General features: G+C 38.8%; 1 protein-coding gene across 1 annotated transcript; it reads right to left on the bottom strand.

Annotated features, from left to right (window-relative positions):
- Nucleotides 1-13,469: 13,469 nt before the first annotated feature.
- On the bottom strand, nt 13,470-73,435 carry LOC117403257 (sprouty-related, EVH1 domain-containing protein 2-like). The gene is made up of 6 exons (XM_034005273.3): nt 73,059-73,435; nt 47,657-47,837; nt 42,809-42,977; nt 36,216-36,280; nt 16,788-16,943; nt 13,470-16,445 (listed from the first exon to the last, which is right to left on the bottom strand). Exons 1-6 carry the CDS (start codon nt 73,082-73,084, stop codon nt 15,786-15,788), a joined length of 1,257 nt encoding a protein of 418 aa, XP_033861164.1. The 5' UTR covers nt 73,085-73,435; the 3' UTR covers nt 13,470-15,785.
- Between the last annotated feature and the right edge of the window lie 53,475 nt (nt 73,436-126,910).

Below are 126,910 nucleotides of genomic sequence, written 5' to 3'. Positions count from 1 at the left end.
CTTGATTTCTGTGTGAAACTGTAAGTTGTTTGTTATTGTTTTTGTTCACCGAGTTCATTCTGTATAATGTACATTTGTTAACTTTTGCTATTTAAGACAAAAAAGTAGACAGTACAAGCCAATACCTAAAAGTATAGTCAACAGTTTTGTGCACAGTTTGTGCACAATAACGCTGTAGTTATTTTATTAATTCTTATTTCAATCGAACTTTATGAGTTGTACCGAGTTTGTACAGTACTGCATACTGTAATTGATTCATTCACTGTAGTTCTTTCAACCATTTTCATAAGGACATTTAACTAAAAAAAATATATATACAGTTGTAGTCAAAAGTTTACATACCCCAATGGAAATGTATAATTTCTAGAAATTTCTCAAACAAAGAATTTTAGGAAAAATCTTTTGTAGCAAAAGTTTTGCTTTTGTGGATGAGGAAAAAATGTTATTAGAAATAGATGTCTACAATTATTTATTTCAGAATTTTTTTACATGCTAATTCAAAAGTATTCATACCCTTTGATGCTATGATAGTATTGTCTACAAGATGCTACAAATTTCAATATGATAATACAGAACCTAATTCTAGAAAAGTCTAGAAAATGCTGGATTGTAGGTGAACATTCTTAGAGAGTATAAAAGGGTTAAGCATAGGATTATTGCTGTCATTACCAATGTAAATATGGGAAAAAGTAAAGAGTTATCTGAAGACCTTAGGCAGAAAAATATTTATTGTCAAAGCTGGAGAATGATACAAGAAGATTTCCAATATCCCAATTTCAACTATTGTTTCTATTATCAAGAAGTACAAGACTCATGGTACTGTCACAACGCTCCCTCGGTCTGGAAGAAAGAAGAATTGTGAGGAAGGTTAAGAACAATCCGAGATTGACTGCCAAAGATATTCAAAGTGAATTGGCTGCAAGTGGGACTGGGGTTTCCATTTCAACCATAGGTCAAGTGTTGCATGATGAAAGTCTAAATGGTCACGGGCCAAAGAAAAAGCCACTCTTAGGAAAACGTCACAAGGACAATCGCTTAAAGTTTGCAAAACAGCATCTGAATGATGGATATGAGCTCTGGTCAACGGTTTTGTGCAGTGATGAAACAAAAATCAAGCTATTTGGTGACGCTGATAGTGTTTACGTTTGGAGAAAGTCTGGTGAGGCATACAAAGAAAAGAACACCATACCTACTGTCAAGCATGGAGGTAGCAATATCCTTCTATGGGGCTGTTTTTCCTCTAATGGCACAGGAAATTTAATTCCAATACATGGTAAAATGGATTCCATAGCATACCAGACAATATTGGCCAATCATATGAAACCCTCCGCTACAAAACTTGGTTTAAAAGTGCAACTGGACGTTCCAACACAACAACGATCCAAAGCACACATCAGAATCTAGTTCAGAATGGTTAAAGAAGAATAAAATCAAAGTTCTGGAATGGCCTCGTCAAAGTCCCAATCTAAATCTGATTGAGAATCTTTGGTATGAGTTGAGGAAGGCTGTGCACAAGAAAAGTCCTCGGAATTTGAATGAACTGGAACAATTTTGTGTTGAAGAACGGTAAAAAAAACACTAAAGAATCATACCAAAAGCTCATTGACAAATATCCTAATAGTTTAAGAGAGTTTATTATTGCTAAAGGTGCCTCAACTAGCTATTAACTTAATTTTCCTTGTCAGGGTATGAATACTTTTGAATTAGCATTTTTGGAGTTTTGCTAAAAAAAAAAAAAAAAAATGCTTAAATAATTGTAGACATTTATTTAGTGTAACTTTTTTTCCTCATCCACAAAACCAAAACTTTTGTTGCAAAAGATTTTTCATATAAATATTTGTTTGAGAAATTTCTAGAAATTATATATTTCCATTGGGGTATGTAAAGTTTTGACTACAACTGTATATATATATATATATACATTCCTGTTTTGCTCAGTATTGAATTCTGTTTCACTATTTCTACTTACAATAGGTAGCACCTGTATACATATTCTTTATCTTAATTTTAACATGAATATTACCTTTTACATATTGAGATCAATGATAAGCATTCAGAGCACTTGACAAATCCCAAATTGGGAATACAGTTTTGAGATCCGGGTACTAATCTAGAAGATGTATAGATGGTTAAATTGTCAAAAAAAATAACCAAGCTTGTTTAAAAATGAGTTTCCTCCGGCAAGTACCAGGTGAAACAACATGTTTTTAGCATTCCATTTAGCTTTGCAGAAAAAGGTAAAACATTATTTTAATGTATTGTCTGGCCTGTATAGCCAAGCTTGTCTCCATTGTTAGTTCTACTTCTTCCCAGCTTTACATCTGGTTGGGACCAAGGCACGATGGGGTCAAGAGACTAGCCTCGGATCACAGTGAGTCAGTGCCTGAGCTGGGAGTTGAAGACAGGATCATTCCACTAGACCACACTGACTCAGTTAGTTTGACCTTATTGCTAATATTAAATGTTATCTGCATTTAGATGTGAGTATCTAAGTAAACAACACTGTACCAGTGTGTGTTTATTGAGGTTATGCACGTGAGTGTCTGGTAAAATACTTTTTGAGCAGCTGGTGAAAGAGGGAATCACACACGCACAGCACAGGAAGACAAGGGATGGTAAAGAATGAAAAAAAAAATCCTGCCACACAGTTCCCCCTCTCCCTTCATGCATTAAACAGAGCCGGCCAAGAACACTGAGTTAGACAGACCAGTTTATCTGCATTGCAATTCATGCTTAAGTATAAGTTTATAGTCACTGCTTTGCCATACACAAGGTACTTCACTTTTCTTTTAACTGTGCTTTAGTTAAATACTGTCACTTTTTAAAACAAATCTATAACTGCACCACAAAAGGAAAAAAAAAAGGTTACTTACCTGTTGTGCGTAATTCACTGTCCTGCAGCAGAGAGGTCCCTGGAGAGAAAAAAAAGAAAAGAAAAAGGGGTTAATGGGTTTTGCCACTTTTGAAGGGCTAACACACTGGAAAGGTGCACATTTTTAGTGTGTTGCATGGATCTAGTTGTTGGGCTATCCTCCATTTTGTAGGAGGAAGTGGAAAACCTACCTCTGTGCTGACTTCCTGTAGTCAGGGCAGCACCATAAGGTAAAAATAAAGGGGAAGTATTTTATGAATTGTTTTTCTTGTGCTTGCTTGAAGTGTTATTTATTTGATACACATGCACGTTTGTATGTTGTTTGTTTCTTAATATTAGGATTAGAATTCATTGAATATATTATACATATTTGACAGTTTAAGTTTAATCAGGGGGAGGGGTATACCTGTTCAGGTATAAATACTGTCATTTCTGGTCAGTCGGGGTGAGGTAGGCCAATGGATAGCTTGAAGCCTTGCTGTTTATTTTTTATTGTTGTTTGCTACTTTAAATACCAATAGTTAAAGTTCTTAGTAGTGGGTATTGTTTATTCTTTTTTTTGTATCTTTCCTACATTAACAGTTTTTTTCCCCTTTTTGCCAAAAACAATTTAGTGGATAAAGTCCTCTGTTTCGGTGCAGATTCTGCCAAACTGCCTACATTTGGACACATGCAGGCCTAATGAAATGCAGTCTTGAATTGTTTGTTGAAAACTGTAAACCCCTGTTAGACTCTTATTGATTCATCTTTCACCATCTGTCAATTACATGTTTTTGTCTTAAAGGAGAGTTGATCAAGGTTTTCATTATTTTTTTATTTTTTTTTACCTTTTAGCACTAGCAATACTAGCACCGGTCCAGCTTTTCTTGTTAAAAGTTATTTGCATGTATTTTATACTTTGTAATATGCAGATATTTCAAAGACCAGTATAGATTAAACGTGGCTGCTGCTTCCTGGTACCTAATAATTTCATACTTGATTTCAGTGGTTTGAAATGAGACTATGTGACCTTCAGCAGATATATCCTAAATAAAACTGCACTATTGGCATTATTTTGAGATTTGCGCATGCGTCAGCGGTTCATTGCATTTTGTCTGTGTGATTACTTACGCTATTATTAATGTATTTTTAAAATGTGAGCTTTCGGTATTAAAACATCAAAACACATCTCAAAATAATGCAAAATTCAGCATGACACCGTACTTAATAGATTTAGAGGTGTCGTGAGTCAGCATTTATATGTACAGCAGCTGAAGATTCCGGACTGGCTAGAAAATAACAGCTCCGAAGTCTTTTCGCAGTGAAGTATGGAAATAGTTCAGGTTTGAGGTGGCTGATGATGGAACAGTAAAACAATATAACAATACCTTGTTTTTCTTCATGGATATTGTGAAGCAAAGCACCACTGAGTTAAAGTAAGTTATTGCTTTTCACATGTAAATATCTGTTAACGTCTATATATGTATATGTTTTTATATTGCAATTGTGTTATTATATTTTTCTGTGTTTTGGAAGACTTCGGTATTATCAATATAGAAATACGTGCATGATATCGATATACAATTTTCATATCGTTGCCCACCACTAATTTAAAGCAATAGCTAGCACTCCTTTAAAAGCAATGTAGAAGGTGTACAGAACTAGGAAACTGAAGTCCTCTGTTTATCGACGATGTAGGTACAGCATTGGCAAAGGCAGTTGAATTCACAAGCACGCACACCCGCACACACAGCTGTGCCTTGGAGGGACCACACAGGGAAAAAGACGGTGATTCCAGATCATGTCTTTTTTTCCTGAAATCCTAATTGAACTCCTTGTAATCTTCCATCCATGCCCTAAAGTAGTTAGTAGTTTTTTACATATTAAACATGGAGTGGAGTGGCCCTCAAGACCCAGACTAAGGGTTGTTTAGTATCCATTTCCAGATTGTTCTTTTTCCTCTGCAGAAACTGCCCGCAAATGTGCCCTCATCAGTTGTTGTGGTTTGTAATATGCATTTTAATCTCCAAATCCTCCAACTTTGGTCCCCAATAGGCTAGCACATCAAATATCTGTGCAGGACTGCAGGGTGAGTCATACAGTATGATTAGGAGCTCACTGGTTTAAGTCCTGTTTATGCTGAGTTGCCTGTCCAAGGACACTACCTGCCCCAACAAGCAGTGCCGGTCTCAGAGGTGATCCTCAAGCATGCCTATTCAGCCAGTGCATTCGCCGCATGGCTTGGCAACTAAAATAGTACTCTGGTAGCCTACCAGTCATATTTGTTGAGGTCCCTTTCCAATAGTCACAGGCCCTTGCCACAACAGCTGGAGGAGCTGTGCCTGGTTAATAAGCACCTGCTCTGTGTGTCAAAACTTAATGGGCAGGCTGTAGGCAGGAACCTGGCTGCACTAGTAGCTGTTTGTAGGCAGCTTTGGCTTTCCCAGGCACAAAGCACTGCTGTTGGATGCCCCTATTACACCAGGACATACATTTGGTCCAGCAGTGGATGAGATGTTGCACTCTCAACGGGTGCAGGAATTCACGAAGGAGTTGGTTCGCTTGCTTCCCAAGCAACCATCCCCAGTGCGCAATCCAGCAGCAAACTGGTGCCCTAGGCCCTATTAGCCTCAAAGACCGGCACAGCTGACTGTGCCTACTGCCAGAGGTGGTGTTCAGAACTGGCCTGTGGCTGAGGCAACTGTTATATGCCTTCCTGCCGCTCGCCCTGCTCCTGCTGTTTCTGGAGAAAATCAGATAGAACTGGGCCAAGGTGCTCCTAGTAGCCCTATATTGGCCCAGGAGACTGGTTTGCAACCTTGATGCAGCTTTTGAGCGGCCAGCTGTGGAGACTGCCCAAGTGCCACGACCTGGTCAGTCAGGCGTCTGGAGCTTTCTAATAGGGTCATTGACACCCTGCAGAATGCCAGAGCACCGTCCACGCTTTCCCAGTATGGGTAGAAGTGGGGTGTTTTTTAGACATGGTGTCTGCCTCGTGGGTTCAACCCCATGACCTGTCTCATGGCAGTTATGCTGCAATTTTTGCAGGACCTGTTTGACAAGGGGAAATCCCCCTCTACATTAAAGGTCTATCTGGCAGCCATTTTGCCTTGCCATGTCAACATTCACTCGCTGCCCCCAGGAGCTGACAGGGCAATTTTTTAAAGGGGCTCGGCGGCTTCGGCCACCTATGAGGTTAAACGTGGTGATTAAAAGATGAATCCTCAAACTGAACACAGTAGGGATTCAAGGAAATGCATGCACATGGATTAGGGAGTGGTTAACATGTAGAAAACAGAAAGTACTGATTAGAGGAGAAACCTCAAAATGGAGCGAGGTAACCAGTGGTGTGCCACAGGGATCAGTATTAGGTCCTCTGCTATTCCTAATCTACATTAATGATTTAGATTCTGATATAGTAAGCAAACTTGTTAAATTTGCAGACAACATTGCAGACAACACAAAAATAGGAGGAGTGGCAAACACTGTTGCAGCAGCAAAGGTCATTCAAAATGATCTAGACAGCATTCAGAACTGGACAGACACATGGCAAATTGCTATAAAAAAAGCTATAAAAAAAGGCCAACAAGGTGCTCGGATATATTGTGAAAAGTGTTGAATCTAAATCAAGGGAAGTAATGTTAAAACTTTACAATGCATTAGTAAGACCTCATCTAGAATATTGTGTTAAGTTCTGGTCACCTCGTTACAAAAAGGATATTACTGCTCTAGAAAGAGTGCAAAGAAGAGCGACCAGAATTATCCCAGGTTTAAAAGGCATGTCGTACGCGGTGATCTGATTCAAGCATTCAAAATTCTAAAAGGTATTGACAATGTCAACCCAGGGGACTTCTTCGACCTGAAAAAAGAAATAAGGACCAGGGGTCACAAATGGAGATTAGATAAAGGGGCTTTCAGAACAGAAAATAGGAGGCACTTTTTTACACAGAGAATTGTGAGGGTCTAGAACCAACTCCCCAGTAATGTTGTTGAAGCTGACAGACACCCTGGGATCCTTCAAGAAGCTGCTTGATGAGATTCTGGAATCAATAAGCTACTAACACCCAAACAATCAAGATTGGCTGAATGGCCTCCTCTCGTTTGTAAACTTTCTTATGTGCTTATGTTCCTATGGTGCTTAATGCACTCATGAAGTCTCCATCTGAGCGCATGCATTCAGCTTTACTGAAATATTAATCACTCAAAGCTGCTTTCTTGCTTGCTATCACCTCTGCAAAGCGGGTGAGTGAGAGGCAGACATTCTCTAATGCAAAAGCCTGCTTAATCTTTACAGAGGCCAGGACAAAGGGTTGCACTCCACACCAATCCTGCCTTTTTGCCGAAGTCGATCTCGGCATTCCATGTCAACCTGTCTGTGGAATTGGAGCCTTTCCATCCACCTCCTTTCCAGTCTGATGGAGTGTGGCAGCTACATACGCTCTGCCCAGTGCGGGCTCTGGCGCACTATGTTGACAGGACGGAAAGTTGGAGGCAGTCCAAACTATTTTTTGTCTGCTATAGGGCTGAGTCCCATGGTCTAGCCCTGTCTAAACAGAGGATGTCCAAATGGATAGCAGACACAGTCAGGACTGCCTATGAGCTGGCCAACTTGCCCCCTCCAGAAAAGTTCACTGCGTGAGTGTTAAAGGCGCTTCTCAGTCGACCTTTAGAAAAACAGGCATAGAGGTGAGTTTCTTCCTCAGTTTCTTAGCCCGTATGGTAACGCACAAGACAGCCTCTCGGGTTAGCCTTTTAGCATTCCAGTCATTCTGCAATATTGCCCTTGCAATGGCTTTGATACACTTACCCATTCGGTAATGGTTAAATTTCGTACTTGAAAAGGAACGTTAGTTTATTATCATAACCCTGGTTCCCTGAAATAGAAATGCAACCATTAACCTTCAAGGTTGCTGCGTCCAGGATTGCAGCAGGCTTGAAGGGAAAACCACTCTGAGGTCTGTGAGTGCAGTCTATTTATGTCCTCGGGGGTGGGCCATGACTGCGTCACAGGCTCGTCGAGCGGATTTGATATATATCTTATTCAAGGGTCTTATTATATATCTTATTCGGGTCTTTAGGGGGTAAATACCCATACAGTAATGGTTACATTTCTATTCCAGGGAACCAGAGTTATGATAATAACCTAATGTTCTGAGCTTGGCAATACTCGTTGGTTAAATTCGGCAGATGAAAAGAGAGTATTCGCTTGACAGCATGAACAGAGTTTGACCATTGATCTTCAGTTTTCCTAATCGTCCAGTTGCAGCTGCAACATTCTCTTTCTCATTTCAAAATTGGGTAGTAAAACAGGGCCAACATGGTTTAATGAATTTACAGAATCCATGATACCGATCTATATCTGCTATTAATTTGAGATTTATAGAGGTTTTTATTTCTAAAGAACATTTACTGTGTTAGTGAAATATAATCTAATAGAACTGTGTACCAGCATGTTTACCTTTTTTGGGGAAGGTAAGGTATCAGTTTCTTAGCTTAAGATTGGCTCTTACTTAAAGAGTGTTGTTTAGTAAATTCATGGATGTTGCCCAGTTTTCTAGGACAATGAACGACTGTGCTGGAGACAGTGACACTGCTCCCATTATCCCATTCTTTGGGAGCCGAGTGAAGAGGGTTCAGTCCTTATATGTGTAGCCAGAGTGCATGATTACTTGCTGGATTATCAAACACATCCCCCTGGGGAGCTCAAGGGCTAAATGTAAAGGAAGGAAGGAAATACTTTTTCGAGTATAAACAGAGAAAGCCTCAGGAAAATACTGCAGATGGACAAAGAATGAGTAAACGTAAGCAGGGTGATACCGGAGACTCCAGCCAGACTGCTAAAAACAAGACAGGATAAAAAAAAAAAAAAAGAATGAGAACACCACAAGAAGAGGAACTGAATGAGTGACAAGCTGAATAACATAATTAGGGTTAAAAACCAGTCCTGTTACAGATTGGAATAAAGATGTTAAAGGTTATAGTACTCATATATTTTAGCTGTAGGCTATTAAAATGACCCCCCAGTATGCAAGGATTCAGCTCCTTGAATAGCTGAGGGCACTTAAGATTCAGTTGTGCCTTCGAAATACAAACACACACCAGCACAGTAAAAAGAAAATGGTGCCACCATGGCTCAGCCAGAGCAGTCAATATTTCTTTTAAATGTGATTTGAGTGTTATTGAGTTTAGGTTCCACTTTCAGTTTCTGTGAAACAGTTAGTCTACAGTACAAATGTTCATGATGCAAACTTTAATTTAATCCCCACCCCCCCCTTGGTAACCTGTCTAGTTGTGTAGTGCTTTTCTTCTGTCAGGGTCCGCTAATGAAACATCTATTTCAGGTATTGTACTGCACTATACACTGCTGTGGACAATTAAAGAATAAGTAGCATTAAAAGGCATTTTACATTTTTTTTTTAATACATTTTAGATTTAGACTTATACATCCAAAAAATCCACAGCCCTGAAATGAAATGATGTAATTTCTATGAGAACAGCCTCACTGGAAATCATGCGATGCTGCTGGAAACGTGCTTTTCTGGGTCAAACACTAGCAAGACTTTACCTGGATTTGAGCCTGCCTGAAGAATACTAAGTGCTGGGGCTAACAGCCGTACTTCATTGCATTCATACCATGTATCCTTTCAGCTCTGTCATGTCAGCCCCACTTATTCTCTCTATGTATATTTAGCGTAGGTGGGGTTGGCAGAGTTGAAAGGTGAAATAATTTGAATGCAAAAAGGTAGGCGGTTCAGTCCTGGTTAACCCAGACAAGCGCAAAACCAAGTAAAGGCAATTTTAGAGAAAAATAGTAAGTACGGAAACCCAGAACCACTCAGAATGACTGCAAACACCACAAAATAGTGAGGGAAAAAGCAATTAAAATAACATTTGAAGCTACTTTGGTGGTCATAGGTGTGGATAAGGTGTTTTAAAATCCCAAGGCCTGTAATGAAATAATGCCTAAAACCTGAATGAGAAGCTCTGTTTATTATGTACAGGGCAGCCTATACTAAAGTGCACACACGTTTTCTCTTGTCATGCTGGGGTGGGGAACCATCAGAATCAAAGGGCCTATCTGTTTCCACTAACAAATACAGTGAGATAAACCTCTATAAAGCTCACAGGACCTCAGATGTAAATCTAATACAAGGACTAGCTCAAGCAAAAGCACACGGCTTCTGACATGCTACCTCTTCAAAACCTGGTTAATAATACAGTAGGTGGGATTCAAACCTATTCCTTTATAGGCTGCGGGCTGTATTCACACACACGCACACCAAAAACAGGTCAGCTGTAAAAGGGAATCCTAATCATTATTAAGCATTTGTGTGTGTGTGTGTGTGTGTGTGTGTGGGAGAGAGAATAATGGGTTGGTGAACACTGTCGCCAATAGTAAAACTCAAAAACACAAAATGTCCCTATTTTTATTTTATATATATATATATATATATATATATATATATATATATATATATATATATATATATATAAATAAATAAAATCAGGTTGCCTTTATAAAAACAAAAAAAAAAGATTATCTTTTGCCATTAAAACAAGACAGTTAACACTAACGTGCCTGTCTTTTGTGTGGTTACACCAAAGAATTTCAATCTAACTTGGTTTTAGTGTAAAGTGCTGGAAAAGAATAGCACAGTAGAAGAATAGAACACATTTCTGAGTCTGAATATAAAACTGCTTTGCTAAGAGTGGTGGGACAGAAGGGTATCATATTCACATTTGTTTCAGATTTCATCCGTGTAAACAAAAGGAGCGGGCAGACAATCTGGGGCCTGTTAAATTAGGACTGAATAGATCTGTCAAGAGTAACTTGACATCTTTTTCCAAGACATAATTAAATCAAAACTAAATTTGATGGGTTCAGATTTGGTTGGATAAACAATTTAATTTCATATTTTTACTCATTTATGTTTTGATAACATGCTAAGATACTGTGTTGGAGATTCAAATGAAGTTTTTGACACACACACACACACACAAAAAACATTTTCAACAACATGGCATGATTTACAGCAAGGCTCTTGAGAGAAATTACATCATTTGATTTCAGGACTGTATGAAGTTTTTGGAATTAATATGTCTAAAAACACGAGTTCAAATAATGTACCAAGTTAAATAATTTGGTATTTCCAGTTTAGGTCTCAGTGGGCAACAGTTCACATTCCAAAAGCACACATTTACTCTATTTCTGCAAAATTAGCACTGGACACCCTCAAAATCCCAAAAGAGGTCAAGTTGTGAGTCCTGCTCTTTAGTATATGGAGCTCACATTGCCAATGCTTGTGCTATCCCTGCTTTGTGAAACCAAGTGTCTTTCTTTATCTTGTAATTTCACAATTATTATAAAATGTAAAATCTGTTAAGACGTCAACCATATTCACAAAGCATTTACCACTGTGCACTTTCTGCAAAAAACAAAAAACAAACCGCCAATGTTACAGAGCTAGTAAGAAACAACTAAAGGTGTTTAACCTCCCAATTTATTTATTAAAAGCTTTTTTTTTTTTTTTTTTAAACAAACGTTTTAGCTTGGGGGGTGGGGAGCTTGTGTTACCACAGTGGCAGATGTATTTTCTTTATGTACTTTAATATACAAGCTTACCTATATTATCTTTTTTTCTTGTTGTGGGTGGGTACATTGATATTATTGAAAGAGAATAAACTAATAAGATGGCATTATGCTGACCCTTTCACATTCTGTGGGAAATGTCTGCCTACCCATCAGAGGATGTGGAGGTTGCTGCCATTATCTACACCGAAAAACATCCTGTGAGCCACGTACCACAATGTTCTCTCAAAGGGAAATCCTACAGAAATAACTGCACCGGAGGAAGACAAAAAACTCAGACTCCACATCTGCAACGCACAGCTTCCAAATCCACAAGTTGTGCAAGTACAAGAGTGTTTTTCTAATAAATCTGGCAATAATTCCATTCATCTTCATCAAGTGGATGGAGAATGCTGAAGCCAGATTTATAAGTGGACCCTATGTCTCCACTGCTATGCAGTAATTTCAGTCTTCGGTTAGTAGATAACACTGTTGCAGATAGCTGTATCTTAAAAGAACGCATCCAACAAACACTGGGTTCTCCCCCATACAAGCTTACCATTTGCTATTGCTTTTATTTCAATGCCAGGTGTTCTTGTGGGTTGGAGCCATGCAGTGCTGTATTTTTTTTTTTTTACTCCCAAAACAATCCATTTCAAAACATTGATTAGATTTATTATGTTTGAAAAGGCTTCAGATCAGGCTTCATGAGCCATGTATTGTTAATAAATTGTTAATTAATGTTGCCCTTTGCTGATGCCGACATCACCTTATACAACATTACTCGTGAAACATCAGCAAGTTGAGCTGTCTTGGTCACTGAAGCTCCTGCCAAACGCGCCCCAACAATCACCCATCTTTCAAAGTCACTGAGGTCTCCTCTTGCAGTCATGCTAGCCATAATTATAGGCAACCAGGCCTGTCCAGCATTTTTATACATGACCCTAAGCATGCTGGGATGTTATTTGCTTAATTAACGCACGAGCCACAAGTGTGTGGAAGCCCTTGCTTTCAATATACTTGGTGTCCCTCATTTACCCAGGTGTTTCCATTTTTTGTCCACTACCTAATGTGTTATATATAATATATATAATTCAGAAAACAAAATGAAGGTTGTTCTGTTACAAATAAATCATGCTATGCATGGACATTACAACTGGTATACAACTGGGCTTCACACTTCAGGCCAGGGGTTTAGTTAATCTCTGAGTAAATCCCAGGTGGATGTCAGGAATTAGCAGGTGGCAACTTTGATGCAAAATGCAAAGAGAAATACGATGATTTAACAGAACAGATCAGAGATAAGCAACACTGAAAGGCACATTTAGAAATTGAATTGAAGAGATAGATATGTCTGTGTTTAAGACTTATTTTATGTTGTCAAAATATTTTTAAAATATATTCTGTATAATGCAGTAATGCTGGGTATTGGTTGGTTGGTTGTTCATATTGTTTGGCAATTACAATACATCAAGCTACTTGTTTTGCATTTTGCCCTACCTGCTTACAACCAAAAAAGGCATCTAACATATTTCTATTACGGTGATCTTCGACTATGTGACCAGCCATTAAGGAACCCAAGATTAATCCTCATGAATGACTATCCTGAAATGAAATAAATGAAGCAAAAAAAATTGCTGTCTCTAACCAAGTTGTGTAGTGCTAAACATTTGACACCCGGCACCAAACTATATTCAATAGTGGATTGCTCTACAGTACTCTACAGACCAGTGCGTATTCAACTCTTTGTAGCTTCAGAGGTGCAGCAATCTGTTTCTCTGATCTGCCATACACCATACTAAACAGTCAGTACATGATGCAATTGTAGAAGAATTATTAACTTGTCAGGCCATTTTTCAGTATTTCGATATGATGTATTTGTATTTACATAGTACATTTGTAAAGCAAAAGTTACATTGATCATACATATTAGAAACAATTAAAAAAAATAGAACTACTAAAAAATGTACATCATACACAAGATATTTTTTGCTTTTTACAGAGGTAAAAATGCTTATTGTAAAAAAACAAAACAAAACAATACTAAAATCAATACAACAGTGTTTATTTTTTTAGTACATAAGGAGAGAGTAGATGTATGCTTCAGGCACTTTTTTTTTTTTTTTTTAAACCGTTAAATGTGTGCATTTGCTGAAGACTGTGCATCAAATAAATGAAAGGTTTTGGTTACTTTCCTTACCACAGATACAAAAATAAAATGTAAATTCTCTACCAATGACTGATGCCAGTGTTGCAAAGCTGACAGGGTGGAACACTACACACTGAATTCTAAAAAGTGGAACATGTATAACAAGAATGGTTATATACAAATTTATCACCATACATTTCCGTAATTATTTAAATTATCAAAATGAGCATAGCGGCAAGAACTTTCAATGCCAATTAAATTACACTAGGACATAAAGTCCTTAAGTGCATACTAAAAACATATGATTTACAATACATTTCGGGCACTTTATGACTTGCTCAAATACGTATAAGGTCTCGTTTTAGTGTTGTGCTTACATCCATCATATAAAGTATTATATTTAGGTATTGTTTAAAGGGTAGGATTAATTTGAGGCTGGCTTATCTGTTAAACCTAGATTTATCACTGTGATCAGGCAAATTAGCTACTATACAGTAATTCCATCCCATTTTTTAATTTTTTTTTTATCCAATATTCAAACTTTAACACCAAAAGCAGCAATGCTACAAAATAGGATTACAAAGATAACATAAGTGTTACATAAACCTTGTAGCTGCATTGTGAATACAAAACAAAAGCTGGGTTACCAAAAAATCCGGCAAGCATTTCTAAAACCTTTGTTAATGCACAGTAGGGTAGGATGCGTTGCCATCAGCAAAATATTTACTGCAGGAAGCAAATCTGGCTAAAGCCGCCCACCAGCTTTGACAGACCATTCCTAGCTGCCTCAAATTCAGATTGTACTATGCTATTAGCTATAATTGCTAGCATTGTTGTTATTTTTTATTACAAAATTATTTGGATATTCCTTGAAATATATTAGAAAAATACTCTTCAAGCTAAATTACAAGTTTTGAACACGGGTAAAATACACATTTTTAGGTCTCCCTTAAGGATTTAAAATAATCTGTGAAAACTCACCCAACAATTGAAAGCAATTATATATCCAGTGCCAACAATATTAAAATAATCACCAATGAGAAACAAAACCAGAACACTCAATCTTTTCAGTATAGTTTTAAAGACTTCCAAGTCTTCAGTAACTGTGTAGACTATTTTATAGAAAGTAATTGTTAAAAGATAGTTTGGCAATTACTAACAACTGAGCACCCTTCATTAGTTCACCTCTCTATTTATTTAAGAATGACAAAGGAACAGTGCTTCATAACCCTTTAAGGTTGGGTTAATTGTCAATATAACTTCCTGGCATTTTTTTTAAAGCATAATATTTTCATATTTGGAATCGTGCACTGACTATGTTGTTGTAAATGATAACTGTGTGTGTGCTATGAACTTAAAATAGGAGATTAAAATTTTTTAAAAATTATTTTTGTGTTTTTAAATAGTGGGATGGTGAAAACGTAAATCATTTTACTTCTTGTCATCTTTACTACTGTGCTTTTTTAAAAATTCCCTTTTGGCTGGTGTTTCAATTCAGTGAAATAAGTGAAACTGTCTACACCTTTACATGTTAAATATTACTACTAATAAGGCTTTTCTTTTACACCTTACTGCAGGAAATTAAAGGGTAAGTGTCAAGAGGATGTTATACTGAACTTTGGTTATTTTGGCTTCAATTAAAAGTAACAATAATAGGTTGTGAAATTGTTACTAATCCGAATTTCTTTTCAAGACACACAAATACGTGCGTACAAATCGACCGAACGGTTAATTGTCTCAGGTGAATTAAAAGTGTGTGTATGTGTATGTATGTATGTATGTATGTATATATTATATTATATTATATATGCGCCAGTTAAATTTAAGTGCCTTTACTTACAAAAAGAGAAGACAAAAAGGGCCTTCGCTTGGCAAGCTTTGGCAAAAAGCAAAAAAAACCCTAAAAAATAATAAAAAAAAACTTTCAAAGTATTCTCCCAACAACCACACACACAACAAATACATGTACAAAATATAAAGTACAATACATTCTTCCCCCCCCCCCCCCCCGTTACATTTTTACAAAAATGAGTTATCATTGGTTAGTCCTTTAAAATGCATGACAAAGGATAAATGCATTGTGGCACATATATCGCTAGGAATTTCTTTTACCAGAGGGCGAGGCTGGATAGTTACCTGCATCTATATGCTCTCATCCAAGCTAATGTGCTGCAACTTATTTATAACTGGAATTTAGAAAGAAAATAACAAAACAATCATCCTAATGCTTTATGCCTCCCGCCACAGCACCTGCATGCGACACCACACTTGTAGCATGCACGCAGTGGCAGATAACAGCACATACAGGGAGCCAAGAAGGACAAAGCAACAAGTGCCAACCACCGGAGACAGAACCGGTCATCGCTGGTATCACAAGAACAAGGGTCTGAGTAATCGCCTTCAGGGTCAGACATGCAGTGGTAAAGCAAACTGTCTGCGCACCCCATGCAGCTGACTTTGTGGATGCAGGTACGAATGGGGTCCGGGGCGTCTTGGCACTGTCCGTGCCCATTCTCCTCATGGTTAAACATGTCCCTGCAGTACTTGCACCTTGACCTCTCTCCATCCTCCTTCCGCCGTCTCGATTTGGATTTCAGAGAGGGAGGCTGAGTGTTTATCACACCGCTGCTGCCCTTTAGGTCTTTGCTCAGTCCAAAGTCTGGGTTTGGGACGTAAGGATAATTGTAGTCATGTTTTGAGGCCTCACTTTTGGCAAAATGCACGTACGAGTCCATGTCCTCGGTCTCGATACATTTTTCACGCACCGCTGCGTGTCTGTAGTCCTCGTACCCCGTAAGCCAGGTCTTCTCTCGAGGATTGATCCGAACAATTTCCTCCTCATCGTCTTGAAAACTGACATGACGCTTAGGCACCGACTAAAACACACACACACAAAAACAGAGTTGTTTAGAACACCCAAGAGCACTTTAAATAAAAGACAAATGTGATTTACAAAAATCTTGATATGCATACGAGAATGGACTAGATTAACCTGCTTTCTTACAGCACAGTAAAATATGTAGTTACTTTTATTTGTGCTGCAAGTTTGACTTCATGCGTTTAGCAGTTTCGCCTATGTATACTGCAGTACCCTTCTCCCACCAGTGTGTGTCACTATGCACCAAACCACCCAAGCACAAAAGAAAAGCACTAAGTTTGTAGTCATACATGTAATATACAACATATTTCAAAGACAGGACCCCTCATGTGAAACTGACCAGATCTAGAAGGTAGTGGTCATGCGGACTGTAATGGTCGTGTAAATGGCCCAAGATGCAGCGATGTCTACGGGGTTCACAGAAGGTAGGGGAGGCCAGTGTCTGCATAGACAGCTCCTTCTTCTGGGAAGAGTTTGATGAACTATCCGTAGCAGTCTTTATAAAAAGGAAGAAAATGGATAGATTATTACCGCATTACAAAAGAAAAACACAGCATCAAAGCAAATACAATTGGGCTATGCAGTACAACCACTACACTTAACATGTAAATATAGTACCTGTATGTAGAGAGAATTTTCAAAATGATGAAGTCTAAGTTCATGAACATTAGCATTTCACTGGAATACTAATGCTTTTGACTTAATACATTTCTTATGGTATACAGTGCTGTGAAAAGGTATTTGCCCTGTCTGATTTTCTGCATTTTTGCAAATTTTTTACACTGAATGTTATCAGATCAACTAAAACCTAACACAAACATTTGATACATATTTTATTTATTTATTAAAGAAAGTTATGCAACACCCAATGTCCCCGTGTGAAAAAGTAATCGCCCCCTTAGACTCAATAACTGGTTATGCCACCTTTAGCAGCAATAACTGCAACCAAACGTTTCCTGTAGTTATTGATTAGTCTCTCACAACACCATGGAGGAATTTTGGCCCACTCCTCCATGCAGAACTGCTTCAACTCAGTGACATTTGTGGGTTTTCGAACATGAACTGCTCGTTTCAGGTCCTGCCACAACATCTCAATGGGGTTTAGGTCTGGACTTTCCAAAACTTTAAATTTCTTGTTCTTCAACCATTCTGATGTAGACTTGCTTGTGTGTTTCGGATCATTGTCTTGCTGCATGACCCAGCTGCGCTTCAGCTTCAGCTTACGGATGGATGGCCTGACATTCTCCTGTAGAATTGTCTGATACAGAGCAGAATTCATGGTTCCGTCAATGATGGCAAGGCATCAAGGTCCTGATGCAGCAAAACAATCCCAAACCATGACACTACCACCACCATGCTTGACCGTTGGTATGAGGTTGTTACTGTGGAATGCAGTGTTTGGTTTTCGCCAGATATAAATGGGGCCCATGTCAGCCAAAAAGTTCCACTTTTGACTCATCTGTCCATAGAACTGTTCCAGAACTCTTGAGGATCATCCAGGTGCTTTTTGGCAAACTTGAGACGAGCATTGGTGAGCAATGGTTTCCACCTTGCTACTCTGCCATGAATCCCATTTTTGCCCAGTGTCTTTCTGATGGTGGAGTCAAGAACACTGACCTTAGCCGAGGAAAGAGAGGCCTGTAGATGCCTGGATGTTGTTATAGGTTTCTTTGTGACTTCCTGGACGATTTTACACCTTGCTCTTGGAGAGAATTTGGCAGGACGGCCACTCCTGGGAAGATTCACTACTGTCCCAAACTTTCTCCATTTGGACAATATGGCTCTGACTGTGGTTCGGTGGAGCCCCAGAGGTCTTCAGGAATTTATTTTGTTCGTGACATTAATTAATTGGGTTGAGTTAACTAGGGGCGGCAATAACTTTCACACCTGAAGATTGCATGTTTGATTACCTTGCACCCCAAACAAATGTTAGAAGCACCAAACTTTGGTGTCATTTTTTCTCTCAGACTCCCTCTATATAGTACTACAACCCACAAAAAAATCTGACCAAATACAATGTGAAAAATGTGCAAAAATGCAGTAAATCAGACAGGGGGCAAATACTTTTTCACGACACTAAGTGTGTCCTCCTGCGAGTGCCTTTCATCTGGAACAGACCATCAACTGCTACTGTGAATACACTAATAGAGTGACATACACAAAAAGTCAAAACTGCAACTACAATATAGTAAGTATAGTTACTGGCTCGGTACACGGCAACAATGCAAGATCAGCAGCATCTACCGATATTTTATATACATGTACTGTACGTGCACACAGAAAGTCCTTTCCTTCAATAATTGGAAGCACTATAAAAATCAGAAAACAAGGCTGGTTTTGATGGAATGTGGTGCCTGACATTTTGTGCCAAAGCGTAAATGAGACTTGCATCAGTGATCAAGGTGAAAATTCTGCCAAGATCGGCTGTATTCCAGTGAATGGTGAACTTCATAACCTGAGTTAAGACTATTGTATGCAAACTGCACAGTACCTGTAGCATCCGAACTTCCTCAAATACAAACTGTTTCAACTACATTCATCATACTAAAAGTCTAATTTTTTTAGTTCCCCGATTGCATGTTCCTCAAATGCAGTGCTCTGTAGCTAAACAAAATAGCAGTATAAACAGTAAAAATCACTTAAACTGTTGATCTCTAAAAACTTTGGTGCAATAGATGGAGGTGTATTTACCGACTGCGGATCTTTTTTTGTTGCTGCTAATCCACAACTCCAAATAATGCAGTTTACAGTATCCTCTCAATACAAGCCTTTTGCAGCCCAGAAGGTTTTTATGTTACAGTAGTCTCCGTGTATAGGAACACCTCCTAAGAGTACACTTTGCCTAAGAGAACACCCTTGTGGCGAAACTGATTTTTCCCATTGTAAATGCTCCACCTAGGAACAGGAACTTCACTTAAAATAATCTTTTTGGCACCGCTAGCGATTTGTTCACAACTGATACAGTACAGTTTGGTAACCTGATAACTCATCAAACTTAAATTCAAATGGTTTATCAATCTTTTCAAATGTGACTTGTCATCGTGAGTGTCTTGAGGCACACTGATTGGTTTATTCAATCTTTCCAGAACTGCTATCCTATCATTGCCTTGTTTTGTATTTTGATTTCCATGAGGGCACCTCATTGCTACAAAATGGCATTAAACAAACTGCAAAATGCTGTTTCTCTTGCTACAAAAAGTTGGAAATTGGGGTGCCTGAAAAAACCCTGAATCAGACACAAGTCGCCTACCAATTTTGTGTTTTCTGTTCTGGTGAGTTGCTTCACCATTCTGTTAAATAATCGAGTCAAAGCCGAAAATAATACATGTGTCCCTCTCATCCCATCACTGGCAAAGGCTTGAACCAACATGATTTAAATGTATATTTAGAAGGATGGTCAGGCTGCTTTCTAAAGAAATTTAAAACAGACCTGTTTGAATGTTTATAATTACAGCAATATTAAAAGTGGACCTTCTCAGCTTTTATAGTAAGAAAGATAAGCACTTAATTACGAGAGACAGTGATTCATGCATGGACCTTTGTAACACTTGGTAAATTCCAAATGATTTGTAATCAGATTCTTTCAAGCCAAAACTTCTAATGCCAGAGGAATGCAAGCCATTCAAGTATCGTGATCTTTCCAGTGTTACAGAAATAACCCAATTTATTATTAAAATTCACAAAGATGCTTGCACAAAACAATCTAAAGGCATCTATTTTGGACTGGACTGGATTGTAGAGGCTATTTTTTCGTGTGATTCTTGGGGACAGAAGTTTTTTTCTGTAAAGTAATTTTATCTAATATTATTGTTGTGTACAGTTTGTAAAAGGAACAGGAATGTGCGTATGCAAAACGTTAAACCTAAAAAGGGATATTTTTAACATTGTAAGTTCATCCAGCTGTGTTTGTTTGTTAGTTATTGTGCTAGGTCAACGGCAGGGGCCTGCTTGGGTTTGTTAGCTACACCCAGTATAAGTTAATACCAATTTTATACCACTAACGCTAAAAAAACATATAATTTATACATTTGACTATAAAAAGTGTTGGTCTAAATTACAGAGAATACTTTTTATGCAGCAAATATTTTGGGTGAGGAAGGTCCGAACTCCCGCGGAGACTTTAGTGAAGCGTTACTTGCAGTCGTACAAAATCTCTGGGCGAAACAAACTATTTGGAGAAGAGGCCAGACAAAATCAAACGTAGTAAATAATATTTGAATACTTTCCATTTTTTGTACCGGGTTATATAAAATAATGTAGATATAACATGAGCGTGTAATACTACCTCAGTACCGACCCTGTTAGCTAAATGCATTCTTAAAAGCATTTCTTTGTTTAGCACCTGAACCTTTAAGGTTTGAAAACCGTATGTCCGTTTTCACCAGTTAACCTTTTTCTTTTATATCATACATCTATTTATTATGAGGCTGATGAGAACAGCTGATGCTTTAAGAGTGTGTTAATGTCTTAAGGCACTTCTACCCAGGTCCGGACCCGCGTAGTGTGAAACCATGTACCTGGGTCGTACCCGGGTTAACTCGGGTCCCAGCAACCCACCTCTGGACGTGGTAAGCTATGCACTAGCTGCAGAGCAGAAAGCAAGTACAAAGATCTGATAGCTAGTCCGACAGCGCCGCTAGACCAACAGCAGGCAATCAAGGAGTTAGAGCATTTTGTAGACTCCCTGGTGGTTACACATGGCCCCTCTAGATACAGAGGGAGGTGAGTGGACCAGACAGGGAGTGGACAGTAATTAGAGGGAAACAGAAAAGGGGGAATAGGGTAGAACATGCAGGATGAAAGTAGAGTCCAGAACCTGCAAACCGGTTTCTAGCAGTTTCTAGGGGAGGAAAGTGAAGTGTTGCAGCAGGCTGAGGCTACAGAACAGGCTAGTAATACAGTGGAGGATAGTGTTGGTTTTACTTGCAAGCCTGCTGATCAGAAGCAGACAATCATAGTTGGGGATTCAATTTTTAGGCACGTATACAAGTTTTTCAGAATGAACCCAGCAAACAGTTTCCCTGGTGCCAGAGTTGAAGATGTGATCGACAAGAGTAGATCAGGTCACAAATGGGGCTGGTACAGAACCAACAGCAATTGTTAATTTACGGAAAAATAGCAGACGTGAGTCAGAGGTACTGAAAGAGAGGTTCGCTGAACTTGCCGACAGGCTTCAAGAGAAAAGGAGTCAAGTAATCTCTGGGGCCAGTTGGAGAATAACTGGTTTAAATATATGGTTAGAGAATAATTGCAGAAGGGAGGGTTTTGTGTGCATAGATAACTGGAGCACCTTTTGGGGGGAAAAAGCAGACTTTACAAGAGAGATACCTTAATGATAAAGGAGGAGGTGCAGCTCTACATGTTAGGGATGGGCTAGAAGTAAAAAAAAACATGGATTTCTCTCACACTATTAACCAAAGTTAGTCAATTTGGGTTGAGCTGGTAGGTAAAGGCACTCATGTTTTTTCTATTTTAAAAGATGTTACAGCTAATGTAGATGATCGCAATACTTATGATATATCGGAGTCAACGGGCCAGTTTGAATGGTAACATTCACCATTAATTTCCGTTTTTTAATAACCATGTGCAAATAATGCCCGAGGGGAAATATCGCGGTGCACGTGAATAGAAAAAAACTGCCTAGAAGTAGTTGCCCTGTGCATTAATGATTCAGACAATTGCTTGCATCGTCAATGATGAAGGTTCAGATGACGAAGACGTGGAGTTTGGCCGTTTTGGATGAGATGATACAGACTAGTGTCTGACTGATTACGCTTTCCTGTTACGCTATAATCCATATTTGGGATACTTTCTAAAATGTATTCATTTATTAGACACTGCAAGAACTTGTAACTCAGGCATTAGTATTAGGCATATTAGTGCACTCAGATTATAAGACTCACATCTGTCCCGGATGATTTGATTCTTATAAGCGGTTGATTCTTAAAAGCGGACCGATTACTGTGGTGCAGAATCAAACTTAGTATGAGAATAAGAGCTTGTTCCCTGGCTGCAGTGTAATGGGTTAACCACTAGATGTCATGAGTTCCTGCACGAAAAATCCACAGCTGCTTTTCCTTAACGAATTATGGATACTAGTCAATTGGTTAACTGCTTGTTAAAGTTAATAGCACCTCGATAGAAATGGCTTAGCCGATAGCTTTGTGGTGGAGGTATAGAGGAGTAAGGAAGCAGAAGTAACAAAAAGAAACCAAAACTCAAGTAAGAGATCTAGTGTTTGTTCCACATGAAGTATTGTTAGTTAGTGCTCCGCAGTGTAAGAAAAATAAAACCAACAGCGATTTAAAACTGTAAATCAAGACTCCAGCCTGATCATTTACACTGTCCTCGGCCACTCTGTCGCATTACAATTAGCAAAAGCGTGCCATCAGCAGTTTAAATACAGTACACAGAGGTCAATGGTGCTCAAATCACTGAGGACAATACATCAAAACAAGTCCTTGTGGGTAAGCAACTTCTTATATGATCACGATTATGTTTACTCAGGGCTGCAGAACCTTATTTTACTACAGTATACTTGAGAAGCGATTGTCACGTAAGGATGCCTAGTTTAACTGCCGTGCGGCGTTACGTGTAATGGCTTTTGAATTAAAATTACATTATAGTACTTTACTGTCAGGACTGCCACTGAATTTAAGCATCTGTGGCGTACTTGTTTTCTGTTGCAATACATGTTGATTACAAACAATGCAGTGTTTCCTGCATCATTGCACTATCCACGCTGCGTACGTGCCTAATCACGTGTGATGTGATCAAATTCAAAAACAGCTTTATTGCCTGTGCACGTGATCAAGTACTGTATTACATGTAGTCAGTCAGTTTGATTCTTAGAAGCAGATCGCTTGATTGTTACAAGCAGATTATTTTACATTGGTTAGTATAGGAATGATTTGGTCCCAGTGGTTTTGATCACTATATGCGATTGATTCTTATATCAGTAATTCTTATAAACAGAGTGCACTGTATATCATGATTGCCGTGCAGGCATAATTCGTGATATAAAGCGGGTCATGACATAAACCAAGTTTCACGTTTGCCTATGAGAGCACATTACGAGTGCGAGACAAAAGAAAGAAAACTAACAGTGAATTAAAGAGCAGTGCTTAATACTGTACATGTAGTCGTTCTTTACATTTAAGCACATATGCAAAAAGTAAGTTTAGAACAGAAGGCAGGAAGCACTTTATTTATATATTTTTTTCATATAAATGCATGGAGTAGCCTACCAGGCGATGTAGTGGGGGAAAAAAAAACCAAAAAAAAAAACTAGATGCTGTGCTTTTAAATTACATCCCCCCAATAGAGAGAGAATGGTGTGCTAACAAGGGACAAACTTTTAAATAGCTGTTTCTTGTTCCCAAACACACACACACACTACATAACTCAAATGACAAATGTTCCCTTTATTTTTAAGTTTTGTTTCTACAGATTCACAGTTATAGTAGGTTATATCGTTTATATATATATTTTGATTCAACACTATACACTGTTAAACAATTTTTAAATTTTTTTTTAAATAAAAAAAACAAAGTTGGAATGTGGAGCATGAGTTTCCTAAAAAAAACTCCCTGGTTGGTATTTTTTAAAGACAGTCTGGGGGATTGGATACTGTATTTGCAGTTATGCTAATCATCTGCATTATTTTAGCAGGAGTCCAGGGACCAAAATGGAACTCAGCAGCTGATGCAACTAAGAAGCCTTTAATAGCATAGGGGGAAGCTGTATTATATTTTAATGCCAATCCCCAAAATAGCATTTTGTAATGTTTCATTTTCATAGATAAAATAAAAAATGGATGTCTGCATGCAGAAATATTAAGTAATCACTCTCCACAAAGCATTCTGGCTATAGACCCTTAACAGAATAGACAATAATAGCACACATTAATTAACAATAATTTTGTGTAGTTCTCTAGGGAGTAGCTGTAAGTATTCACTTTCTGGTTCTTCACAAAAAAATAAAGTGGAAGCACTTTGTCACCACAGGGATGTTTAAAGAGGATACAAATGAAGACACATGATAATTAATGAATGTAATGTATAAATTGCTTTAAAAAAGTACAACCAGCTATGTAAACATTCAAACAGTAATAGATTAATGTCAGTCCTGTTCCCAACATTAAATATCCTGTGGAAATTCCAGGTAAAAACCCTGTGCCCATGAGTTGTGATTAAACCCTTTTCTTGTCACCAATAAGACAGATGATCCAAGCCAGTGCAGAGAGGCATTGAGTTGGCAGGGGTGACAGAGCCAGGCTTTGCGCTTCAATCAGGCCTGCTCCTCTCAGCGTGTTCCTCAGGCCTTGCTCTGAGTGTTGTGTTCTGCAATTCTCTGATCCTTCTTCAGAGCTAACAGGAAGTTGTCAATCATCTTCTTGTCAGACTGCCAACACTGCCTCTTTCTCAAACAATGTTTACAAGCTCAGCCTGGCCTGCTCTGCACGCAGCTGCCAAGAACTAAAGACATAACCTTTCCAGAGGCAAAAAAAAATAAAAGAAAACAAAAAAAAAACAAGCACAATCTTTGTAGAAGCATCTGCTTTAAACCCAAACATTGCTAATGGTGTAGCATCATAATGTAAGCAGGGGTTTCAATTAATTCTAAGGTATGTGGCACTTACAAGATGTCCCCCTTCCCATCGCAATGGGACATTTCTGAAAAAGGGATTCAAATGGTGCATTCTGGTGCAATCTGGATGGTTTAAGGATATTAGACTAGTAGTGGTCTGCTTGTAGTGTCTGTAAAGTACTCCATTAGTGCAATGAAAGAGTTTTATTTCACTGCTCACAGCAAGGCAAGATCAACAAGAACAAATGACTTTTGGAGCATTAAGGCTCCTGTAATATAAGACTAGCTGAAAATGTGCTTGAACTGGTGACCGCACCTTTCATTGTGTACAGTTGTAATATGGGAAATGGCATGTTGCAGCTCCCATGCTCAGCATTAGTCAAGTCCTGATCTGACAGCATGTACTGTAACACCGACAGCTCTTACTACATGTTACCATTTGTTTTTCAGTGAAAACAAGCATAAACTGCAGCGTGTTCGGCAGTGTTTTGTTTTTTTTTTCTCAGCAGTACACTTCCTAATTACAGTCCCAAGTATTTCTATGCTTTCTGTTTTCATCTTTCTGGTCAGTTTGAGAAATATACTTTGTTTTCCCTGCAACAGCTTACCCTGCTTTAGTACAAAATGTTAGGTTACAGATGTAACCCTGGTTCCCTGAAAGAGAAGACAACCAACAATACTTTTTTTTTTTATTTTTACCCAGTTTCTCCCAATTTGAAATTGCCAATCTATTATTTTTAGGGATGCACCGAATCCAAGTTTTTGGGATTCGGCCGAATACCGAATCCAACTCAAAAGATTTGGCCGAATACCGAACCCTACAAAAACTGTCAAGAAAACTAAAGGAAACTGTTGAATGAAAAACAGACTGGCAGCTACTAACAAGGGACGCGCACAATCTATAGTTTGGATTCTTAGTCAATAGTAGTTTTATTAACAAATGGAAATATATCCCTGAATAAGATTTTAGTTTGAAACGTACACAATTTACTGCTAGCCCCCCCACAACAGAAATGTCAAAATACAGAACCGTTTACGGAGAGCTGCATCTTTGCCATAACCCACTATTTTCTTTAATGATGTTTCAACCCATGTCACCTGATCTGAGAGCTATGAGGAAAAAACTACCGTGAGTGACCTGAATCTCCCTGCGAAATAAAACCCACGTTGATTTAAATGCACCGTGTGTTTAACACCTATCAAATAGGCTATGAAACAGTTTTAAAATGAATTTTAATAAAACACAGCAGTTCCCAAATGGTTCAACTTGTATTGGTACATTACAAAAATGTAAAATGTAATTTACTAAAGAATATTGTTCAACAACCTCTTGCACATCTGACAGTTGTAAAGTTACAAAAAATATATATTTCTGTGCACTGAGTTTTTTATTTATCTCAGTATGAACTCTAGAACACGTTTCACAGACAAAGCAACAAAGAACAAAAGTCTACAAGTTTGCTGTTACTATATGTTACAGGTTTACTGCATAACTTCACTCCATGAAAAGTGTGATGTGACTGCTGTGTTGCATACAGGGGTGGGGGGGTGGTATGTTTACATTCAGCAGCTACGTGACGTGTTTAGTGCATGCGCCACTGGTAATTTAGGGAGTTGAGAGCTGCGACAGAGTTCAAACGTGTTCTTGAATACCTGTTATTAAATACAACAATTACGTTCAATACTGGATTTGTGTCTTATTTAAAAGAAGAACTACAGAAATTGGAGGGATGTATTAAAATGGGTGTGTGTTTGAGCAGATGTACAATTCGGATTCGGTTTACCGAATACTAAATATTCGGCCGAATCTGAACCCTGCTCAAAAAGTAGGTATTCGGGCCGAATCCGAAAACCGAATCCTGGATTCTGTGCATCCCTGTGGACAGAAATATAATGAATCTTGGTTGTAAATCTCCCTCTCGACCTGTGAGGGCGCTAAGCAGCGAGGACAAAGTTCTTTGGACGGGCTGGCCTGACAGTTCTTTCCCCAGGTCGGTAAGTTGGTCAGTCTGGAAGAAGATGAGACTCCGTTGCAAGAACGTATTGACCCGGAAGGAAAACAATGTAGCAGCCGTAGATTGTAAAGGCAGCTGCATTCGTTTACCAAGGGGTCATGCGTGACAGCATATAAGGGGGACGGAGAATCGTAATCTGTTCCTTCGCTTTGGTTACGAAATATAACCCGGAAGAACCTGTGCAGTAATCGTGAAAAATCTTGAGTGTTTGTTTGCCTTGTCTATAATTGTTACTTGTGTTTTCATAGACTGAGCTGTCGCTAAGGGCCAGCATCACCCACCACGAGCACTACAGCACGCACCCAGGACTGGTGACTGTGTTTGTATATTGTGGGAGGGATACCTGTGTTTATTGTTTGGGACTGCAACCCGTTATTTAACCCCGTGCATTACACATTGCTGTGTATTGCCGGGGATCATTGTTTTGGTCACCAGACCTGGAATTTAAAAATAAACCGTACCCTTTTCCATACCGGATTACAACCTCTGTCTGTTTTATTCCTGCACTCTGCACCTGTACACAAATCAACCACTTTGTCACAATCCCTAATTATTTTTAGGCTCAGCTCACCGCTACCACCCCCACGCTGACTCAGGAGTGGCGAAGATGAACACAAGCTGTCCTCTGAAACGTGTGCCGTCAGCCAACCGATTTTTTTCACTCTGCAGGCTCACCATGCAGCCGCCTCAGAGCTACAGCGCCGGAGGACAAAGCAGCTCTGGGCAGCTTACAGGAAAGCGAGGACCCTGGCCGACCTAAGCCCTCCCCACCCGGGTGACGCTCGGCCAATTGTACGCCGGCCCTTTGGAGCTCACGTCCACGGTTGGCAGTGGAAAAACCTGGACTCGAACCGGCGACCTCCAGGCTACAGGGTGCATCCGGTGCTCCATGCGGAGCGCCTTTACCGGATGCGCCACTCAGGACCCTCACAACAATATTTTTTGGACATGCCTGCCACAGGTCAGGTATTTACTGAGCATTTTATGTCAGAGCTGCCGATAGGCCCCTCTGGGGAGTGATGTCCTCGGTCCCGCCTACCAAGGGAATAAGTAGTCACTCCACGAAGATCACGTTCTCTTTTGCATCGAACCCGCGAATGCGAGTGACGTGACCTTTCAGGGAACCGGGATTACATCTGTAACCTATTGTTCCCTTTCAATTTGAAGATGACCAAACAATGCATTTGGGAAAGTATATCAAAGCCATCGAGAGGGAGCGTGAGTGGAGACGGCAGACGAGGGACGTATCGCTACCGCCAAACTAATGTCTGTGGTGTGAGCGTGCAACCTCAAGGACCTAATGAAGGCATAGAGGAATCTACCACGTTAAGTTGGTAGAACCTGGTGAATGTATGCTGAGTAGCCCAGCTAGCCGCAGTACAAATATCAGTCAATAAAGCTCGTCTAAAGAGGGCCCATGACGTAGCTACGCCTCAGGAGGAGGTAGACCGGCATTGGTATATGCAGTCGAGACTGTGTCCACAATCCAGTGGGACAGTCGCTGCTTTGAGACGGCTTTACCCAGGGTCCTTTCACCGTGACAGACGAAGAGGTGGTCAGACTGATGGCAGAGGGAATTCAATCTCCGATCCTCCTCCGAAGAAAAAGGAGGGGGATGGAAAGTCTCTTATTCCACTGATTGGTTTAAGTGGAAAGCCATAACCAGAGGAAAGCGGGGTTCATGCGCAACGATACCGTTTCCATCAATCCAAATACGCATACAGGCATTATGCACTGACAGAGCCTGTAGCTCACTAACCCGCTTAGAGGTGATAGCTAGCAAAAAGGTTGTCTGCATTGTCTGGGGACACTGAATCAATGGGGACATGGCATGCAGATATGGCTGCTAGGTACACTTTCAGCGTAGGGGGATCTACCCTCTTCTAGCAGGTCTTGCAGAAACTGTAAAATGATTGCTATAGTGCAATAGATGGGGTCATGACCTCTGGCCACACACCAATTTTGAAAATACCTCCATTTATAGGCATATAACGACTGTGTGGAGAGGGCCATAGCATTCTGCAGTGTACTGAGAGCCCTAAGGCGAACAGGGTCCGGTTCGGAGTGCCAGAGAGTGCATCTTGCCTGATTGAGGAGATCCATGCGTAGCGGGATCTCCCAGGACTGGCCTTGTAGCTGCTGGCAAAGGTTTGAAAATCAGATTCTCCTGGGCCATCTGGGGGCCACATGGAGAACTGTTGCTTTCTCTCTCCAGACCTAGGAAGGCCGGCAGCAGCGGTATTAGCAGGAATGCATACAAGAACGTCCTGGGCCACTTGTGGGCTAGGGGGTCGATGCCTAGCGGACTGCCGCAGTGGTGGAGGGAGAACCATAGTGGGCAGCGAGTCATCTGTCGTGGAAAAGAGACAGACTCTGGCCTTCCCGAAACGTTGCCAAATGTGTTCTACCACCTGAGGGTGGATTCGCCATTCTGACGGATGAGGACCCTCCCGCCGCCCAATTCACCACTCCTGGGAGATGAACAGCCCAGAGGGATAACAGGTTCTTTTTCACCCAGATCAGTAGCCGAAAGGCTATGCGGTGTAACGCTGGGGACTGAAGTCCTCCCTGATGATTTACTTGCTACTACTGACATGTTGTCCGTGCAGACAAGGACATGGCTCGTCTGGAGCACAGGGATGTCCAGTGACCCGACCAGGACACGCATGCTCCTCTGCCTGCCCAGATCGCACCCCAACCCAAGTTGGATGTGTCTGTCGTCACCACCTGACGGCTGTGGATCACTCCCATCCTTACGCCTTTGCGCAGGCGAGATGCTTGCCTCCACTAGCGCTGGGCTTCCCAGCATACGTGAGACACGGTCAGCTGACGGTGTCTGTCACGTTTGGGATGAGCCACGTTTGAATCAGGCACATATGGAGTAACCGCAGCATGGCTGATGAAGCTGCAGCCATCAGACCGAGTAATTTCTGTCAGAACATCAATTGTACTGTCGATCCCTGTTGAAACAGGGTTAGATAGTTGTGAATGGCCGCCACTCTGTTGTCTGACAGGTAGGCTCGCATTGTAAGGGAATCCAGCCGGAGACCCAAGTAAACTGTACTTTGCACCAGTATTAATTGGCTTTTGGCATCATTGAGGGCGAGATCCAGTCTCGCCACATGCTTCACCACGATCGCCGTGTGGGCCACTGCTTCTTCCTGCGACTGGGAGCAAATCAACCAGTCGTCCAGGTAGTTCAACACCCTGATTCCTTGCAGCCGCAAGAGGGCTAGGATGGCATTCATGCACTTTGAGAACATGCAAGGAGAGGCCGAATGGCAGCACGGAAAACCCAAAGCCGCTTCCCTGAAAGGTGAAGTGGAGATATTTCCTGTACGTGGGACGAATAGGGATGTGAAAATATGCATCCTTTAAGTCCACAGTGGTAAACCAGGACTGCTGGACAGACTGGAGGATGTGGCGATGTGTAACCATTTGGAATCTCCTCTCCCTCAAGAACCCGTTGAGGTGTCTCTGGTCTAGGATGGGGCGAAGGCCACCGTCCTTTTTTGGCACTAGAAAATACCTCGAATAGATCCCCTCCTCTTGAGGTGTGTTCTACGAGGCGAATGGCTTGTTTGAGAAGTAATGTTTTTACTTCTTGCCTGAAGGCAGAGCCGGGTCCCGGTGGAGGAATCTCTTTTCATTTATGTATATTTTTTTAGCTGCAAAAGGCAGAGGAAAAATACACACAACACATTGACTTCCAGCAATAAAATTAGCGAGAGCTCTTTCACACAGACTCAATCACAGCCACTACAGAGGTTAGTATACCTACCTGATTGTGAGAAGCAAAAGAGAATGTGATCTCCGCGGAGCGACTACTTATTCCCTCGGTAGGCAGGAACAAGGACGTCACTCCGGAGGGGCCTGTCGGCAGCTCTGACATAAAATGCTCAGAAAATACCTGACCTGTGGCAGGCATATGCCAAACATATTGTTGTTGGTTGTCTTCGACGTCTTAAATTACCATGCTTGCTTCTTTGGCTGAAGAGTTATGGGGGGTCTGGATAGCTTGCTTGTTAATTTAACAAGAGCTGCATCAAAGCTAAGATCGGTGCAGTTTAGGCGTTTATTTTATTACAATACAATCTTTACTGTGATACCATTTTTACTTCATCAAATCAATGTTTAATGAAGTTTCTAGCTAGTAGCAAGTAAATGGTGTTCTTCACTGCCTTAAAAGAGTAACTAGCGGGGTTCTGAAAAAAATGGCGTTATATAACTTTAAAATCCGTTTCAAAGCTCTTTTCAAAATGTCTTACTGTAAGTATTATAAATAAGACCCACTCTCGACTGTCTGTCATTATTCATATAACCATCCTATTTTACTGCTGAAAGATTAATATGTACTGTGGAATAATGTAGGAGCTGATGGAAATACTGCAAAATGGTAATACAAATATTTGACAAATGAACTATATTTACATATGGAAATACATACATGAACAATTCCAACTACAGAAGAAATGCATTCAGTGTCAAGTTTTTTACACCTAGGCACAGAGAGGCGTTGACAGATCATATAGCTTATATTTACATTTAGAGGATAGAACAAACAAAGCTTTTCTGCTTTAATTAAGGTCTGTGTGTAGTGTGTACTCAATGTAATTTGTACATTAACATAAGAATGGTTAGCTTATGTGGAATAATTTCAAGAGGAATGTACCTTGCTTGGCTCTAAAGCTATAAATCCACATTACTGCTGTCTGCAGTGACTTGACTCGTATAGACAATTTTAGGAAAGGTCACTTCCACAGCTACTGATTCCAAAGTCATTGAGCCAGCATTGACAGGAGAAAAAACAACTGTTCTGCTGCCTTTGCATGGCACTACTTCCATCCATCACCTAGTTACAAGATAAATCAAACTTGTAAAAGTTAGAATACCTTTGCTATGATGGAAGTTTAAATGATTGAATGTAGTTCTGTACAATTCCAAAGTGTTATTAAAATATATTGTTCATCGCTAAAGTCTTTAGCTGCAGCTGGGCTTCAATACCAAGAAGCTCTGGCAACTTTCACGGTACCCACTTGTTGCAGGGCTGAGGACCTGCACATGTAAAGGAGTGTTTTTGTATTTTGTTTCTTTAGTTTTGTAAATAATGTTTTGTCTATTCCAATTAAAGTTTGGCAGGGATGGGTTTAAATTACAATCCATATGCAGTGCTCACCAGCAGCACTCCAGATAAACTGCATAATTGGTGTTTTACGCATTGAATTTTTTAATTATGTACAATATTTAAATGTAATGCTTAAAGAATATGCATTGCAATTTTGCTACACAGTTTGAGTTTGCATTTTATCAAACTTCTTGTACTTCGTTGGTTCCCAGCGTCTCAATGGTCAATTACCAATATACTACATGCAGTAGCTAGCGAATGGAATGCTGAGATAGAGAATTGTAGCCTGTCTGGTAATTGCCAGAAACACGTGACCAATCATTTCAGGTTTTCAATAAAAAAAATTCAACATACGGTTGAATCCACTCACTTGCAATGCGTGTTTGGAACTGGTGAATAAACGACTGGATTCTTGATCCTTATGATTTTTCTGCGCCGTCTTAGTCTCCCCTCAACCTAATCTACCAACTGACCGCTGTCAACTTCGTAAGGTAAATCTATGTAATAAATACAATATTCTGTGTTTGGAGAGTCAGGGTACTTTTATATTGCTATAGCAAGGCTATTAATAAGTAATACAATATTACAGTTTCTTTATTTGCATTAGAGCAGCATCGGTACAGTTTAAAAATATATATATTTTGACTTTCTTTGGGTTTTTTAATGTCAGTTGACTTGGAAAGGGAGAGCACAAGAGATTTACAGAAAACAACTGCTGAGAAAAGACTAACCAAAACGTTACTGCCATGATCTCGAACCATCCATGACATGCAGGCAGCCATTTTCAAAGAAGTGTCATTAACTTCTTGAGGAATTCGAAAAGAAACTTGTACAATGTCAGCGTTTCTAACAAACAGTACCAGCTTGGACAAATCAGAAATGCTGATCAGACCCCCATATTTTCCAATCTCACAGTTCACAAATTGGGAGAAAAACAGGTGTGAGTAATCCCGACTGGAAATGAGAAGCAGCACATAACTGCAATGCTCTGTGTGGATAGCAGACAGCTGCAAACTGCCTCCATATGCATAATTGCGGCTGTATCTTTGTAAATGCATATTTTGTTTTATTTTTTCCTTAAATTGAAGGTAGGAAATTTGGGCTGTGTCTTAAACAATTACATTTGAAGGAATACTGTACTATTATTAAAGCAGGACTAAATGGCTGCAAAAAACACATTTTTTTTCAGGTGAAAAATAAGGAAAGCCATATATACAGTATTCATGACTTCCAGGTAATGTAGCATTTTACTCGCCCCAAAATACATTTTACTCACATTGTATCTAAATTGGCGAGTAAATTACTCAATGACAGGGCAGCAGTGTGGAGTAGTGGTTAGGGCTCTGGACTCTTGACCAGAGGGTTGTGGGTTCAATCCCCAGTGGGGGACACTGCTGTTGTACCCTTGAGCAAGGTACTTTACCTAGATTGCTCCAGTAAAAACCCAACTGTATAAATGGGTAATTGTATGTAAAAATAAATAAATAATGTGATATCTGTATAATGTGAAATAATGTATAATGTGATATCTTGTAACAATCGCCCTGGATAAGGGCGTCTGCTAAGAAATAAATAATAATAATAATAATGACCGAAAACCTTATCTAGAGTCAAAACCGTATCTGGAGCGCTGGTGCTCACCAGTATAAAATGTACCACATTGGATTGTGAAATAGGATTTTCTAATTATTCCCTTACAACTTGAAATACCTGTAGTTCTATTAAAACCCCTTTGTTCTTGCAATACAGAATACAAGTCTTGAACTGCGGATCACAAAACACATGTGATCAGCTGTATAAAATGTCTACATTTTCTTGAACTCATAGCTCCCTTCTCTGTCTGGAGCAGGAATTCCAGATTCCTGCTTCAATAAAACCAGGAATGCTTGAGCTGTAACTTCTCTGTAGATTGCTTGTCAAGAGTAAACCATTAGCTCTATGGGCAGGCTTCCTTTTGCCTGCATGCTCCAATAAATCACTCTGGCAGGTAGCTGGGAAGCAGCTGCTAATGATAGTTTTACTGTGGAGTACAGGAAATCACCTTTTAACCCAGCCTGCTGTTGTTCATCTCTTATGACTGTGACAAAGGAACGGATGCAAATGAAATGCCAAGTGTTGGGAGAGTCTGGTCAAAACACTACAGGAAACCTGGCTAGCCCACATCACCGACGAGCTTAAAAAAACAAAGTACTTCTTTTCAAGCTAGGCCTTTCCCAACCGTGCATTCAGCTACTGCTTTATTGGAGCTCTTTCACATTCACAACCATAAAAAAATATCCATCAGCTATAATAATAATAATAATAATAATAATAATAATAATAATAATAATAATAATAATAATAAAAATCATTTATGACACCTCAAAAATACTACTATTAAATATACCTGTAGGAAATGGTGAAAAATCATTGATAATGTTTGACTTGTTTCATTTTAATCTAATGCCTCATTTAAAATTACAGCAGAAGTAAACAGCATATGATATAGTACATGATACTTCACTGAACACTACACTGTATGTAGCTATATGTAACAATTTTGTTTCATTTTTAGTTAACTGCAATTATTAATTTACTGAAATGTAATTTACTGTAGAGTTATTACACTGCTACTTCCCTTGGAACGTTATTAGCCACAGCTCATTCATGGGGTAATCAAAATACATAACGAAGATTCAGAACTTATTTCACTAGATAGAAAAAAAAACCCTTACAGTACATTGTCACAAAAAATAAGCGTATACTTTACTGCCAGGAAGCTTTGAAAAGGAGCAGACAATCAATTCAAAACATGGTTGCTTAAAATAAGTGTTGGCTACATATGTATGCAGGGCTCAATTACAGCGACCATGTGGCAATTGCCGTGGGTGCCCTACTCAATTGCTGCAATGCCCATCAAAATATGTCTATTCACAGCCATTGTGACCACAGAGCCCTTTTAGATACAGCAACTGGAAACACCTGTATTAGGAAGTGTTTGGATCCAAACCGGATAACATTATTTGCATGGTTAAGTTGCATCAGTGGGAAAGAAAAACTCAAAACAACAAACACTACCCTTTTAAAGCACAAATATTTCTACCATGCATAATAATGCCACAACAAAAACAAGCCTTGCACAATCTGCAAAACTTGACTGGTTTTCTTTCAGGTTTTAAAAAAAATATTTACTGTAACTAATGTAATGTTTGGGTTACAATGTGAAGAAATAACTTGTATCAATTCAGCTGGATGCAGACAGATTCCAATACTACAGTGGTATGACGGCAGCTCTCACGTTGTACACGTTGTTGCCCAACTCGCCTCAACTCACTTCTTGGTTTGTCAATAAAGTTTATTGAATACAAGACCCTTAAACACATTTATACAAACAATCAGAAAAGCAAACACTAATACACTACTGCACTCTGGAAAGCAATACTGCAAAGCAAGCTCAATGCTAACAGGAGAGTTTAACCAATTGACTTTAGCCTTTTAACAGTACGTATTTTTCATTTATTATTAGTATTATTTCATTAATTGTAATACTGAGTTGTTTTTAATAATTTTTGAATATTTTGCCTGAATTATTAATTTTGTAAATATAAATGTTAACCTAACTTTGAAATACTTACTGGTCCTGAACTTAGTGGTCCTAAACAATAACAAACATAATCTTACACTAACAGGAATACGCTTCAATTACTGTTATCCCCTTAAGTTAAATTTCCTTATTCATACCTTCCCTTGATTTATTTATTTATTTATTTATTTTTTAACTTTGGGAAGTAGTCTGTCCAGATTAGTGAATTAACTATATGGCACCACACAAAAACCAACACAGTTTACTGTAAATAACTTGCATAAATGTTGATTGAATTTGTGCTCAACCCCTTGCCCCTGCCTTTAAGGATTTAGTAAATTCTCCTAGAATATCTGAAATCTACTGGGTACATGCTTTCTGTGCTGTGCAGTTGCTCAGATTTCCAACAGGTGTATTTGAAACCATGCATTAAAATAATTTGTTTACAATTTGTTTCACAAAGATTCATCTACTCACTGTAAACACATCATCATCACCGACCTCCGCCTCATTCTGGACTGTCGAAGAGGAAGTCGTAGATCCTTTAAAAAACGTTGAAATAAAACATTAAACCTTTAAGAGATGATCTAAACAACATGTATTTATTTAAATGTGTTTCTCAACATAGCCCTTGCAATTCTGTTGCACCATTGTTGAATTTCTCAAAACCACTACGGACTGGGAACTACTATGAGTACCCATGGTGTCTGAAGCTATGCCTACTCAATAGTATATAGTTAAAACATAAAATGACCTTTCAAGCAAGGACCACCAAGAAGGGCAATTGGGTGAACCCACTGTGTAAAATATTACTGAAAATTGGAATTCAGAGAGAAGTGGATGCAAACCTACTACAACTGATTGCATTCATTCAGCACGGGTGTGCAATTTTGAAAAGAAACTTGTCCAAGGGCAAAATGCTAGAAAAATCTACTTTTCCTTCTTAAAAACCTACTTGCCCCCTCACCGTCCCACAAAACACACACACACACACAAATAGAATATTGTGACAACTAGAAAAAAATTGCTTGTCCGAATGGCAAAGTAAAACGGTAAAACTTGTTGTCCCTCAAACAAATCTAGTGGCGTCGGGCGATATGAATTGCACACCTCTGTTCAAGATCAGATGCACTCTGGGATTTCCCTAAACATTACCACCCCCATTACCAACCTCGGCATATTCTTCATATGGCCCTGCCAAGTTTACATTTCAAGTCTCACTTAAGGCAACAAATTATAGTTTTGGATGGATGCATGCAATTTAGGTCTCTTTTCTTCTAATCCTGAAGACTAACTGGTTTATCCATACTTTAGACAATGTCACCAACAATTTATTAGTATCCAGTTCCTGTGCCACAGCTGGCTACAATTTAACAACTGAGGCATGGTGTAGAACACAAAGACAGACCATACTATATAATTAAACTGATACTTTGAAGTTAAAAGGTTAAATGATAATTGTATATAGTTTAATTTCTTTTAATCATCAAGGGAAAACGTTTTTTTTTTGTTTTATTATTATTCATGGTGTTGCTTTCTTTTCGTTGATAGCTTCAATATGTGCAATTAAAAGGGACACTTTCAGGAATTCATGGTCATCTAATACAAAAAATTATTCTAAAAAGAAACGTTAGGAGAACAAAACTGTTTTGTACTCTGGGAAATGGCCTTGAGTTTGAAGCCTTGTGTTTTTGCTTTTAAGTATATTCAAGGCATAAATCACGGTAACACTGCGATTAGCCCAAAATGGAAAATGAGGAACAGAACAGCTAAAGGATTTGGCGTTAAACCCACTTAAATAGGTCAAAGTAAGAAACAGTAACAGAATTAATTTCACTAATGGTTTTTGAGTAATGAAGTTGTTGTATTGTAAAAAAAACAAACGACTCGAACAACGTGTTACAGTAAACTAACAGTACGCTTTATTCATGTGTTTTTCTAACTCCAGCATCGTATCTCTCTGCCGTAAACCAGCACGCCCACTCACCTACGGCAACACCAACAATCCACACCGCACGACACCCACACACACACCCATCATGAACAGTAACAAACACAGCACAACCAAACACAACATTCCCCCCCCCCCCTTCCCCCGCACAGAGTTTCAGGTGTGGAAGGAGGTCACAAAGTCCTGCAGGTAGCCCGGACGCTGGCGAGCCCGGCTGGGCCGTGCTGCCGGCCCAACCGGTGCGGGGCCCCCTCCATCGGTCACAGCATCTGCACTGGAGGGCCAGAACCCGGTTCCATGATGGCCAAAGGGTACTGGCTGAGACCCAGGAGGCGGCACTTTGCGCAGCCGGCTAGCGTGCCAACGAGACCCGTCCTGGAGCTGGAAAGTAGCTGGTCCCAGCTGGCGGCTGACACGAAGCGGGGAGGACCAGAAGGACTGGAGCTTGTCTCCCCAGTGGGGCCGTTTAGCTCTGACCCAGTCCGAGGCGCTTATGTCAGGCGGTTTCACTCTGCGTGCTCTGTCGAACTGCTGCTTCATGCGGCGCTGGTGCTGGCGGACCCTGGTGTGAGCAGCGGGTGCATGAGGGCGAGCCTGGGGTGGGCGCAGCCTATCCAATGGCAATTGTAGCTCTCGCCCCAACATTAGCAGCGCTGGCGAAACCCCTGTGGTAGTATGTTGGGTCGCTCTGTAATGCAGGAGGGTCTGAAGAAGAGCTGTTTGGAATGCGCAGCCTTGGGCCAGATGCGCTCGGATACCGTTCTTGAGGGTTTGATTAAACCGCTCGACCCCCCCCCCGTTGGCCTGTGGGTGGTAGACAGCTGTGCGGATGTGCTTGATTCCCTTATTCTTGAGGAAAGTGGAGAACTCGGCAGAGACGAACTGTGGCCCATTATCAGTGGTAATGGCCCGAGGCAGCCCCCAGCAGGCGATGACAGTGTCTAAGATGTTGATTATGGTTTGGGAGGTGACTGAGCCCACTGGGAAGACTTCAGGCCATTTGGAATGGAGGTCATAGATGACCACGAGAAAGCGCTGGTGGTGGGGTACGCCATGGATTTCCCCACAGATGTCCATCTGCAGGTGTTCCCATGGTTTCTCTGGAGAGAAGGTCTGTTACCACGTTGTCACGGCCCGGGGTGAACTGGAGCTTGAAGTTGTACTGTTGCAGACGACCCGCCCACCTGTACAGCCGGAGCGGTCTGTGTCCTGTGCCTGAGGTGGACATCAAGGCTGTGAGAGCCTGGTGGTCCGTGCGAAGCGTGAACGCCCGGCCATAGAGGTACATGTGCCAGCGTTCACATGCCCAGACACACGCCAGCGCCTCACGCTCCCCAACCGAGTACTTCTGCTCGGTAGGGCTCAATGCTCGAGAGGCGAAAGCAATAGGCCTCTCTGTTCCATCCTGGAGTTGAGAGAGGACAGCACCCAGCGCCGAGGCAGAGGCGTCACAGGTGACCAAGGTTGGGCTTGCGAGGTCAAAGTGTGCCAGGATGGGTGCAGTGGTGAGCTGGCGCTTCAGCAGGCGCACGGCCTCCCGGCAGTCAACAGTCCAGATCCAGGGAGCCTCCTTCTTAAGCAGCTGACGCAGGGGTGATGTTGTGGCCGAGTACTGCGGCAGGAAGCGGAGGTAGTACGCAGTCATTCCCAAGAAGGAGGCGAGCTGTGCAGCCGATGTGGGCTCCGGAATGCGGTGGATCGCGTCCATATTAGACTGCAATGGGAAGATGCTGTGTGCCGACAGCCGGAACCCCACAAACTCGATTTCCGGCACGGAAAAGACGCACTTCTCCTCGTTGAGCGTGAGGTTGTGCTTGGCCAGCATGCGGAACACCTGGCAGAGGCGCTCATCATGGGTAGAGGCGTTGGGGCCGTGCACCACAATGTCGTCAAGATAGAGAGACACGCCCGGGACGCCGGCGAAGATGGAGGACATGATCTTTTGAAAGCAGCTGGGTGCCGAGCTCAGACCGAAGGGCATGCGGGTGTAGCGGAAAACACCAGCGTGTGTAAGAAAAGCAGTGAGGTCCCTGCTGCTAGGGTGTAAGGGTACCTGGAGGTAGCCCTGGCGTAAGTCCAGTTTACTGAAAACTGTGGAACCGTAAAAGTGGGTGGTGAGCTCCTCCACTGTTGGAAGCGGGTATTTGTCCAGGATGATGGCCGTGTTCACAGCTCTCAGATCCACACAGATGCGGAGCCCCCCCGACTACTTCTTTGCTATCACCAGGTTTGATATCCAGGGTGAAGCGTTGATGGGCTCAATAATCCCAGAATCCAGTAGGGCCTTCAGTTCAGTCGACACTTGATCCCGCAGGGTGAGGGGAATGCCGCGCAGTGGCTGGATCACTGGGGTCACCGCAGGGTCGACCTTGGGTTGGTGAGTGAAGGCGGAGAGGCAGCCCAAGCCATCAAACAGCGCCGGCCACTGGCGTTGCTGAGGCAACCAGTAGGATCTCCGTGCCGGAGTTGTCGGTCAATGAGAAACCGAGCCCCATGAAGAGGTCAAGACCCAGGAGGTTGCCCCCCTTGCGTGTGACGTGGAATAGGAAGGCTGGCAGAGCCCTGGTGCCATAGTTCACTGGCAGCTGGAGGGAGCCCAGGACTTCGATTCTAGTATGTCCATAGCCACTCAGAGCGGTGGAGGGGCGCTGAAGGGGCAGGTGCGAGAAAAACTGTTTGTAGGTGTCTAAATTAAGCAGAGACACCTTGGCCCCAGTGTCCAAGAGCAGGGGAAGGCAGACATCCCTGAGGTATACGGCACAAGTCTTAAAGCCAGTAGGGTTGGAGAGCACAGTGTGGATTGTAGCTGGTGCTGGTGCTGCTGCTGGGGTGGACCGACACCACCTGGCAAAGCGGTTCAATTTATTACAGTTTCTGCAGGTTTTCCCCCGTGCTGGGCAGTCAGGGGCTCTGGACTCATGCCTGTTGGACCCACAGTTTCCACAACGCTGCCTAAAATGAGCAGGAAGTTGCTGCGCTTGTTGGAAAGGGAAACCAGGTTCTGTGTCCTGTTGCAGTAAGGCAGGCTGAACTTTCTGCACTGTAAGTTCAGTAGTTGTGGCAACAGAGTGAGCCCCAGTAATTTTAGCAGCACAGGCAACAGCAGACTCTACTTGGCACGCTAATTGAATGGCTTTAGCCAAAGTTAACTCATCAGATTCGAGTAACAGTCTCTCACGCACTTGCGCACTGGAGGTTTTCTCAATAAGTAAGTCCCGAATCATTTCGTCATACAGTGCTCCGAATTTACATGGCAGCGCCAATTCACGCAATGCAGCTGTATATTGGAGAATGGACTCACCCGGCCGCTGGCCCCGCTGTCTGAAGTTGAAACGCCGGAGGAGGACGCTCTGTGTGGCGGCAAAATGCCCCTGGAGTGCAGCGACAGCTTCAGCGTATGTGTCAGCCGGTCCCAAAGTTGAAAAGACACGCTGTCCCTCAGTCCCCAGGCAGTGCAGCAGCAGGGCGCGCTTGCGGGCATCGCTCACATCAGCCAGACCGAGAGCAAGCAGGTACGTCTGGAAAGACGAAAGCCAGCGAGTCCAGGGAACAGGCGGCTCGCCAGGTAGAGCCAGGAAGGCCGGCGGGGGTGAAAGTGAAACTTCAGCCATCCTTGTCGCCAATGTTGTATTGTAAAAAAAAAAAAAACGACTCGAACAACGTGTTACAGTAAACTAACAGTACGCTTTATTCATGTGTTTTTCTAACTCCAGCATCGTATCTCTCTGCCGTAAACCAGCACGCCCACTCACCTACGGCAACACCAACAATCCACACCACACCCACACACACACCCATCATGAACAGTAACAAACACAGCACAACCAAACACAACAGAAGTATACACAGATACAAATACATTATGTGGTGTTAAATCAAAAACAGTTCTCATAAATATATTAATAGACATGCACATTTGGTCCTTATACCAAGCTACAGCATATAAAATAAGTGTATTGCATGTAACTGCAATTTATACTGTATAATTAAAAGATCTTAATGGTTTTGTATCATCAACCAACACACACTTCATAACTTTTTGCACTGACATTCCACTTCCATTTTCTGTTATGCAACTCAGGGCAGGTCAAAGACAAAAGGTTAATGACCTAACCTAGGAAAATTGCTTTCTGAAGTCTAAACTTGATTTAGCCTTCATGAAGAACATTTAAGAACTACAACTTTTAAAAGTTAATTTGAAAAAAAAAAAAACACACACACACACACACAACTGTACGATGTAAATACAATAAGGCTAAATCATGTAACGAACTTGACATTATTACTCAAAATAATTAAAATAATGGATAATCTTTTTTTGAGGACACTGTGGTATACAAACTGATTACATTAACCAAACATAACCAGTATTACATTGCTAAAATACATTCATTACAATTTGACAACTAAACTCTGAATAAAAATGTTCTGTAAAACAGATAGTGTCATAGATTTTAAATAATGTTAGTTCTCTTCTGGTTTTTATTGTCTTCAATAACCTGCCAACCCAAAACCTCTGCTGGTGAAGACACCTGATAATCATTTCTCTTTTGCTTAAAAAGATAGAAATCCTGGGCTCACGAGTGGCGCATCCAGTAAAGGTGCTCCATGTGGAGTGCAGGATGCGCTCTATAGACTGGACGTCACGAGTTCGAGTCCAGGCTATTCCTTTGCCGACCGAGGATGGGAGCTTCCAGGGGGCGGCGCTCAATTGGCTGAGCGCCGCCCGGGGAGGGAGGGCTAGGTCGGCCAGGGTGTCCTCGGCTCACCGCGCACCAGCAACCCCTGTAGTCTGGCTGGGTGCCTGTTGGCTTGCCTGTAAAGCTGCCTGAGAGCTGCGTTGTCCTCCAACGCTGTAGCTCTTGGGTGGCTGCATGGTGAGTCCGCAGTGTGAAAAAAAAAGCGGTCGGATGACGGCACACGCGTCAGACTAAATTTATAGAAAAAAAAAAAAAGATAGAAATCCATCTAACAGGCGTTTTACTTTAATACTAAACCAGCAAGAAATAGCCTACTGGGTGAAGCAACTGTTAGCAAGTTTATTTTAAAAGTTAGTTTGTAATACTTGAATGCTAAAGTCTTTGGTCAAAAGATCAATAACGATTACAAGATACGATACCTTCTGTCAGGTCTTCAATTGCTTTCCTCACACCTCTGTCAAATGCACGAGCATCTGCAGGACTCTGAAACGTCAGCCCAAATCTCCTGTTGTCGATGTTCCAGTGATGAAACGTAGGTGTTGCCTTCGTGTATATCAAATCTTTCTTCAGGAAGCATTCAAGAACCACCTACAGGAACAGAAAGACACATTTTTATTTATTTATATTTTTGTTTAGTTTAAATTCAATTCCCACCCCACGATCTCAGCTTTTCAGTTTCTTACCTTTCCTTCACAATATTTTCCCTTGTCCGATTAAAACTTTTTAAATCAGACAAGGGTACCTGTCATCACCTGCAAAAAAGTGCATAACCTACATACTATCAGCTGCTTCAGGTTTGTCAAGGCATTCAGTAAATCATAATCTCTTATCTAACGTACTTCCCCCCCAAAGGTCAATATTCTGTCACTTATAATGAAAAATAATTTGTATTTTATATTTTACTAGGAATATTCCCCAACCAGTAGCCTATATAAATAGTTGTTTAAAATCAAGTCACAATTGATGAAGTTTTCAGTAAATAACACCGGACTGATCCTTCTGACTAACTAATACACCAATGCATAATAATCCCAAAGTGTAGCGAATAAAGCAGTGTTATCCAAGGTTGCATTTAGGCAATAGTCAAACTTGTGATAAACAAAACTACATAACTAAAACAAACAATAGAAGAAAACTATAGAAATCTCCAGTTTTACCCATACTTTATGATAGTTAAATTTGATGATTTGCTGTACATTGTAGAATTGTAATCTGAAATTTAGAAATGTTGCTGTTTTATGAAAATTGAATTACAAAATCACTTCCATCAATATTTATTATTTCCAAGACTCATGGGTTTCATAGTCTCAAGTCTCGATTTATGCAATAGGTGAAGGATTTTATACAGTACTTCCATCATTCTAGACATCTGCTTTGCTCCATTATGATCCCTGCTGAGCAAAGTACAGCAAGAGTCTGGGACAGGTTACCGGCTGTGGCATCTCCAGCCTCAAATTAGATTCCAGACTGACATGTTAGTATGATGAACACATGACCTCTAGAGCAAAGGATAAGAGGAAGATTACCTGTAATATGGTTTCTTCGTAGGATGATGAACTCCACACAGAGTGAACTCCTGGTCTCCATTTTGCTTGGGTCAGGAGAACAAACAGATCATTGCAATATAGTCCTTTTTGGTGCCAAAGTAGGTATCCTTCCCTCTAAACCCCCCCTCCAAATAAGCAGTTGTCCAAATTTAAAAAGAAAATAAACAGTAACAAAAACAAAAAAACAGAAAAGGGGGAAAGGAGGGTGGGATATAGGTGTGTGGAGTTCATCATCCTACGAAGAAACCATATTACATCTTCGTCTGCTTACCTTGTCTAATGAACTCCACACAGCGTGAACTATACCAAAGCATGTACAGAAGAGGGTGGAAGGTTAAATATTAGTAGACTATGACACAGATAACAGTGAGTGAGCAAAAGTAGGTTGAAAACAAGAAACATCTAAATTACAATGGTTAATAAAAGTCTCGAAGGAGGCCCAAGTCGCAGCATTGCAGCATTGAAATTGTTTGTTTAGAAAGTGGTTTGCCCTGGGTTTGTGAGTTAAGAAATAAACAGTTGCCCTGATGGTCTGATATCACGGGTCCTGTGAATGTAAAAATGGAAAGCTCTCCAGATATTTGTAATTTGTGAGGTTTTGGGTGAAAATCCGGAAATGTTATCACTTGTTCTAAATGAAACTCAATTACCACCTTTGATGATGCCTGTTACTGGAGGATGAGGTTGGAATGGAATTTTGGAACTATATTGTATGATCCTGAGGACCTTGGGATTGGATGTTATGTTCTGCCAGTTTGTTAAAACATTAGAAATCCTCCCCCTACTGGCAGAGGTAAGGGGGGGGGGGGCAATGGATGGTAAGAAGTGTCAGGAAGTAGTAGTAGAGGGCTTACCTCCTCCTCTGGCCACGGGAGGGTCTATGTGGCCTGGCTCCTTGACCACGTTGAAGACGTGGCTGTCTCCCAAAAGAGGATTGTCGTAGTTGATGTCTAAAAAGATATCCGTCTATTAGGGCTGCTAGGGTTAAATCGAAAATCGATTTTTCATTTCGGTTCCATTCCTCATTATATACATTGAGATAAATACTGGAAAAATCGATTCAATAATTACATTTTTGTAACACGCATAGTGAATAACATTATTTAAGTTTATCAACAAAACTGCACCGAACGACCTGCCTCGCTATTTACAGTATTTCTGCCAAAGACAAGCAGTGGGCGTGCTCTTTTCCTACTTGTGTCAGCTAGCATCCGATTTGCTGGTCCCATCCTGACTACTAGCAAATCAGTTTTAAAAATGCTTTGTAAGTACGCGCCCGCTGTGTATTCGATGTAAACAATAAGTACGTCGCCTTGGATCCAGAGCAGGGCGACAGGCTTGTATTCCTGGCAAACATGTAAATAAATTGTGCACATTGAAGAAAACTGACTAAATATAGATTACGTGTCTTTGGCGTTTCAAAATGAACTGTTTAACCTGGGAATACTGTTTATGACAGAAGAAAGCACTAGTCCTACGTCAGCATAAAAAACATTAGAAATACCACAACAATCACAGGGCAAAAAATAAGTCAAACTAAAAACTCATCACAGCCACGATCAGTCAATATTCCAAAACAAGTACAACAAAACGCAAATATATAGTCTTTTTCATTGTTTTATTAAACACCATACTAGTACTCACTAGAACCAGATCCTTGATATTTGTATCTGGTTCGTCGGGTACCCGGTTTCAAAGGAACTGGTTTGCACATCTCTAGGTAAAACATTTATGCCGGTACTCCTACAGTACCACGCACAAAGCTACATTACAGTTATTTAACCCTCGCATTCCATTGTTGTGCACAAGCTTTTACTAGACAGCAATGATATTAAAATAATCACGTCTCGGTGAGGGGGGGATTTTTGTGGGTGGTACAATCATCGATATTTTTCCGAGCGATTTTATTTTATGCGCCCAATTAAATCGATTGTTATTTGGAGGCTTAACTGACAGCCCTACTGTCTATTGAAAGAACCTTTCCTGAATAGTGCGCCTCTCATCCCTGGTGAACTGGACCGAATAGCCCGTCTTGCCTCCTCCATCTGGAACAGAGTCCTTGAGTCCGGTGCCAAAGAGCAAGTCATCCTGGAAGGGTAACTCCAGTATCCTGGCCTGTGTATCCGGAGTTAGTGCCGATGGTTTCATTTGGATACACCTCCGAGTAGCCACCGCACTTGCCACAGCCCTGGCGTTGGTGTCAATAGCATCACAGGCAGCCTGAAGTTGTATCTTAGATACATTCTTGCCTTCCTCCGCTAAATGCATGGCCAGTTCAATATTCTCTGGGGTAGGTGTCTGCAGGGCAGCAGACAACTGACCCCATAGCTTGTGTTGGTACTTTGCAGCATACACCTGGTAATTGCTGATGCGCATTCCACATGTTGAGGCTGTGCAGCTTCTTTTCAGAAAGGTGTCCACATTTTTGTCTGCACAATCTGATGCTGCGGGTCTGGAGGATGTAGCCATTGTAGCTAGGATGGTATCTAGCTTAGGTAGTTTGAACAGATGGTCTTTTTGGCTGGTTGGCACTCTGTAGAATTGATCTACCCTTGGGAGGCATACTGTACCAGAGGCAGATCTCTCCCATATAGCCGCAATTGGCTTCCAGGCTGCCTCGTGAAAGGGTAACCCTTCAAAGGCTTTTTTGTCCCTTGCATCGGTGATGCTCAGGAAATCATCCTCCTTTGTAGTGGTCTGGATATTTATATTGAGAAGGGATAAAATCCTCCTCAAAACAGCATCAGCATTCGTATAGATCGGTGCAGGAGCCTCTGCATACTCCGCATCATCACCAGGGGCGGAGTCGATGACATCATCCGCCACCATGTCGGGCGCTGACTGTACATCTCTGTCAACGTTGGAGTACCAGACACCGCCGCATGGGTTACAGGCTGTGGAAGTCAAGCCTGTTTAAGATATTAGAATTACCCCATCCACTGGAAGAACTGATCCCTGGTCATAGCAGGCATCGTGACCTGTGAAGGAGATGGCTGCATAGATTTGGCTGAAGTCTCTGCAGCGGCTGCGCCCATGTGCATATTTACTAGAGCGCTTCCTTGGGGAGCTTCTTTGTTCCTTCAGGTTGCCAGGTCTTTTTGTAGCCCTCGAGGAAAATGCAGCGCAGATTCTATCAGGTCGTTGAGGCAGTGGGAATGGAGCTCTTCCCCTGTGTCAGAGTATCTGACATGTTGATACAGATGACAGAAATCCCTACTGCAAGACGGTGATAATGGAGAACCACACAATGTACAAACAGAGGGCCTGGGGAAGACAAACACACTAATAGAGAGTTCAAGGAAGAGAGAAAATTTATAACTTTATAAAATATAACTAGCTGAAAGCCAGCGAAAAGGAAGACAAATTATTATATATACACATATATACACACATATACACCCAAGCAATTGCAGGAGAAATTTGGACAACAATTCTTATTTGGAGGGGGGAAGGACACCTACTTTGGCACCAAAAAAGGACTATATTGCAGTGATCTCTGGGTTAGAGATCTGTTTGTTCTCCTGACCCAAGCAATATGGAGACCAGTTCACTCTGTGTGGAGTTCATCAGACGAGGTAAGAAACACTGTTCACTGACTCACTAACAATAGAGGACACTACAGCTGGTAAGACTGGGTTATACAGCAATTGCATTTTAAAAAGAATCTGAAAATAACCCAAAGCCAAAAGTGGAAATTCATATATACGTATCTATATATACCTGTTTGTCTTTTAGTCGTTCGCCATGGATTAGAAAGTCACTTTTCCCATTGAGTGCCTCTGAGTGAAGGACCTTACAGACACCAACTCTGCTTAGACCACCTCCTTCTTGTGCAAGCCATCCTCCACTAGAGTCATCTCGGGTCATAACCACTGCTTTGACACGCACAATGTAGCTGTCACTGTATTATACACAAAAAAGGGGGAAAAAATTTAAAAATCATGCATTTTACATCAAGCACTTAAACAAGTAACAAGTAAATGATACACTCAGTGGGACCTTTTTAAGGATATAACGTCAGCAGAGGATCTCAATGCAGCGTAGAACCATCACCAACATGAAAGAGTTGATCATATGACCTACATCCACTGTAGGTACATATAAAAAGAATATGTTTGACACACTGATAGACAAACTGGTTGCCTCCATATACCCTCAGATTCTGATGATCTTAAGACCTACAAAATGTCATTTTGCATGAGTGGTTATATACTGTATGCATAACTGTAAAGTTCCATCACAAAATCGACCAGCAGATCTCTAGCTATGCAAAACTGTATGTAAAATGACATGCCAAAAGATAGTTAGATAGACAAACATCCGTCATTTCCCCCGAGATTATGATACAATAGAACTTGTGCCAAAAAAGGTCCTAAGGAAGTTTCAAGACTCACAAGCGCTATCACTATTATGTTTGTTTTATTATTCTACTCAAAAGGACAACTGGTCTCTAACAATATACAAAACTCTAAAGTGTACAGTATGCATCCCTAGTGGGGGATTACATTAATGTTTATTGTATAAAAAAAGTCAAACTAGTTAAAATAGGGTTAAATGTACTGTTTAGTACTGAAACAAGCTATAGTATCAATCAACCCCTTTTATCCATACAGGCTAAAATCAGCTGACAAATACAAAATATGACTGCTACACCCGTTAAGCAAAGGTATTCAGGTGTGTGCAGTGCAGGGCTACGCCTCACGGATCATAATCAGCACACAGGATAATGCGAGGGCTCAGAATAAAGGCACGACAAGTCACAATAGCACACATACACTAGCTACCTATTGGTTGAAAGCTACTGCAATTTACTTTAAAATACTGTATGCTTCACTATCCCAACACAACTATGGTGAGTCATCAATGCCTAACATGGAGGAAGTCAGTCATATATGGTTATTGTACTTAAGGTTTTAAAATAATTAACCAAAGAGATATGTGCAATACATAGCCCTAGACCATTTTCTTTCCAAAATAGGAAAAAGGGTGGTTCGCAGACTAATTGTTACACAGTCTGCAATAAATGCTGCATTCTGAAGGATGTGACAGTCTTCTCATCACTAGAGCCAAATGCATTATTTGCTTAACCCTTCCGCTCCATTGAACATTCTACCTTTTTGGGGTCTGACTGATATAACGTGAATTTTGGCTCTTGTACCAGGACAAATATCCACTGAAAAGTATACTGTATTATACCTTTCTAAGGCTGCATCCACACTGAACAGAGCGACGTGAGTGAAGTCGCTGAATATCAATCCACATCTGACATGACTTGAAAATGATCCAAAAGACTGGAAATAAATAGATGATCCTGCCCATGCATTCCTATTGGACATACAAGAGCTGGGCTGTCCCATTACAAAACAGGGCTTGTTTTGATAAAAGGTTACCACCCTGACCTCAGCAACTCCGTTGTAAATTAAAGGTTGGACTTGTAAAATCTATAGATCAGAGTTTTTGAAAATCCCTATATATCCATAAGTTTTATTGTTATTATTAGTAGTAATGTACAGTTGTAGTCGTAGTATTTTTTTTTTCGTGGTACTAGTAGTAGTCGTCCGATTTGAAACCCGGTACATCTCTAACTGTCAGAAGACAGCAGGACAATAGTAGCATAGTTGAACTGATATTTTCAACAAAATGGTTTTATTGGTTAAACATTTATATACACAACTTACTGCAATCTCAATTGTGTTTCTCTACAAATTCCTTCCTTGATCATTTTTGTTTATTAACTAAGTATTTTAAAGTGCAAAATTATTATTATTTATTATTATTATTATTTTTATTATTATTATTTTTATTATTTTTATTATTTTTATTATTATTATTATTTTTATTATTATTATTATTGATAATAATAATAATATCTGTGTTGTTATGCGCAGGTCACCACTTATCTTGTATTATTATTTTACATCTATTTAGTTTTTCCTTTTAAAACAAACAAACAAAGTCTGGTGAACTTGACAGAAAATGCTTTATAAATACGTCTCAATCTTCTAAACTATGCATGAGCTTGGTAATGTTGGGATGCGTCACATAGAATACAAACGTATTGCTGGCTTTTAAAATTTATAGAATAGCAGGACCTCAATAATATTTGTTTGGTGAATCTCCACAAAACTTAACTTTCTGCGTCTGTAAAGACCTTCTTCGTGTCATGGATTTGTGCCACAGAACAATTTAGTGAACAAAACATTATTTATAATAAAAACAAATAAAATAAAAAAAGCCATAGCTTAAAATTAGGTCACATGTTCAAGGTGTGTGAATGCGGGACCTTTTTGTGTCATTTTTAAAAGCCAGCAAAAGTGCACATTTTTCATTTAGCCTAAATGCTGGCTGTGTAGACTGCATGTATGCTTTGGTTTATTTTTGCTTATTAATAAACCTATTTTTATTCAACTTGCATAAATCGGAAAGAAAATGTCTCGGTGCTGCTAAATGCACCACCTGCAAGCCGCCCAGGCATTGTCTTTCTTCAGGGTGTCTTTGTAGTCGTTCAATTTGCAATCATATAATAATGGATACTGCTGCCCCTCAAATTAATTTTTCTTTGTCCACGATTAACTTGTTTTGAGGCGTGACGTGTTTTGAGGCGTGTGTAACGTGTGTCAAGGGTGTTAACCTTGCTTCTGATTGGTCAGTTTCATTCCAGTCGCGCAATGAAAAATAAAAAAAAACATGTTCTATTTTAGCGACGTGAAATTCTCAAAGCGACGTTGCTAGCTGCTGGTGTGGATACGCCCATTTGACTGCAGTGACTTCTAAATTATTTGCTCGCGTCCAGTCTGGATACGGCTTTATATGAAGAAGCTCGCCATCAGATAGATCTGTCAACTCATCAACATCTTCAGTAATATTTAATACATATATACACATTTCGGATCGGTAAGCATTCTTGGTTATGTAAAGCAATTCAGTATGATCTCCAGTAATGCTGCGCTTTAAAATAGTGGTATACACAGGATTAGAAACTTGCGCTCGCCAGGGGCGAATTAAATCCAATGAGGATTAGTTGATGTCTGTGTCTCAGTAATCCTCTGGGCGAGTACTTTAAACAGTAAGCATTCATAAGGTTTACAAAACAGTCACTCCGAACTGAAACCTCCCTTCAACTCCCATGCAATGCCAACCTCACTTAATGATGTTTACGTTTGTGTTCTCCCTCTGCGCAGGATGCAAAGTTTATTGGGCGTTTTGAATTTACTGAAACACGTTGCACGCCCAGTTTGCACACAGGCCCACCCAAATCTGCGCCTATGTGAATGCCAAGTTTAAGTATATTTATATAAAAAACAAAAAAACAATAAATGTCAGAAGGAAATGTAGGTCTGGCAGCCATCTTGTTTTACAAAAGAACACAATTTTTCCCTATTTGAATTGCATTGTCCCCAGGATGATGCCTAGCAAGTTAGGAGTTAGTTGGTTAAACGGTTTGCAAAACAGAAGCAGTTTGATGTTTGGGGTGCGTTTTGGCAAATTTGGTGGCAGCCATGTTGATAGTAACATTTATTGCAGCAACTTCTGCTTCGCAAACTTGAAGAGGGTTTGGTTGCTGATGACATATGTAAAGTTTCAGATCAATGGGTTCACCACATCCGAAGAAGATTTTGAAAGTTTTTTTAAAGAAATGTGTCATGGTGCCATCTTACTTTATGCACAAACATCATTTTTGAAAAAGTCAATTGTATTGACACAGGGATGGTGCTTAACTTTGGAGTTAAATCAACAAAACCGTGTTTAACTGAAGCAGCTTTAAATTTAAGAATGAAACGTAGGTCTGGCCGCCATCTTGTTTTATGAAAGAACACCATTTTGTCATATTTGATTCCATTGTCCCCAGGATGATGAGCTGACAGATCTATCTGATGGCAAACTTCTTCACATTACGCACCCGCCAAACAATTTGGTGTGAAATGAAAACCAGACACGTTATTTATGAAATTATTTCTGATTCCAGTTCCTGAGAGTTGGGCTACTACCAATACTTTCAGTTTTTAGGTAGGTGCTCACTAAATTACACTTATGGAGACATTTCTAAAGAAATTAATTTGAGTACATTTGAATGTAAAAAATACATTTTAAAACTAAGTAAACGTAGGGTATATTTTAATCATATTAAACGTTATTCACCTAATCTTCTCAGCTGTTTAGAAAGGTATAATACGGTATACTTTTGTTAGATATTTGTCCTTGTACACAAGCCAAAAGTCACATTATGTCAGTCAGGGTTGGATAAATAAATAAATAAATAAATAAAAGTAAATCCAAGGTAAGATTTAAATACCACATCTGACAGTAGAATCAACTTGACATCACATAACAAGTTGTCTCCTTAAACTACTGATAGTGGAGGTCTATGCTAATATCAGGAAAAATAAATCATTTTTTTATCCATTTTAAACCTAATTCCATGAAAAATGAAGAGACCATGCGCCCTGATTTAATGCTTTTCCAGCAGTCGACAGAATGAATCACTGACATCATAAAAAGCTTCTGTGGGTGGAAAGGGTCCCTGGTGCCTGTATCAAGAATGTGGATGGACTTGGCAGCCTTGATCCTCAAAAGTCTATTTTATTAGAGATATTAAAATTGTTTTTTATACAGGCACAAACAGCACCTTTTTTTTATTTTTTACAAAATAAACATGAAAGCTAAACATGTCAAATCCTGTACACCTAGATCACATACCAGTTTGTTAACCAAGACAAATTTTCAATTACTCAGTTGGAAAATATCAGTAATTACAAAATAAGAGCAAATAACAAAATAGTAGACCAACACGACCTGCATCCACAGTATGTATAGTAAAGTTTATATAAAATTCACTAATTTGTGGGCAGACACCTTCATACTGCATTTCCCCAGATTATAATACTTTCAAAACTTTGGTAAACTGTGTTGTTCCTAGATTTTACCAATTTTTATTACAATGAAAAAGTGTTTTACTAGATGAAGGTATGTATATGTCCAGTAAAATATGTAATACATTTTTTTAAAACCTTAATACTCCATCAAGGTTTTTCACCACATCTTTTGACATTTCTCAGAAAAATTGGTTTTGGTGGTAATATTAAACAAAATCGGGAGAATCTGAAATTGTGAGATATCAATTTTTCTAAGTGTGACATTGTGGCTCCACTACACTAGACACAGTGACTTAGGACATGCATTGGATAAGAAGGGTATATTAAACCTACACACAGTACAGTATATTGCATAAACAAATGCTTCCAAAAAATCAAATGTCAGATTCAATTCAGTAAAATGCGTGTAAGCACATGGAACATATGTAGGCCGTAGGTGTTGTCTATCTAGGCCTATCTAGTTACTCTACGTGCTGCCTGACATGGTACTAGGTTTTATGTCACCTTGTATCAAAGTTCTCCTTACACACACACTTCCAACAAGCAGACCCACCCTGTACTGTAAGCAGGGTAATAAAACTGATTATCCAACAGCATGTTAGTTTGAAAGATGTTTAATACAGCACGTTATTTGAACTGCAACTGAGTCACAACTGCAACTGCGACACAAAAACCAAAAATAGGTTTCTTTCTAAATCACTCATTTTTCACAACACTGCCTCTCTTCATTCTCTATGCATCACTAAAATGAACAGTAAGGGAATGGGAAATACTCCTACCCACCCCTTCCTTTTGAAAATGTTAATATTTCCCAGGAAAAAAATCTATAGATAACTCGGACAGAAGAGCAATTCTCTGAATTTGGTGTTCCCAACCAAAATCTAACTGCTGCCTGAGTGTTTGTTCCTGAGTGCTTTCAGCATTACCATGAACGGAAAGCCTGTTTAATCCTAGAGCCAAAAATAAATGGAGTGCTTCTATTTGGCTTGCTGTGGTCTGTGGATATTTGGCCCATAGTTTCCTGGTTCAGTTGCAATTTAATATACAGTACAACCTGTGTAGCAGCAAGGAGCAGGTCTGGTGCACTAATCCAGGAAATCAAGCTGATGAAAGATGCTCTCACATACAATAACACTTAAGTAAACAGTTGGTAGGTATTAAGAGGCACTGTATTTGAGTTGTGAATTGCAGATCCAGATGTATATTTTTGTGTGCGTTTTCCTTCTTCATATATAAGGCTGGGGCTGTCCAAAATGATTGGCATTTTCTGAAAGCGTTACAAAGCATGCACGGAGGGGGGGTGGGGGATGGGGGGGGGGGGGGCGTGTGGTTGAGTGCAGTGTTGCTTTTTGACAAAAGGAAAAAAAAAAAAAAGACAACATTTTTCTATATCTTGAAATATTCACATGCCTTAGCCAGCAGAGATGCCATTTTTGTCATAGTTAATGATATTTTACTTTTAGTTGAGAAAAAGGATCCTCTTATGTTAGTATACTTTCTTTACAGAGTACAGAAGGCAATGGAGTGTCAGACAGTTCCGGCTATTTTTTCGAATATGTTTTATTTTTTGATGCAATTTGGTTAGCAATATCAGGGTGCATCATGAGTGATCGTTTGAATGGCAAATGGTACAGAAAGACAGCACCACACAATTTAAAATACAATTGTAAATATGTGCACAATTCATTCAGACACAACAACAACTAAAATGTGTTTCTCATACATTCCAACATACCATACAAAAACACTTATTTTAAACTAAAGTAAATGCAGCTAGATTGGGAAATCCTGCCTGTCACGAAATAGTACTCGGTTTCATTGAGAAATCAGATTAAAAACCCCAACATTTTTGGACAGAAAAATAATATATTTTTACCACCTTGGAAATCCATAAGCCAATTAAGTTGAGCCATAGAGAGAAAAATAGTACACCGTGTAACAATTTTTTTTTTTTTTTGGTTCCTGGGTAGTAAGTGTTATTTCCTAATTGCTTATGCCTCAAAAGTATAGAACATGGCTATTATTCCCCACAAACTTTGCTTTTGTGACCAGGACAGTGATATTTTGAAATTTACCTATTTTCCAGAACATTCCAGATAGATTCAGTGCTGAGTGAACTTGGAGTAACTTCTAGAACTTTCCAGTAATATAAATAGTAGTATAAATACAGGGGCCTTAAGCCCACCAGTTCAATTTAGTTCCAGCTGCCTAAGTGGATACATATCTGCATTTTTCTGAGATGGCATCAAGGTCATAGGAGACTTAAAAATGGTGGTATTCCTGATGGGTCTCCAAGGCAGTTTTACCAAGTTTCCCTGCTATCTTTGCCTTTGGGAAAGCAGGGACACCAAGGCGCACTACCACAGGTGGGACTGGCCACAGCGGACCAAGTTCTCTGTGGGGAGGAACAACGTCAAGTGGGAGCCACTGGTGGACCCCCGGAAGGTGCTGATGCCACCACTGCACATCAAATTGGGCCTTATGAAACAATTTGTCAGAGCTCTAGATAAGGAGTCGGCAGCCTTCAAGTACCTTCAAGACTTCTTCCCTAAGCTGTCTGAGGCAAAGGTCAAAGCCGGTGTCTTCGTCGGACCACAGATAAAGAAGATCCTGGAGTGCAATGAATTCCCCAAGAAGCTCACTAGTAAGGAGAAAGCGGCTTGGAACAGCTTTGTCGCAGTGGTTCGGGGCTTCCTGGGCAATCACAAGGCCGAAAACTATGTGGAGCTGGTTGAGACTCTGGTGAAGAACTACGGCACAATGGGCTGTAGGATGTCCCTCAAAGTCCATATCCTTGATGCTCATCTTGATAAATTCAAGGAGAACATGGGAGCGTACTCGGAGGAGCAAGGCGAGCGCTTCCACCAGGATATACTGGACTTTGAACGCCGCTACCAAGGACAGTATAACGAGAACATGATGGGAGACTACATTTGGGGGCTGATTCGTGAAAGTGATTTACAGTATAATCGTAAATCTCAAAAAACTACTCACTTCTAAATCTTTTGTAGTCACTTTTGTATTACTTTAGTATAAATACATGTTAATTTGGATTCATATGTTGTTTTTTTCTGACTTTATGTGAACGAAAAGACACAAATTCGCCCGTTTTCTCATTGGAAATAGGTAAATTTCAAAATATCACTGTCCTGGTCACAAAAGCAAAGTTTGTGGGGAATAATAGCCATTTTCTATACTCTTGAGGCATAAGCAATTAGGAAATAACACTTACTACCCAGGAACAAAAATTGTGTTACATAGTGTTATCATCAAATTTTGACTGGTGCTCAAATTTTACAATCCCTGCATGTTTGTATACTATATAGGATTTAGTAAGCCAGTCAGCATTGTTTTTGTACGGTTTTGGGGGGCGGAGGTCTTGAAAAAACTGAAATGCACAGACAGACTGATAACGCAGAGCGAGGGCCTAGGGCTGAGATGTGCCTGTGGAAAAGGGTCAATGTCACAGAACACTGTGGCTTCCATGTATGTGTTTAGTATAATAATAATAATAATGATGTTATGTTTATCATTTACTTATAGAAAGTATGTAATAAAAGTTTACATTTCTGAAATAGTGCTCCCCTTATTTAGTAACCAATAAAGAATGTACGAACAAACTATTCAAGCAACAACAAAGCAAATGCACTGATAAACTGAATACATTTAGTGGCAAGTCAATACTTTAAAAGGCAATTGACAATTCATAATTACATTTTTTTTCTTTATACCCTAACCTGCTGTACAATATCTTGAACGCACATGTTTCAGAGACCACACTGTTTTTTTCCGTGTCTGTCTACAAGTATCTGCATCTACTGTAAATCCAGCACTTTTTTTATTCCCGTTTTATATAAGTGTGTGCCATTTCTGAATCAGCTGGAGACTGATGTTAACTGATCTGGAACAGCTTTGGTTTCAATTTTGCGCAGCAGGGAACAGCATCTTCAGAGGATACACCATATTTCCAGCTAGTTAAAGTCTACAGTAAGAGGTTACTTCTGAACTCAGCTTGGTCACACCAAGATAAAACGCACACTTCCACATGAGCACAAATGTGGCTTGTGTCTAGTAGCATGCAAGTCCAACCACACAGAAACCTTCATTTGGGGTTAACAATTGATAAACTTTTCTTTCATAAATAACTTTATACAGCAGCTTTCTTAAAATGGGAGATTAACAGCCATGGTCGCCATACAGTAGAAAACTACACACACACAAACACACCCATCCACAGACAAAGCAGTGGGTGTAAAGTATGATCACAATTGAACTGAATAGGCCGACTCCTACTGTATCTGCATTTTACATAAATGCTTGCTCTGAACGCCCAATACTGTATCTGCATTTTACACAAATGCTTGCTCTGAATGCCCAATGTAAAGGCTGCTACCCACCAGATGTAACGCAACAAGCAAAACTGCAGTGATGTGACAAAATGAATATAACCTATACTTTTGATAAGTATCTTTCACACCACAGGCAACACGGGGGCGATGAGAAATAAATAGGACTGAATCCTATTTTTTGTGATTTGTCGTGCGACAACTAGGGAATTGAGCAATCCGAGAACAGCTTCAATGCACGTGGTCCAGCAGGGTGAAGCAGTATCCAAAATGACGGAGGACACAATAATACTTGCCGTGGAAAAATACCTAGAGTTCTATGACAAAGATCACAGCAATTATAAAAGATACTGATTTGAACGATAATATATCGGCATCCATTTAGAAGGGACTGTATATGATTTACTGCTAAGGCTGTAAGAAAATTGCGGGCCGTGAATTTGTTGTGGAAACCGCAACTTTTAACACAGACCACAACTTTTTATAGTTGCCGCAACTTTTAATCTGACTACAATGTTTCTATTACTTATATGTAATTTCATTGTAAAATAATGCTGAATAATAAAAGGAATAATTCTGAAACAGAAAAGGAAATGTCACTCTCACATTGTATTTTGCTAGTGGGGGATTGGTATGCCTTGTCATCCTCTCTAGCCAATCAGTGATCTTCTTTCCCGTTGCTATGGTTAGCAACAGGAAAGAAGACTGTGGGCCATGATGGAAGTACTGTACTTACTGTTAAATTGTGACTGAAGGTTTATTGCCGTTTTGAAAATAATGTAGTGGCTGTTCAATCTTGTGAGAGCTTTTACTGTTATGCAAGTACTGTGTGTTATGCGTCATTATTGTTAGCTGCGACTCTTCACTTGTAATGAAACACAGCGTAAAACGTTTTATTTCAAATGGTGATAGAGGGAGTCTTAAGAACTTATGTTCTGGTTATCTATTTGTATTGTTGTTTTTGAACAAATGAACAAAAATCCATCTTGAAAGCAAGTATATATACGTGCAAACTGTTTACATTTATGACTACGCCAAAACCGCAACTATAATACAAAGTGGCTGCAACTTCTTGATTAAAAAAAATAAATAAAAAATCATGATTATTACAGCCTTATTTGTTGCCATATATGTTGAAATACCATCAGAGAAGGCACTCAATTACTACATCATATTGACAAATATGTACCAGTCTTGTGTCACTTCTGGTGTGTTTAGTCATGTCACTGCGAAAGTAACTTGTCAATGAAAAAATCGTATTGCGTCTGGTGTGTGGCGGCCTTAAGTGTTCACACCCAAAACTAGTCAGACTGTTGCTTATCACCCCATTACAAACACATATTCCCCTGCTTTATTCTATTGACTGCTATCCTTAATTAAGGATATCATTTAATTATTTGCATTCACAAAAAAAACAAAACAACCACCACCCTTCCAAATGAACTGTTTTTAAAAGCAGAGCCTTCATGAATCGGAACCAACAGGGATCGGGGGGCGTCATCAAAATGGTTTGCTGATAATAAAATTGTTACGGTACGATTAAAATCAAAAGAAACATTTCCTGTGTGTAAAAAATTAGAAACAAAAGTATCAGCTAACAAAACACAATTAAACTCCTTTGTTTATAGGCAGTCTCACAAGTTAAAAACAACAACTGTATTTCTAGTCCTTTGTGATCTTGGTTCCCTTCTGGGGTGGTGCAGTGTGTAAACCATCTAGATCTGGAGTGAGAAAAGCAGGAATTGATTACTAAAGAAATGCTTCAGGAGGTAAAATAGCATCAAGCTGTTGATCATAAATTTGCTGAATCATACAGTATATTATACCAAAATACTCCAAAGTACATTGAATATGGTATACCGTAAACTACACAAGGACTCTGATATACACGTCATATGAAGACAAGTAATTTTTTTTAATGTTAAGTTTTAATATCAAGGTTATGTCTAATGTTAATCTTTGGGTTTTTAATAGGGTCAGAATATTTGATTACTCCAAAGGCAACTGAGTTTGGCATTTGACAGGGGCAGGCCTACTATATACCCCCTTATATTAGTAGTTCACAATTTTAGGTGGGTATAAATCAGCCAACCCATAAATGATCCAAGATTTGCCATTGTTAATATTAGATGGAGCCTGTGTTGTGTTCACAAACCTATTCTCTTGTTTTCTTTTTAAATCAATGGGTCTGGCAAAGCTAACACAGATGGCACTAAACACAATTTACTGTGCATTAGGAGCCCAGTGGTTTAGATTAAAATAATTCAATAATTAATGTTAATTAAGACTTAGACAATTACATTTTAATATACGTTAATGTGTATATTTGCATGCAGAAAATAGCTACTGTACATGGTTACAAAAGAAGTAGTGTAAATAGAAAGCAAAAAAACCACATATGCAACATGTGAATCTGCCTTCTATTTATTTCCTCAGGCACTTCCCTTCCAAGGAATGTGTATTTTTGTATTTGTTATTTTTTAAAACAATCCCAAATTAAATTTAGACAAAGGAACACTATTTAAAATATCGCACCACCACATCGTAAGAGTTTAAAAATCATGCGAGTGACGCTTGAAGAAAAACAGTTGCTTACTGAAGCACATTATCCTAAAACGGAACTGAATATTATTGATTTCAATGCAATTAATTTAAACCAAGACAAAATCATTAGAATGCAACAATGACAAAACATTTTTTTTTATATTTATTTTGAACATCAATTTAGTAATGTTGTGTTACTAAATGTTTTTTGGGGGGTGGGCACTATAGAAGATCCAGTAGACTTCCTGTACTATACCTTACTGAAAGTAATTTCTTTCAACAATTAGCTAGGTGCTTTGACTGGAATTCAGAGGTTGCAGTTCAGTTACAGCTAGACATAAGTGACATAGGCTAGAAACCAGTCAAAGTGTTTCTAAGTGTCTCTGCCATCTCAAACACCCACTCTGTTTTGCCAGCAATACAAAAGGAAACTATCCACAGTGTTAACTCCTGTAGATGGTGCTAGCGCTTACTACAAAGACATACTGATCAAGGCTCTGAATTCAGGCCACATTGCTTACTTGCTTAAAAACACACACACACACACACACACACACACACACACAACAGTACTGTATTCCTTTAAGAACTCCATTTGATGTTTCACAATTAATATAGACAGCGTTGGGATCAAAATATCAACACTTTAGATTGATCTGCAAATAAAGTACTAACAAGAAATTGTACAACGAGTTCTCACAACATTATTGTAAGTGTGCTTAACTTAAGCATTATACAGTAGTGCTTTTGTTAGATCTCTGATGCCAGTTCATCCCAAGTGGGATAAGCAAGTAATACGTTGTATGTTACAGTCACAGTAGTATAGCCAATACCTGCAGCTTAGCATGTCCCTTAGTGTTACAAGTAAAATGCTTGTTTCAAGGACAGTGGATTGTACAGTATAACTACAAAGTGTAGTTGTTTAAGCATAACACAATATCAAGTATTTAATACATGTGTGTATTTTTCCTGTTGGAGTATATTTTATCCTTTTTTTATTTAAAATACTGCTTCAATAGCCAACTAGATTTTGCGACTCAATAGCATTATACAATTCAGCTAATCATGAATATAGGACTTAACACACATGTATACAATGTCACTTTTTAAAACAGCAGAGTATTTAAAACAACTGACAAGATAAACATCAGTAGTTAAGAATAATGCCGACTGCCTTACTGTGCCAGTAATACGGCTCCAGTACAATTCTTGAATTGCACGGCCAGAAAGAACTAGACACTGGTGGGTGGGAAGCAGGTCTATTTTTTATATTTACAATTTAACAACTGAAATGAATGACAAGACAGCTACGGTAAGCTCTGATCAGTCAAGCTAAAATAGCAGTTTATTTACATATACACATATATATATATACATATATATATATATATATATATATATATATATATATATATATATATATATATATATATATACATACACACACATATATACACATTATACACACATATATATATATATATATATATATATATACATATACACATACATACATACATACATACACACACACACATAGCTATTGTGCTTATAAACAGTGCATTTGTTACAGTGCTAAGCAAATGTAGTATTAAAAACATCTATTGACGAAAAGCTGTTACCTAGACTTACCTTCTGGAATCTGACATTTCTCTAAATTTCTTGGTCATCCTCATAAAAATCATGAGAAAAATATTCCCAGTAAATTCCCATCATTACGGTTACGCAGTTTCCAATCAGTTCAACTGATTCAAGGCTGTTTGCCTAAAGTGCTTCCCCACATATGATTCAGTCTCCTTGACAAACACACAGTATTGTACTGTATGAGTCATCAAACGGCCATTCCACATTTACAGGCCTATAGTGTTAGTACACCGCATTCACATCCTGCTTTGCAGACTGAAGTGTGGAGGCAGGGGGAACATTAGGCTAAATAAATGAACATATCAGCCTGAAATCTCAGAAATCATAATCTTATTTTTAAAGAGAATGTTATACCACCGATTTAAAAAATGCTCAATATATTATATGGGGCCTAACTCTGAATCAAGACTGATGTACACTAATAGTACTTTAACTTGCACACATTTTTATTTGGACAAACACAGTTTTAAAGTCAGGGCACAGTTAAAAAAAAATCTTGATAATATTATTTGGTTTTATATCCAAATTTCAGGTCAAGGTAAATAATAAAAGCAAGGAGTGCATTGCACCAACTAGAGGTCACTTTAGACTAAACAGATCAGTCATCACTCATCAGGCTACTAAATGCCCCACTGGCTAGTGGACAAAAGTTTTCTTCCAATTCATTTTCGCCAGATTGCATTCCCATCAGTGTGACGGTTATCTGGTCTGCCTGTTTTTCACAGATTTTACCTGAATTTACATGGTTAAATTAAATGAGATCTTTAACCCCTTTGCACCCTCCATCGGCAATGTTCAATTCCCCTAGTGGTCTTTGGGTAGCTGTCATCAACCATGCTTGATTTCATGCTATGTGCACCCTTCTTCACTATAACTACCGCATTTCATCAACAAACTGCACCAAACTATGTTGAGACAGTCAAGCCCTTTGCAAACCTGTCAGACCTGTATGTTTACTTACACACCTGGATTGACAGGTCGTTTGAATGTATTTGGAAGTACATGCATGTGTAAACTAACATCCCATGTACAGTAATCTCTATTTTACTGTGTATATTTGTTCTTTGTTTATTAGATCCTATATTTTATATAATCTGTGAAAATAGTAACTATGTTAGTGCGATAGTGACAGTTTATTATACAAACATACACATGTCAAAACGCTGATGGAATGTAGTGTAGGAGATGGCAATAATGATTCTCATATATATATATATATATATATATATATATATAACTTCTAAATCTGTATTGGTGGATGGGCATGTGATGTAATAATCAAATGTAGAACGTACAGCGACGTTTTTATATATGGTAAATGGGTAATTCCAGCACACAAGGACTCCTTTAAATGAATTAAATAAACATTATAGACTATTTAGATGGTGCTTTTCAAACTGTGTCCTGTTAAAATTCCATGGTTCACAAATTTTTGTTGCCCAAAGAAACTCACATTATGAATGTGACAGAAATGGACAAGCATTGCTGGGGAGGAGAGATCTGTGCTGACTATCTGGCGCATGCGTGGTACTGGTCTAGTGGCTAACTCATATATAAAATAATATAACACTGAAGAACTCTAAGTGTAAAGAAACAGCTACATTTGCAGCTAATAAACATAGAAATAACTTTCCTAGCTTTTTTTCTTCTTCTGATCAACGTCATTATTAAAATAAGAGTGCTGTCATCTACAGACGAACAGAGTACCCTGAAGATGAAACATTATTTAAAAAAATTAAAAAAACAAATAATGTTTTAAAGCCATGCAAACATGACAGCATAATACTACAAAATTACTCTAGGACCATGATTTAGCAGAGAAAGACAAAATGCAAAAAATATGCTGTAGTTCACATAATCCAGGCCTACTTCCCCTTCTTGGAATACAGTAGATTGGTTTACAAAAAAAAGAAATGCTTTTCTTTTATTAAAAAAAAATAATTAAAACATTTTCCTAGAAAACCTGGAATATTTCTTAATGTTTGGAACACTGTGCTACTAATTGTATTGTAGATTTAAATTAGTTTCTGACCTAGTCAAAATCTATGTCTGAAATTGTTTTTTTTCAGAAGCACATAAGGAGTTAAAAGGAGGACACAATTTGTGTGGCACAATGCTAAATACAGTTAAGTTCATATCCTTTTATACAAAACAATTGTGTGTGCAATTAAAGTGCTTTTACTTTGAACTTTGAGCTAAAGCAGAACTCTTTGAAGCTAGCTGGCTGTTATGAACTGCTCCCAAACCCCAAAACACACATGAAAGAAAACAAACCCTGGTAATCAAACAGTTATCAGTCAGAGTTGTTTCCGAACTCATGGCAGGTGGGTTAATCAGTTCCGCAGATCGTCTGATAAGAGAAGGCTGTTACTTCCTCCCTGATAAGTCCACTACAGACTTAAGCAATATAACTGAACTGCTATTGTTAAATAAATACTACGGTGCCAGACATCGTGATCACATTTTATGCAAATATACATGTAGGCCTACCTAGTGTTCACCAACAATGAGGCAACAATACCTATGGAGTATGTGTCAATAATTATTTGGAAAAACTACCGTTTTTTTGTCGTCTTCTAGTTTTACCTTCTGTTAATTGAATAACTGAAATATAAATTTTGCATTAAGAAATATTTTTAAAAACCCATAAAAATAAATAAATAAATAAATAAATAAATAAAATCTTTGTTTATCAAATAGCTTGTATTTTGAAAATGTGTACACATCACGGAAGTGTCCAAAGCAATAATAAAAAATAAAAAAAAAGTTAAGAACCGGAAACCACAAAGCACTCAATACTAGAACTTCAGCACCCCCCCTGTACAATAATAATGAATATTGATCGAACACAGAAACTACACAGAAAACTTCAACTAAGCTGTGTTTGATTAACTAAAACCACAGTTCTGTAAAAACAGTAACCGTTACATACATCTTCAAACAAGTGGAACCCTATCAATAGAATCATGTTAATTAAGATTTTATTACCTATATCAAGGCTTTAGTCCGCTATGAGGCACCTGTGGCACGGGCCTCGGTTAAAATCATACTAATTTATTTAGGCTATTTTACACGTTGCTTTGCTGCAAAATAAAACGCATGTCATCCCTCGTTGTGTGCGTACATTTTAAAGTCCAACTGATATCAATAGACTGCGCACTTCAAAATCTTTTACTGTCATTGCAGAATAAAGCAACACCACACACCTCAGTTCATAACACCATAGCTGTTAGTTAAACGTGTTCGAATGCCTTTGAAACAACCAAGGACTATTAGTGACTTTTTTTACAAGGTGAGGTAAAGTAATAATGTTGATTAAAACAAAGTATATATCAGCCTAATAAGGAATAATACAATTCCATGGTAACCCGCAGTTTAGTGAACCCAGCTTATTAATATTCCAATGCTAAACCGCTAGTGGAAGCGGCTTGTAAACTGCAGTTTAGCGAACTCAGTTTATGCACATTTTAACAATTCCAACAATAGTTCAGAGGACCCAGGTTGTGAATATTATTATATCATTTTAGGTAGGGGTTTGGGGACTTGCCCCCAATAGACCCTGTAACTTACTATACCCGAAGTGCCTTGTGATTTTTCATGGCTGGCTATGGCCTTGTATATTTGTTATATTTTTTCCTACCGTTATACCATATTTTGTATGCAATCTTATTTTTTTTTAAAGGAACATTTATTTGTATATTATTAAGCAGGATACAGCACAACTTTGCCAGATTCAATTTAAATTAGGGCTGTCAAGTGATTAAAACAAAATAATGTAGGCCTATCGGGCAGCAGTGTGGAGTAGTGGTTAGGGCTCTGGACTCTTGACCGGAGGGTCGTGGGTTCCTAGATTGCTTCAGTAAAAACCCAACTGTATAAATGGGTAATTGTATGTAAAAATAATGTGATATCTTGTAACAATTGTAAGTCGCCCTGGATAAGGGCGTCAGCTAAGAAATAAATAATAATAATAATAATAATAATAATAATAATAATAATAATAATCTCAGTTAATCTTGGTTTTAAATCGCATATTTCATCGATACATTTATTGCATCCATCTCATTTAAGTTTGTTTTACTACTGATGCTGCTGCTATTATTATTTATTATTATTATTATTATTATTATTATTATTATTATCCAAAAAACAGCCCAGCATAAAAACCTGTTTTCCTATTTCTGGATTCTCATTATAGTTTTATATTTATTTACAATCCAGCATTGATAAATCGATTCAACCAACTGCTAAAATCACAATGGAGTTTATTACTCACCTTGCTGCATTTACAATGATCAGTTTCCTTTACTCAAACTGATGTTTTTCATTGCCGTTCTTTATATAATAATAATTTTAAATGCTCTTATTAATAACTTGAAATTGCCTAAAACAAACAAAACATTCACTGAGTGACGGTTATATCCTCCATAATTGTAAATAATATTGTTAAAAATAAATGTGGTTATTGAAATAAAACAAAGCTACAATGTTAACTAATGGGTCTGCAGTCTGTGGCCATCAACTTTGCATCAGCACTGGTTATAGTACCGTAATTAGCTTGATTCATGGGTTTGCAGCGATCCTACATTTCTGTCGAAACTGATGGGTTTCATTTGTTGTTGTATTGTTGTTGTCTGTAGCAGAACTACTAGAAAATGTATTTTGAGAAGTGAAATCATGTTTAGCAGCATGCAGGTGGTACAGCAGACTAGATGCACTTCTGTAACACTGGAACTCATTATGACAGCAGATACAAGTAACCCTCTTTCTATCCAATGAACTGTCAAAGGTCTTAAAAAAAAAAAAAAAAAACACACACTTCCCATTCACAAATCCTTCAGTTTGAATGCTTTGCTACATAATGTGGTTCCATAATTTTTTAATTTTCCATAATTGTTTTTAATATATACTAAACCTCACATATCACACAGAGCTCTTTTAAATTTGCAATTTTAACTGTTGCTCAACTTCTAGGGAGGCAGTAAATAAGTGCAAGGTATTTTTGTCATTTCTAGCGAATACTTATATTTTTGACATGTATTCGGATACAAAAATCAGATGTTCATATTTGCTACAAATGACAAAAATACCTTGCACTATTTACCGCCTCACCGGAAGTTGCAGGACAGTTTAAAAAATGGCAAATGAAAGAGCTCCGTGTGATGCGAGATTTAATATATATAAAGAAAAAAAAAAAAAAAGAACCACAGGAACACAGCAGCTCGAGTGTCATTCTCAAATGCCTTGCTTAAACAGTACCCAACTTCCTGAAAATATTGTGTAGTGTAGTTTCTATTTTAACGTATTACATATTGTAAGGTCTTGCTGTAAAATAAAGGCGCACACACAGGGGCCACGCCCACACTGTCTCTGCCTGCGTTCTGAGCAATATAATGACTTTCAATACTTTTGAAAACAAACTAATATCCGAACGAATATTTAAGTTATGAGCGAATACCCGAACATGAAAATCTGTAACTATTTTCTAAACAACAAGGCGAGAACATTATGAACTTTATTTCAAACTCGCTTGCAGTTTAATGTTTGAGAACACTATCCTCCTAAATTGCTTAACACGACCCCCTTGCAAAAGAGGCCACGGTCTCAATTGGTTAACTTCCTGCATAAATAATAAATACATATATAATGAATCAATGATGTGTATCTTATAAATATAAATTTACTGATTTTATGTTCATTCAATAAAAAAAATATTGTATTAAAGTTTGTATTTCACTTGATGTGCATTTAACACGCCGCAATGAATTGCTAATCGCAGATTGAGCAGCATCTTTAAAATCTGTTTGTTATCTGTGCATTTGCTCAAAGCACATTTTGAAATTTGAGTATATCGTTTTACTCAAAGAGCGAAGAGCTTTCTCTCCTTTTGTGCTTTGTTCTTTGCTTGTTTGATATTTTCCATTTCGCAATTTGATCAAAATAATTTGCTCAAAGACCGAAATAACCTTTCATTTTGTTCTTTGATAATTTGTAAATGCTCAAATCACGAAATGGTTATTTATTTATTTATTTATTTATTTCGGTCATTGACCGAATCCTAAATACGAGTGTAACATAAAAAAACGCTTTAAAAAACCATCCACAGAAACTTCAGGATTGTTATGAAATGAGAAACCAAGTCCCAAAAGCAGTGTAACTCTTGAATACGTGAAGACACAAGTATAGACTTGTCAACAAAAACTAGTCTAAAATACCTGACCAGGGCTTAGAAATGGTACTGCACACATTCATTCATAACTCCAAAAAACAACATTCCTTATTCTAGAGTCTACAGGAAACTATGAGCTTCACTCTTGGAAATACTGGAGATTTTGTACAGGCATGTTTGCTGCCAAATTAATGTATAAACTGGTACCTGTTCTGTTCTGTTCTGACAGAGACAGAGAGACAGAGACAGAGACAGAGACAGAGAGAGAGAGACAGAGAGAGAGGCAGGTCTTATCTTCAGTACAGTCTTACCCAGTCAATGCAATACGACCATAGTAAACTGGCACCTTCATACTACTAATGTTACGGTTAATAGTCCAGATGTAGTTCTTCACGGTCTACTGGAGTTGAAATCATCTTGAAACCAGTTTCACTGCAGTTTCTTGTCTAATCTGAGCAAGCCAAAGGAAATGTGCATTTTCAGTAAAATAACTAATACCACTCTGAGACTGGGGTGTTAAGGAAAGTGTTTTTGTTTTCCCTTAAAATATGGGTTAATGTTAATTAATGAATTAAATGCATGTACCAGTAATTCAAAAATGACACAACATTTGACATAACATTTTGAAAACATGACATGAAATAATCGTACACAATAATTTCAGCTATTTAGACCAACTGTAAACTGCTGGTAATAAATACTGTACTTGCGGTTTGTATGCAGACGTAAATTCAGTTTCTCTTTCAAGCCTTTGAATTTTGACCTACAAAGGATGCTGAAAAGGGACAAGTGAAATGATCTGAAATCAATTCTCCTGTGTACAAGAGACCGGAAACTAGGGATGGGCAATATGACCTTTTCTGAATGTCACTGTTTTTTGTTAAAAGGGATAGTTGCTGAGGTTGTGGGGCATTAATAATACTGTGATCAATGCTCTGTATTTCATTTTACTGTGGCTTCAACTGTATTTATTTAACCAACAACACATTAGTTTATATATATATAATATATATACTGCAGCGTACAAAATTGAAGGCACACGGAAGAAAAGGTTTTTAAAATGTACACAAAAGGCTTAAATAAATAAAAATCTTATTTTCAGGATGTTTCAGGCAAAAGCCCTTCTTCAGCTGTTTAAAAAGAAAAGTAAACACAGTGCAGTAAACTTATTAGTCACCTCAAATAATAACAAATGTACTGCGTTTACTTTTTAAACAGCTAAAGGGCTTTTGCTCGAAACGTCCTGAAAATAAATATTTTTTTAAACCTTGTGTGTACATTAAAAAAAAAAAACACATTTCTTATATAATAATATTACAGTGCACGCTGTTTATAAAAATCACATCCGTCTCAGATGATTTGATTCTTGTAAGCGGTTGATTCTTAAAAGCAGACCGGTATGATTACTGTGGTGCAGAATCAGTATGTTAGTATGAGAATAAGAGCTTGTTCCCTGCAGTGTAATGGGTTGACCACTAGATGTCACAAGTTTCCGCATGTATGCACGCCCACAAAAAATCCACAGCTGCTTGTCCTTAACAAATTAAAGATAATGGTCAATTGGTTAACTGTCTGCTTGTTAAAGTTAATGGCACCTCGATAAAAAGGGCTTAGCCGACAGCTTTGTGATGGAGTATAGAGAAGTAAGGAAGCAGAAGAAAGAAAAAGAAACCAAAACGTGAGTAAGAGATCTAGTGTTTGTTCCACACACAGTATTGTTTACTTAGTGCGCCAACTGAGAGCTAGGTTTATTTGGTTTGTTTTATTAGCGGTTGTTTTGCCACAGCAGTGTAAGAAAAATAAAACCAACAGCGGTTTAAAACTGTAAATCAAGACTCCAGCCTGATCATTTACACTGTCCTCGGCCACTCTGTCGCATTACAATTAGCAAAAGCGCCTCCGGGCATCAGCAGTTTAAATACAGTATACAAATGTCAATGGTGCTCAATCACTGAGGACAATATATCAGAACAAGTCCTTGTGGGTAAGCAGCTTGTTATATGATCACGATTATGGTTACTCAAGGCTGAAGAATCCTATTTTACTACAGTATACTTTTTTATCCTATTTTACTACAGAAGACATTATCTCGTGAGGGTGCCTAGTTTAACTGCGGTGTGGTGTTACGTGTAATGGCCTTTGAATTAAAATGACACTACAGTACAGTATTTTACTGTCAGGCCTACCACTGCATTTAAGCATCTGTGGCTTACTTATTTTCAGTTGCAATGTAAATCTCAGTTTTAGACTAAGTGGAGATGCAAAGCTATGCAATCCCCCTCCCTCTACATGCATATCACACAGTAACGCTGCTGTACTGTGTATGTATTCAATGAATGTTTATTCACTTTATTGAAACTAATCTTCACTAACAGAGAACACAAAGCCCATATCTGCACAATGCAGTGACGCAGTCATGTTTGATTACAAACAATGCAGTGTTTCCTGCATCATTGCACTATCCATGCTGCGTACGTGCCTAATCACAAGAGATGTGATCAAATTCAAATTCAAAAACAGCTTTATTGGCTGTACACGTCATTGCACTTGATCAAGTACCGTATTACATGTAGCCATTTTCCCCCGAAATGATTCTTATAAGCAGATCGCTTGATTCTTATAAGTGGAGTATTTTACATTGGTTAGTATAGGAATGATTTTGTCCCAGTGGTTTTGATCACTATGCAGCTGATTCTTGATTCAGCGAATTGTTATAAAATATATATATATGTGTGTGTGTGTGTGTGTGTGTGTATTAGTGCTGGGACAAATACAGGATTTTTATGTTTGTATATTTGATCAATTTAAATTTTTGTTTGGATATTCATTTCTTTTTTCAAAAAATAATAAAAAAGCCATTACATTGTTCAGAACGAAGGCAGAGACAGCTTAGCAGCAGGGGCAGGGGGCATGGCCGTGGCCCCTGTGTGTGTGCTCTTTATTTTTATTATTTATTATTTCTTAGCAGACGCCCTTATCCAGGGCGACTTACAATGGTTACAAGATATCACATTATTTTTACATACAATTACCCATTTATACAGTTGGGTTTTTACTGGAGCAATCTAGGTAAAGTACCTTGCTCAAGGATACAGCAGCAGTGTCCCCACCGGGGAATGAACCCACAACCCTCCGGTCAAGAATCCAGAGCCCTAACCACTACTCCACGCCGCTGCCCCAGCAAGACCTTACAATATGTAACACGTTAAAACAGAAAAACATCCAAGGAGTAAAGAATAAGTTGTGTAGGGTTTACTTTACCCCAGTGAATTAACTACAAAACAAAAGGATGCCAAATAGCAGTTCAAATTAAACGTTGTTTTGCTTATTCCCAAAAAATACTACATAAAATTGACACTGCATGTTTTTTTTTTTTGTTCATTCCTTGCCATTGCCGTTTCTTCACAGTAAACAGTGGCCAAAGACACGTTTTCATAAAGTAATAACATGAGGTTTACTTGTGCCTTTTTGTAGCTGAACAAGCAAATGAAAACTGAAATATAACTTTAAACACTTTAAATTAAATGGCGTGGAAATGGCGTTGTAAAGTGAAGGGGAAAAAAACGTTTTGGTTCTCTTATTATATTCCACATAACAGAAAGTCGCAACAAAAAAAAAGATATAAAAATCACTACACAGTTTTAGTAAGTTGTGTACTGTTTAAGCAAGGCATGAGATTCTGACTCGCTCTAAAGCAGCACAACACATTTTTGTCCTAGATGGCTTTCCATAGCAATCAGTATGCGTGCATAATTTGGTTTGTTTACTTTTTGCTGTCTAAAACTTTGAAATAGAGGCTCAACTGCTGTGTTGATCCCCTGTTTTTTTTTTATTATTTTATTTTATTAAATCTCACATATCAAAACAGAGCTCTTTTTCATTTGTCATTTTTTGAAACTCTCGCGCAAATTCTGGTGAGACGGTAAATAAGTATTTTTGTCATTTGTAGCAAATATGAACATCTGACTTTTGTATCCGAATACATGTCAAAAAATATTTGTTTGAATATTTGTCCCAGCACTTATATATAATGAAGACTTCGTTTTATATAATGGTTTGGGCTGTAAATGAGTCTTAAGTGTTAATCTGTATTTTTTCACTTTGGACGTCTACTTTATTTAAATCTATCACAGTTTGAGAACTTTTCCTATTCACTAAACCACTACTTATAAATGATAAATGCATGACAAAATCTACTTGACACATTTTTATGGCTCATCCAAGAACTGCAAGTGCACTCTGTGTCACAAAATATCACTGTAAAGAATAAAAAAATAAAACCACTGAATCTCATGTGCTCCTTTGTACAGCAGTGATATTGGTCACCCTAATCAATCATCTCCAATATAATGTAACACAATCAGATTGTATCGCATTGCAACACTGATCCTCCAGTAGTTACTGAGGGTATACTCTTGGTTTCTTGTGCCAGGTAAGTCCAGTTATGAATGGAACAGGCTGAAGGCTGGTTACTGTATTTGTTAATGGCCTGCATCATGGGACAGTCAACTCAAACAACCCTTATTTCTGCATCTGAGCGCAGACATTTGGTAACTGTAAACGAAAGGAAAGGGACTCCTCCATTCAGAAACGAAATTTAAAAAAAGAGATTATCTGAGTCATTAAAAAAACAACGAAAACACAGCAAACCTTAAATATAATAGTTAAGTTCCAGAGTGGCAAGTATATTTGTTGAATCTTTTCTTCCTCCAATTTAAAGAAAAAAATAAAATCACTTTTTAGTCAATACATACCTCCAAATTATATGCATGCTGTTTATATTAATTAATAAAATGTAAATTTGTGCAGCCTAAATTATTCCCATTTGTAAATACCATATATGACACTACCACATCATTTACACATAACCAGATATATTATTAAGATACACACATTAACATAAGTGCGTTACAGCAAAAGCTGCATGTCACAAATCATACAGTGCGACTTGACCCAGACAAGTCCTCTTTGAGGGCTTCTCTGTCCCTCTCCTCCCCCGACTGTAGTCTGCTTTTTATGAATGAAGTGCGGTATGCAAATGAGAGCGATTCAAAAAAGAAATGGCGGATATTACATTTCAGTGAATTCACATACACGGCGAGTAGTTTTGTCTTTTGCAAAACAAGCTAGAGCAGGGCAGGCTGAAGCATATATTACTATATATTTACATCTAACGTGATCAGACAAACACACAATCAAAGTACACTCCAAACAGCACAGTTTTAACTACGCGATTGTAATAGTGTGTGTAATATATATATATATATATATATATATATATATATATATATATATTACTTCCTTTACTGTTCGATCCAGCCTAATCAAGGCTCTGGAAACAAGGAGGGCCAGTCCTCCTCCCCGCTGACCGAGTGACTGACATGACTCTGCTGCAACAAAGCTTTCAACTCCGAAACACTGCCGAACTGCATCCAACAAAACTTACCCAACTTAAAAAAAAAAAAAAAGAAAAAAATACACCACAATAACATAAGGCAATGCAACTTTCGACCCCCCGTCCCCTCCGTGCATTCACAAAAACTTACTCGTCTGGGTGTGTGTCTTCGGTCATTTTTTTTTTCTTTTCACCTATAATAATATCCCACAGCGGGTACAGACTGAGCTTTCCTCATTTTTTTCAACCTTTTTCACATTTTGCCGGTTCTCTTCTTGCTTTTTTGGAAATGCGTGTCTGTGTACCGTGTAAATCCTGCCGTGCTGGAGTGTGAATTTTCTTACAAAACGCCCGTGATTGTGAGTGTGCGGTGCTGCTGGTGCTGGTGCTGGCGGTGGCCCCGTCCGAGCCCCATCTCCTGTTACTCCATGTTGGATTCTCTGAGCAGCGCCACAGACACGGGAGGAGCAGGAGCAGAGCGGAAGCGATGACGTCAGCCTAGCAACCCGTTCTACCGCAGCCTGGGGAAAATCTGCAGACCGGTAACCGTCCGCGGGAACGGCTCGTTCAGACCAACTCTCAGCAAATAGTGCTAGGTTTGTGCTGTAGCTATTATAACGACGGCTGCTATTTTTTTGCGGTGTCCATTACACATATGGAAAATGGCAGGAGTTGAGAGTTTTTTTTTTTTTTAAAGATGGTAAAAACAAGGGCCTTATCATTATCACAAATATTATTTTCTATTTAATAATTACATATTTTACACATACTTAAAGTGCAATGAATGCTAAATAATTAGATTAAGGGGTTTTTGTTGTTGTTAATTAAGCACGATGTAAAAACCTTATTTTTTCAGTAAGGTGACCAGACATCCCGGTTTTCCATCAAGGTACCGGTGTCCTGACATTCTGCTCAGAATCTTTACAAAGTCCAGGTTTTCAGACACTTCATGTAGCGCGACACACTCTAAGTTATACCTTTTGTCAAAATAACGTAAATAATCAGTTTTAGTTTATGGCATCTGGCTGCAGTAAAAAAATATATATATACAAAAAACAAACAAGGTACTAGGGTAATCAATAACATTATATTTATAAAATGATTAACACAGGCATATTTTATGTATTGTTTATTCCTCAGTGGGTCATGCGTTTTCATTTAGTTTATATTCAATATGAATCTACAATTGTGTGTAAAATACAGAAATTTTGCAGCTGTTCAATTCTGGCGGGATTTAGCCCAGACAGAGTATCGAGAGGTTGCAAGCATCTGAATCAAGCAGGCTGAACCTCATCAACGTCAATAAACAGCCTGATGCAGTGGTTTAAGAAAGAAAGAAAACCTGCCAAAACGTAAATGTATTTTTAATGATTTAATTTATTATTATTATTATTATTATTATTATTATTATTATTATTATATAGGAGTCGTATTGAACTCAATATAAAAGTACGCAATACATATTACACAATATGGCTTCTTAAACTAATTGGCAACAAATTGTACACGAGTGTACTGAAATTAGCCAGCGGCTTTAAAAAAAAAAAAAAAAAAAAAAAAATAGTAGTGAGAGGATGGCTATTTAAATAACCATTAAAATAGCCTAATATTTAAATGAATTAATTAGTCTTAACTTAGAGCGGCGTTACAGCAATGAAGGTTGCAAAGCAGACAAAGCAGACAAATTAGGTGTACTTATGTTCAAGGTGGATACAAATAAAGTCTCAACAACAGCTCAGATTCCGAAGAAGAGAAACGCATTTTTTTGTGCAAACCACTTTAACTGAATAATCTCAAAGCAAAAGTTTTAAACTATTAAGTAACACGGCAGGCTTATTTGTGATAATGTAACATGTCCATTTAAAGATACATCTGCATAACACGTAAAACTTATCTGGCACTAACTTCTATTTTCACAAAACTTAGCCAGCTGTACTTTGTAATACTAGTATCTTGCGCCACCTTGTGGCCAAACAACGCAAAGCCACTGTAAAAGTCGGGTATAAAACAAAACACACAGTATCTTGGTGTATAAAAACAGTACAACCAAGTTTTGTTTTGTAATATTAGGAATGTGTTAATTTAAGCAAAAACAAAATAATACAAAAATCTTTGTTGTACTAAAAGAAAAAAAAAGAAAACACAGAAGAAAATTTGGCTTTATGGTATAAAAAACATTTATATAAGGCCCTGTTGAACTCCCCTCCATTTAAAAAAAAATCTGGCAACTACTTACAATGAGTGGTGCCTCCGTTTTCAAAGTGACAGGATGAAACTCTCATTTTTCTTGCACATGTAGGCTCAAACATTGGTCTCAAGAAACCATCTTATGTCCTGACCATAGGTGAGTGATTTTGGGATATGCCTGCCTTAAGTAGGTATTCACTGAGCATTTTATGTCAGAGCTGCCGATAGGCCCCTCCGTGGAATGACGTCCTCGGTCCCGCCTGTCAAGGGAATAAGTAGTCGCTCCGCGGAGCTCACTTCCTCTTTTGCCTCTCACCTATGGTAAGGTACGCTGCTGTGTCACTAACCCGAGTGGTTTTTGAAAGAGCTCTTCTGAGTCGACTGTAATTCCCTTGCATTCGTGCTGAGAGCCGGCTTGCCGCTCTCGTTGAATCAGCCGCTCCATTTTGAGCCGCCTTCTTCACGGTCTGCTTCACTTTTCTCTGCTTTTCTCGGCTGTCTGTTGTATGAGTGTGACTGCCTGTTCAGTATTGGTGTGTGTGTGTTGTCTTTCAACCTACACCTTCATGGAGAACAACGTTCCTCCGCCGGGACTCGGTTTGCCACCCGTTGTTGAGTGACTCTGCCGGATGTCGTGCGCGCAGCTTGGGCAAAAAAAAACAACAGTCAGCTGTGTGTTCCTCCACTGAGGCTGTGCTCTAGCCTGCCCCGCTGTCGAGTAGACCTCGCCGGCTTTCTCAGCCCACCCATCTTGGTGCGTTGGGCCTTCAAAAAAAAAAAGTGTGTTCTCCCTTCTGTTCTTTACCAACTAACTGAGCTCTCGCCCGCCGTGGCTTCGGCCTGTGTGTCTCCCCTGGTGCATGCTGCGCGCTGACCAGGTTGCTGACTACACGCGGTTCGGTAGGCACCGCTACATTAGTTGCTCTCCGGTGCTTCGGTACCTTGGTACACACTGAGTGCCTTGGTGCGCACGGTGCTCGGTGCACATGGTGCTTTGGTGAGCTCGGTGCACACGGTGCCCGGTGCGATTGGCTCTTCGGTGCTTGGCGCACACGATGCTCGGTGCTCTCGGTACTCGGTGCGCATAGTATCTTAATGCTCGGTGCACATGGTGCACTTGGTGTGCAAGGTACTCAGTGCACTCAGTGCTTTGGTGCTTGACTACACGTGGTTAGGGTAGGCACCACTGCATTAGCTACCCCCGGTGCTTCGGTACCTCGGTGCACATAGCGCCTAGGGTGCTCGCTGCACTTGATGCATACGGTGCTCGGTGCGCACTCCATTCGGTGCCTCAGTGTGCATAGTATCTTGGTGCTCTGTGCACATGGTGTACTCGGTGATCAGTGCACTCGTGCGCAAGGTACTTGGTGCACTTAGTGCACACAGTGCTCAGTGTGCTCGGCGCTTCGGTGCTTGACTACACGCAGTTAGGGTAGGCACCACTGCATTAGCTGCCCTCGGTGCATGCTCAGCCTTTGGTACTTTGGTGCGCACGTTGTGCACAGTGCTTTGGTGCCTCGGTGCTCCATCTCAATCAGGGTTCGTAAAGTTAATAGGGCGATTGATGAATTGCGTTGCAGTCAATGTGGTAATTAGCTGCGTTTCAGTGAGAGAAAAAAAGAAAAAACATAACAAAGCACTACACTCATAGTTTGCATGAGTTTAATAAATCCACGTGGCTGTCCGCTAATTCAGTAATTATTTAGCTGATCAGCCACGTGTTCTCATGAGAGGTGCTTAATCATACAAAACAATAACACATAATGGCGGATGGCATTTCCGCCCGTCCTACATTGAAACAATAATAAGGGCTTTTCGCTTTCATATATAAAATATATAAATCATAATAATAATAAACAAATATAAAATAACACAAACACACAGGGGTGAGGTGTACCCCGTCACACATCTCCCCCCCTTGTGCGTATCACACATGGCCTCAGACCCAACCCTTCGCACAACACCAGCTACGATATTGGCGCATTTGCACCTCAGACAATTGGAAGCTCGCCACTGTATGCACTGGTTATGCGCTTCAGTTTCGCGCAGGTCCTCCTCCCTTTCAAGGGATCACGGTTACATCCGTGAGTGACCCTCTCCAGGTCTCGGCCCTCAAGCAAGAAGTAGCCACACTACTTCCCAAACAAGGCATCCGCCTCGTAGAACCCATCTCCCAAGAGGAGGGGTTCTACTCGAGATATCTTTTGGTGCCAAAGCAGGATGCTTCCAGAAGTTTTACAATAACTTAGACTTTCAAAAGTGTCATGCCTTAGCTCTCCTCAGTAACTAATTGCTACTTTTTCAGTGATTCAATGTTCTTGCTCCATGTGACCTCATGAAGTCGAATGCAGGCGCGTGTTGGAAGTTCAGCATTTAAATATGTGTAGCTTCACATTTACTGTAATCTATTTGTCTTTTATATAGGAAAATGTCAGATCTAAAAAATAGTGGTAATACATATTAGGAATTATTATTTTCTGCTTGGGATGAAATCAATAGACCTTTCTGATATAGTGGAGACATTTTTTCAGTTTTTTCAGTATTTTCCAGATCTTTAATCCATTATTTTTCCATCTGTTTCATAGTAGTTTACAAGATCACAAGGTTCACCAATGACCAGCACTGTTGGTGGTATGAACCAATCACAATTAATAGTAATAGATCTTGTTTCAGCCTTTCAATGAACCATGTGACAAATGACTATGGCTGAGTTATACAGTACTCATATTCTATTCTTCAATGTTTAAATGTTCAGATTAGCGTTTATTAACCTTTTCAGTTCCTCTGACAAGGTTTTTCTTTTCTACATGAGTGTGCAGATGATGGCACAGCAAGTGTCCTGGTATTGCCATGTGGTCAATGTATACTGTATATACTGTGCATGCCTCCTGCTTCATATTCTGAAACCCAGGTCTTTCCTGTTTAAAGAAAACTACAGAGAGCAAACTGACTAGAGATGGTTAACCTCACCACTCTGCAGTGACCCCTACAGGGGTCAATAACCTGGCAACATCCTAGTTGGCTGTGAAGTGATATTCAAGTTGGGAATTTAAAAAAGAGGAGAAAAAAGGGGTACAATTATTTGGGATTGTTTTTCACCCCAGGTCAAGGATATGACCATCTATCACACCGTGTAACAATTTTCTTTTGGTTCCTGGGTAGTAAGTGTTATTTCCTAATTGCTTATGCCTCAAAAGTATAGAAAATGGCTATTATTCCCCACAAACTTTGCTTTTGTGACCAGGACAGTGGCACCCGAGCTCAGTGACCCAGACGGTAAGCGGCGTGGCATCCGAGGACTGGAGGAGCGGATGCGCTCGTTAACCTCGGGGTCATGGGCGAGGGTATAAATAGGGGGCATGGCTTGAGTGATCTGTTCCTTTGCATATGGTTAAGTTAAATAACCGAGAAGGAGCCCGTACCGTGAATAAGCCGTGAGTGTTCTGTGTCTGTGTATTAACACTGTGTGTCTTGTGTGTTATTTGTCACAGAAGATTACTGAGCACGATCCGGAGCTGCAGCCGCAGGCCAGCGAAAAACCCGGACTTCACCACTCACCTTTCACTACCAACTGTCTTTGTGTTTGCACCTTTTAGCACTTGAATCACGCACTGTCTTTTGTGTTCGTGTTTAGTGTGGGTGTCGGAACGGGACTTTGGGGTTGCGGGTCAAACCCGCGGGATTATAAATTAGAAGTGATACACGCCGCTGTATCACTTCCAGCACTATTATTATTTACAGGTTTTGCCTTGAGGCTCTGGACATTTACAAAAATAAATAAACACCCTTGCACCTGTACTAACGTCTGTCTGTGTAATTATTCTGCACTGCACTCACCTGCACGTCATTACCACTTTGCCACAGGCCTACAAGGCATATTTCGGCATGCCTGTCGGGGATCAAGACAAACCCTGGGCACCTCATTTCACCTGCTAGCACTGCAAAAAAACTCTGGAAGGTAAGATGGAGCCACTGGTGGACCCCCGGAAGGTGCTGATGCCACCACTGCACATCAAATTGGGCCTTATGAAACAATTTGTCAGAGCTCTAGATAAGGAGTCGGCAGCCTTCAAGTACCTTCAAGACTTCTTCCCTAAGCTGTCTAAGGCAAAGGTCAAAGCCGGTGTCTTCGTCGGACCACAGATAAAGAAGATCCTGGAGTGCAATGAATTCCCCAAGAAGCTCACTAGTAAGGAGAAAGCGGCTTGGAACAGCTTTGTCGCAGTGGTTCGGGGCTTCCTGGGCAATCACAAGGCCGAAAACTATGTGGAGCTGGTTGAGACTCTGGTGAAGAACTACGGCACAATGGGCTGTAGGATGTCCCTCAAAGTCCATATCCTTGATGCTCATCTTGATAAATTCAAGGAGAACATGGGAGCGTACTCGGAGGAGCAAGGCGAGCGCTTCCACCAGGATATACTGGACTTTGAACGCCGCTACCAAGGACAGTATAACGAGAACATGATGGGAGACTACATTTGGGGGCTGATTCGTGAAAGTGATTTACAGTATAATCGTAAATCTCGAAAAACTACTCACTTCTAAATCTTTTGTAGTCATTTTTGTATTACTTTAGTATAAATACATGTTAATTTGGATTCATATGTTGTTTTTTTCTGACTTTATGTGAACAAAAAGACACAAATTCGCCCGTTTTCTCATTGGAAATAGGTAAATTTCAAAATATCACTGTCCTGGTCACAAAAGCAAAGTTTGTGGGGAATAATAGCCATTTTCTATGCTTTTGAGGCATAAGCAATTAGGAAATAACACTTGCTACCCAGGAACAAAAATTGTGTTACATAGTGTCATCAGTTGCAGTCTTGGTTTGCTTTCTGATTACATGCAGGTTTACACAGCTGCCTATTTAATTCATAGATGATACTTCATACATAAAGCTTGTTGCAATACATATCTGGCAATTCTACATGGGCTTTAGAAATCAATGAAGAAACATGGCTGCATTGTAAAATATCAAACTGCTGCAAGCAGCTACAGTACTTGTGCCTGTTGCAAATCCAAAGAGCTTGCTATCTCTTCAGCTATAGTGAGTGTAGCCCACCTATTTGCTTTACTGTAGCTGCTTTGGGATTTGCAATGCACCCCATGTTACAAACTGAGAAATAAAATTGCTGTGCTATTTGCCCCAGTAGTATTCGGTTTACAGTATTCAGTAGGTCAATGGTAATAATAATAGGCCATATTAACAACAACAACAACAATAATAATAATAACTCACTCCACCATAGCCAAACATTTCTTTTTTAAACTGAGACACAGTTACATTACTGTTACATTTCTACAGTAACCACAAATTGATATGGAACTTACTAATTTATCTATGTGTAGAGTAAAATTAAGATGCATGTTCAGCCACAAACTTAGATTTTTCAAGCAACTTGGTTGTCAGATACCAGAGTTGTTTAGAGGCGGTAGTAGGAAGGTAAAGGCTGTGAGTAACAGGGTGTGAGCTCAGCTAAAGTGCGGAGACTGCTGTTGCTTGGGTGCTGTTTGTTTTGTCTTTAATTGTTTATTTGTTTTTAAGCCTTTTGTTTCCTTTGTTTTATTTTTGTTAATAAATCAGTGCTCTGGCGCTTCAACTGCAAAACTCCTGTCTCTGAGTCTGCTTCCTGAGGGTAACCAGTCTGGACCGTGACACTATCCTGTCACACTGGTGTCAGCGGGGATAACACCCCCCGAGACTCAGAAAGGAACTACAGTGAAAAGAAAAAAGAAAGAACTGGCACAACCAGCAACAGCAGTTGAAGGCAGAAGTGGCTGTGATCTGCTACATTTGTGCAGAGTTTGGGCACCAGGGAAGCCCAAAAGCCGAAGCCCAAAAGCCAGAGAAGGACCCATATGCATCCCCAGCCCTGTGGGACAGCAGATTAGACGCCTTGCGTATGGGGAGTTCGGGCACAAGGTGTCGTGCTGCCCCTGCAAGATCAACAGGAGGAGCTACCTGCCTGAGCTCTAGGGAAGGAGGAACTGCCATCCCTGAAGGCGAGAGAGGAAAGAGATGCCGTCTTTGAAAAGCGACAGAGGGAGGCGCTAGCATCCCTAGAGGGGGAGGAGCCGCTGCCTTCGCAGGAGCCAAAGGGGGAGGAGCCGCTGCCATCTCCAGAGATAGAAGGGGAGGAGCCACTGTCCCAGCCAGGGCTGTGATGCTATCCAGTCACAATCTGGTACAGTGAAACCATTAACCTGTCCACCTGCAACACTGTTTAACCCTAAAGCTATACTGTGACCTATCTCTTCCACTGATATTAAAAAGTAAATACTCTGGCTGGTGGTCTGGCATAATTGCCATACATATACTTTTCTGTAATGTTTTTTTTTAACTGCAACTGCTTCAAGGAAAATCAGTACACTTATAAAGCAAAGTACCTATCTTTAACATGGTAAATGTCCAGGACAATATAGTTTGAGAACAGCTTTCTATTAAAATAATTTTATTTAGTCTTTTATGTTTGTAAGAGATGGTTTACACTGTCTGTTAGGGTATCAACTTCTCATGTTGTAACAGGAGGTGGTGTGGGCCAGCAGTTAAAAAAAAAAAAAAGGGCTTGTAACCAGGAGGTCCCAGGTTCAAATCCCGACTCTGCATCATTGCGTGACCCTGAGCAATTCACTTAACCTCCTTGTGCTCCGTCTTTCGGGTGAGACGCTGTAAGTGACTCTACAGCTGATGCATAGTTCACACACCCTAGTCTCTGTAAGTCGCCTTGGATAAAGGCGTCTGCTAAATAAACAAATAAACTAATAATAATAAATGTATGGAAGTCAAACAAGCTATTATTGACATAACCACAGGAGCTATTCTTAACAGAACCACAAGAGGGCAGCAATGGATAATCCACAAACAATTCCACCTATTAAAACAAATTTATTGGTTTTCTGCTCAATACCCAGCAGGCATATAAAAAGGTGCACACATTTACAGCAGTTTGATTGGTTTGGAAGTGTAGACAACACTATATTGACTTTAGGATTACACGGTAAAGGGTGTTTTTTTTTTTCCTGAACCATCTTAAAGATATAGTCGATATCATCTACACTTTCATAATATTTAATTTCTTACCAGAGTAATATTATTATGTGTTTTCTGTAGCATGTTCCAATTTGAATATAACTTATTTTAAAAACAGACACAGGAGAGGAAATTTTCCAGATAAAAAGCACTTTATTTAGTCATAAATCCAAGGGTAACCATAAACATTTGTTGTAGAAAACCTCTAAAAAGGGCTTAGCTTTAAATCTAGTTACAATAACATGAACAGTCAACTGGCCCTGCTTCCATTTTCCATACTAGTTTGGTAGGTGACCTCCCCACAAACTGATTCACTTCACTTTTATACTGTGAATTAAACATAATTAATGAATTGCCTCATTCCCACAGGTGTCCTTCACAGAGGTGTCCCAGCCCTCAATGAAACCTACCAGCCCCAAAATATCTAATTGAAAAATCCTTGAATATATACATACATACCTACATACATATAAATGTGTAAAATGAAACAAAACAAAAAACAACAAAAAACCCCCATTGTGCTATAAAATAACGCATGTGCATAACTTAACCCTCATATTGTGTTTCGGGTCTATTTGAATCAACACTGGTTTTCATTGACCTTAGGTGTTTCCCCTGTATAATATTTTATGACTTTCCAAGGTTAGGGTCACTAAGTTAGAAACAGAAAAAAAGAATTTTGCTTTCACTTCGTCTTTTACAAGATGGGCAGCATCTCCACATGTGAATCAAGGCAGGCTGTCAAATTCCAATGTCATCAAATGTCCTGGGGCTAAAGTATTAGATATGCTATTACTCACATTCATGATATACTGTAGTATCAGCATTTGATTTTTTTGTACCACCAGCAATCGAAAATATAATACTGGAAATTATCAACTTGAAAGGCAGGCATGTACTTAGTGCAAAGAAGTTAGTGGAAAGAAGCTGACTTTTGTTAGCTGGAGTGTACAGATCCAAAGGAGAAACAACTGCTAGTTTGTGGAATACAGAAACTGGTATGACTATATTTCCAGCCACTATGTCACTGGAAACATTTTGCATCATTGCTCAAGTGATTCATTTTGATAATGATACCACAGCCAACCGATGTGAAAGAGACCAATTAGATGCAAACAGGAAAGTGTGGGATAAATGGGTAGAAATTTTGCCTTTGCTTTACAACCCAGGATCAAATGTTACAGTGGATGAATGTCTTGTCCCCTTCAGAGCACGCTTTGTCTTTACGCAGTATATTCCTAACAAGCCTGCTAAGTATGGCATAAAAATATGGGCAACCTGCGATGCTAAATCCAGCTATGCATGAAATATGCAAGTGTACACAGGGAACTGCCTGGTTAAGCACCTGAAAGAAATCAAGGGATGCAAGTTGTGATGGAAATGACTCAAGGACCCCAAGGTCATAATGTCACGTGTAAGAACTTCACATCCTACAGACTTGGTGCTAAGCCAAGCAAAAGAAAGTTGACAATGCTTGGAACAGTGAGAAAAACAAGCCTGAGCTTCCAAATGAAATTGTAAAAATGCAGAACTGAATTGCGTACACTTCAAAATGTGCTTTTACAGAAAGCATAGCTTCATACTGTGCAATAAAAAGCAAGCATGTTATTGCGATGACAAGGTATGACAAGAAGCCAGAGATGATATTGGGCTACAGTTCCTCCAACCTGGATAAATTGACAGCAACCTACACCTGTCAACACATGACTGCCTGTTGGCTACTGTATCTGTGCAAACATAATTTGTCTACCTTCTTTCTGTCATGTGCAATGTGATCCCACAGTTCTGTCCTGCATTTACAAAAGAACCAGACAGAAATGTTCTTTAATATAACTCATGCTGGACAGATATTATGTTTTGTTTTGTCAGTGTATAGAACACTTTGGGGTAGATGTAAATATAGCCATAGTGCAAATAATTGCAGATGCAAAATTCAAATTGCATTGTGACCAGGCAATTATTTTGCACTGCGCCCTCTGTAAGCTTAAAAGCAATGCAAATTACTCAACACGCACAAATAATGATCTGCAATTATGATAATGAGGGTTGCAATGAGCGCATTGGTCTATTTAGTGGCCGCACTTGCAGCCACTAACGGAGTTAGGAGTACAGAGAGCAGTAGGCAGAGGAAGGGCAGCAAAGTCCTCTTGGCGCATGGAAAAGAAAACAATAGTTTTCTGAGAAGGAGCTGAGAGTCCTTATGGCTGAGGTCACTCAGCATGAAACAGAGTTTTTGGAAAAGCCTTGGCCAACATCAGTTATGCTAGTATCCTTAGGAAATTATATGTATTAGCCTGCCCTTTAAAGCATGACATCCAGAAATTTGCCAATCACTCCGGAAAAGGTGGATTGGGCTATCCCTGCAGACATTCCAACTGTGATCTGAAAGGAATCAGAGGCTAAGTAGTGCAGAGAACACAGCACTTTCACATGTGCAGGGATAGCGGTCCCTAGATTGACGCTGGGGTCTATTTCATCCCTCAATTCAGCTGTTACGTCTAGGATGACCTGCGGAGTGAGATGATAACGCTTTAGCACTGCATCCTACGGCATCCCAAACAAAGTGACCCTAGGATTGAATATGCAGGGTATTCTTCGTTTTGCCCATCTCCTCTGAACGTGTTCCTGCCTCTCCTCAACAATGTTTGCGCCCGCTTAGTATCCAGATCCCGCCCAATTCCAAATTATTTTCTTCATTTGAATGCATTTCAATAAAACTGATTAATGATGGCAAAGCTCAAATTTTATAGTGGGTGATGAACGCCAGATGAACACAAGTCTTTACATATGCCGCATTTTTAGGGGGGTTTGGGAGTTTTGCACCCGCAAATCACTTTGCACATATCCTTACATCCACCCCTTTATGTCCTATTTTTGTGTATAACCACATTTATTGGGAGATTTATAAAGAAATGTTATTGAAAATTAATATATCATATTAACCATAGATCTGCAATAGCGTGTAATTCACAGAGGATGGTGGCACCTTATAGCTGCCGCTTCTCTGTCTGTTTTTCTGTTTTCTAACATTTGTCTCTTCTTTTTTCTTAAATGCTTTTGCTTTTGATTAATAACTTAGTTTTATATGTTAGTCCAACTTTTAACGTTTTAAATTTTTAACTCAAAATTTGTTGTTTTATTAAGCTTTTATTGTTTTGCCTGCTGCATTGAATCTACCTCCATTGCTCCACCTGCTCAATTCAAACCTCGTCCTACCTTCTGTTCCGCTGGCTGTCTTCTGGTCCTGCTGCCTGCTGCAATCCGCTCTACCTACGGCGTCCCGTTGGCTATTGCCGACAACCCGATCAGAGGGCACCCTGCAAGCGGCAATTGAATTGCCAACTTCCTGATTCATAGTCAACCTGCAACCGCCAGATCATCCGGCATTGCCCAGCCGTTTCATGGAGTATTGTCAACCTTGCCCGAATGCTTCATTGATCTGACCGTCGATCTCTATTGGCTGCCTCACTGGATCGACGCTGCTCTCGGCAGTCCGTTGTTCAGCTCTGTCTACCTGTGGCGCCCGCTGGTTTGTTACCAGCTTCTTCATCAGTGGGCCGCCTGCAGATGACGGCTGATTGTTCCGGTCTGTCCTGTTGAGCCTGTCCGGTTTGTTGCCCGATTGTGGCATTTTGAACATTATGACAACGTGTTTACGTTATTCTATTTCATAATTACTGTACCTACAATGTCCTGGCGCTTTCCCAATTTCCCATGATGTTTCTATGGTGTGTCATGGGCTTGGAATAGTGCATAGACCACGCTATTTGCAAAGAGGCTCCAGGCGCGGCCTTATTTATGATTATGCTAATATTACTACTACTACTGATGTTAATATTACTATTATTTGGTCTTGCCGGAGATTCCATCTGGCTAAGCGTCCTGGTGCTAGTCTTTGCAATTTACACTGTTTTTCTAAGGCTATTTTTGAGTCGTTTTGGCTAAACCAGCTTGCCATTTCAGGCTACGGTCTTCTGGAAAAAGACCGTAGCCTGAAAGTGACCGTAATGCTTGTATCGACTTGCTTATATTATTATTATTATTATTATTATTTATTTCTTAGCAGACGCCCTTATCCAGGGCGACTTACAATCGTAAGCAAAAACATTTCAAGCGTTACAATACAAGTAATACAATAAGAGCAAGATATTATAATGTTACAACTGTTGTTCTCCCTGTCTATTACATTCGAATGTCTAGCTTTTAAATTAGTATCTGTTGTACCTGTGGTGGTGGTTCAGGTTTACTCAAATTATGATTGGATCCTGTTATCAGGAGATTTTAATATTCATGTTGATTCTCAATCCTTTTCTCTGTCAAGAGAGTTTCCTCCCGAATGTCATCCCCCTGTAACTAGCAGGCAGGTATATAACATGAACAGAAATTTTTGTTCAGGACAGTCTGTGTAAATCTGGTGAAAAGAGCTGTGTGTTCGGAAGGAGGTTTGTATAAAGTACTGTGTAAACCTACTGTGTAAACCTGTGTGTTAAAAGTGGGAGGATTGTATAAGGTACCGTGTAAACCTGTGTGTTAAAAGTGGGAGGATTGTATAAGGTACCGTGTAAACCTGCGTGTTAAAAGTGGGAGGATTGTATAAGGTACCGTGTAAACCTGTGTGTTAAAAGTGGGAGGATTGTATAAGGTACCGTCTAAACCTGTGTGTTAAAAGTGGGAGGATTGTATAAGGTACTGTGTAAACCTGCGTGTTAAAAGTGGGAGGATTGTATAAGGTACCGTGTAAACCTGCGTGTTAAAAGTGTTTTGCAACCGGTAAACTGCTTAGCCATCCGGTTTATAGTTAAGGATTGAGAAGAAAAAGTTTAGTTAGCACTCCATGTGGGAGGTTTTGGTTTGTTTATTTTTGTTTTGTGTAAATAATAAAAGTGCGTAAACCGCGTTCAACTTTCAGTTTCTGTGTCTAATAATTTAAGGACGAAAACGTAAGGAGTTTAACCCTGCAGCTTTCTTGTCTCCGAGTACAAACAGCTTACCAGTGACGCTACCCTGACACAGATGGTTCATACAAACCAAATTAGTATAAGAAAAGCATACTTAGAACACAAGAAGAAACTACAAATCACAGTTCCATTTAAGAGCTGCAGGTGCTGTATTACAGACACAATCTGGCAGACTTTAGAGGCAGTTTACTACATTAGTCTTTCTACAGAGACCTAATAAATAAGTATTATTATTATTTATTTATTTGGCAGATGCTTTTATCCATATATAATATAAAATATTTGTCCTTACCAATTGATCTCCATTGGCAATGCAACGATTCTCATGGGACAATGGTAACACAGTGACCGAAATGGTATGAGCCATTGATTGAATACTTTGCTGTCAACATCAGGGCGCTACTGTATCAGGACCGCAGTTCAATATTCCATCTTAATTTATTGTCACGCTTACACTTTTGAATATTTATCTGGAAAACCGCTTATCCTATTGTGATGAAACTTGGTATTAACATTATTTAGCATAAGTTATTGAGACTATCAGATTCTGGGGATATATGGAGGTGTCGGTCTGTGTATATTTGTTCATCTGTACTGTATTACATTTTTGCATCTATCTGGTCAGTCTTCTGTGAGGGCAGAAAAGGGTTTCTTATTAAAGTAGCCATGATGAAAATGCAAAACAATTCATACCTTTTCTTCATACCTTCATATATCATTTTAAAGCAGACTATGTATTTTTAAAGATGTACAATAATCTGTTACTTGTACTGTTTTGATTCCACTGACAGGTCACATATACTGCTGTACCCTTGAGCAAGGTACTTTACCTAGATTGCTCCAGTAAAAACCCAACTGTATAAAAGGGTAATTGTATGTAAAGATAATGTTTAAAAAATAATGTAATTTTATGTAAAAAATAATGTGATATTTTGTAACAATTGTAAGTCGCCCTGGATAAGGGTGTCTGCTAATAAATAAATAATAATAAAGAGTGAATTATGCAAACTCACTTGCAATTGGAAATGCGGACAGTGGAGAGAATAGTAGATACATAAATCGCAGAATGTACAAGGGCTTCTCACCCCTTATTGTTAAGCTTGTATTTTTACACACTTCTCTTACCGTACGATCACTTAGTGTGAGTAATGTGCGCTGACATCATGCATTCATGACCAGTGTGTGACAATCACTGTAATACTGCTAACACCGCACACATGTTACCAAAATGGGTCTTTATGTATCATGCAGTAAAATACAGAATTGGCTTGTATTTGTCTGTATATGGCAATAGCACAGGTTACAGTGAAGCACAATGTCATGCATTTAAAGTTGGGCCTATTTTAAGTCAAGGAATTGTACTGAATTGTGCTGCGTGTTTGTTTTTTTTAAAGTTATTAGAACTTTAAAATTCTATTTTTTTTACAAGTATATATACCCAGAAGTGAGATTCAGGTGAGTTCTTGTAGCTAAGATTGCTGTTAAAAACACTTATAATTGATAGACCATATTATTACTTCAATTAAATAATTATCTTGTACCGTATCTCACACCTTTTCCATATGAGTTTTATACAATACTTGAGTATTTACACAAGCCTATAAGGAGATCATATTTTATTAATTGAATTTACAGTTCAAAGTTAATTAATAATAGACTATAACAGATTTACTATAAAATGTTAATTCATTCTCAGATTTGTTTGAATCATAAACATGTTAGCTGTTGCCTTTTTGACAATTTCACTTTCAATCTTAACCTACAATGGTGTTTTAACAACAGGAAAGCCATTTAAGCATGCTCTCGCTGTCCCCCTAGGAATCACACTATTATATGGTGCGAATAAATGGTGTCACTAAAGATTGTGTAGCCCTACTGTAAAAGGTTCACTATCTACGAGTGATTGGATTTATATTAAAATGCCCAATGGGTATGACAAAGTTGTCACCTTGACCTCTTTAGATTTTTTGTGACAATTACAAGGTGTCTGAATGAAGTGCCGTTCTCCCACAGAGACTTCAATTTAAATGCGCATACATTTATACTGATGCTCTCAAAACATTGATAGGTTCAATGTGAGCTATCTGGGCTCAGTGAAAATCCCATTTGGCTTTTTAATGCATTGAATATGTGTCATGGAAGGGAAGAATGAAATAGAAAAACTTGACCTTGATTTGTGGTGAATTTTTTTGTGCATGAAAGGGCACCATATTAGGTTCAAGGTAGTGAGCTGGTGGATAACTACAACAAGAATGAATACAATTCCCATTGCTTTGTAATATGTTGGCTATTTCTGACAAGTGTAACTTCAAAGGACAGGTCAAACACTGATATTGTCCTAAATAAATTGAAGCAACATTTTTCATATTTTGTGGACAAATTTGTGGGAAAAAATGAATTTGTATAATTGCAGAAACAGCAGATTTTTTTTTAAATCTTAAAAATCAAAAGCCACATGCCATAATTACAGAAATAATTGTGTATCTTTATGTATGCTTATTCCCACTTTGAAAAATCAATGGCCTTATCCTCAAGAACTAAAGAAATGTCTAAGACTTAGATAAAAACGTGCCGGTAAGTCTGTTACCAGCATGAGATATTATAGATGGTGCATGTTTTGCCTGCTGTAGTCCATGACACATCATAGAGAAATCATATACAGTACTTCTATTTATGTTTCACTTATTATTATTTAATGTGGCTGTTGTTAGCTTCATTTGTCATCACAGACGTGTGTTTCAGTCAATTCTTCTCATCCTAATGCTTTGCATGCAGAGCATGTAGAAGCAAATGATGAAATGATGCTAAGAATGCACTCCAAACATTATTACTAGCAGTGGCCAATACCTCAAGCATGAGTTATTGCTGATTTATTTATTTAAATAAATTATGCAAAAACAAACTTTATACAGAAGGTTATATGGTTATAACCACCCATGTACCAAAGCAGGACAGTGCCACCTGCTATATATTTCACCTCATTAGACCAGCACAGAATGCCAGTATAGTCAACAGATATGGAAAAGGACACATGGCACACAGGCTTTTGCTTTTTGTAAAATCATTATTTCTGTGATATATAAATATCTATTGGTATTTCAGGAACAGAGATTCAAATGTTGCTATGTATGCTGTCATACATCACAGTGCACATTTACTGTGTAGACAAAGTTATATACATATTGTCAGCAGTCCCATTGGACTATATAATCCAGTGTCATGCCCTCAAGATGAGTGGGCATCTTCTCTTCTACCAAGGCACTACAGATGGACAAACAGGAGGCGTTGGATTCATTGTCCACAAAAGAATCAAGAATAACGTAGTAGAGATTGATAGCGCGTCAGAGAGGTCCGCAAGACTGATAGTGAAAGTTTCAAGGAAGTATGAACTTCAAGTCATCCAAGTATATGCACCAATGACAAACTATTCGGATGAAGAAGTTGAAGATTTTTATGAAGAAGCACAAAAACTACACGAAAATGGGAAGAGCCACTATAAGTTCATCATCAGTGACTTCAACACTAAAATAGGAGCCCAGCAAGAAAACGAGAATTTGGTCAGCAAATTTGGACATGACGACAGGAACGAGAGGGGTGACAGTCTGCAAATTCGACTAGTACAAGAACATATTCATCATGAACACCTTCTTCCAGAAGAAACCCATCAGGAAATGGACATGGAGAGGTCCCAACGGAGTGAAGAATGAAATTGACTACATACTCACCAACAAGAAGAACAAGATGTCTCAGTGCTAAACAAGTTTAACACAGGAAGTAACCACAGACCTGCAAAACACACCTAAACACAGCACTGGAGAGAGCGAAACTTGTGAGGATGAAATCCAACACAATCAATGTAGAAATACTCCAGAAGCAAACCCTAGTGTTTCAACTGAAACTGAACAAAAATTCTGCGCTCTTCAAGATCTGCAAAAAGATGAAGCAATCGAGGTAAACAAAATCTATGAGGAAGTGACGCAAGTAATTGGAGAAACAGCAAAAAACATTGCCGGAACACAGAGTACAAAATGCGACCAGAAGATCACTCAAGAGACAAAAGACATGAAGAAAAGAAGGGAAATGAAACAAACAGCAGCTCTGAAGTCAAAGATTGAATACATTGAGCTCTGCGAGACAGTAAGAAAGCACATTACAGAGGATATACGGTCATTCAACTGTAGGTTGGTAGAGAAAACTGTTGAAAACAACTGAAGCATGAAGAAAGCAAAACAAAGACTAATCGTTGAGGAAAAAACAAATTTTAGCAATCAAACAAGAGGATGGGACTGTCATCAAGAACCGCAAATTGATTTTGCAGTCTCATTTATTTTTCTTTTTTCAACAAAAGGGTATTCCTTTACCTTGAGTCTAAGGCTGTTCACAATCAACACAGATAACGTGTTTCTCCACACCGCCTTTCTGCACAGGGCACAGCTGTTCAAAGTTTTATTTTTATTGCACTTGCCAACCTGGCACTGGCGTCTCTTGCGGCTCTCAGCAGGGTTGCCAGCTTCAGCTGTGGGTACACGCTTGGCAGTCTCCCTCTGTTCCAAATGCTTCTTGTGAAGTTGCTGTACTAACTGTAAAATATATTCTCTCTTTGGTAAATTCTTCTCCATGCATTCTTTGTAAAGTACCCAGGAGTTGATGGCTGCTAGGTTCAATACATTGTAAAACACCTGAATAGACCACCGTTGGGAGCCAGCTTTCACGGAATACTTCCGTGCCAAAACATCAACTCCATATTCTGCTGCGTTGTAAAACTCCACGGTCTCTGGCATTTATTTTCACTAGTCCTGATGCTAATTGACTGACCAAAGCAGCGCAGCTGGCAAGCAGGCACAAGCCTTCAAATGCTGATTGAAAACAATAGACTGTCAGCCATTCACTCAGGCAGAGAGTAGAGACTAATCTAATTACAGCTAAGCACATTGCAGACTGGTAAATAAAAATAATAAAGTAGAATACCGTTCTGTATAATCACAATACAATTGTTTTCTGTGTGGCCGTCAATGTGACTGCTCCCGGGGCTTTTAGGTATAATGTAATATATCTATTTTATTTCTCACTCCCGCGTTTCATGCTTTGTGAGATTATTTAATACATACGGACAGAAAGGTACACGAACGCACAGCCCCATATGTGTTACACAACTGGAGAAAATTACATTTTAAAACCAAAAACCACCAAAATGACTGCCGCGGGGCTTCTAGTGTTAATGATACTTATTGCTTTTATTGTGTGCCTTTGGAAGATTAAGCATGGTTCTGAAAGGGAAACTGCCCTCATGCCTCAAGAGGAAAGTCTTCGACCAATGCATGCTGCCAGTGCTAACTTAAGGAGGCGAAACCTGGACCCTCAATATAAAAATAACTCAAAAATTACAAATGACTTAACGGAGTATGGAAAGATGCATGCTGGGAATAACAAGAAGAGACAGGAAAAGGAAGGAATGGATAAGAGCGCAAACAAAATTATGCAATGTTATTATAAGAGCGAAAAAACTGAAATGGCAGTGGGATGGACATGTAGCAAGAAGAACAGACCATCGCTGGACCAAGGAGATACTAGACTGGATCCCAAGAGATATAAAGCGACAGCAGACAGGCTTTTGTGGAAGAATCTTGGGGAGGTCTTCATCCAGCAGTGGATTGAAAAAGGCTGAAAATGATGATGATGATGATATATATATATATATGTATATATATCAAGCAAAGTTTTGTAGACCAGCTTGGATTTCTTTTTGTATGATTTACAATCCTGTCTAATTTGTTACATGTGTAATTGTGTGTAGAAGTGAGGACCACATGGGGGGCTAGATGGTGCAGGGGGTCCAAATCACAAAATAAAAATGTTCAGTTCAAATCAAGAGCCCAGTTTGTCAACATATAGTATTTGTCAATAGATCTATCACAATCAATTTAGTTGCAGTAGGAGCAGTGTCTTTTATAAGTTAATACGTCATGTGTAGGGTGTCTCTTATTGTATAAGAGATGTAATCTTGTGCAGTTTGGGCGAGAGGTCTGCGAAGCGACCTCAAAGTGACCCCCTCCCCCATGAAATGGTTCAGTCCAGAATCAACTGCCACGGTCCTTGAATAATGTGTGTAGGCCTATGGGTGCCGTGTTGTGGTGAGACTATATCTTAAAAACAAAAGTACTGCCAGAGAAACTTGCGCCGTTAGCATTAAACATCTTTTACCTTGTTCAAATTGTAGCAATTTCAGTTCTTGTTTTTCTATTTCGGCAAATATTTTTTGTTTTTGTTTTGATTTTTGAACATTGGAATTAAGTGTGGTGTATATGCACTGGATGACATCTGTACATAGGATAAAGTGTACTGATATTTTAGCAAATACTTCACTGTGATTGGTTGATTTCTGATATGTGATTTATAATGAGTTTTACAACCATAACATTGTTTTTATTACTAAAAGCCCTTACAAAAAAGTCCTACAGAAATCATGTAGGAATTATATTGGTTTCCTGTAGGTTTATTTATAGTCCTGCGGAATAGAAAAGAAAAACCTGCAGGATTCCTGCATCAATCATTATAGTCCTGGTTACCTGTAGGGATCCTGCAGGACTTTTTGCCTGAAATGTAGGTCCTGCAGGATTTTTGCCAGAATTATTATTGCCCTGTAGTATTCCTGCAGTAGAAAAAAAAGTGGTTCAAACTGTGAACTAATTACATCACTAGGGTATTTTTAGAAATAGTATCAACACATAGCCAGTGTTTAATGATGAAATTGTCAGCAGGACACAAAATAATGAGGTTAGCTATTGTCTAGCAATCCACAATTTGGATTTCAGGTTATACATTTTACAGTTGCAGTCAGCATATTAAGGGCTTACTTTGATGCATTTTTACCTATTTTTATTTTTTTTATTTTTACCCAAACTACTTACAGCTATGGTTGTGTGGTCCAGTGGTTAAAGAAAAGGTCTTATAACCAGGAGGTCCCCAGTTCAAATCCCACCTCAGCCACTGAGTCATTGTGTGACCCTGAGCAAGTCACTTAACCTCCTTGTGCTCTGTCTTTCGGGTGAGACGTAGTTGTAAGTGACTCTGCAGCTCATGCATAGTTCACACACCCTAGTCTCTGTAAGTCGCCTTGGATAAAGGCGTCTGCTAAATAAACTAATAATAATAAAATATTGTTACGTTAACATACTGAATTACATACCACTTTGTAGTTTTCCATATACTTAATGGAAAAATGTGACATTTCAAAATCTAACATGAAATACTGTACTACTGTTATGGCTTCCGGAAGACTTTTGCGATATCATTTTGTAGTTTCTTTGATTACATGTTAAATAACATTTAAAAAAAAAAAAAAAGTCATAATCTTAAAATTCTAGGTGATGCTAAATTATTGGCCATAGCTCTGTACTGTCATGTTTACATGCTCAGCGATGTGTTTGCATAAGAAGGGTAAGTTAGATCTAGTGAGCAGACAGAAGGATTGATTGTACGTGTCTAAGTGTGTGTGTCAAATTCGTTAGCTGATTTGACTTGAACAAATACATTTAAATTAAGTTTTGGAATTAAATTTGATCCTCTCTCCCACACTTTAAATATATATATATATATATATATATATATATATATATAGAGAGAGAGAGAGAGAGAGAGAGAGAGAGAGAGAGAGAGAGAGAGAGAGAGAGAGAGAGAGAGAGAGAGAGAGCTTTACAGAAAGGAGGAGGCTGGCAAGGTCATATTGTCTTTAGAAATACAAAAAGAAACAAAAATTCAATGACAAATGTTTCAACTAGCAGTTGTAACATCATTTTAGTACCCTATTTCTATATTCAGTGTTTAATAGTTATGTTTGATGATGTCATATTGTCATATGATTTGAATGGAATAAGGAAGGTGGAAATAGAGAAAACATGTAATAACTATTATAGCAGCAGAACCTTGAATATATTGAAATTATTATTGGTGGTGGAATATAGATGAAAAGCCAAGGGTATCGTTGTAATACCCCATACATTTAAAAAGATAAAATACATAAATAATATAAATAGGAATTTATTACTATTTCCTTAAAGATATATAACACCTGAAAGAAATAGCGAGACAAACCATATTAACAATTATGCCTGCTTTATGGAACACCCTGTATATAAAAATGAACACGATTGTGGGTCACTGAACCAAGAGCATTATCATATACAAGGGAAACATAAGTTCTTGCTGTGCTAAATTCCACTATTTAATTTATGTACAGCTCCAACATAATTATGTTACTTACATTCCATAAATACAGCCTCTAAAATGCACCGGAATGAGATTTGCACTGAAAGCAAAAGTTAAGTAGCTCTTTTAGGGGTTTTGTTTGTGGTTTTAAAAAGAGGGATAGAGAAAATGCTTTGTGTGTCGGTGGTCTTCTCTTCAGAAAACACACTTAATACCTTTTTGTTACATAAAGCTTGGAACACAATGACTGCCTTCCAGGGTTCTTTATGACTTCCTGTGTAACTTCCTGAACACCTTCATATGCCATCAAAGCCTCATTGTGCATGCTAAAGAGGGCTTAATCACAACAGAAAACACACACAACCCTGAATGACGTATTCCTCAGATGATAACCAGCCTGCCTTTGAAAACAGATGCTCTTTTATTCAAATTACAGAGATTTACCATGAAAAAAAAAATGTTGATTGATGACATATATCAATTTTAAATGGAAAACTAATTTGCTCCTTAAAGTTATGTTATAAAAGGCCACTATTGTTTTTGGTTTTCAACATTATTGTGTTTTATTTATGTATTTTCACCATGGTATTACAGAAAGAGATGGTAAAATCTCATGCAGCACAACACACTCTGTTTCACAGTTTTAAAAGCCTCTTGGATGTGATCGATTTTAATTTAATTGGTTTATTGTCGTTTACTTTTATAGTTCCTGTACATTGCCATTGGTCGATTTAAATCAGAATGATATAAATACATGATAAAATGGTGAAACAGCTTTTGAAATGGTGTTGTAGTGACCACTGTGAGAAACAAAATAAAATGATCAGTGCTTCCATTAAGATTGGAATACCACTGTCAAGTTTTATTTCTTTTATTGACACACATACACCAAAAAAAGTAGACAATTTGAAGCAGTTCATGATTTTAACCAGAAGAGGGAGCCAAAGGTTTAAAAATCAAACAATCTTATTTTATTATTCAGTAGTGCTTAAATACTTTACCTGTTTCCATTCAAAACAAAACCTAAACCTTAAAATACAAAGTTCCTTTTATCATCTTTAAATACATTCTTCCTGTTCTTCATTGTTACTATTTTTTATAAAAACAAATATGTGAGTATTTTTTGGCTTTATTTAAATGAAATTTAACAATAATGTGTTTCCATAGTATTAACAGCTCGGAAACTACAAAAGATAGAATCAAATCCATGCTACCGTTATTATAAGTTTATTTTTTTTAGAAGCTATGTGTTATTTATTATTACAATATGAGTCCACAATTTTTCCAAATGCTCTCAGACCTCAGAGAATATTTATCTTTAAGTGTAACTGTTTTAAAACAGTCTTGTCTGACCAAAATACAACTGAATTTGTAAAACAAGGATAGTGCTTGTTTAAATGGACTGCATACTACGTTGTATTTTCATGAAGGTATATAAACAGTGTCTACCTTTCACATTTAACCACATTTTGTTAAAATGGTATGTCAAGGTTCCCTCCTCACACTGGGTGCATGGCGAGTGGAAAATTACAGAATATACTGATGTCATTGGAAAAAGTCACACTGGCCATGGCGCGAAGCAAGCAAATTTGGAAATTCATTGTTTATATATTTTTTTGCTCTCTCACCCCTGTTGCTTTGGAAACAACCTCTCAGGAACCAAGAGTGTGTGTGTTCATGTGGTTCAGTATTACACTGTCCACACTTCTGACAAACCACACTACTTGATGCGATCTAATTTAGAACAGGACTCGAGACTACCTCCTGAGGTGGTCTGGAGTCCGGTTCTCGAGTACGGTATTACACGTTCTGTAGAGCAGCTGATAACTGTATTTAGCACTTTTAAGCCAGTTTAAAAGCAACTAGTATGGTTTAAATGCATAGTGTGGACAGGACCAGAGCCTCTGGGGTAGGTCCTGTCCCTTCAAAGCATAACGTTAGGTTACGGATGTAACCCTGGTTCCCTAAAAGAGAGGACGACCACCAACAATGCTTTAGGAATATGCCTGCCCCAGGTTAGGTATTTACTGAGCATTTTATATCAGAGCTACCGATAGGCCCCTCTGGGGAATGTACAAATATTCACTCCACGGAGCAGACTTCCTCTTTTGCATCGAACTCGCGAAGGTGACCGGATGCAACCTCGCAGGTTGGTGGTCGTCTTCTCTTTCAGGGAACCAGGGTTACATCCGTAACCTTACGTTCCCTTTCAATTCGAAGACGACCACCAACAATACTTTTGGGAAAAGTATACCAAAGTTGTCATGAGGGAGCGTGAGTGGAGACAGTAGACGAGGGAAGTCTTGAGACCGCAAAACCATGGTTAGCGGTGCGAGTGTGCAACCTCAAGGACCCTTGTGCCTAATGAAAGCATAGAGGGATCTACCACATTAAGTCGGTAGAACCTGGTGAAAGTATGCAGCGTAGCTACCCTCTAAAGAGGGCCCACGATGTAGCCACTCCTCTGGTAGAGTGCGCGGCCACCCGCCCAGATGGAGGTAGGCCGGCATTAGTATATGCAGTCGAAACTGTGTCCACAATCCAGTGAGACAGCCGCTGCTTTGAGAGGGCTTGACCCAGGGTCCTTACACCATAACAGACAAATCGCTGGTCAGACTGACACAGAGCTCTCGTCCTGTCAACATAACCTCTCAATGCCCGAACTGGGCAGAGGGAGTTTAGTCTTTGATCCTCCTCTGAAGAAAAAGGAGGGGGATGGAAAGCCTGTAGCTCCACTGACTGATTTAAGTGGAAAGCCGTAACCACCTTAGGGAGGAATGCGGGGTTCATACGTAACGATACCCTGTTTCCGTCGTCCCAGGTGTGCATACAGGAGCTCTGCACAGACAGAGTCTGTAGCTCACTGACTCGCTTGGCGGAGGTGATGGCTAACAAAAAGGCTGCCTTCATAGAGAGGTATTTCAACTCTATTGAATGTATAGGCTCAAACAGGGCCTTATTAAGAGCCTCCAGTACATGATCTAGACCACTCGGGGAGGACATCCCTTCTAGGTGGACCGCCGAATGCATCTCAGAAACCAGGTTGCCAGGAAATGGGCGCCTGGGAACACTGAGTCAACAGGGACATGGCAAGCAGATATTGTTGGCAGGTACACTTTCAGCATAGAAGGGCATTTTCCCGCTTCCAGCAGTTCTTACAGGAATTCCAGAATAGCTGCTATAGGGCAAGAGATAGGGTAATGACCCTGGGTCTGACACCAATCTTGAAAATATCTCCATTTGTAGGCATACAACAACCTTGTGGAGGAGACCCTAGCATTTTGCAGTATATCTATGACTGCGTCTGAGAGCCCTAAAGCGGACTGACAGTCCCGTTCAGGGGCTACACCCATAATTGGAGTCTGCCCGGTTCTGGGTGCCAGAGAGTGCCTCTCGCTTGACTGAGGAGATCCAGGCATAGCAGGATCTCCCAGGGCTGGCCTTGCAGTAGCTGGCAGAGGGTTGAAAACCAGATTCTCATTGGCCATTGGGGGGCCGCCAGGAGAACTGTCGCCTTTTCTCTCTGGACATTCTCTAGGAAGGCCGGGAGCAACGGTATTGACGGGAATGCGTAGAAGAGCATCCTGGGCCACTCGTGGGCTAGGGCGTCGATGCCTAGTGGACCGCTGCAGCTGTGGAGTGAGAACCATAGGGGGCAGTGAGCCATTTCCGCTGTGGTGAAGAGCTCGGGCTTTGCCAAAGCGCTCCCAAATGTGCTCCATTACCAGAGGGTGGAGCTGCCATTCTGATGGGTGAGGACCCTCCCTCGAGAGAAGGTCCGCCGCCCAATTCACTACTCCGGGAAGGTGAACAGCCCGGAGGGATAGTAGGAGTCCCAATTAAACCGTACTTTGAACTGGTACTAATTGACGCTTGTCATAGGGTTAACAAAAGGTCACGTCTAAGGGACGAGTCACTTGCATTTGACAGGAAAAATTAGCTTCCAATTGGCTTTTGAACTACTCAGTGAGAACGTTAATTGCCATTTATTGGTACTCAAATCTAAAGGTGAGGGAAGGCTATCTTTTCTTCTTTTGAAATGAACATATTAATAATTTAATTAAATGTATTTTATTTATATAGTGCCTTTCATTCCACAGAAAGATATAAAGCGAACTGATTTTACACAGTGGCATATACAAATATACAAATGACAGCCAAAAATAAAATTAGCATAGGGTATATTTGCAAATACATTACTATTGTCAAACTCCTATTTTTTTCATGTGTATCGAATCCTGTGTAGACCCACTTATGCAGTGTTGCTCATTTTAAGTTAATTATTTAATGTGAGCAAGAGAGAGAAGGATCTGAGCTGCAAATCTCACTCCCGACCAGAAAGGGTGCTGTGAAAGGTTGGTGGTATGCTTTCCCATAGACGCGGCGACTAGACGGTAGGTGGCAACAGGAAGTTGGCCATTGTGGAGGAAGCGTGTAGCTGCAAGTTTACTAAACAACTCCATTGTGGTCAGCTGTGGGGCATGCAGTGATTGGATAGACCGTGGCACCAGGCTGGTCACAGGGAGGAGTTTGGTAGTACAAAGGGGACGCAGCTACGTGAGTACAACCCCTTTTGCTGAGTGACTAACAAGCCAGAGCGATGTTGTTTTGTTTTTGTTTTGATTGTGTTTTGCAGAGGATTAGGAGCCAGGGAGCTGCAGCGAGGGAGCCAGCACTATCATCCTAATCACCAGCCTCACGGCACTGCACAGTTCTGCACAGCACAGCGAGCACCACAAGATCGAAAGAGCACTTTTCTGTGCACCAACGTGGATTATTGAGACAGTGGTGTGTTATTGTTTTGGGACTGTAATCCTGCCGTATACCCTCTGATACCATTGCTGGTAGAGGGGCAGATTTTATTATTTAGTTAATAAAATACAGATTGTTTTGAACTTTGAAACCTGGTTTGGACATCGTATAACTCACCCACACCACTCATCCCCTGACAGCGCACCATTAAAACAACTTCAGTATTTTGTTTTGCGTTATATGATGTGATAAATATTCAAATATAATATCCTTTAACAATGGCAATCACATTTAAAAATGGATGGATAGTAGGAAAAAATAGCAACATTGTGAAGGTGGGGCTACATAGGATTAGATACATATGGAATCAATGTGACAATAGACAAGGTTGAAATGTCCCTGTTTTTACAAGAAGCTGGGAAGTGGGGAATTACAAGGAAAAACAACTATATCATAACTAAATATAAACAAAAGTTTATTTTTTTATATTAAAAGTTATGGATGAAATTGAGTCAAAACATTTCTCCTATGTGGTCTAATCAAAACTGAACGAGTCTTTTTAATTCCTAAACTTCAGCCAAAACCAAGTCAGTGTTTATGTTTAAAATGAAATGTATGACACAAATAATAATAGTGAAATGGAAATGATATATTATCAAGGTCTAATGTCAGCAGGCACGAAAGTATCCTAGAGTTAGGGAGCGTTTTTTATGTAATGGCATGAGATTTACATTTTTCTATATTTTCTTTTGTCACCCATATTCAGTTTAATAACAGCAGTACTGCTCAGCTGCTGACACTGTAAAAATACTTTTCAGCTTTGAACAAAAGGAAAAGAAAGTGTAACCCTTGAAAAATATCTTGCAAAGTGAATGGAGCCATCAAAATGTGAGTACAAAACTGTAAATAGATCAAGTTTTTTCAAGAAATATTATTTAAAGTCTGCACACCCATCAACTGTGTATACAAATTGGGCCTTTAGCAAGAGCTTGTTTTTTTTAGTTATATTTTATTTCAGTCGCACCCATTTATTTTTTTGGCATAATGCATGCACAAGTTAAAACTTGGCAGCAATGAGGATTCATTGGCCAGTGATCAGCCTTGCTTCAGGGTATTTCAATGAATATGAATTCTGAAAGCTTACACAGACTTACACTGTTTCTATAGCAACCGGTGTTTGTTGTGCTAGCACAGTGTTTTTAAAGGTATGAATCACTTAATTTAGACTTTAATCCTTCATCACTGAATAAGTTATAATCAACATCAAAAAAATAAAATCAAATAAATACAAAATAATATAGGAATAGCACAATGACTGTTGATACAGCAAACATTTCTTTTTTGTAATGCAAATTCTAACTTAAAACGTTTGATGGTTCCACAGTCAGATGTCAGAATGGATCAGATGTAGGGGTGGTAATAGTTTAGATTTTAGCCAAGTGTTAGGAGTTTTAAAAGTTTAAACTTTTGTCTTAACCATTGTCAAAAATATGCAGGGAAAAATAGGTGTACACCTTAGTGTTTTGAATAGTGTACAGTGTCAGCTAGGGACATGCAGTTAGGGTAACAAGGTAGACACTGCTTGCCTTTAAATAAAAATAAAAATATCTATGAAAGAAAGATGGATAATGCTTTTGCGTTTACATGCTTAAGCTCTGTGTCAGGGGAACGCGATATCCACAAAAGCTGCTTCTCTTTACCATGTATTAAGATAGAATCTGTTGTGCATGCATGTTTACTCTTCTATGCACTCTAAGGGATGAAAAAAGCTGAAGCCGTGACTGTTTTTGGTTCTGTTCGTTCTATCTGTGTCGAGACGTCATTTTTGGCAGAAATCCAAGCAGACGCAGCCAATCTCATTGATCAAATAGACAGGAAATAAGCACGGCACGGAACTGCTTTACTGCTTTAGTCTATCTGTCAATCATATTTGTCCAGCCAAAGTACGTTCATGATCTCAACATCAGTGCACTTTTGGATACAAGTACTAATCGTTAAATAAAAAAGAAATTGCTTTATATTTTTAAACATTTCAATAAATCAAAGTCAAGGGAATGGATATCGAGACTTTGAAGAAATGTTTCCGTTTGTTGCTGTAGAAGTTGACAGAGTCAACAGACATTCCAAACTTAGTTCAGCCTCTGTCATTTTGAGGTATGTGTTACACGATCAAGTCAAAGAGGCTTTCCTAAGCTTTGATGATGTGAGCGGAGACAGAACAGCAGTGGTGTTATCGTAATACGTGTTAAAGAAATTTGAAAATTACAATTGTGTTCAAAAGCTGGAAGCACAGACTTATGACAGAGCCGCTGTCATGATGTCCGAACTCAATCGATTTCAGGTAAAAATCAAAGAAAAAGTGCCAGAAGCAACATTCACTCATTGCTATGCCCATAAATTCAATCTTGTGCTGTACCAGTCAGCAGATCTCATTACAGAATGCAAGATATTTTTCAAAATGTAGGGGGGTTGGTTGCATTTTTTAATAAAGCCACAAAATGCTCCAGGCTTCTTGACGAGGTAGTGAAACAACGCATGCCACGGGCTGTCTCAGCAAGGTGGAACTCGCATTTAACACTGGTTTATATTTTATGAATTTTAAATAATACAATGTGTTCCCAATAATGTGGCCTGACAGTAATGCCTACCCCAGACATTTCCTCCACCGCAAGTCACTGGTGTCAGCCAATTTATTTCATATTAAAAAAATCTTCACTGTTTTTACATGTAAAATTAAGTGTTAATTGCAAATACATGTTTCAGTAATTTTTTAAAATGTTATGGAGGGGCTCCCGAGTGGCACATCCAGTAAAGGCGCTGCACGTGGAGTGCAGGATGCGCGCTATAGTCTGAACGTCGCGAGTTCAAGTCCTGGCTATTCCACAGCCGACCGTGGACGGGAGCTCCCAGGGGGCGGCGCACAATTGGCCGAGCGTCAGGGGGAGGGAGGGTTAGGTCGGCCAGGGTGTCCTCGGCTCACCGCACACCAGCGACCCCTGTAGTCTGGCCGGACGCCTGCAGGCTGCCTGTAAGCTGCCCGAAAGCTGCGTTGTCCTCCGACGCTGTAGCTCTTGGGTGGCTGCATGGTGAGTCCGCAGTGTGAAAAAAAGTGGTCGGCTGACGGCACACGCTTCAGAGGACAGTGTGTGTTCGTCTTCGCCCTCCCGAGTCAGCGCAGGGGTGGTAGCGGTGAGCTGAGCCTAAAAATAATTGGCCATTCTAAATTGGGAGAAAATAATAAAAATAATTGGCAACGACTAAATGTAAAAAAAAAAAATGTTATGGAGGGCTTCTTATGATGGCTTTTGTGATTTGGAAATTATTTAGTTTGAGATTGAAAATCAAATACCTGTCTTCATGTTCAGAGACCAACACGCTGTCGACTATGCCAAAAGGATCCATTTGTGGAGCAAACAGACACAACTATAATATACCGACAACTCAACCATATAGAAAGAAGATAGAGGTTGTGGGAGCAAACAACAATAATGAAAATAATTACAATAAATTACCATCGGGGTGAGGGTCTTCAACTCATTTAGTGTCATGGTAAGGGAATATGTCCTCTAAACATTGAATATGAAGCACAAATTGAAGATTCGTTTGCGGATAAGACAAAAGCTATTTTATATATTACCGTAATTTTCTATATATAACACGTATGACTGAGCCTTGGGTTACAGCCTTGTAAAACACACACCTCTTGTATAAATCTCACCTTTCATGTAACACATACCTCTTTACACTAACCTAACAACAACACTGCACACCCTGTTAATAATGACATTTTCAAAAAACGTGTAAATGAAAGTTTGTTATAGTCTGAGACTTATGGTCAATATTTTTATTTTTTTTTTATCAATGTCCACATAAAGCAAGGAATTGAACTAGATTTGTAGTTTGAATATTTCTTATATAACATTGTGTGCTCTTCAGTAATGTAGAGAAAGAAAGAGTGCTTGGATTGGCAACAGGTTCTGTCAAACAAATTACGCTCAATAAGATTATTATAACTTCTTAATTATTATAAAGCATCCTAATTCAAAAGATGAGCAATACATATTGTTCATAATTTTAGTTTTAATTTATAAGAACACAAATGTAAGAATGTACTTTCCCCCCTCTTTTGAAAAATATGGTTTGTGCCTGTGTGGAATTCTTGTCAGTTGCTGTCTGCAACAGGCTTTCAGGCCTAGCTCTTCAGCTGCTATTGTTATGGAATTGTATACAGCCTACAGAGCATGATCAGAAGGCAGTACAAGGCAGTTAAATGGGATACCAAAAGGAACAAATGCAAATAAAAAAATATAATAAATGAGAACTTGGTTAATCAGGAATGAAATTCTGCTTCCCCAATTTATTTTAAAAGTATTTTTTTCCCCTGGAGAGTGTGTTTATTTTCTTATGATTTTTCAAAGACTCCTAATTGGAAAAGTGAACTCTTGCCAGTTTTATATTGTTTTGACATTATACTTCTCAAAATTCACCCAAAACAGTTTATCTTCTTAGCTTTTTATTCGTTCTGTCATGTGAAAGAATTACTTAAGAGCCAGCAACACTCTGGCTCCCTAAAAAGAAATATCCTGGAAACGACTCAATTTAAATAAAATGAACATGGGTTTCCTGATTCAGAGTTGATAAATACACTTGAAAAATCCAGTGAAAGAAGATATAGACTTACATTAACTATAAGTAAAGTAGCCGGTGGCTGGATTGTATACCATATAAAATCAGGAACTGTTGCTACATTGCTGAAGTTAATTTGACCTTAACATAAACAAATCAAAAAGAGTTTATAGAGTAATGAGGCTCTATTCTCACTGTGGCAGATGTGGGATTTTGTCATATTTACCACCAAACACACAGGCACAATTCTGCATGTGGGCCAGTGGCAGGACAGAAGGAAGCCCTGCACATGAATAGGGGGCAGGGCAAAGTTGCTATAAAATGTATTATTATTTAAAAAGGGAATGTATTGTTAATGTTTATTTTAAAACGGGAGTTATGATTTGTTCTATGTTTTAATTTAAAAACACAATGTATTATGATTTAAAAGTAATGGTTTATTCTTGGATTAGTATGATTTAAGAATGTATTGTTTTGTGTTTTTTTTTAAAAAAGAACAAAGCGTATTGTTGTGGTTTTGCAGTATGGATGGGGAAGCCCCATCCACACAAAACTTGTGCAGAAGGTGACCATCTCCTGATTTAATTAATTAGTTGATTAATTTGTTGCTAAATGGAAGATGGTCAACAATATAAAAGCCTGCAGCTCTCCCTGTTGGAGGTGGGTGTTCAGGAAGTGGAGAACGAGAGCGAGAACGAGAGCGAGCGGAGAATTTAAAAGTAAACAGAAAGTAAGAAAACAATTGCTATGAGTGCTGGGAGCTCCAGCACCGGACTTGTTTAGTTGGTGTCAGTTTTTTTGTGTACGAGATTTGTTTTTGTTAAACCTTTTTATTTTTGCTCGGTGAGCAATGTTTTGTGTTTAAATATTTATTTTATTTTTGTTTAATAAAAATGGTGCCACAAGAGCGCATTTCACCCGAATACCTGTCTGTGTTGTAGTTCCTGTTTCTGTCCTGTCGTCACCGCCCAGCTACCCTGTCACAGGGCCTTTATAAACACAGAAATATGGATAATTTATTTGGGACAGTAATAACTGCAGCTTCTAAAGAATCCCTTGTGGCTCACCAAGTAAAAGCACCACCTGCTGCAGTGCAGGCTGAGCCATGTGACTTGTTTAAATCCTGTTCGCTGGTCAGGCACCTGACGAGTCCAGGTGGAGATTTCTCAGGCTGGGCTCTTTCTTTAAATAATTTGTTAACAAGGCCCAAGAGATGGCACAACCAGCTTTTTGTGATTTTATAACGGATATGCTGCAGAAGCAATCTGGCAGACTTTCATGTTTTAATTTGATTTGCACATTGAAAATGGCGAACTCAGCTCAGCAGACGAGACATTTGTGGTGTCATGTTTGTTTTCACACAAGCAGTCTGTTGATTTATGGAAAATACATTTGCTTTAGAACAACCACACAAGTAGGATAAACATAGTTAATTATCTGTAAACCCTATATTTAACCCTACATTTAAAATGCTTGATTGGTTTCTTCACCTTATAGCCTTATATCAACAACAGATCATTTCACATGGAATACAGATATCTAGTTTCAGATGAGGTTCTGGTGTCTCAAAAACAACTTCAATTTTACATTTAGACTTCACAGGAGCAGATAAAAATACAGCTCATGCAACCACATCTATTCAATGAATGTATTTATGTGTAACAAAATACATATATGCACTCAGGTCTGTACATGCATTTAGTTTTACAAGGTTATCTTGGCAAAGTATTAGGGTCTGTAGCAAGCAAGTTTTCGTACCATAATTTTGCAATGAAGACACCCTACCTGCCTACACACCTATTATAAATTATATATTTTGCATTTTATATAAAGGATACACACACAGTATTGATGTACAATCAGTATATCATTTATTATCAGGCCAGAATGTATAGAGTCTGGGTTAAAGACAAGCAATTTGGAATACTCATGTGATAAAAGCAGCTAGAAGGACTAGAAAGTTGGACGGTTTCTTGAACATTGGAACTGAAGGGCCAACCAGACAATGCGACCCGACGGCATGTGCTGTGCTGAGCAGTAGCAGGCAGCTGCAGGACTGGTATGGTTTAGGTCTAATGGCAGGCACTAGTAGCTCAGGAGTAGAGGAGTGCAAGAGCGGGTCAGACCAGTAGAGACGGAGGCCCATGGGATGTGTAAGGATATTCTAGTTAGGATGCGTTAAGCTAGTTTGAACTAGTGAGGCTTCCGTAGGCACATGGATGTACCATGACTACCAATAATAAAAGGAAGCCCGGAACATTATCCGAGGTTCAGTTGTTTACTGCACTGCTGTCTAACGTCTGCTCATTACATGAGTGGGGTGCAAAAAAACAAATAAAAATAAATAAAATAAAAAAGAAGAGAATGACATGGATGTAATTAAACCGTTGGCAGCCCTGAAACTCATGGGAAATGTAGACAATAACTGGAGAATGTACTTTACAGCAACCAGAGGAAAAGATAAACCAGGCGAGCAAAAAGTTGCTTTTATTGTTAACAATAGCTGGTGCACAAGCCATTGAAATAGTCACTACATTAGAATTTTCTGAAGAAGGCGACCGGTATAAGTTTGACAGGTATTGTTCGCCAAAAAAAAAAAGAAATATACAAGCGCTATGTGTTTCGTTACCGCCTGCAGCAGCCGATGGAATCTTTAGATTTTTATGTGACAGATTTAAGAACAAAAGTACAAACGTGCAATTATGGAGTGATGCAAGCCTCAATGATAAGGGATCAGACTGTGCGTGGTGTGCTCAATAAAAGAAGATGGTACGTGAGCGATTATTGAGAGTCAGATTTAACACTGGATGATGCAATTGGAATTTGCCAGGCTAGCGAACAAACGGAAAAAAAACACGTTAAAACCTTTGAAGGCCCTACAAGGACGTACCACGTGTCTGAGACTGCGACAGTAGACAGGGTGTTTCAAGAACATAAAGGCGGACAACAAAGCGTGGTAGTCAACAAAGCAGGAAAGACTGGGCCTGAAAGATTGTAAACGCTGTAAACATTTGAATTTTCTGCAAAAGGCGACTATGCAAAATGCAAAGGAAAAAATCACTTTGCCAAAGCTTGTTTCTCAAAAGGGACATGTGACAGGGTCTTGCTCGTGTCTCATGTGTGGGTAGTCGTGTTCAAACAGAGAGACATTGGGGGTGGTGGAGTTGAAACACTGGCACAGGCGCACAGGATTTATTAATAATAAACAGAAAGTAAATAAAGGTGGTCATGTGACGTTACCAGCCATGGTAACACACAGAGGACACATACAGCAAGCTGTACAAAAGGCAAAATAAAACACAGTACAAAAACTACAAATAAAAGGTGCCACACAGGACGAGCGCTAGCCTTATAAAATGAAGCGTCCCGCTCCAGGAACCGGCTACACTACGTAATCCTCGCTATACATCACATGGGATCACTATCCCCTAAACTAACCTTCTGCTGAGCCGGTATTCATACAACGACTCCTGCTGCTTCATACGGACTTGGCTGGGCATTGCCTTCACAAGCACTGCTTGCAGTCTCAGGGTTGCGTAGAACCATTGATGACTAGGGAAATACCACAGTCTCCCTGGAACAAAATTGGGACTGCCTAATTTCACTTCAGTGGTAGGGAACTACTCATGGGCCGGAAACTGCAAACTCAGGTCCCTAGATTTGTAACCCAAAAGAAAAACCCACCTCTTCTACAACAAATGAGGCAACTGAAAAGAAAACAAAAATACTACTTTGATCGTAATCCAAAGCCACTCTTCCCTTTGAACTCAGAAGAGACAGTGAGAGTTTATGATCCAGAACGTGAGCAGTGGAATCACAAGACTACAGTGCTGAATGAGTTACCGCCTAGATCCTATAAGGTTCTGACTGAAGATGGCAAGGTCCTGCGCAGGAACAGGAGGCATCTCCTCAAAAACCAGGACTGCACTGCTGTCTAACGTCTGCTCATTACAGGATGAACAAGAATATCTACTGCAATATCATATTATAATCACAAATTCATAGGAAACATTGAGGGATAGACAGGCCAAATATAAAATAAAAACAGAACTAGAGCCCAACAGAAAGAAAAATAAATTAGCCAGCAAGGGCAGCAAGTTCAAGCGATTAAACATGATTGATTAGGTGCTATTTGTTATTTAAATCACATTGATACAATACGATGGGCTGTGTTCAAATGGTCTTTTTAACGCCAGTGCACATTATAGCAGTGTTATTATCACTGAGATAACACTGCTTTAGTGCTCATGCAGCGTAGCACATTGTTTTTGGTGATACTTTTTTGAGCCTAATGGGTGATCAACTGCAGCAGAATTGTTGACAATACATTCTGATTCACACACACCTCTGCTCTTACATTATGTTAAATAAGCTGGTGTTAATGCACCTCTTTAAACCATATTGCTTTTTTAATATATGTAAGCGAATTAATTTTCAAGTATTGTTGTTGTTTGTTTAGGTCAGACTATCAATCTGACAGTTCCACATTTCCAAATAATAATAAATTGTCAAAGCGGAAATGTCAACATTTTTGTTACATGTGCATTTAACAACCAACCCCTGCAAAAATGTGTTAATACAGCCCACTGTGTTTAACTACAACAATCTCTTCATTTGGGCAAATACTGCTTTGTATCCTTGTAGGATGTTGTCTGCTGCAAAGTATGTTTGATTGTGGGATGCCACAGTTTGTGTGTAAATAACTTACATTTTTAGGCTTCACCTTGGAATTACAGTACACCCTCGCTATAACGAACCTGTCAGGGTTCAAGCCTTTTGTTCGTTATATCGAGGGGTTCGTTACAGCGAAAGGACAATCAAAATGAACGACAAACTCTTGGAGTAAGTCAATGAGATGATATTGTGAATAAAAGTAGAATTACATGTAACCGTTTGTCTCATGTATGCATCATTCTGCCTTTGCTTAATCCAATTCGTTAAATAATTAAAACGCAGTACAAAAAGCAAAAATCCCAAATTGAAGCTACATTTTTTATTCAAAATTAATCTGACATGAATAATTTCAAAGTGCACCAAATCTTAATCCAACATGCAAGAATCCCAAACTGATCTTTTATTCCAAATCAACCCGACATGAAAAGTTAATCACATAGTTAATCAAGGTTTTTTTTTTCGTTGTTGTTTTTTTCTTTCATCAGTTTTGCTTTGCCGCATGGCTGCTGAACAAGCCAACAAGCCAGTGATTTTTGACAACCTGTATTCACAAGAGATATGCCTGCGTTACTCCTTTCTTTTCAAAACGATAGTTTCCAACTTTGTTGCAACATACAATGATTTTCGTTTCGGAGGCAGTTGCACAGCACATGCTTCTTATTAAGACAAAAGAGTAGGCATCACGGCAGAGGTGGCATCCTGTGCGTACAGACTGGGATGTTGACAGTGTTTGTTTATCTTTTTTGGTTTTATTAATTTGGGGTTCAGGGGTCAGGTTCGTTATAGCTAAAGGTTCATTTTGATGAAGGGAGTTATAGTGAGGGTGTACTCACTAACCAAAAGTGGACTACAGGTTGAGAACACCCATAAAGGGAACTAGCACATCCACATTTTTTGCACCCTTATAGATGTTACAATCCCTTTAAATGTAAAAGGGCCTGTTTCCATCTGAGGAAAGGCATTTCAATATCTATTGGATCTAATGGGCTTGGAATGGTGTTACTGGAATTATAGTGGAGCCCTTGGAGCATTAACACCTGCACTAAGCTGCCGTTTCTTAAAATCAGATTTAAAATGAGTTTGCAGGATTAAAGAGTGTTCTCTTGTTTTTATCCAGTGTTTGAACACTTGATCACAGAGGCATGCTGTAATCCAAACATCAATAGATCCTCATCAAGTCAGCCACTTGAAGCTGTCCTATGACAGTGAATTTCTGTTTTGTTTGGAGTTGTCTGTTGTATCCTTTATTAAGGTCACAGTCATATCTCTTTGATCTTTGATGCTGAAAGTCTAATCTGCTAAACTTCAATTTTTTAAACATCTGCAAACATTAAACAAGGAGACTTTGTTTGAAAAAAAGATTAAGTAAGGCTTGCAGATCATATATCATTTTGTTTATAGAAATTAATCAAAGAAGATAAACTATTTTTTCCAGATATGCTAGAAATACCAGTAATTATAAAGACCATGGTGCTTCAACGTGCAGTACATGTACAACATAATACTTGGTATATATTCATTCTGTGATTTTCTTTTGATAAAACACAGAGATAGCCTGTAGACAAGTATGAATTACAAGTGATTTACTTTACTACAAGAATAACCCTTGTAAGTTTTATAAAAAATAAATACACACACTTTCTCATGTGTTACATCAACGCTTATGTTGTCAGCACATTGTGCTTTGTGGAGTCAATAATAATAAAATATTTTTATGTTGATGATTTCCAAAAAACAAACAAACAAAAAAAAACAGTTCTACTGGACTTTATAGCAAAATGATACACATAACACGTTATTAAATTGTTTTAAAAACAAAAAAGGGGAAGTCTCATGCAGATTGTATTAATCTTACCTGAATTCTTGTAGTTAACTAAGCACTTTTCTCTATCGTGATACACCCTTCCTCTTTCTCCTTTTACAACCCCATAATCTGTACCCTGAACCAGCACGACCACTGGCCAAATCAAAGTGATGGATGTTAAACTACACTCCAGAGTATGCTCTATAGAAGACTGAATGCCACTGTTCTTGCATTTCCACTCGCTAAAACGATCTATGAGATTAATGCCACTTTAATATGTTTTAATAATAGATTAGAAACTAACCTTTTTTTTTTTTTTTTTTAATAATTATTTATCTAGGCTAGTATTTTATGCAAACATGATTAGCTTCATTAACAAACACAATTTAATAAGTTAAATATGTAAACCATGTAATAAATAAGTTACACATGTTTATTACTGTGACTATGCAAGGCCGGCATTAGTTTAGGTTTTCGGGTCAAGATGTCCTACAGTAAAATCTGTGACCTCACAGTAAATATGGACAAAAGTGAGAACATTGTGGGGTAATAGTTTTCAAATACTAATATGGTACAGGCTTGGTATTTATAACTACAAATTATAAAAATATTCTGTACAATTGGTACTTATTAATTGTGTATCCATTTCCATGAGGTCAGGGTTTAATTTTTAAATAGTGCACACAGTTGCACCAAACTTATGGGGTAGGTTATAAGTTTGTTTAAATTCTCTCTCTCTCTCAAAGAAAAAATAATTATCAAAACCAACATGCTCCGATTGGGGAAAGCCAACAGCTGATATCTTGTAAAGAATTGTCGCACTGTTTTCTAGTATGTGGGAAAACCCACTCTCAGGAAAAAAATGTTTGAAAACCTGGAGCCCACACATTGCAAGCTGCTGGAGAAGAAGTTTTCTGCAGAAGCTAATACTTGTTGTCTTCTAACATTCACCCTTAGTAATCATTGATGATTATTTGACAATCAATTTCAGGTGTGATAATATATATTTTCTTCCGCCTGAGAACAAAACACAGACTTGTATTTATTTATTTATTACTCATGATTTTCTACCCAATTATGTTCCCTCACCACAGCGATTCCCAACACAGCTCAAGAGAATTGACGGTTCAGTGGGCATCCTCCAATCCCATGACCAAGCCAATTTTTTCTTTACATCCAGAAACTTGAGCGCAGATGTCAGCAAGCTACTGGCCTCTGGAGGACAAAGGCCAGCCCTGTAAGTATCTGCTCGAGCTCACCAGGCACCTGTCCTGTAGGGTGCGCTGTAGCACAATAAGGAGAAACAGTTCTTGACAGCTTTGCCTCTCTAATCCGTGGGAGCACCCAAGTCAATGCAATGCTGCCCCTTGAATCACCAGTGAAAACTGGTGACTGCACACAGTCAGGACACGACCCTGCACTCCCCTGATTGCATGATTCACCCTGCTACCATGCTTTTACCAGGCCAATCGCCCGGGGACTCAGAGACTGCACTTTTTTGTTTTTATCAAATCTGAAATCAACTTGAGGTGCAAAACATTTTTTTCTGTAGGATTAACTAGCTTTGTTAAAAAAATCTTAAAGAAAGTGGTAAAGAGAACCATGCAGCTAAGAAATGAATTACAGTATTTATTTTACAGCTGCTGAGATAGAACTGGCACATTTATAAAACCACTCAGGGGTGAAGTTGTCTTTCATAAATAATAGATACAACATGAGAAGAGTGAAGTTCTGCCAACTTTTGAGCTGTTTCCTGCTACTTCTGACAAGGTTTTCAATTAGCAGCTTGTAGAGTCCCAGTCTGTGGTCCTCCTTTCATCCAATACACATAACTCTATTCCCTAGAAAGGGAAAACATTGTTCAAAATAAATGGTATTTGTAAGTGTGGGAAGGAAAATGAACTGCAGTTGTGTAAGGTAACATTACTTTCTGGGTGACATTTTTGTCATAGGAAAACCATGGAACTTGGCAATTGTTAAAACAATATAAATATGGCTTCACGTGACTCCATTCCCTACTTGCTGTACATGTAATGCATATTCATTTGACCCTTTTGTTTCTGGAATTCATGGTTTAATGGACTCATTCAGAGTATTAGCTACCCTCAGAGCAGAATAATTACCAGTCACTTGTGTCTGGGAAATATTCTAAGGCAGGATCAATATGTGTATTGTATTTACACATTGAAAATCACCTCAAAATCTAGAACAATAAAACAGAAAGATATGAAATACGTATATCTTGAATATAACCTAAAATATTCTTTTTTATATATATATATATACCAGCCTGTTGTTATCTCTACTGGACCTAGCAGCCATCAATTCCTTCGTTTTAAACAAGAAATGCACCAGGGTAAATATCAGTACTACTTTTTTGAAGTAGTGCTTTATATGTGGTAAGTTAAAAAATAAACCCTTTTATGTTTAATTGTTAATTTAACTACGGCGTTTTGGCAGTGCATATGTTTGATATGATGTTGTAGCAGGGCGGCAGAAAGCCCTGCTGCTTTAAATGTATTTGTTTATTTTTAGAACAGGGTTTCCCCCTCTGCCCCTGTGCAGGTTATTGTTTTGTATTTGTTTTGTTTTATGATTTATTACTGTATTTATTGACGGCGCAGCCGGGTGTTTTATTTTATAGTAGCGTGGATGGCAAGCCCCATCCACAGCAGTTCTCGTGAACTCGTGCAGATTGTGGCCACGATATAAAAGTCTGCAGCTCACTGCACTCGTGGTGGGTGTTAGAGAGGAGCGGAGAGAGCGAGGAGAGAGAAAGCGAAACTAATATACAGGAACAGTGACAGCGACTGCCCAGCCTGTATAGTTTATTTAGTATTTTGTAGTTCGTGATTATTTTTGTTTACTGTTTTATTTTTGCTCTATCAGCACAGTGTTTTTGTTTGAATATTTTATTTATTTTTGTTAATAAAAAACGTGCACCGCGTCTTAATACTATTTTGAAACTGCAGTGCCTGGTGTCAGTTTTTAGTTCCTACTTCTGTCTGATGTCTTAATAAGAAGATAAAGTGATTCTGTCTTATTAAGAAGATACAGTGTGATTAAAAAATGTATACACCTTTCAAATACAGTTTGGCTAAAAAAATGTATCATATTCTTCAAATATACTTATTGTCGATGTGTACATTTCAAAAATTGAATTTTACGTCAGAATGGGCCCCTTCCCTGGCACCACAGCACCATTGGTAATCTGCCTCTGCCCAGGGGGGTGGAGAGCTGATAGCTGACTATTATGGGTACCTGTAGTCTGATTATAGTCAGAGGTGGGCACATTTAAATCAGAAGTGCCATAAAAACATATTTTGGGCACTCTGGAAGTGACCAGGCAGTGTTATAAAGTAATTTGACAGTGCTTTAAATTGTTTTGAAGTTTTATACCATCAGGAGTGATTAGGGTATAAGCTTTGTACCCAGAAAACTATTCACTAAAGCCAGGTATTTTTAAATCCAGATCTGATACTTGAAACTGAGTATAAAATAGTGGTCAAGGTCAAGTAAAGTATGAATCTGCTTGTAACATGGAGAGATCTGGACTGGCCGTCTGACGCATGCACGATGCTGCAGGAAGGGGGGCGGCAGTCCCGTGGGATCTGCCTGCCAGTCATGGCGGTGACACAGATAGGTGGGGAAGAGGATGTGTGCGCTTCCCCCCTCTCTGAGTGGCTGGGAGGCGGGATTTAGTGGGATTGCTGATCCTATAAATTAATACTCTGTTGTTTCCTCAGATCTGCCCCTTTAGACCGGAACGACGAGCAAGCGGTCTCGTTTGATAAAAGAAGGACGGGAGGGAAAAACTTCCAGACAGAGAATTAAAGAAAATAATTTAAAGCCAGAGAGAGAAAGTGGGGAATCCTTGGGGAGCCCCTGATACTGTTGTGTAGTGAGCTGAGGAACGGCCTAGAGTAGGACGGAGACCCGGGTCGTACGAGTAGCGGCGACTGGGGGAAATCACGCTGCGAAATGCAGCACATTTATTTTGTAGTTTTCCTTACTGTGTTTTATTTTCCCGGTTTCTTTTTGCCTTTTTCGTTTTTCATTATTTTTGAGCACCTGCGAGTGCCCTGAACTGTGTTGAGTACCCTGCCGTGGTATTCCCGTTGGTTCTGGTTACCATAGTTGGTAGCCAGACCATGGACAACAGCGCCCTCTACGGGCTCAAGCCAAGTAGTGCAACTCACAGGACTGAAAATAAATCTGAGCACCTGTGGGGTGTTTCTACTATAATTTCTGTCTGCCGTGTCATTGAATACCCACCCCTTCCACACTGCTCAATATATTTATACCGGTATTTAAATAGCCATACTACTGTATACAGTATCATAACATTGTTAGAAAAAAGTTTATGCAGTAATTAAAAAATACTGTACACATTGTACAGCTATGGCCAAAAGTTTTGCATCACCTAGAATTTTAAGATTGAGACAAAATAAATAAAAAATAAACTATATGAACATAATTTAGATCTTTTATTTAACATAATTTAGTCAAAGAAACAACAAAATTATATTGCAAAAGTCTACCGGAACACATAACAGTAGTACAGTATTTCATGTTAGACTTACAAATGTCACATTTTTCCATTTTTGTCAATTTTCTGTTAAGTACATGGAAAACTACAAAGCGGTATGTAATTCAATATGTTAACGTTATATTATTCAGCAGATTTCATTCGACTTCATGAAGCGAAATTAGTTAATTCTATAGGGTGATGCAAAACTCTGGCCATAGCTGTACATTAATGTACTTTCCACTTCTTAATTGTGGCAATCTATGTTTGGAGGACAGAAGAATTAAAAAAAAGTAGAAATTTTTTTTTTATATATTATATTTTTGGACAATTCAGATGGGGATATTTAGGAAATACTAAACTTGTATTATATTCTGAGCCTTTTATAATGATGAGGATCAATTTAATAATCCTCATTGCATTGTATTTGTGAGTAAATATGTCCCGTTTGTTGGACCCTGTACATTACATAATGGGAGAAGTACTTTATTTTACCAAAATGCATGAGGAAATTGCTCTCATATACAACAGCAGAGTTTGGCCTTGGCACTGAGAGAAGCTGGTGCACATGCCATTACTAGATTGTGAAAGCGGGGGGGCGGGGGGGGGTCACATTTGTTTAGTCTGCTGCATAGCAATGTCAACTTCAGTGTTTAGGCTGTGCCAGTGTAGCACTATTTGATTGATGTTTACATACATGTAGAGGGAATACAAATGAACCATTAAACAACATAGACAGTTGTTAGGTAACTGTGGTTGTCAACACATTTAAAAAAAAAAAATACAAAATATAGCCAAGACAATTAAGAAGGAGGTAATTGTGATGTGATAATGTACTTTTCAAAGAAAAGAACCTGGCATTAGACGAACCCTAGAAAAAAACATTTAAATGTTCACGTTTAAAAGAAATGTGAATAACAAATTCTCTTGACAATTTTATTTGAAAAGTTCCTAGGCTGATTAAGTCCTTTATTACTATATATATATATAAAAGACTTAATCAGCCTAGGAACTTTTCAAATAAACAATGGGTGTGATTGAATCAGCCTGGGGAAACTGTTATAGTGCAAGTGTTCAAGCTACTTAAATATAATTATTTTGCTTTACTTAAAGCAAAGTTTTGCAGACCAGCTAGGATTTTTTTTGTATGACTTACAATCCTGTCTAATTTGTTACATGTGTAATTGTGTGTAGAAGTGAGGACCACATGGGGGGCTAGATGGTGCAGGGGGTCCAAATCACAAAATAAAAATGTTCAGTTCAAATCAAGAGCCCAGTTTGTCAACATATAGTATTTGTCAATAGATCTAGCACAATCAATTTAGTTGCAGTTGGAGCAGTGTCTTTTATAAGTTAATACATCATGTGTAGGGTGTCTCTTATTGTATAAGAGATGTAATCTTGTGCAGTTTGGGCGAGAGGTCTGCGAAGCGACCTCAAAGTGACCCCCTCCCCCATGAAATGGTTCAGTCCAGAATCAACTGCCACGGTCCTTGAATAATGTGTGTAGGCCTATGGGTGCCGTGTTGTGGTGAGACTATATCTTAAAAACAAAAGTACTGCCAGAGAAACTTGCGCCGTTAGCATTGAACGTCTTTTACCTTGTTCAAATTGTAGCAATTTCATTTCTTGTTTTTCTATTTCGGCAAATATTTTTTGTTTTTGTTTTGATTTTTGAACATTGGAATTAGGTGTGGTGTATATGCACTGGATGACATCTGTACACAGGATAAAGTGTACTGATATTTTAGCAAATACTTCACTGTGATTGGTTGATTTCTGATATGTGATTTATAATGAGTTTTATAACCATAACATTGTTTTATTACTAAAAGCCCTTACAAAAAAGTCCTACAGAAATCATGTAGGAATTATATTGGTTTCCTGTAGGTTTATTTATAGTCCTGCGGAATAGTGGTGGGCAACAATATGAACATTTTATATCGATATTGTGCATGTATTCAGTATCGATATCGATAATATTGAAATCTTCCAAAACAAAGAAAACTGTAAACACACAATTGCAATATATTTGTAATTTGAGTCATTTTTGCAGTGAGGGTCCAGGTTTCACATCCGTAAGTTAGCACTGGCAGCACGCATTGGTTGAAGACTTTCCTCTTGAGGCATAAGGGTAGTTTCCCTTTCAGAACCAATCTTAATCTTCCAAAGGCACTCCAGCCCATTTTTGCTCTTCTGTTGATTTCGCACATTTGTTTCTCTGTTGCCAAAACTAACTGTCCTAAGTATACGTAGTTATTGACTTCAATTGCCTGTTGAGTGATATACTTATTGAACATGACTTGAGTCTTTTTCGGGTTCACATAGCCTTGTGTAGTTCTTGTATTCTTGTTTGTAATTCTTCTGGGCACATTGTAAATATTCGTCAGCAAATCGTAGGTGATTCAAGTAGGCTCCATTGATCTTCAGCCCCTTAGTTTCCCAATCCAGTGTTTTGAAAATGTCTTCTAGGGTGGCCATGAAGAGCTTTGGGGAAATGATATCTCCTTGACGAACTCGTTTTTTAATCTTCATTTTGTTCTTGATGACAGTCCCGTCCTCTTGTTTGATTGCTAAAATCTGTTTTTTCCAGACGATTAGTGTTTGTTTTGCTTTCTTCATGCTTCAGTTGTTTTCAATAGTTTTCTCTACCAACCAACAGTTGAACGACCGTATATCCTCAGTAATGTGCTTTCTTACTGTCTCAAAGAGCTCAGTGTATTCAATCTTTGACTTCAGAGCTGCTGTTTGTTTCATTTCCCTTCTTTTCTTCATGAGGTCTTTTGTCTCTTGAGTGGTCTTCTGGTCGCATTTTGTACTCTGTGTTCCAGCAATGTTTTTGGCTGTTTCTGCAATTACTTGTGTCACTTCCTCATAGATTTTGTTTACCTAGATTGCTTCATCTTTTTGCAGATCTAGAAGAGTGTTGAATTTTTCTTCAGTTCCAGTTGAAACACCAGGCACAGTCTAATGGGTTTAAAAGGCCCTGCATATCAACAAAGCACTCACTAGGCATCTCCAGCCCCACCCCACCCCTTTGTTCACTATAGCTTTCACATATACTAAGAAATAAATAATAATAATAATAATAATAATAATAGTCATACACACTGATCAATAATCTCCCGATCACTCGTTTTATCACCAAACGCCTCAATAATGCGATCCAAGTCATTATTTTATTACTATAACATCTCAAAAAAGCTCTGCAAATGTCTGATATTCTCTGAGCGCTGATGCGTAGCAACCAGCTTGTTTCCTTATGGCCGCCGTTATCTGATGCCAGGGGCAAGTATGACTATTCATGAGATACACCCTTTTTTTCGGCTTGTCTCGGCTCCTATCGCTCCCACTCGGCTATTGAATGTTTTTCTCGGCTTTTTCCGGAGAAAAAAACAACTAGAAACCCATTTTTTGTGTCTTTTTGATGGATAGGAATAATTGCAATGTCGGACCAGGTCCGACATAGGACCGCAATGGGGTTAAGGAGAATATAACTATTTCTCAACTAATGTTTTGTTTTATTTATTTAAGTTATTAATAAAAGAGAATACTTTTTTTTTAAACAGTATTTTTTTCCAGTAAAGGATACCCTTTTAAAGGAAACTGATAAGAAAATATACAGTATCATCTGAAATGTGTTAATGTGAGTAATAAACTGGCTCCATTGTGATTTAGCGGTTGGTTCAAACAATTTAACAGCAAATGCTGGAGTTTTTCTGTATAATTCTGTGTAAATAAATATAAAACTATAAAGAAGGGGCAACAATATTAATCCAGAAATAGGACAACTGTTTTTTATGCTGGATTGTTTTTTGGATGATAATAATAATAATAATAATAATAATAATAATAATAATAATAATAATAATAATAATAATAATAATACAATGACAATAAAATACAAATTTCACTTATATATCGCTCTTCATGCAGTGTGGAGTAGTGGTTAGGGCTCTGGACTCTTGACTAGAGGGTTGTGGGTTCAATCCCAGGTGGGGGACACTGCTGCGGTATCATTGAGCAAGGTATTTCACCTAGATTGCTCCAGTAAAAACCCCAACTGTATAAATGGGTAATTGTACATATATATATATATATATATATATATATATATATATATATATATATAATTGTATGTAAAAATAATGTGATATCTTGTAACAATTGTAAGTCGCCCTGGATAAGGGCGTCTGCTAAGAAATAAAAAAAAAATTTGATTTCCATTACACGAGAGTAGATGTTAAAACTTCATGCTGATTTGAACTCGGCTCTCGCCAAGATATGCACCAACTAAGACGTAGCTTTACAGTAAACTAATGTGATCCATATGTGTCTCCATCCATTTACGTTTCCTTCCATATGATGATGTAGATATCCTTCTGTCTGGTGTTGATGGCTGAAGTGTAATGCTGGCTCCAGGGATCAGCTTATTTCGCCTCCCTGGCGCATCAGCACACACAACGGCTGCGATGCTGGCTCCGGGGATCAACCACAGTGCGGTCTCCCCAGCACATCAGCATGACAACCGTCTGGACTGAGCTAAGTAGGGTACAACTGTGGGGTCTTCAAGTGGGCACCTTCCATCCTCAGTGTTTCGTCGACTAGCCCACAACACCTCAAGAGGGCTCGACGGTGATTCTGGCGTCCCAGCATCACCACCCTCCGTCCCCAACTCAACTCAAACTAATTTAGGGACTGTCAGAAGATTAGCATTTTGTGATCTCAGGGAACGAACAGGGACAGATGGGGTCAGCAGATCTGTAAGATAAGAAGGTCCAAGACCATGTAAGGCCTTATAGGTAATTAGAATAACTTTTAAATAATAATAATAATAATAATAATAATAATAATAGCATCAGTAATAAAACAAACTTGAATGAGATGGATGCAATAATTGTATCAATTAAATATAAGATTACCAGGGCCAGCCTTAGTCTGTGTGGGGCCCTAGGTGGTTACACCCTGCCTCCCCCCCAAAAAAATATATATACCAATTTAAAAAAAAACAAACACCCCCACACATTATATCAATAAAACAGTAGGCTGCTGCTCACCTTCAGTAATCAAGTAGGCAAGCCTTACTGCATGTGTGCTGTCATTTAAGTGACATAAAAACTGTTTGCAAACATTATCCTTTTTATATAAATCTAAAATTATATTTGACCGATCTACTTATCAAATCCATGTGTAACATTTCACATTTGGATACTGCACATTCAGCTGCAGTTCTGAGTGCTCTTTAATTTTTGCTGTGTAAATTACATTGAAACAATATGCCCCACAAAACATTGTGACGTTTTTTTCTGAATATTCTAGCCAAGAAACAGCTTTATTTTATATCACCCTGCATTTACGAGTGTACTTCCAAACATTTAATTTGTTGCAGATAACTATTCAGACCGCTGGTGTGGTGGTCCGTCTTACTTTAATACACACAATCTCGATTTCTTTATCAATTAATAGTAGCCTACTCACTTTAAGAAAAGCCTCCAGTAAAACTTTAAAAGACGATGCTGCACTGTCCTGCACCGTGTCTTGGTTTTCTTCGGTGGAATGTAAAGAGGAACAGGCTATTTATTAGTCTATCAGACAGCTAACCCTTAGATGTTGCATTTTTAAAAATAAATTTCTTATGATCGAGTACACTCACATGAGGACGTCCACTTTGTCAGTCAGAAAGTGCAAATGTGGTAACGTTACATTGGTAAGCAGAAATCAATATTTTGTAGATGATTATTGTGAAGAGTCTGAATCGGATTCATTTGCTTCCCGAAGCAGATTTTTATTTGGCGGTTTGTCTAGATACGGCAGCAGAGCTCCTTGTTGCTGCTCGACTTGAATTTCTTTATATTTTTTATTTTCCTTTTACAATGGCCCGACTCGTACTTGCGAGGGGCCGACATAATACTCGTGAGACTGTTTCGACTCTGAAGATGTCATACAATTTGTGACACGTGTGGGGCCCTAGACCGCTGCTTTGCTCGCCTTGCCCTAAGGCCGGCCCTGGTGATTACAACCAAGATTAACTAAGATTAACATTTTTAATCGTGAGATTAATCACAATTCCACCATCATCCACCTCAAAACCAAAATATTTCCATACTTCAATTCGAGATTGTTAATTTTTTAGCCATTCTGGCAGTAAATAAATCCTAAACTACTCTGCATATAAATGCTGACTCACGACGCCTCTAAAAGTATTAAGTATGGTGTCATGTCGAATTTTGCATTATTTTCAGATGTATTTTTTTTATACAGTTTTGATGTCTAAAAATTACATCTTGTTTATAATACAGAAAATATACTTATACCACAGTGATGAATAAATTAATAATAGCGTAAGTAATCACACAGACAACTTCCAATGAAACGCTGATATCGCGCATATCTTGAAACAATGTAAAATTCGGCACGACACCGGCAACACTTTACAGACGGCCAATAGTGCCAAACTTAATGCAGCATGCAAATAGCATTTGGTACCTAAACACCAACCAATGGAATAAAATGGTTAAATAATACTTGTGTGTGGTGTTTTTATGCTTACGAGACTGACAGTGATTGGTATGTATAGGGTTTATTGTATCTTAATATAAAATAAACTTGATTAAAGGTCAGCAGGCATTCTCCAATTCCGCCAGCAAGCCCACTGCCTTTTTACACCCAGGAACAGATATTTACAAGCTACCTGGTGAACAAAGGCCAGCCCCAATTCACCAGGCTCAATTTAATATTCCTCATTGCATTGTGATTGAGAGCAAATATGTTCAATTTGTTGAACCCCATATGTACTGTTGTCAGATGTGCTATCTGACCTAAATCCCTATTATGCCCTATTTGAGTGTATACCAATGTGGAGGGTATTATTAGTATTTTAAAAACTTACCTCTAAAGATTAAAGACCAGCTCTAGTTCACCAGCTGCCTGGCCAGTAGGGGCCGCTGTAGCACAGATAGGTGACGAGGCCCCTGGCGATTTAACCTCCCTAGCTTGTGGGAATATGAGTGACCTGTGCGCATAAGCTCAACAAATGTTCTTGGTACAGCTGATTAGACACATGTGGCCTTGGGAGCCTCTTTAGAGGGTGAGGCTGTTTTATTAGAATTGTAAATCATAAACATCCATTAAATATTCAAGTAATTTGCAAATCATCAATGTTAGATGCTGGTGCTTAGATTTGATGTGTTTAGTTGTGTTTGTTTTCTTTCATCTTCAAATTTCCTTTTCGGTGACATACTGCACAGTAGCATTTATTTTAACAAACATTTCTCTGTGCTTCTTTCTGTGTAAGGGAAGGTGGCCCACTTCCAATTTTTTTTTCTTTGTGGTAAATGTTTTATTTTAGTTTTATAGCTGGTCTCTTTCTAATTATCCTTTCTCCACACCCCATAAACCAATCTAGAGCCTTCTACAATATGGGCTTTTAAATCTATTGCAATGTTAAATAAGCACTCTCGCTCAGTACTATTGGGTTAGTTTGTCAATGCCAGTGAGAGAGAGGCACTCCAAAACAGTGCACATTGATTAATTCAAATGTCCCAGGTTAAAGTATTTATTCCTAATAAGTCCATTTAGAAATGGCTATATGAAACATGATCTGGTTCCATGTTTATTCATGTTTATCCATGTGTGATTGAAGAAAAGGCCTTTCTGCCAAATGTGTATTTGGGTTTATAGAATTAGTATTCTTCCCAGGGGTGCAATTTATTATAAAACAGTGGCAGATCTTAATAACAGCCCCATAAAATCTTCTCTTTTTATTGTACTTCTTGGCATTAATAAGGTGGTCAGTATATCTACCCTGGGGGAAATTACCAGTTGGATTAATTTAGAGTTATAAAGCACCATTATTTAGATCTGCCACTTTTAAGATTACAAAATCTATCCCCAATCCATCTGACAAGCAATATCTCACACCTTCTGCAAGATAGTAGGTTATTAACAACAAGCACTGTAGTGCAGTACATGTATATTAAAGGCTATTATAAACCTGCTTGGATTGGTTAACTGCGTTCTATCAGCCATACGTTAATCCCATGCAAGCTTTCAACAGACACATCACCTTTCATTCAAATTCTTCCGACACTTACCAGTCTTAATTCTATAACATTTAATAGCTATAAATAACTATTAACTTAAAAAAAAAATGTCAGACCCAGAATCGAATTGTAATCTTTTTAATGTAAAGACTGTTTAAGAATGGTATGAAGACCCATTTTCTGAACCGGACAAAGTACCAGTAATTCAACATTTTTTAAAAGAAAAATAGCACAGTGAAATAACGGGACCAGAACTGAATCAACTCGAACTTGACCGAAACAAAACACACACACACACACACACACACACACACACACAATAAAGGCTTCTAAATGGGTTGTGAATATCCAACAAAACTGTCCAAGACTATCTTATTAGAAATGTACTATTTAGTACTGATCTGTACATTCTACTTCCGGACAACAAATATATCCACATTATGTAAACAATCCAATTGAGTCGCAGTCCCCAGCTGGCACGCCGCCATACTGGCAGTCAAAACAACCACGGCAGCTAATGGAAAAACGGTATCTTCCACACCAAAATGTTATGTATTTACAACCAGAGAGCATACGTTTCACCTCCAGTCACAGGAATTAGAACGATGTAATGATAAGTGCCAGATACTTGGAATTTGTGACCCCTACTGTGCACCCCTGGTGAGCAAGCACACTTTGACATTATTTGACCAAGTTTCTTTTTTTTTTAAGAAAACATACATTTTCAATAGTTTTTCAAAATACAGTACTAATATGAATTATATACAGTATGTCTACGTTTTCATATAAACGTTTCACATCTATTGTTAAATAGACTTGCAATTAAAACAATGTATATGACATATTTGGTAGAAAAGTATCATTGTTCTACGAAGCATCAGTAACTGGAATCTGTAGATGTTTTGTTCCTGTAAAATCAACTTCAGCGAGTGACAGCTAAATGGTTAATCTACGAGACTGTACTATGGATTATGCTGTGCCAAAATGAGCACAGCATTAACAATATGTAAGGTACATGCATAACCATTTCTGTTCAGTTTTCAAGTAGCCTAAAATTACAGGTGGATGAATGCAGTTTGCATTATTGTGCATTTAAATATTATATATGGTCCTGTGATTTCATATTGAATTTCAGTAAAATAATTAATGTAGAATAATGCATTCTGTTAACGGTAAAGTAATATTTTATGTAAGGACTGGGAATCACCAACCTTTGATCTCTGTTTAAGTGTATAAATATTTCTGAAAATTCGGTTATTATTATTATTATTATTATTATTATTATTATTATTATTATTATTATTATTAAGTGTAACATGCTTAATTGTATAGACAATCTGTGTTTCAAAGTGTGTTTCCTAGCAATGCACTAATCTACCGTACTAGCACTAAAAGAAGCGCACTCTCACACATTCAAGGTTGTAATGCAAACCGGCAACAGAAGACTTTAAACTGGGTTCTAATTTGATGCATCGATTCACCAATATGTAATCGAAGTTTGGGAAATTTAAGGACAGATGATCAATAATCGATGGATAGATTCATTGTTGCACCACTAGTATACATAAATTATTCACTTGATACACATTTAAATCAATATGTATTATATTTATCAATAAACTGATGTTCATGTATTAAAATAAAACACTTTTAAACAAATGTTTACTTTTCACTGTGCGTAGTGATATTTACTGTTATTGGATATATATATTTTTTAATTTGCTGTGTTAATTTAAAAAGTAAATAAATCTAATAATCATTTTATAATAGCATTACGGCACTCCAGTGGATGGGTTGACATGATATAACCACACACTTAAGGGTTAAAGGCATTTATAATGCCTTAAGTGTGTCATTATATCATGTCAACCCATCCACTGGAGTGCCGTAATGCTTCAGTATGGAAGGCATACAAACACCTCAGGATTCTTCCAAGTATTTCCTGTTTAAAATGGTACCTAAAATAAAGTCCTATTATATATGTACATTAAATAAACTGTATGGCCCAATAAAGGTGTCACACTTCCTATTTTCTTAAAACTGAACTTAAACAGTTAATATATTAAACATTGAAACCTTTTGAGTAAGTGGTTGTTACTGTATCATACAATTTTCAACAAGTAGACAAAATTAAATACATTTATAATTTTGCTTTATTTCTCACATAGAATATTGAATTACTGTGGTTTACAATGTATAATACAATAATATTTAACTTTTGAAAATGTTAAATAGATAAAAAGTTTCAATCTTGTGTGAATGTTTGGCATTTTCCAAAAGAAGTAGATTTTATTTATAGTCATATATCTGTTGTACTTTTGTATGTATTTCAAAATTACAGCAAAGTCTAGACTGTTTAAATGTGATTCATTTTGAGGAACATTGCTGTCTTTTTGGCTTTGGTCCACTTGACCTGTGTGAAAAAGGATGATGTCATTCACACTACAACACAGATCACAAACAAATGAAAGTTTGTTTTGGCTATATAAGTGGCTTATGGTAGCTGCAGATGACAGAGTCAGTAATTTGGGAGAAGCATGATTCAATATCTACTTACATTCCAAGCCAGTATACTATATATTATAAGCTAAAATAGTGTGATGTAGGAAAGCAAAAAGCAAAAACCAAGTTGTTCTTTACTATGTAATATAGGGTCATGCCAAGCAATGAGCACAAACGAATATTCGTAATGAATATGGCCGTTTTCTGCAAATAAAAAATATGTTACAAAAATGCACTGAATCAGCTCTGACAACTGTCAATCTCAAATTGAGAGAGAGATTAATGATGGCTGTTTCAAATAACAATTATTTCCTCTTAAGATAATAACTTCATAGGGTTTTCTCATTGGTTCAGGCACTTCCCTTTTTTATACAAAAGATTAGGTAAAATCAAAAAAATAAAAAGGGAGAGATCTGCCAGATGTTGTCTTCCAACACACTTGAAACTGAGAAATTGCAACATTTATAAAAAGTAATGTATTTTTATTTTTAAAAAGTAATTTATATAGCAGTCCAATTGAAACACTGTATATTAGGACTGTCAAGACAAAGCTACAATAATAATAATAATAATAATAATAATAATAATAATAATAATAATAATATATCTTATATAGCACCTTTCATAGTGGACCACCATCATAAAGTGCTTTACAGAGCTAGGCTGTGAACTGTGCATTATATGCAGTCACTAAC

Source organism: Acipenser ruthenus, chromosome 5, assembly GCF_902713425.1.
Source record: "Acipenser ruthenus chromosome 5, fAciRut3.2 maternal haplotype, whole genome shotgun sequence".
Taxonomy (NCBI): domain Eukaryota; kingdom Metazoa; phylum Chordata; class Actinopteri; order Acipenseriformes; family Acipenseridae; genus Acipenser; species Acipenser ruthenus.
The sequence above is the reverse complement of the archived record's forward strand: the minus strand, read 5'-3'. Positions and strand labels throughout refer to the sequence as shown.

What these genes read in the sequence shown, in the direction of transcription:
- LOC117403257 (XM_034005273.3), bottom strand. Translation starts at nt 73,084, where the DNA reads ATGACCGAAGACACACACCCAGACGA. An exon ending in AATTGAAGACCTGACAGAAG is followed by an intron (nt 36,281 to 42,808) that starts GTATCGTATCTT and finishes CGTTTTTTAAAG; the next exon opens with GATCTACGACTTCCTCTTCG. An exon ending in ACCACTACCTTCTAGATCTG is followed by an intron (nt 16,446 to 16,787) that starts GTCAGTTTCACA and finishes TGTGTGTTTTAG; the next exon opens with TCGGTGCCTAAGCGTCATGT.